The sequence below is a fragment of the Myodes glareolus genome, chromosome 15, assembly GCF_982192425.1.
Source record: "Myodes glareolus chromosome 15, mMyoGla1.1, whole genome shotgun sequence".
Classification (NCBI taxonomy): Eukaryota; Metazoa; Chordata; class Mammalia; order Rodentia; family Cricetidae; genus Myodes; species Myodes glareolus.
The window spans coordinates 40,121,276-40,265,454 of NC_142040.1; the positions used below are offsets into that span (position 1 = coordinate 40,121,276).

The 144,179-nt window shown below is 44.5% G+C and overlaps 1 protein-coding gene and 3 long non-coding RNA genes across 6 annotated transcripts; 2 read left to right on the plus strand and 2 right to left on the minus strand.

Annotated features, from left to right (window-relative positions):
- Positions 1–45,338: 45,338 nt before the first annotated feature.
- LOC146891588 (uncharacterized) lies at positions 45,339–45,996 on the minus strand. The gene is made up of 2 exons (XR_014997050.2): positions 45,694–45,996; positions 45,339–45,605 (listed from the first exon to the last, which is right to left on the minus strand). It is a non-coding gene; the product is annotated as an uncharacterized LOC146891588 (long non-coding RNA).
- Positions 45,997–46,129: 133 nt separating this feature from the next.
- Positions 46,130–107,776, plus strand: LOC125406086 (chondroitin sulfate proteoglycan 4-like). The gene is made up of 10 exons (XM_085676706.2): positions 46,130–46,257; positions 58,379–58,542; positions 59,255–62,818; positions 64,565–65,035; positions 69,396–69,572; positions 80,074–80,272; positions 83,809–83,940; positions 89,996–90,165; positions 103,383–103,566; positions 104,978–107,776. Exons 1-10 carry the CDS (start codon positions 46,179–46,181, stop codon positions 107,017–107,019), a joined length of 7,182 nt encoding a protein of 2,393 aa, XP_085532832.2. The 5' UTR covers positions 46,130–46,178; the 3' UTR covers positions 107,020–107,776.
- A 10,148-nt stretch (positions 107,777–117,924) lies between these two features.
- LOC125406186 (uncharacterized) lies at positions 117,925–124,130 on the minus strand. 3 transcript variants are annotated; one of them, XR_014997048.2, is made up of 4 exons: positions 123,767–124,130; positions 120,142–120,301; positions 119,839–119,913; positions 117,925–118,202 (listed from the first exon to the last, which is right to left on the minus strand). It is a non-coding gene; the product is annotated as an uncharacterized LOC125406186 (long non-coding RNA). The 3 variants fall into 3 exon arrangements; XR_007233838.3 differs by lacking the exon at positions 123,767–124,130 and adding an exon at positions 119,355–119,524 and having other exon boundaries at positions 120,142–120,578; XR_014997047.2 differs by lacking the exon at positions 123,767–124,130 and having other exon boundaries at positions 120,142–120,565.
- Positions 120,443–132,740, plus strand: LOC125406187 (uncharacterized). The gene is made up of 3 exons (XR_007233839.3): positions 120,443–120,677; positions 126,280–126,388; positions 132,135–132,740. It is a non-coding gene; the product is annotated as an uncharacterized LOC125406187 (long non-coding RNA).
- Positions 132,741–144,179: the final 11,439 nt, after the last annotated feature.

The following is a 144,179-nucleotide window of genomic DNA, read 5'->3' on the forward strand; positions in this document are numbered from 1 at the left end:
AACAGGTTACTTCGCCAGCCCTAGTCTCATTTTTAAAAAACACGTATTTCCACTGCCAGAAGTCTCCAGTTGACTCACCAGTTCTAAGAGAGTTCTTCCCTTTCTTTCCAGTTTGGTTCTCTCTATGTAGCTTGGCTTGCCTTGAACTCATGATGATCCCGCCGCTCCCCAATAACACCATACTTAGTTAAAATTCAGTATCTTTTGCTTTTGTTTTTGTTTTTCTAGGCAAAGAATTCTACCCTGACTACATCCCCAGTCCCTTTGTGATGTTTTCTTAACTCGGAAGGCTTTTTTCTTCTTCATTTGTTTTCTTGTTTGTTTGTATTTTTGTGTTTTGAGACAGGGGTTCTCTGTGTAGACCTGGCTGTCCTGGAACTTGCTGTGTAGACCAAAACTACAGGCTGGACTCAAACTCAAAAGAGATCCTCTTGCCTCTGCCTCTCAAGTGCTGGGATTATAGGTGTGCGCCGCCACTGCCTGTCAAAGCTCTTTCCTTATATCTTTATCTGTTCTTACCTTACTAAATCTCTAAATGTATGCATACACATCAGTATATGAGTATATGCATTTAGAAGCATATCCATGGGTGTATAAATATACAAACATTAGCTCTCTCAGATTTCTGTGGTATAAACAGCTCACTATGAACAATTTCAAATATAATTTTAAATCTAATTTAAAATCTAATTTTGTTGAACTTAGATTTGGGAAGAGACATGCCTTTGGCTCTCATGAGCCAATGGAAGCTTCCTCCACCTTGCTCTATCAAGCATATTCTTAAACATGTACACACATCTATGTCTTATATATTTGTCAAGCATGTCTAACATTTTTGCTGAAAGAATTTGGCAATGCATACCTAATTCTTCTCCAACGTTTGAAGCCCATTAAAAAACATCTTGGATCTCTGAGCGAAAACAATCAAAGAGCATTGTCTGAGTAAGACTCTGGCCTCTATTCCCTTCCAACCTTCAAAGTAGGCAAGACATTATTATGTAGGTTCTATGTTAAAATATATTAGCATTAAGTGTTTTTTTTATCATTAGGAATCATTTTATTGGTGTTTAAAAAGTTTTTTTAAGACCAGTCATTGTTGTAAGGATGAACAAGTGGGCCCTCTCCTTACAACAAGTCATGTTTGTTTTTATCCTAGTTAAGAGTCTTCTTAAAATATAGAGAAAAACCAGAGGCTAGAGAGATGGCTCAGGTGTGAAGAGCAAGTGCTGCTCTTGCAGAGGACCTGAATTTGGTTCCTGGGACCACTTCAGGTGGCTCACAATTGCCTGTAACTTCAGCTCCAGGGGATCCCACACTTTTTTCTCCAAAAATACCTACATTCGCATCCTTGTACACAGATACACACACACACACACACACACACACACACACAATCTTAAAAGATAAAGTGAAATGACTGAATATTCACAGGAATTCTGGGAAATCTCTGGCAGTCTTGCTGGGCCCAGAGCATCTGGACACCTAAAAGGTTAGAGAAAAACACACCTTGGGGGCTTCCTCCAGGCTGAGCAACAACCTTTATCATTTTCAGGGTTGAATATATGTTTAGAATTTCCCAAGGAGTTCAGAAAAACTGAAAGCACCTGTTACGAGCCAAGACTGGAACTTAAGCAGCGGATTGCGGTTCAGACAAATGATTGTTACATTTCCTTTTGTAACTCTCTTGTTCTGGAGGAGAGGCAGTTTGATTGGTCATTTGGGATGGACATGCTTTGGTTTCATAAGTATCACAATTTCCACCAAGAAACCAGATATAAATAAATGGTACAGCAGAGATAGCTTGACTGGTCATTCGGGCATGGGCGAGCTTTGATGTCATAAGTATCACAATTCCCACCAGGAAACTGGATGTAAATAAATGATACTTTTATGTATTCAAATATATTGTTAAGCCAGCCACCCTTATTCAACCAATTAGCTTTGTAAATAGAAGACTAAACCAAAGCCCAATATTTGAGGAGATCTTTCCCCTATAGACACCCACCACGCTCTGGATGTCAGCTGACATGTACTTATGGTTTGGATTGTTGACAGGAGACTAGGCAGTCTGGTGATGACGGCCTGCTCTCAAAGCCTCTCCTGTCCCCATTGCTTAGAGCAGAGACCCTACCCCTGCCCCCAGGTGCCGTGGCACCAATTACGTCACAGTAAGTTACAGGCATTCGGAAGTGATGACCCTTGACCTTCACAGCAACTCTAGCTGGCTACTGTCAAAGGCAGCCTCATCCATTCCCACGCTGTGCTGTACGAACACATTTATTCACTGTGTGTGCCGTAGCAGGGGATAAGGGAGACTTTCTACAAGGTCACCAAGTCTAATTAACATCATATTGCTGTTGTCATCTACAAAGTCTACACTCAAGGACCAAGCATGCCCCTCTCTGAATCTCATAATGATATAAGTAAGTTTATGGTTTGTGTTAGCTACTTGGAGCCGGTGGACCACAGGCCATGCAGACCTGCACTGGCCTTTAAAGCCAGACTGATCTCTCAATGCTCTTTAACATTCCCAGGGCTATGCTACGTGGGAGTGCCCCTCCCCCTCATACATACCTCCTACACTTTTTGACTTTGGATCCATCATCCAGTGAATGTCTTTGCCCCATTTCCGTTCCCAGCATCTTAGGACTCTTGGGGGGGAAAAAAAGTGGGAGCTGCTCCTCCCTGAAACTGCAGAACTGAAGCACTGTCCTTCCTGCGCTCTCACGGGTGTCTGCTTGTCACCTCTCAGCCATTTGTCACATTCTGCCTCCAACGTTATTAGTGAGGGAAGACAGTGCTGGCTGGATCTTACATACGCAGTAAGTGCCTGCTCATTGGATTGCCTATGCAAATGCAAGGAGGATGAAATTAACACACTTATTACTATACATCTACCATGCGCTAGGGGTTCTGGGGGCCTGTACGTGGGATAAGGTATGTAGTCTTCACGGGGTTCTCTGTGAGAGAAGTGGGCTGTAGATGAAGAAAGTGGACAACAAAGCTGGTGGCCTCCAGTCTAGGGTGTTTGGTAAAGGAAGACTGAAACTGTAGAGTCATGGCCTGTGGAGTCGCTCTGTGAACGCGGCTGGACCCAGCCATCACCCCAGCCCCAAATCTAAGACTGAAAGGGAGCCTGGCAGTTTGCTGGAAGCCAATTTTACTGCATGAACAGGTGGTAAAATCTTGGCAGGAGATTTGATCCACAGATGCAAAAATCCTTCTCGATGGAGAAAACCTCTCCTCACGATTAGACCTAAGGTGTCCTAGGTACTAAACGGGTAGAAGGAAGCTATCTTTTCTTTGCCTGGCAAAGAATTTTCTAGTGAAGCTTAGGACCCCATGTCCTTAAATTAAAGCTACACTTTGACTAAGCACTTCCCCTCCATTCTTGTCACAACGCCACTGTTTATTCTGTAATGTTTACATTTTGCAACGATGCCTCGAACCAAGTTTTGAAAACAATACTTAGATTAAAAGAATTCAGTCATTAGGTTCCATTATTATTCTTAATATGAGACATATACGTGCACTATGTTCAGTGGTTGTATGAGGCCGAGCATTGGGATGTCTGGGACAACTGTGGAGATGCCCACCGCGCTGAAGGTGATGGGGACAGGGAGGAAGGTAAGACAGTGCTTGAGACTGTGTAAGGAAAAGATGTCACGCTGAAAGCAGTCGGAACACAAACAGACTTTTAAGTTCTTAAAAAACAATTGTGTTTAATTTCTGTCCTTGTGTGTTTGTGTGTGTGTGTGTGTGTGTGTGTGTGTGTGTGTGTGTGTGCCACAGTGTCCATGCTCTCCCGTTTTCCCCTTTTGCCATGAGCTCTGGGGATCCAACGCAACTTTAATCAGGTGTGTGTAGCCCGTGCCTTTAACTTGCCAGCTTACTGGTCCAATAAACAGAACTTTTGAACAATTGACTCTCTTATACCGATATGCTATGATGGCTAACCCAACTCACAGCTTTGATATTTTGAAGAAAAGGAGGCGAATGAACGATCATTGGGAACATGGTCAACCTGTCCCAGGGGGCACAGTTCCTGCAGGACTCTCTTGACTTAGAGTGAAAACTGAGGGGAAAGGAGAAGAGGCGCGATAGGGTTTAAGGGGTCTAAGAGAGAATGAAAGGCTGGCAAACGTGAACACGAAGATGCCACTTTTACTACTAACTAACCACCCTGAGTTCGGTGCAGGCTAAAGCTGCATTCCAGAGCGTCACACTAGGTGCATCCCAGAGCATCACAGCGGTGCATCCCAGAGAATCGCACCAGGTGCATCCCAGAGCATCTCACCAGGTGCATCCCAGAGCTTCACACCAGGTGAGGCTTTGTGCAGCGATGGGATGGGACAGTTCATATTTGGAACTGTCCCTGAGGAGGCTGCTGACAATTGAAATGTGGCTAGTTGGGAGGGAGAGAGAAAGAGAGAGAAAAGGAGAGGAAGAGAGAGGGAGAGAGAGAGAGAGGCAGAGGGAGAGAGAGGGAGAGGGAGAGAGAGGGGAGGGGGAGAGAGAGGAGGGGGAGACAGAGGGGAGGGGGAGGGAAGGAGAGAAAAAGAAGGGAGGAAGGGAGGGAAGAAAGGAAAAGGGAACTTTACTGTCATTTAATTTTAATCAATTTAAATTTAAATAGTCATCGTTAGCTGATGGCTGCCATTTTGGCAGCAGAATTCTGGATGATCATGGGTTCCCATGAAACAGCGTATTGATAAACAGAGGGGTTTATAAAAAGCTGTGAAGATTTCCCGAATGTTTTTGAGGATAAGGATTCTCACTGCTTGGTTAAAAACAAACCTTGAACACCGTGATGGATGTGTATTAGACTAAGAACACGAAAAGACTCAGTAGTTTGGGAACATTTCCTGAGTGTCCGAGTTTGGGAAATTCAGTTTTCTACTTCAGGTCTGTGAGCGACCTAACCAATTATTTGCCCGGTGAAAATTTAGACTTTGGAGTTCATAATAATCAATGGCATCTCACCAACAAGTCTCTTGTTTTCGTCCCGTTTTTATCTCGGAACAGTCTCTTTCAGGCCGGTGACGTTTCTTTTACAGAAAGACGCACGTGCACTGAGATAGAGATCTGAAGCGCGTGGGAAAACCGAGGGAACAAACGAGTGATAACCAATTGTCCGTCCACACAATCCCACCGCGTCTGGCCTTGTCAGAGGGCTCAGCCCTTCACAGAAACACATCTGTGAGGTCCCCAGAAGAGATCTCATGACCGGGATCATTGTCACGTGCCTGTTTGTTTTTCCCTTGAGAAACTGAAGGAGTGAAAAAAAAGATCACAACCAAACAAAAGCATCAATAACAGGAAACTGTTGGTGAGAAATACCCTGATGTTCCTGTAAATTCACGTCACTCGGTTCCCCAGGGACAAAGGTGCATGAACTACATGGGTAAATAATTATGATTTAATACAGAGGCCTTGCAGTGTTGTTTACGGTAAAACAACAAAAACGAATTGTTTCTGGAGGCGCAAATAAGCAAATAATAGAAGCATATATCAATATAATCAGGAAGCGGTGATGTTATGTCTAGGTCAGCTGCTGAAAACAATCTGTAATCTATCAACGTGTGTCCTCTGCAATCACGAGCTTCCACTGTGGGACCTGAGGGGGAGGAGGAGACGCTCTCACCCATGGGTGGTTTGAAAACACCGACAGGCAGCAACTCCTCCTCGACATCAGGTGGGATGGCACTGGCCTCCGGATTTTAGGCCTCTCACAAATTTCCCTTTGTTCTTTACAAGGATTTCAGTTGGAGGGCAATGCCATGCCTGTGGGTATCTGCATGTTGCAGCAAAGGGAAGAGACGAGCGTCCGTTCTTCAACAGAGTTAACCTTTTCTTTTCATTATAACTGACATTTGATCTGTTGCAAGCGAGAAAACCCATAGCTTCCTGCCCTCTCCCATTCTTCTTACAGCAAAAAGCCGGAAAGCCCTCGCTGGTCGGCTTACAGGGAAACCAAATGTTCCTGTGGCTTAGGAACAGTGAGTGCATCCCACAAAGAGTCAACCTGGAATCCTGTGAAGGCTCTGCTCTTCCCTGGCTGGCGAGACAACACTCTCAAGCATCTTTCTCTGTATCTCTAGAAAGTTGGGTGTTTTTATTTGCTTGTTTGTTTGTTTTGCTTTGCTTTTTTAATATTTACCTATTGTCATTCTTCCATTCTTTCTTTTTGAACATATATTTTTAAATTTATTATTTTTTATTGACCTCTATATTTTTTTCTCTGTGCCCCTCCCTACCTCTTCCCTTCCTTTCAACCCTCTCCCAAGGTACCCATGCTCCCAATATACTCAGGAGATCTTGTCTTTTTCTACTTCCCAAGTAGATTAGATCCATGTATGTCTCTCTTAGTGTCCTCACTGTTGTCTACATTCTCTGGGATTGTGATTTGTAGGCTGGTTTTCTTTGATTTATGTTTAAAAACCACCTATGAGTGAGTTCATGTGATAATTGTCTTTCTGGGTCAGAGAACTCTCAACAGAGGAATGTAAAATGACTGAAAGACATGTAAGGAAATGTTCAACATCCTTAGTCATCAGGGAAATGTAAATCAAAACAACTCTGAGATTTTATCTTACACCTGTAAGAATGGTCATGATCAAAAACACTGATGACAACTTATGCTGGAGAGGTTGTGGGGTAAAGTGAACACTCCTGCATTGCTGGTGGGAATGCAAGCTGGTCCAGCCGCTTTGGATGTCAGTGTGGCGATTTCTCAGAAAATTAGGAAACAACCTTCCTCAAGACCCAGTAATACCACTTTTGGGTATGTATCCAAAAGATGCTCAATCGTGCTACAAAGACATATACTAACTATGTCATAGCAACATTGTTTGTCATAGCCAGAAACTGGAAACAACCTAAATGCCCTTTGACAGAAGAATGGATAAAGAAAACGTGGTACATTTGCACAATGGAGTACTACACAGCAGAAAAAATAACAACATCTTGAATTTTGCAGACAAATGGATGGAGCCAGAAAACATCATTTTGAGTAAGGTAACCCAGAAAGACATTATCACATTCCTCCATTCTTATATGATCCCACGGAAGGTGGAATGATGCACCCTTCCCCAAATGTTCATATCCTAATTTCTAGAACCTCTGACTACATAACCTCAGGATATAAGAGACTTTGCACAGTGATTAAATTAAGGACCTAGAGTTGTTTGTTTTCAATTTTGTAGGATCTTTGGATGAGTGCACTGTAATTACAAAGGTCCTCTTGGGGGCCTCAGTAATATGACAGTAGAAATAAAAACGAAGATTTGAAGATGCTGCGGCAGTGACTTTGAAGATGTTGACAGGGACCGTGAACCACGGGATTCAGGGACCGTGAACCACGGGATTCAGGTGGCCTCCAGAAGCTGGTGAACTTTCTCCCCTGGAGCCTCCACCGGCTTTGGTTTCAGTCTCAGAACTTGGTTTGGACTTCTGACACATATAGAACTAAATAAACAATAATAAACGTGTATCATCTTGACACTAAGTTTATGATGATTTGTTACAGCAATAAGAAACCGATACAAAGTCATTTTTTCCCCTGTTAGCTGTTTGTACTAGTTCTGTGAAAACTGTGTCTTCTTTTTGAGTCATAATACAAGAAGAGTAGGTGCATACAAGAATGGTATCAGGGCGCTTGAAAAACAGTAAAGTCAAGGCTCCCTCCTCAATGACTTAGATTCAGAGACTTTGGGCTGAAGGCAGTGGGCTGCTATCTCAGAAGCACACAATTTGGCTTCTTGCATCCACTCTGGAGAAAGGCTCTTTTCTGCAAACTGTCAGCATAGGCTGAGTTAGGGGGGCTTGGTAACTCTGTCGCAGCCTGAGCTGCAAAGCTGGGGTGTTAAGTTTGTACACAGGCCATTCAGCCAGAGCCAAGGACCCTAGTACATTGCAATCGCCTGACACAGCAACTTTGGAGAGGCTGAGATGAAATCATAGGATCTGTAGCAGTTAGCAAAGATACTGTGGACTTTTTCACAATTACCAAATACTATAATATACCATAAAGGTTTTGTGTTTTGTTTCTTTTTAGGCATTGGATTGGACATATATTTTGGGGGGAACTGCACATTTGGATTCCATCAAAATGTTTCCTTTTGGTGTTAAAAGCAGTCATAGGAGTATAACTAAGCAAAGCCTAGCTCAAGTCTCTTGAAAAGTCCCAACTCCCTTTGACAGGAAGTTGTTAGCATTTTCAAAGATCCCCCTAAAGATTTTGTTCTGAATTGATGTCAGATTATTCCCAACAATTTTACAGTAAGTGTTGAGGATTCTTAGCGCGTTGTTGCTTTGCAACACTTGTTTAACATAGATAAAATGGACATGTTCTTCGTGGGAGACAATTAAAAAACAGCAGATAGTTCCTGGTAGATCCCGATTGCAAACAAGCTGTGTGGAAATCATGCCCCCTCCTCCCTGGTGTCTCTGCTACTGTCCCATCTTCCATCTCTATTAGAAGTGTCCATAATGGTTCTGATCCATGAAATGCGACTAAACTGCTCCCTGCAGATCCTAATTTTCTTTCTGCATCTTTCTTGATGGGCATGTCTCTGAGACTCTTGAATATTGAGTCACAAAATGGAAAAGACCTGAATCACTGAAGGACTCCTGGAAGGCCATCTGCTAACCAGGACCTTCTAGCATGCCAAGCCTCAGGTATTTGGGTTCATTTGACACAACAGGGAGCATTCCATGCCTTACATGATACCATCCTGCATGGATGAGATGCCCTCACGGAGGGATGATTTATATGCCCATGACAGGACTGAAAAGACATCATTAGAGGGTCTGTATGTTTTCTGGCAATGATTGAGGACAATACTGATTCCTCCTCCCTGGTCAGGGAAAACCAAAGCAACAAAACCTTTAGGGAAAAGGCGTGTGTGGCAGTCAGATACACAAAAGTTGCTTTCTTAGAGCTTATACTATGGTTTCTGAGCCCCTCCTCACCCCAGCTTGATCTTTCTGGCTCTGGTACTCTCTTGCCTGCACCTCATGTGCCCTCTGAAAGGTAAGTCTGAAGATGGAGCACACTGTCGTCTGTTATCCTGATAGGCATCGTTGACCTGTGCTCTGACCTTATAGCATCACTATGGAGCCTGTACTGACCATTACGGAAGAGAACATTCAGGTTTCCAGTTCAACTTCTGTTAACTCCATCACCAGCTCCTGGGTGAGGTGCCGGGACCCGCGATGAGGAGACATACATTCCAACCTGGGTGGGGTCAAGGCTTTGTCCTGGGAGTACCTAGGTATCCAGAAAGCTCAGGAGAGAGAAGAGGGTCAACTGAGGGTCAGTTTGTCTTGTGTTCATGAAAATACCTGGTTCTGGGACTGACTTGACAGTGCACCTGGCAACATGCTCCTGGATTCTGAACTTGACTTTTTGGGGGCAGTTCTCTTTTGCCTCTGTCCATAAGTCACCTAATATTTTAAGAAGATGGATATGATCCTAGTTCCTAAGTCTCTAAGCCAACTCTTGCTTGGGCCTAAATTATGAATTTCTTAATATAAAATTAAGCTCTAATACCCAGTAACTCATAATGTGGCTTTCTGTAAACTTTAAAGAGATGGTTAATCTAAAATAAATCCTTGGAGTGGGCCCTAATATGTTCTGTCTGGGATCTTCATAAAAAGTAAAGTTTGGGATCATGACAAGAGAACAGGGATATGCATACAGAAAAAAAGACTGTGTGAGGACCCAATGAAAAAGTGGACATCTCAATATCAAGGAGAATTGCTCTTGGTAGACACTGGACCTGCCTCTATCTTGAACTTGAACCTCTAGCATCCAGAGCTATGAGAAAGCATTGATTGTAGTTTAAGCCATGCTATTTGTGGTCCATTTTCACAGCAGCCCAACACCGATGCCGGCCTTTTGTATCATCCCAGCCTCTTGGGGCACGGGACATAAAAGCAACAACAAAGGCTAAACTTCTCTGCCGTTATTTTGCCTAGAGTGGGTGAGAAGTCCTAGGTCACTCACAAGCCATAAAGCATCCGGTCAAGGAAACAGAAACTTTCTTGAGCCTATTGTTTGCAGTATTCTTTAAGTAGGTTATAATTCAGTTTGCCAGGCTGACTTCTAAAAAGTGAGACATCTCCAAAAAGTAACTTGTACTCAGTGTGCCAACAACCTCTCTGGAAGGGCTGCAGACCACACAGAAAAGTCTGGGCATTGTTCAGTCACACAAAACACATCTGTGTGAAGGCTCTGACCCTGGAAAACCGAACATAACAGCAAACCTGAGAGGCAAGCGCTGTTTCTTTGCCTAGCATCTGATCCTGCCAGTTAGGCACAGCCTTGATCGAGTTTAACAGACAAATCAAAGCCCTGGTTGTTTGAGCATTCACTTCCTGAGAACATTGTTCGCAGTTTTATAGCTCACTGCCTTCTCCCATTAAAACAATTTAGACTTTTCATTATCTCCATATGTAGAAATAACTTGATGTTAAAATATGATCATTTCCCTACTAGATTTCTAAGAACATGGAGCAAAGGATGGAGTGGGTTTCTCATACTTACTGGTATTTTGCAGACATTTAATTTTTTCTTAGTGCCACCTGTCAATGTCAGTGTCATTACGTGCTTGTCATAGGTAAGGAAAACGAGAAGAAGGCTAATAAATGGAATTCAGCCTTTTTTTCGTAAAAGACAATATTGGGATTTGTATGTTTTCCAGTTTTGCTCCGAAGTACGTTGTAGTTTCTAAGTGCCACCTCAGACAGCTGGTGTAAGGAATTATGCCCACAGATTCTCACTCTTGTAACTACCTATTCTGGTCACTTATTCTCAGATGTGTTGGACGGTCTGTCACACATCATCTGGTTGGTTCAGATCTTCAAATAACGGACAAGACTTAACTCTGGGACTTCCCTATATATGCTGGTCATAGAACCCACAAGAACTTAAAAAGTACAGAGTTAAGTGTTTAAGTATAGGGTTTTTTGTATTCTACTCTCCTCTGAGTTCTAGATTGGCCACTACCTAACGTCAGTTTCTATCTGGTCTCGTAGGTGTTTGTGTGCATGTCCCATCTACCTGGGAGGAAGGAACCGAAGCAGTTGTCCTGTGGTTCATGCTCTCTCTCCAGCATGAGGATGCTCACAAGGGAAAGAAAAGAAGACAGTTGACCTGACTGAATTCATTGTCATCACAGTAACTGGACCGCTAGGAAATAAATAATGACATTCTCCAGGCAGAGGGTCTTTCTGGGGATTGTTTATTTAATAATATTTCTTTAGTTTGCTTTAGAAGCATAGCAGACCTGTGGTCTTTTCAAACATGGTCACTTGGAGAGTATCTGGTAAGATACAACTTTTTTTTCAGTGTGAATCAGAGACATGGCATAACTTCTGCACCACTGGATGCATACTGAGATAACATACATGTCTATGGTCGGAGGAGGACCTGGGGGATCTTATGGCTGTTTTAGACTTCCCCTAGCTTTGCCTGTTCTTCCTGAATGCTCATATTTTTGTATCATTAATAAAACTCAACATTGGGTGGATTTGATTTGAAAATATAATCCTTTTCATTGATCCTGATAGACTCTAAGATCCTGGAGGGCCAGAGCTTTCTGTGAATCAACTCTCTGTCTTCCCTGGGTCTGGCATTGTGTCTTCTATACAGCACAAGTGCTTAACAAAGAAATCTAACAGAGTTGATTGATAAATTATAAAAAAAATCCAGAAGCTGATGGAAAAATAGGAAAAGAAAAGGATGCAGAGAGAAATGATGTACATTTAAATACCTTGACCATTTCTTCTTCATTGAGTATAATGTATTGAGTATGAATGTGGTTTATCTGCTCATGAAATTCAATGTTTCTTTATATGAGAACAACAAAAAAACCTTTAAGATGTGCTCACTTTTTAAATTTTTTTCCATTAAAATTCAGTTATAAAGCTCATGAACACTTTTTTTAATAAGCCTTAACTAATTTGATTTACGGTAGATCATCAATCAACGACTGTGGCTAGTACAACCAACTTTGGCTCAGCTCAACCTTTGTTAATCCATCATCTCTAGTTCAAATTGAGCCCCACTGAGGAGAAAGGTAGTCATTATCTTTCCCTAATGAATAAAACAACCCATCTAGATGTGGAACTCTTGTTTAGATTTGTTCCATTTTGTTTGGAAATGTTATGTTCTCATCTTTATAGAATGTAAAAACCTCCTGGGTGCAGATTTAAATGGTGTGTCTTAGGTTTACTTATACGTGCTGTGTATCTCAAAGTATCTCCTTGATTGGTCTAGAATTAGATCAATCACCAATGGCACTTGAACGTTTTTATATTGAAAGATATAGACCCTGACATAAACACAAGGGCATCTGTCAGTATTCGAGGGTAATCTAAAAAGAAAACCTGTGACCACAGCTACTCATTGGTGGGTCCAACGGGCAATGTCTTTTCTGAGCCACTCAAAAGCCATTTCTAGGACACGGAGAGGGATTTCTGGGAGGGAAGGAAGGAGAGGAAGACGTCAAACGGTCATGCCAACAAAAGTTGTGTCAAAGGGAGAATGACAGCTCTTGGCACTTGGGCTGTCCTCCCACTAAAGAGTCACCAAGTGTTGTGGCCATTCACTGGAGAAGACCGCTCAGACGTGAGTTTAAGCCAACAGAAAGTCTGTATTGTCCCAACGGTGACTACCCTGGGTGTTTGGGATCCCACTGTAGCACCAAGCCCTTTTTAGGGGTGAACTTTTAAGCACACACACAAAAAAACCAAAACAAACACGCTTTAGGTTGACATACTTTAGTTAACACGAACAGTTAGCCAGTAGCAAAACTACAGAAGTCAAAAAGCAAGGTTAGCCCATGTAGAGACTTTCCCATAACTATGGACTTTGATGAGCAGGCCTTTGTTTTAGTTGAGGCGGGTGGTACTGTCTGAGTTTTACAGCCTGAATGATACAGCCATGATGGAGTCAGTTGTGCTAAGACCTGGGGTCCTGACCCACAAGGAGAGGCGAGGCTTGGTTACAAAAACCTCTTTGAAGCTGGGTACTTATCCCCTGGCAGACATTCCTCATTAAATGGTGAAGGGTTTCTCCTATGAGTCGCTTTATCTGTAGATTCCCACAGAACACAGAGTTTCAATGTCATAGGAGAGGCTCACAGGCAGAGGACAGGAAGATAAGGCAATTGACATAGACATGATGCAGGACTGTTCCCTGCAGTTCAGGTGAACTTGGGGTGGGGAGAAAGAGCATGGCTCGGGGCATCAGCAGTATCGGCATCCAGTGCTCATCCCTTGAACTAGAGCCAGGAAGTCCAAGAACACGAAAGAGCTCAGCCACAATTTGATTTGGGAAGAGCAGATGGGGCGGTGAAGAGGACGTGAACAAAGGCCGGGATCACGTTCTTTGGATGATCTGAGGCAAAGGCTCGGTGTTGGAAGCTGAGGACCCCGGGAGACAGAAGGAAAGTGTGGCGGGCATGTTCCAAGGTGTGATCTCCAGCCTGCCCCGACCTGCTTGGTCTTGCTGAACTTTAAGAAGCCCAATTAAGATACTGGGACTGCACATAGCCTGAAATGAGGCTGCCCTGGTGCTCTTTTTATGACAAAGGTCTCTCTTGTATCAGTCCCATGGTTTGTCAGTCATCGTTAGCTCGCTTGGTACCTTGTTATTGTGGCGCATCTGTGTGGGTGGAGAACGAGTTTCCACACAAGTGCCTGGGCCCAGCTACAGCAGCAAAGCTAGCCAGTACTTCTTCATGCTCTCCTCATTTTTCCTCACCCTGTTTTTATTTTAAACTTCCAGGACAACCTGGGGCCCTTTGGATGCATCTAGAGTATTTTTTTTTTTTCAGTCAATGCATCTATATTTCATTGAAAGCCTGTTTTAAAATTCTACCCCAAGGACTGGAGTGATGATTCCGTGGTTAAGAACACTGACAGCAGTTTCAGAGGCCCCACCCATATGGTCCCACCCACCCACCACAGAGATCCTAGCACCCACAAGGTGATTCAAGTCTGTAACTCCAGGCCCAGGAGAGCTGATGCCCTCTTCTGGCCGCAATGGGCATTGCAGGTACATGGTGTACAGTTAAACACGCTGGAAAAACAAACACGAAAAAATAAAAATGAAACGAAAACTGTTAAATTAAACCCTAACCCAATACAGACTTTCTTTGTCTCTTATATAAAAGATAGCTCTAGTCCCCAAATCCCCTGACCTTCATCTGTTACCACAGCCTTTTCTGCCTTGATTCCTTCTTCATCAGGTTAGCCTTTCCTGGGAAGTGTTTACAGCCCCATTCTCTAACTCAAAAGGGCTTTCCCCCACATACCCCTAGTTCAGCCTTATAAAATGCTCCCCACATTCTCCCACTTTTAAGTCACCCAGACTATGGCCTGTGCAGTTCCCACGGCAGATTCCGTTCAGTTAGTAGACTCTTATTTTTCTGCTATTAGCTGCTCACTTAGAAACCCTGAAAATTTTCACATAGAGAATTCACATTTTTCAGCTTCTTCTGAAACTCTGAGAGGTTTAGCAACATTAGATCAAGTGCCATCACAATCAGGTTGACAGGTGTGATGGCTGCCGCTTTCAGACTATCCTGAGAACCTCGGGGTGTCAGTTAGGCGGACATGGCTAATTGGACACTGGATGGTGTCTGATTTAGCAAAATATCTCCCCAGTCATTTGCTGGCCCTAAAATTAGTTGAGTAGAGACTTCAATGGCAAAGGAAATAGACTTAACAGAACCATCTCAGGCAAATCACTGGATAAACAGAAGCGATAATAATAATACCGGAGGCAGAGAGAATCTGATTTCCAAACATCTGTTGGATCACAGAATGCCACCCAAAATTCCCAAGTGTCAACAAAAAGCAACCTACTGAAAGTTGTCCCCAAGGAAGCCTGGACTTTTGCTTCATTATTCAAATACTTTAAATAAGTGGTTAAAGATATTTCCTAATAACTAAAGCAGCTGTAAATGTGTGAGAAGAACCTCTCACTAGGTAGAGAATATCAATAACGAAACAGAAATGGGACGAGAGCGAAATGCAAATTCTCAAGTCCAGAAGTCCACTGACAAAAATGAGAGGTATTGAAGGACTCAGTAGATCAGTGCTACAGAGTCAGGTAGCTGGAAGAAGTTAGGCGCGTGTGTGCAAGCGTGTGTGCATGCGTGTGTGCGTGTGCGCGTGCGTGTTACTTGTGAAGTACTAGAAATCTAAAGAGGAGCCTCAGAGTTATAAGTCACCAGTTTATATGGGAGTAGGTCAGTTGGTTCTGAGATGGAGAGAAAATTCTGCACTCTGTGGTCATTGACAATCATTGGAACATGAATGCATTCTGTCAGGAAGGAACGGGACAGTTCCAACTCTCACATAAACGCTTGGCTCCTGGGAAGAGAGATTTGAACATCATGTGAGTTGAAGCAGATGGCTTCAAGTCCTATATTTTTTAACTTCCAGGATTATTAGTCTAGATTTGCATTGTCACTGCTGTGCACAAAAATATGAAAATATTTCCCAGTGTCCCAGTGCCTGACTAACTTCTACTAGAGTTCCGACCTTGCCAATATGCCAGAGTGCCTCAGAATGTACGAATAATTGAACAGCTTTGAATATTGCTTTGCCCAGGGAGATTTCAGTCTGCATCTGGTATAGCTCAGTTGGGGTGTCTTATTATCTGTAGCGTTTTCATTCACTCTCAAAAGTATCGCACGCAGATGCTTGGCCAGGCCATCGCCAGCAGTATCCTAGTGGCTCCTGTTTACAGTGTATAAGGCCAAAGGAATGAAGGCAGGAAGACCCTGGGGCCTGGTTCATGACTAAATGAGTTGTCAGAGTGAGCCATATTTTCGCAGAGCCTGCAGAGTCGTTTGCACAATCGACATTTCAAGCATCACGAGATAATTGTGCCGTTTTGTAGCCAATATATCCCCTGGTAGAGAAAAACCTAAACCTCAGGAAATTAGAGGAGGGGGGAGATAAGCTGCGGACCAAGAGAATAAATGGCAAGGAAAATAGTATGAAATTGCAAAGAAATGAATCATCATTGAATCACAGGCAAAAAAAAAATATATATTGCCAGTGGTCGATTTCAAGGATATGAACCAGAGGGGAAAAAAATGAAAGAAACGGTTCTTGAAGTTTGGCGGCTGGGAAAGCCCACAAGACAGTGCTGGTGTTTTTCCCCAGGAAACACTTTGATGTTTGTGGTGGTGTGAGAGTCTTTGTATTGTGTGAGCTCAGCTCTGCTGCCCAGATTAGAAGCAGGGACAGAACTCGGTGTGGGATGCTGAGACACAGGGGAAGCGAGCCCAGGAGCTTTCTCACCCGTGGGTTTCCTTCCAGAACCCAGGAGAGGCTGATTGGCGGTGACAGTGTCCCCGAGTGGCTTTCATTAATTTCTTTTGCCTCTTCGCACCTCATGGAGTTAACTTAGGTTTCTGCTGTATGTTTATAGGATTTAGTTGCATATATAATGTCAAAGTCATCCCCTTTTTCAATCTTTTTTCGAACTTGCTATGTAGTTGAGGCTTGCCTTACATTCCTGATGTTCCTACCTTAATTTTCCAAGTGCTGGGGTTGGTTACAGGCATAACCCCACAACCATAATATCTTAACGTATAGAAAATGACTCATACGGCTTATCAATTACTTTTGTTTCTAAAGAATCAGGATTATCTATCTGTGATTTTAATTTTATATCTATTCTGCTGCTTGCCAGCATTAGGCTAGACACTTGTTCGCAATTAGAGCATTATGTGTTCAACTGGGGAGCAGGAAGAACATTGGAGATGAGATAGAAAGAAATAAAACATCCTTCTGTAACTCCATCATCCTTGATGAGAGGCCGGATATATTTAGATAGTTTTTTTCCTAGCAGTGCAAGATAATAGAGAACTCTGAATTCCAGTTTTTAATGGTCTACCTGTACCTCCTTTGTGTTTTATTCAATCACAGCAGGAAACTCTCCACCCTCTTCTATGGTGAAGAGATGGGAAATGTGGGTCATGGAGCTGTTTGGAGGTAAGCTGCTCACAGTGGGGAGAGTGTGATGGGTACATCGGCTCAACCATGACAAAGATGAGAAAGAACAAGATCCAACAGCCCCCTCCAGGGACCCGTCCCCAGTGACCTACCCCTGAGAGGTTCACCACCGCCCAGTAACATCATCGCTTAAGAATGAAATCTTTAAAATGTGATTCTTAGGGAAATGTGTACGATCCAAACTGTAGCAAGAACTTGTTTAAAAACTGGAAAAACAAAAAGTTGGAGGGCTTGGCTGTTGCCTTGAGGGGCATGTTGACTTGTAGAGGATGTCTTGGTGCGGCAGTTCTCAACCTGTGGGTCGTGACCCCTTGGGGGATTGAATGTCCTGTTCATAAGGGTTCACATATCAGATATCCTGCATATCAGGTATTTACATTACAATTCCAGTAGCAAAATTACAGTTATGAAGTAGCAATAAAAATAAGTTTACGGCTGTGGGGGCTCACCACAACATGAGGAGCTGTTAAAGGGTCACAGCATTAGGAAGGTTGCGAGACTCTGCCTTAGAACCACAGACGATGTGGACGGTGGGGGGTCACACTGTGTTTGGGATGTAGTAGAATTTCCAAATACGGTAGCCATCACTTCCTTCTCTCCCTGTGTGCACATGGCGCTCCCTCCATCAAGAGAGGTGTTGTCGTTCTTTCCTTCTTGAACTTCAGATGCCCTTATAACATGGTTTGAAAAGCAGAATCAGAAAAAAACAAAAACAAGATAGTAAATTCTAGATCTAGCCTTAAGATTAGATGCTTAACTTCCCTTCTTCCTCTTTACAGTCACACCTCACACTGCAAAGAAGCATAGGCTAGACCATTATAAAGAATGAGTGTGAGAAGAGAACACAGGGAGGATGTTGGGATGGTACATGAGTGACGTGTCTCAGACCTTCTAATCCAGCCTATCCATCGGTTGAAGGAAGCTGAGTCAATGACCTCTGGAAATGCCTTGAGAATTTCCCAGTCAAGACTTATTTTGATAATCAATCCACTGAACCGCGAGAAAGAATCCGTCATTACTGTTTATCCGGTGAGTTTTGATCTGGTATTCTGTGGAGAACACTTTTTTCAACATGAGGTAGCCTCCAAAAAGAAGTCACCCTGGCTACTCTTGAGATTAAACCTCTGAATGAGGGCAAAGGAAATCAAAATAAAACAAAACAAACAAACAAAACCCAAGAACTAGAGATTCGCCCACCCCTACCCCCTGCCTCCCTCATCCCCCTCCCAATTCTGCTTCTGAAACAGTGTTCATTTGGCCCATCTGAGAAACTCTCAAATATGTATCTCATGCAGTTTTTAAAAAGGTACCCATTAAAGTCTGTCTTTGTTTCTGGACCTCTCCTAACAAGTCAAATTGTAGGTTTAAGTGGGGCCATGTGCTGATGTACTTCCTTAGTGAGGAAGGCAGAGAAGAAATAACAGAAGTAGTTAGTATCGTAAAGGAGGAGTACAGGGAGCAAGAACTCGGAATTTATTAGAGCGAGGTAAGTTAGGTTGAGACCCAATGAGGAACAGAATCCATGAGGAGAAAGGGAAGTGTGTGCGTGGCGAGGCAGGGAGGCAGGTATGGACAGTGCAAAGGGGATCCGGAAATCTTCACTGGGACGAAGGGCCCAGGTTCAGCTCTCCAGAGCTAAAGTACTAGGTTGTCGCACAGTCTTCCACAGGGTGGTGGCCCTGAGCAGTCAGTCATTCCTCACTCCCTCATTCTACTCTCCTTCCAGAATCGAGGCCTATTTGGAAATTGGAAATGGATGCACGTTTGCTTCCTCCCTCTCCATTCTCGTTGTTCCCTTCCCAGGTCTCGGCACTTCTCTGACTCTTCGGTCTGCGTCTTCTCACACAAGGTCACGTCTGAGAGTGCTGCTGAGGTCGCAAGCTCCGTCATCCGTCTCTAGAAGCTCTTCGGAGGCCTTCTCGCGGGTAGAAGCACTGACGATCGGAAGTTCATTTCCCACTGCTCCGAGTTTCCAGTTTACTTCCTGACTGCAGAACAGCTCTGCAGCTATTTGCAGGGAAGTCTCGGTGTTTGGCTGTACCGTGAGTCTGACATCTGTTCTTGGAGGGCCACATTCACAACACATCTCTCTTTCAATGAATAAGCTGTCTAGGCTCTCAATGGTGGGCTGATGTGTTGGGAAATAATCTTGTGGGTTTGGACAGAGGACAGTGGACTACGTTTTATGATTCAAGACACATGGCCATCTTGACAAATACAGCCAATTTTCCAGGCAGATAACCAGACCATCTTCAGGGACTGTGACGTGAAACAGGATAGTCACTGCACCTTTAAGCTATGCTAGCTCGTGGTTGGTTATCCAGCTCTAGGGGTGGCTGGAGAAAGTATTGGAAGCATATTGAGCATTTGATGCAGCCAGTATGTAGTTTAGTAGGTTATTAGCATGCCCCCATAAATAAAGCAATGTCCTAGTTACAGCTTACATTTGGAGATAATTGTGGTTCCTGATTTATTTTTAAAAAGGTTATAAGAGAATAGTGTCTGTTGTAGCCCCGACAAATGAAGCCAAGAGATGCTTAGCAGTGCCCGTTACTAGAATGAAAGATAATTCATTAATTATTTTAAAGGACTCTAGGATCTAATCGTGCCCCCTAATAGTGTAGGTTTCTCCTTCCACCTCTTTGGCGCTTGCTGGGACCCCTGGTGAGGCTGTTTGGTAACTTCCCATAGACTGGATGAGCGGTCAGAAGACGAAATGGCTAGCCCCTTAGCTGTGTGAATCTAGGTAAGTTATTCATCCTGCCTGTCTGCACTCAACATTGGTTTGAACATTGGTTCAAGGCTTCCTTCTCCTTCTTTTCTGGTTGTTGTGTAACTTTGTTGTTGTTTTCATTCTTGCCTCTGGCACTGGTCCAATAGGTTATTAGATTATACTGGCTCAGTGATTTAACCTGTTTGGCTGCTCATACACTACAGAGTAGGCACTGTCAATGTTTGCACAGACACATGTACACACACACACACACACACACACACACACACACAGGGTAGGGGATCAAGGAGCTTCTAGAGCAGGAGGTAGTCTATACACATTTTTTAACAAGATACACAGGACTTTGGACGTTGATAAAAGATGAGGAAATAAGAAGAAAAGCCATCCAGGAAAAGATGGATTAGCGAGGAATGAGGCTGGTGTCTCTTTAAAGACAGGGGTTGGACAATGCCTTCAGGAGCTGCTATACTGAGAAAAAAATCCTCAACAGAAGGGAGTGAATCATGAGGCTCAGGACAGAGCAGAAGACAGTGATGGGCGTAGATTGGTGAGCTGGCTAGGTCTGCACACGGGCGGAGGTGGATGTTGCTAAAGCAGAAAAGAGAGCAGTGGACAAGGCAAGCGGGGCACAGAGATGGAATTGGTACCCGCTGGGGTGAAAGTGAGGGGATGGGGGCCTGGTAGGTCTTCCTGGGAAATTTGGTGGTCAAAATCAGTAAAGGGGTGTCTGCAACAATCAGAAGAAAAAGTGCTAGTGGCTTAGGCCTGGGTAGCAATGTCAGTGAGGGCAGTGTAGTGAGACTGAGGGTTATCAAGGCCCAGGCAGAAGGATGACAGCATCTTCCCACGCTCCATCTTCTGTGGTCCTCCCATGAGCACCAGTACCTTCCTGTGCCCTGTGATCCTCCCATGAGCACCAGTACCTTCCTGTGCCCTGTGGTCCTTCCATGAGCACCAGTCCGTTCCTGTCCCCTGTGGTCCTCCCATAAGTGCCAGTCCCTAGCTATATGCCCTGTGGTCCTCCCATAAACACGAGTCCCCTCCTGTTCCCTGTGGTCCTCCCATAAGCCCCAGTCCCTTCCTGTCCCCTGTAGTCCTCCCAAGAGCACCAGTCCCTTCCTGTCCCCTGTGATCCTCCCATGAGCACCAGTCCGTTCCTGTCCCCTGTGGTCCTCCCATAAGTACCAGTCCCTAGCTATATGCCCTGTGGTCCTCCCATAAGCACAAGTCCCCTCCTGTGCCCTGTGGTCCTCCCATGAGCACCAGTCCCTTCCTGTGCCCTGTGGTCCTCCCATGAGCACCAGTCCCTTCCTGTGCCCTGTGGTCCTCCCATAAGTACCAGTCCCTTCCTGTGCCCTGTGGTCCTCCCATGAGCACCAGTCCCTTCCTGTGCCCTGTGGTCCTCCCATAAGTACCAGTCCCTTCCTGTGCCCTGTGGTCCTCCCATAAGTACCAGTCCCTTCCTGTGCCCTGTGGTCCTCCCACGAGCACCAGTCCCTTCCTGTGCCCTGTGGTCCTCCCATAAGTACCAATCCTCCAGTCACTATTGCTTCTGGTCAACTTTGCTCAGATGTCTTCACAAGGCTCCACATTTATGCTGCCCCAAAGCATTTTCCCCTAATCCCACCCCACTCCAACAACCTCTGCTGTTGTTTTTATTATTATTTATTTAGCACCTTAAAAGGCTGTGAAAATTTTCCCCACATACCATGCAGAATACGTGAGAACTATTGGTTATATCCACATTGCTAGCTGAATCCTTATCTGCCCTCAATCTCACTCTCCCCTTCTCTCTTCCGAACCTTCGATTCCACAAATATTAGTATTTTTCATGGTTAGGGAACTCCTACAAACCTAAGAAGGGGTCAGATGTAACGCTAGCCAGAAAGACAGTTCACTGATTATGAAATGAGACCCTAAGGAGCCAGTGGCAGACTTGGACCCCAGTCCCTGGTCACACCAGGGAAGAAGCACGCGCTCATACCACCTCACATGCTGAGTTTCCAGGGTGGTGGCGGTGTATGACATACTGATTTGTCCCCCAGCAGCATAAGAGGCCCGTAGCCATGATCCCAGAGATGCCAGAATTTTTCTTTCTTTCTTTGTTTTCTCGGTTCTCTTTAGGTAAGTCTACATTTGAAAGCGCTTATCATGTTGTGGTATTTTTCTGGGTTGGAGGACAGGAAATAACAAAACTAGAACATTTGTCTTTGGCAGGGGCCTTTGAGTTGAACAGGAGATATTAGGTTTGTAGGTGTTATAATTAGAACAATATAATTATTATTAGATAGGACGTGATCATTTGGGGAAAAAATAAAATGGTCTGAAACACGGAGCACATGCTGGGTACCAAAGACTGGATAGGCTGAAGTAGGTAGAAGCTAAGGAAAGGAAATTCTGTTTGGACCAATGATGCTGGCTTTTGTTCTCTCTAGCATTTAGATGTATTTCCCCATTGACAATCTCATTCTCCAGTGAAGCAGCTTTAACTCCATGAAACACTAGGGATTTGGGAGTCCCGTCTAGCCTCCTTCTGCAGATCCCTCTGAAATATTTGGGCATTTCAAGTCTCCCTGTCTTTCTCTGCTATCTCTGGCTGAAAGTAGGGTCTGTGTTGGACAAACGATGCTTGATCAAGAACTTAAGTTCACATATCAGTTTTTCTTTTCTTTTCTTTCTTTCTTTTTCCCCCCCTGGGAGCCTCAAGCACACACACACAGAAAAAACTTGCCCCACGGAATCCAAACAGGAATCCAAACAGCTTAGGTTTCCAGTTTTCAGTCAGAAGATTCCTGTTGCGCAATTTTTCTCATTATGACTCTCTTTCACACTGGAATGTTGATCTTAAGCAACTGTCTCCTCTATCAAAATATACAGAGCCTCTTTTAACTCAGCGTCCTTTCATTTCGTCTGGCTGGATAAAGCCGGCTTTGTACATGGGAATTGAGAGAGTATCAACTGAGTTTTGCCTAATCCCACTTGAATATAAAGAGACTAAACTACCATTTCTGTTTCTTTTCTTAGAAGTGAGCTCTAAATTCAGTTTTATTTTCATAGCACTCGCGGGACATGGGACTGGGTCAAAGATAACACTTGAAAGCAGAGGATTTTCATGAAACCTAACGGTGCCCCCAAGTGGCATAGCTTGTTTCAAGATACAGCATCCCATGACAGTCCCTTGAGAAACCATGATTACTTTTAATTATGTGTATCCGTATGTGTCTCTGTGTGGGTATATGCACGTTTGTTTGGGTGCCAGCATAGGTCAGAATCATCGGGTCTTCCGGAAGTTAGCAGAAGTTTGTGATCTGCCTGACAGGAAAGCTAGGAACCCTGCTCAGTTCCCCTACAAGAACAGTTCCTGCTCTAAAGTGCTGAGTCATATCTCCAACCCCAGCAGTCTTGTTTTTTAGAAACTAGAGAAATGATTTTAGAATAATCAACATTATTCTAATAATGATAATTAATGCTATTAATTATCAGTTAGCTCTATCACTACCACCACCATCACCATCACCACCACCATTACCCAACACTGTAGCCACCGTCATCATCATCATCATCATTATCATTTTTTGGTGCTGGAGACTAAACCCATAGCCTTGGAAATGCTAAGCTTGGACTTCACCATCAAGCTACACCTCCAGTCCCCGAGGCACGTTATTTTTAAGACGGTTCTGCGAATTCTTCAATATTAGCTTGCAATTTCTGGAGTACTTGAGATGTTTCTCACGACTCGCTGCCCTGAGAAAGAAACTTCGATGCAAGCACTGTTGTTAGCAGGGGTGTCCAACCTTCTGATGTCATAATGTAATGTAGCCATTGTCAGATGTGCTGAACCATGTTCATAGCTATCCTGGTATGCATGCAGCCCAGAGGCTGCAGCTTGGACAAACCTGTGTAAGAGCATGCTTAGTGGACGGTTTCCTGAACATTCTCATGGGAAGGGCAGGTTAATTTAGAATAATTGTTTCCAGATTAACGAGAGGAAACTTGAGAAAACTGGTAAGAGATCTGAACTAGAATTAGCGTGTCCATGCTCTGATCTTCTCTCTGCAACACATGTAGGTTTGCTTGCTTGTTTGTTTCTGTTTTGTTTGTTTGTTTTTCGAGACAGGGTTTTTCTGTAGCTTTGGAGCCTGCCCTGGAACTCGCTCTTGTAGACCAGGCTGGCCTCGAACTCACAGTGATCTGCCTGCCTCTGCCTCCCGCATGCTGAGATTAGGCGTGCACCACCGTTGCCCAGCTAAGACACATGGCTTTAGGGAGGGGCAATAACCTCTGTTCATCAAGGTAGTAAATGGTACTGAGTACCTTGACATTCTCTGAAGTGTCACTGATGGAGTTACTCCTGGGACGAAAGTGCCATATTGGCCGTGATTTCTCAAGGCTGACTTTGAACATAAACTCTTTGCTGCATCTCAGTTTGATGGAGAACCATCCACCAGACCTCCCCACACTCTGAAGTGAGCAACAAGAGAGGCTAGGCAGCTGTCTTTGTTAGGGTTTCTACTGCTGTGAAGAGACACCATGACCATGGCATCTCTTATAGAGGAAAATATTTCACTGAGGCAGCTTACAGTTTAGAGGTGCGGTCCATTATCATTATGGTAGGGAGCATGGTGGTGTGCAGGTGGACAGGGGGCTGGCTACATCTTGATCAGACAGCAGCAGGAAATGAAAGAGGACCCTGGGTGGTATCTTGAGCATACAGAACCTCAAAGCCAGCTCCCACAGTGACACACATCCTCAAACAAGGCCACACCTACACCAACAAAGCCACACCTCCTATCCTTGCCACTTCCTATGAATTTATGAAAACCATTTTTACTCAAACTACCACAGCGGCTCAGGGGTGTGGCTGCATAGTCAGGGTCTTTCGCACGGTTGTTTTTTTTCCTTTGGTTCCTTGGTCCAAAGAATTAGCTCCCCAGGAAGCACTGTACCACGACTCTCCCAAACTGGCTGAGTGGACCTAATTAAATCTGGCACATGTAGACCTAGTCTGGGGGCTGGGAAGACAAGTCATCTCCCACAATGAAGGGAGCCTCATGTTGGCACATTCTAATTTTTCCTTTTCCATGTTATACAGACCACACAAAAGGGCCCATTATATTGTTTAAGAACTTTAAAACTCTTTAAAATAAGAAAAGGAAATTGCCTGCAAACACCTCTTTCATTACATCCCTAAGGAAGGATTCGCCTCGCTAGGATGCCATAGAGAGTTAGGCACAAGAAAGGAAGTGTGCTGACCTAGTGAATCCCGGGAAGATTTGTTGCTGCTGTTAATCTCATTACCCTAAGGAGGAGCGCAGCTGTTCAGGTAGCCACACTGATATGGCAGACAGCAAGGAACTGAAGGGTAGAAGCTCCATCATGAAGAGTGAGGAGCTAGGCTTCATTTTGTAAATGAGACCGGGGAAGGTGTGTGCGGATAGGACATACACTTAACTCTTGCAGGGCAAATGAGTGAGGATTAAGACAACTAGACTAGCATTTATCCATTCAGTTGCATTATTCACACTGGCCACTAGAGGTCGGGCCTGCCCAGTATTCCCTGCCCAGAATCCCAGCCGCAGCTTTGTCAGAAATCCTGCTTCTGAAGGATTAGCCTTCTGGTATCTCAGACCATATCATCTTTGTGACGAAGGTTCTGTCTTGCATGTTGTAGAGTATTTAGCAATGTACCTGGCCACTAGAAACCAGAAATCACCAACCCTTAACCAAGACAATAAATATTTCCAATTGCTAATATCCTCTGGGGAGGAGAAGCAACTCTTGACCACTTGAGTATCAGTTCGTTGTTATAAGGTTCAAATACTCTTTCCTCAATACTCTTGTTTAGCCCGGAGTCAATGAACAACATCTTTAAAAAGACACAAGTCTCCAGTTGTTTCCCAGTTAAGTCCCAGATACAGTAGGGGACTTTGAACAGGATTGTCAGATATGATATGGACTCACACCCTGTTGGCTCTCGCTACCTGCTCTCTGTGTCTTTCAGAATCTCCCTCCAAGAGCTCAGGTTACAGGAAATGAGGCATTTTGTAAACTGGCTTACCCTGAGAGTTTGGTCATTTGGACTTCTGTATCAGTCGGTCCCTGTGTCGAGGAATGTGCACCTTTAAAGTGAGGAAACGCCCTGAGAGTATGCTGTGTGCATCCAACCAGTGAGTCTAGTGTAAGACCCACAGGCCCCCAGAGCCTTAAAGACGAGCTGAATAGAAATCTAAATCCCAATAGCCAATTCCTCAAAACTTAGTTTTTAAATCCTTACTAAGAACCCATCAATTTATTCAAAGCAACTCAGTTTCAAAAATTTAAGTTACAGTAGTCAGGAAAACAAAACAAAACAAAACAAAACCAAAATAGAAACATGTAGCCGGTACTGCCTGCCTTTGTGCTTAACACTGAGGTGGCTTTATATAAAACACAGTTGCCCCAAAAGTATTAACTTCAAAGTCTCTAAGGACTTAAAGCACTGTTTACTCACACAGTACAGAGAGTGTTAAAACAGAACCCAAACTTCTACAGAGCAGAGCCCCCACCCTGGCTTATCTGCATCAAAACACCACCCACACAGCTAAATAAGTCTTAATAGTTATTTGGAGGATCTTTGTGCTGTTTTTAAACCCAAGAACTCTAATTTTGAATGCACAGTAGATGACTGATAAAGATGTCAATATATAGACTTCCTTTTTAAAAGGATTTATTTTGAAGCTGGCATAGCATGCAGTGAGCGTTCTTAGGGCTAAAGCAGACATTCCATTATTGAAATGAGGACACGTTAGTCCTTTGAAGATGCCAGGACATGCCCTGATCTGTCACATGCTCATTTCTGTCAGGTATCAACCTTGTGAGCGTCTCTGGAAATACCTTCATACGTGTCATTTTAAAGCAGCAGGCCAAGATCTCAAATTTAAAAAGCAACGGCCATACTATCGTGAGCAATTTCTATGCGTCCCAGTAGAGAGGCAGAACTTCAGTTCATTTGCAGATACTAACTTAAAAACAAGCAAACAGACAAAAAGCCAAAAACCTAGATATACAAAGCAAAAGGAAAACAAAAATTAATGGCCCAAATTTTAAAAAAGCAATTGCCTTGAACCTGAGCCTCCGGGACAAAAGGGAGGGGGACCTGTCTACTTATGTTTATTTAGTAGCCAGGAGGAAGCACTCACCCTTGCCTCAAATGTTTTTCTCCTAATAGAAATAAATCCCGACTTCAATATTGATTTTCAAGCAGTCCTCCAACTGCTACTACATTCCAATCAAAGGCTACATCTGAAGAAAAATATAAGGTTCCACTCAGAAATATAAGAAATACTTCCCAGCCCTGGTGTCTAAATCTCCCAGGAAAACAATGCAGAACTTAGACTTGAATGCCTGTTGTTAGCAGCAGGCGATCCCTCGGCCTCTGAGAAAGGCGAATGCTGCCTCAGCCTAACACAGTCTCCTGTGGTGTCAGCCCAGGAAGCCTTGCTGTAAGCACACCTGTCTCCTAACTCTGGTCGGTCCTCATCCCTGTATCTCACCTACGACTCCATGTCTCCCACTTCATTTGTTTAAAAACCCAGACAGCTGAGGTGTAGACTAGGCTTGCTGTGTGTCCGCAACTTTGCCAGCTTTCTTTTGGAGAGGGGAGGAAAGGAGCAATGGAGGGTGATGGTCGAGGAACAGCAGGGGGAGAACGCACCTGAAACCCAGCGACCTGCTGGCACAGCATCACCCTCAGAAAGGGCTGGCCTGGGACTCTGGACTTACAGAAAATCAGGCTCCCTAAAAGCCTGGAACCGCATTGCTGAACAGAGCCCTGAGTCCATGACCTACGCTGCTGCCCAAGAGAACCCTCACACTCTACTTCTACTTTCCGAATTGTGACAGGAAAACCCTCATATACCCAAATTGCCTTCAAGCTAATGGCATCTGGATCGCCTCTTAAGAGTCAACCTGCTTTATCATTCAAGAAACTGCAGACAGCTGCCCCTTTCTGAGTGATTATGGGGGAGGGATGGGTTAAGGGAGGGGAGAGGGGGAGGAAAGGATAGCAAATGGTGTCCAGTGACTTGGGACTGACTTGACTGCCCCACCTCCCAGTCCACATACCTGTGCACGCTCACGAGAGCACGCACACAAATTTGCAGAGACACGCCCATGCTCACAGTTCCTTTCCCTTTAATGGCTGCTTTGAGACTACTCCTCAGCATGTATTGAATCAAAAACTAAGAGAGCGTCCTGATTAACGGAAGGATATCTGTGATTGCGGTGCCAGGGAGCTTGACTGGCAAATCTGTACTGTCTTTTAATGAACATGAAGTGAAAGACCATAGGCGAATGAGCGCTAGGAATCTAGCGAGCCTGCGCCGTTAACAACTGATTCCTAGGTCTAAAATCTCCTGGTCGCTGTTTTCATTGGCTCCATGGATGATTTCGTTATCTGACTTGACTGCAAAGCTGATCATTCCTAGCAACATGTCTGTCTTTCACGTTGGGGGCCACGGTATTTCCAATGCAGAGTGGGACTTCTTTTGGGAGCCGGAGCCTAGTGTTTGCTGAATGACCAGATGAATGCAGAGCAGGTTGCAGCAGTGTAAGAACCCTGCTGGTGGTGATGAGATTTGTTTAGGTCTCCTGGGAACACAGGCTTCCTGAGGATGGACACTGGGCTCCTCCTGTGTTACAGTTTGAGTCTGACATGTCCCACAGAGGCCCATTTTTGAATGCTTGTCCTCTAGATGGAGACACCATTTCGGGGGCTTTGGAGCCTTCCGAAGGTGCAAAGTACATCTAGAAATCAGATCACTGGAGGTGAGCCTTTGCAGGCTAGACATAGCCCACTTCCCATCGCGCCTCTTTGCTTTGGGATCTACTGCCTTGTGAACATGCTCTCTACACAGATGTCATGATGTCCCCTGCTCCACCATTCTTTCTACCACACAAAGGACAGCACAGCCACAGGAAGTCTTACCTTACTAAAGTTGTTTCTGGCAGATAGTGCCAAATTTTGTAGTCACAGCATAGAAAAGTAACTAGTACCCCTGAATGTCCTTGCAAGAGAATCGTGTTTGGTTTAATCTTAAGAAAAGACGCTCCACCAATGCAAAAAACTCAAAAAAAAAAAAACCAGATTAGACTGAATTAAAATGCCCATGTTTAATAAATGCGGCACTCTTGGGTGGACCGAGACAACATGGTGGGGAGAGGAGTCATGCAAACCCGAAACCATGTGTTCCTTTTCCCAGCATGAGCCTAAATACCCTGTGGGAGTGGTCTTGATCTTCCCCGGGAGGGGTCAGCACTTGGTAGGCTGGGAGTTGGAGTCCAAGTACTTGGCAGGCTGGGAATTAGAGTACAACTCAATATTACATTCTAGACTCTTTGGATATAGTCTAGAATGTAATATCTTTGGATATAGGGGTGTTAGAGGGCTGGGAATATTCTGATCAAACTCCCAGAGTCCTTGGATACAGGGGCATTGGCTCAAGTCTGGCTACTTCCTGCGGGAATGGGGTGATGTGGGAGAGGGGAGAGCTGGGAGTTGGTGTGCTCACACTCAGCGAGAGGTGTGGCTGAAGCCGCATCCAGTTTGCTGTCATCCTGGAATATGAGAAGGCAGGTGGCTAGGAGAAAAAAGTATTGTAATTATTGACCCTGTGATATGGGGCTAGTCATGGGATGGGACACAATAGTAGATATCCCTGGCTTTTTAAAACCATATTTTAGTTGATACGTGTCCTTAATCCAGGAGAACTGGTACCAATGGTGAAGTCCCAGGTGCTGGTGCAGGTCTTTTGGCGTTGTCTGGGGGGTGCTTTGAAGGTTGGTCTTGGCCCAGGCAGCAGTGACCTGTAAAATATGCTTGAAACTGGCTGGGGTTAGCAAAAAGGCTCTGGAGACTGTTAGGTTTTATTTTCCTCCCAGACCTGATTTTGATACGGCAGTAGTTTTTCAGGAATCTGTAAGAGAACTGGAACAGATTTACATCTTGGTGTCATAGCAAAAGGCTATTGCTTTAAGTTAAAAGGTAAAGGAGATTGGGAACTCTGAACCTCTGAAGACATACCTGAAACCTATTAGTCCTGGACTATGAAGCCTGTGAAAGAGGCACATCTGTCTGTATTTTATCAGGAAACTTTATTAAATGCCACGGATGAAGTAATAAGTAATAAGTACCTTAAGTTGTCAAATGCCATTAGATAGATCTGGGAGGGATAAATGAGCAAAAATGAGACAGCTTTTTTTAGCTACACAGGCAATCCCAAATCCTCTCCTTAGTCCTTGGAGAAAACCAGTCTTAGAAGTAGTGCTTGCCGTTAGCTGCTGAATACAAGAGGCCCGAAGATTTTTCCTGTGGGGGAAGATTTGGTCTGCTTGTCTTGGCAGGATGAAAAGATTGATCCCCCTGCTGAAGAAGCATCCAGGAAGCTGAAGAGGTGAAAGACCGCTTTTAGCTGTGTGGGTGGCTTTGCCAAGGCCAAGGGCAAACCTGGAGGCAGAAAGTATCTTCTTGGAAGACCTATAGGGTACTGCAGGGAGCTGCATGTCTGTGTTAGAAGCTTTTGTTAAAATGTCATTATCTCAGATCTGTAAAGGCACTTGCGAACTAGGTACCATTATCTGTTATTTAAACTGGGCATATATTTTATCCAATTAGTTATAGTTTATCAATGCTAGTAGACGTAAGAAGATTAAAAGGAATATTTTAATAAATCAAAGAATACTAACACATGTGGTTACCCTTACCAAAGATGGCAGACTAGCACATGCGGTTACCCTTACCAAAGATGGCAGACTAGCACACGTGGCTACCCTTACCAAAGATGGCAGACTAGCACACGTGGTTACCCTTACCAAAGATGGCAGTGAGGTTAAAATGGCAGTTACCCATGTGTTTGTATTTTTTCAGTGCTGTTGTAATCCGGAGATATAAGTTTTACCGATCTTAACCTAAACACACATGCATACAAAAGCTTAAATTGAGCACTTTAAGAAAACACATTTACACATTCACATAGACATACTGTGCTCACATTATTTAAGAAAACACATTTACACATTCACATAGGCATACTGTGGTCACATTATTCTAACAGACAAACAAATAGGACACTTTTGGAAACTGTGATAGAGAGCCGGGTGGGGACGGGGGAGTGGGAGAGCAGGGCGGGAGTGTACATCTAGGAACCGGGAACTTTTGGAGCCTTGTTTAAGATAGGTGCTAGTTTCAATTTAAAAGAACTTTTTGTAAAAGGCTACCCAAGCGGCAAACAGCAGGGAGAGGGCAGGAGCAGAGCAGGGCGGGAGTCGGTCAGCGAAGTATAGCAAACAGCTGACCGGCGAGCACCACTCCGAATCCGGACGTGGCATTGGAGCCCTGCGGGCTACAGAGAAATGGAGGTGGGGGGGACCACAAACTGTTGGTCGCAAATAAGGAGATACAGAGAGAGAAAGAGAGGGGGGGTTGGTGAGGGGTCAGGATGAGAGCGCCGGCCACGAATAAGCAGAGGGGGGGGAAGTGTGGGAGGGGAACAAGAGTACTGACCACGAATAAGCAGAGAGAGAGAGATATGGAAGTGGGTGTGGGACATGGGCTTTTGGAGCTTTGTTAATTTAGATTAGATAGCCCTGATTTCAACGGATTTTTGTAAAAGGCCATCTAAAAGCATTTTGGAATTGGCTTGGAATCTCAAGAAGCCCAACAGAAGCTCCTGCCTGTGTGACTCAAGTCTGTTGCAATGCGTCCTCCGAACAGAGCCTTTGAGTAAAAAATGGGGGTGCATGAGAAATGAGTGGGGGACGTCTCTCCACACCCAAGTCCCATCTCAGCTAAAGCCTGGCTTTTGCCGCGTGGATTAGGCTTCTAACGTGGGCCCGTGGCTTCAATGAAAGCCCGAAAAGCGAATGGGTCACCCCTGGGGACCCTACCAGGCATGCACTTTAAAAGGGGAACTTGCCTGACACCATCCTTGCTTGGTGGAAAGGGTGCGTGGGAAGGACGTTTTCCAGTATGGCCCTGGGCCTACAGGTAAAAGTAAGGACACTTTCAGTGGAAAACCTCCATCTGTTTGGTTTTAATCTTGAGAAAAGCAGCTCTGCCAACACAAAGAACTCCAATCAAACCAGATTAGACCAAATTAAAATGTCCATGTTTAATAAATGCAGCACTCTTGGGTGGATCGAGACAGCACGGTGGGAGAGAAGCCCGTGTAAACCTGATCCCCGTGTTCTTTTTTCCAGTGCAAGCCTAAATATTCTGTGACAGTGCTCCTGACCCTCCCTGGTGAGGGGTCAGTGCTTGGCAGGCTGGGAGTTGGAGTCCAAGCACTTGGCAGGCTGGGAATTGGAGTCTAACTCAATATTACAATACATACTGTGGCCTATCATCAGAAGATCTCCTGTATCCTAAGAACAACCAGACAAGGAGCCACAACTATTGCTTCCATGGATTTGGGGAGCCTGTGGGCATGTCACCATGTTCTCTTGGCTATTGCTTCCACCAGGGGACGTTTTCTAAACAGCTGAATGTGATACATACCGTGTGCTTTCTGTAGGTATGGGTAGCAAAGGGCTTTGAATTGGTTTGTCTTCCCTGCTCTTTTTATGCAGGAAAGGGAAAAATGAACAGAATGGAGAGTTGCTCCTCATCCCACAGGTCCTTGAGTCGGAACCCATCCTCTCTGGTTTGTAAGGGACAGAAAGTCCCACCTGATTCCTATGAGAGAGAGATATCGACTTCACAAGGCTATACAACACGAAGCTCAGGGACGCCCTATGTTGTCAGGCATATTGTTACCTCATGCATTGTTAACTGGAGACAACAAGGGGGACTTCTTCTAAACTGTGCTTATGGACTAATCTCAGCCACTCCCACATCGAGACCTCCTCAAGTGATTCTAAAGCATGTCACACTGACCCCTGAAGCCAACCAGCCCAGATGTGACTTCAATTTCAATCAAGAAGGAGAAGAAAGATGCTGGCAGGTCTGAGCTCCAAGGTGACACGCAGAGATGGCTTAGTGGTCATGGACTCAATAGAAGGGACTAAGCAATTGCAGATGGTGGGTGTGGGAGGCTGACCATGACCACCTAAGATAGAAAAAGGCTTCCAGAAGGGAACAGTCAGTGTGAGTACATCGGAGGGAGTAGATAGGAACAGACACGTGCCATTGGAGTGGCAAAGGTGATCATGACACAAACAGAGGCAGGGGAGGAGGGAACCAGACTGGAGTTGGTGCAAAAGGGTCTTGAAGGTAGAGGCAGTGATGGAGATGACCCTTTCCAATGTCTTCTTTTTTTTTTAAGGGTGGGAGATCAATTGGGATCAATAAATGTGATGGGTTTTCGAACCAGAAGACTTTAAATCCAGGCTTGGAGACATATCTCCACTGAGTGCTTGCCTAGTATTCATGAAGCCCTGAGCTCAACCCCAGCACCATATCAACTGGGCATGTATACCTGTCATCCCAGATGGGAGGTGGAGACAGGGACCAGAGGTTTAAATTTATGCTCAGTTACATAGGGAGTTCAAACTCAGCCCAGAATGTATTTCCTCCCAGGAGGGAGGAAAACAGACAGATTCAAGTCCTAGTATCAGTCTCAAGCAACTGATATTCTGCTTCTCACTTTTAATTCCTTCATCTTCAGAAGATGCTTGCCAGTGTTGCTTAATCAATAGGATTTATTTGTTTCTGTCTTTATTATTTCTTTTATGTCCTTTAGTTCAGAGAACTGACGGTTTATCTTCCAGATGGATTCTCCAAAACAAAAGAGTCAAAGTACAATTGTTCTCTTAAACTGTCTCTACAATTTAATCACGAAGATTTACCAATTCCATAAAGTCAGATATTATATTAGTAGTCTTAATATTCGTTCATTTACTCACTCACACATTCAAAAAATAATAGTTGAGGATTGACTGTGGGCTAAACCCCATTACAGGCAATGGAGACACCACAGTTACCTTACCCAGTTTTGCTGTAAGGAATTCACTTTGGAGCTGAGCGAGGCACACAGGAAATAAGGGCATACGTAAACCAGTAGTGATGGTACAAATGGAGGGAAGAAGGCAGGTTGAGGAGTGGGCAGGGGAAGCATCAACAAACATCCACTAGATCGCATCTCTGCAAAGAACTAACGGGGTAAGGGGTGAGCTTCTAGAACCTTCTGAGCATCTTGCAGAGAGCTCCCACAAGTGTTAGAATCCTGAGGAGGTGTGGACTGTCGGGACAGCACAGGGCTGACTTGCCCTCATCACTCCACTGCAGATACACTCAGCACCATGTTGTTTCTTGGGCCTCCTCCTTTACACGTGGCTATTTATGGAAAAGAATTCCTTCTTTTCTGCAGTTCCTTCATCCACAGATGCTTGTCAATGTTGCCCGGTCAATAAGGATGTATTCATTTTGGTCTTTAATTTTTAATAGCTCTTTTGTGCCTTTTAGTTCAGGAAACTGAGTATAGTTTTTCTGCCTGTATATTTTGCCTAGAAAAAGCATATCATCACCACTTCTTCTGTGGGTCCCTCTAAGTTTTCTAATTTTGAACTGCAGTGCCTCCCTTCCTCGGGCAATCCCTAGACTCCTCCCTAATTATGCCACCCTTATTGTTCTCTGTGTTCCCGAATTTCTGCACCACACTCATGAGATAGAGGACTGGGGAGGGGGGATTGAATCAGTATGCCAAAAAAAAAAAAAAAAGAGCCTGTAATTCTCATGTGTTAAGGATCCAGGGTCTGGTGGTCAGCAGCCTCTACGCATTGCCCTCTTCCCACACTGTAGTTGTGGCTGTATGCCTCCAGCTGTGTTTTCTTTTCTGGCAATAAGAGGGAACTGAGAGAGCTCAGAGGTAGACACAAGTCACCCACTGTGTGGATATTTGCTTTTCCTCTGAGAGGTGTCTAAAATCACAAGGTCTTCTGGCTTCCTTACCTGTGAGGAAAAGAACCAGCATACATGCTCTGGGTTTTCAGTTACCTCAGCATTCACATTCTGACTTTTTAGCCTTCTACTTCATCTGCTTAAAAAACAAATCCCACCTCTGGTGCTGGTGAGACTTCTTGGTCTCACTTTGAAGGCACTTTCTGCCAAGCTCGATGATCTAGACTTGGCCTCCTGGACCCACATGGTAGAAGGAGAGCACTAAACCCTTCTTAGTTGTCTGCAACTTTACAACTTTACAACTTTTTGTCTGATTAAAAAGTAAAGTTTTTAACCTAATTATAATAAAACTATATATAACAAAAACAGTTATTAAGTACAAATTATAGTAACAGTATCTAATCCATTTGTGTTTGGCAAAATTAGAGAAAATACTTAATTATATTCTCTTAGTAAGTCTAAAATTTTGTATCTAACTTACTTTTTATTATAATGAAGTAACACTATAATTATAACTATTTAGTCTTCAACTCCATCAAAGACCCTAGAAGGGTGAAATGTTACCTAATGACAGGGACAACTGACTGCCTGGACAGTCACCTAATGTTCCTCTGTAATGTTAGAGCATCCAACTCTGGCTTACAGGTCTGGCATCTGTATCTGACAGACTTTTGGGGAAGCAGGGAATTTTGAAGGACTGTCATAACTTGTCCTGGAAAAGTTTGGAAGTCACCTTTCTTATGTCCTCCTGGTCCAGTTTGGACAGTAACTGTCAGCAATTGAGGCAAGGGCAATTTCTTGGCTCACATGGCTACCTTTTGCTTTAAAGAAAACAAACTCCATACAAAATTTCTTGTATGCCTATCATCTTCTTTGAAGTAATTGGTGCTGCCAGAAACAGACGTGTCTCACTGCCGAGAAAAGTCTAAGTTCTTAAAAAAATTTAAATGCCATATTCTGTAGGTCTTTGAAGTGTTTGAAGATTATCTATCTATAAAATACATCTCTGTGTGACCTTGAAAACCTAACATTACTATAAGTTTGCTATTATAGATGACTATTAATCTATATTTCTTTACTATATATTACTTTTTTGAATGAGCAGTATAAACATAATACCCTAAACAAGAGAAATATGCATACAATATAACAAAAGTAACTTTAAATTTGTGTCAATAAAGTAAAATCCATACCAACATAAATTATCCTGGGGTTAATAGCTGTCTGTTGATTAAAGTAGATTTAATTATCTATCATCTTATTCTATCATTTCTATATCTTATCCCCCTTTTCTCCTTTAGAAAGAGATCTTTGATTTAACTCTTCTGTATATATTTTTTTTCTTTTTTGCCTATGATCAACAACAATTTGTAGCCAAACTCCCTAAACAAAGACAAGCATCCATAATCCATTTTGGGGGAACATGGATGTCATTTTCTAGGGTACTTCTTGTTGATTGGGGGCACCAGTAATCTTTGGGGGACCCTGAGAAAATTTAGGATTATGGTCAAGTCCTGAGTGGAGTATTCTGTGTGGCTGGATCATCTAATCCAGTCGCTTTGAAGCTGTTTTGGATGCAGAGGAAACTGCAACAGAGGTGCCCTGAGATGTTGGATCATCTGGGTCATCTGCTCCCACTGGAAAACTTTCAGGGGGCTTTACTCTACTGAACCTAATTTTCCTTAGCCCAGAATAGCAGCCTCTCATTTCCTATGGAAACAAAAGCATAACCTCTCCCACAAAGTAACCTATCTTTTGACTTAAATTTTGGAGTCAAGATATTTTTAAAATGTGAAGGTTGGTTTAGTTTAGCAGCTTTCATAATCAAATGTCTTCCATCAGTTATCACTTGTTCATTAGCAGTGAAAAAATTTAAAGACAACACAATAACATACGGTATCCAGACTCTGTGTATTTTCCATATTTATGTGGTTTATTTCCTTAACATTACTTACTCCCCTTTCTATGGACTTTATTTTATTATTTTAAATCTAAGACTATATATACTTTCTTTATTCTCTCCCAAGCCTATTATATTCTAAGCACACTGTAAAGGCTTTCCCCCCGCCCCCGCCCCCCCCCCCCCCGTCTGAATCTGTCTTTACTGCGTGTCTCTATCTGTTCCTGACCACACGAGGCCTAAACTGTAGCAAAGGATTGTTCCACAGCATTCCTCTGTTCTATCTCTCATGAAACCTTTTTGCATTGCTAAGCATTTCTAGTAGACACTGGCCTTCTTGGGGAACCCGACTCCCCTTGTTCTCCCCAGCCTCTCTTGGATGTCCCCCGGGAAAGGGACACGGCATGGATGTTCCTACTTCCTGCAGGTGGCACCAGAGACACATGGAAAAGCCTGCAGGACTGTGTCAGATGGCAAGTTCTGGGAGCTGGGGCTGGAGTTGGGCTAGCAGGGGTGGGGTGGGCATGGCTGAGAAGCCTTCTCTGTGGTACTCATCTTGTCACATTCAGTTGCAGGGAGAAAGTGGGGCTTAGTCATATGGGTGCTTTGTAGAAGGGGAAAGCCAAACAGGGAAAAATGGCTCTTTGGAAAGCAGAGCTCAACAATTTCAAATCTATTTTGTATTTCTAAGAGAGTCCAAAATAGTCTCGTGTGGCTTCTTACACTTCTTTAACCAGAAGGCAGCTTTGTGTTAAGATGCACGCTCAGCAGAAATGCTTCTTTCTGTAATGAGGCCTGGTATTGTGTCTGAACCCCATGCGATTAAGCTGGGGAGGGTGGAGGAGACAATGTCTGGTTTTCCTTACTGCGAAGTTCTCATTTTTAATGACCATAAGCTACACTGGAGCTTTGGGACTCAGCGCAGGACTTCTGTGTGGGATCTCTGCACAAATCTCCCCAGTGGGTTTGTGGGGGAACAACTATTCAGAGTGGCTATCTGGGTCTCGTCACACAGTGTGTGGTTTCACATTCCAGCCGGTGGCCTGAGAGAGACTCAAGCCTGAGACAATACAGGCAGGAGGAAGGGTGGTCTGAGGCTGAGCATTTACCAAGAAAGGGACGATCATGAGAATTCCCATCTTGGCTCTGACAAGTGTCATCTTTATGCGCCCTGTGCTACTGCAGGAGCGCTGTAAAAGTTCAAGTACAGTGGCCCAGTGATTCGAGGTATCATGGAATGTCGGGACTGGCAGGGACCCTGGGGACCATCTCCTTTTGTGGAGTCAAACCTTGGGGATGCCAGTGGTGGTTTGACCTCTGCAGTGCCATAAAGCCAGACGAGAGCACCAGTTTTCACATTCCTTCAGTGGGAAGCTATTCATCGCTGACAGCAGAACAAGTGATAATCAGGTGAAGGCTTCCGAAGTCAAATTCCTCAAGTGTACAACATACCATCAGACTCCAGTGTTCATTCTCTCTCTCTCTCTCTCTCTCTCTCTCTCTCTCTCTCTCTCTCTCCCTCCCCATCCCCATTGCCAGCTCATTTCTGCCCCCCTTCTCTTCCTTTGTCTCTACATGCTAGTTTTCTGGGAAGATTTCAAGCCTTGACCCTGTCTCCAGGATAAGCTGTGCTTCTATATGATAAATCAATGATATGAACTCTGGATTTTAAAAGTAATGGAAAAAGAGACTAGTTATTCTTAACTGAAGGATTGTCCTGTAGGTGGTTAAGAACAGTCAAGAACACTTGCTGCCCTTGTGGAGGACCCAAGCTTGGTCCCAACACTTAGGTTAGGATCATAACCCTTTCTACCTGTGGCTCCGGGGCATCTGACACCCTCTTCTGATCTTTGAGGGTACTTACACACATATAACACACACACACACACACACACACACACACAAACACACACATACATGCATACATATAAATAAAAATAAGATAAATCTTTTAAAAATAAAAAGATTGTCCTAGAGCCAGAGGGGGCTGAAATAATAATTTGAATTTTTTGAAATTTTTCTCTTTATGAGCTACCTTTCAGTAGCCGTTCAGACAGGTAGTTGTCTTTGTATCTATGAATCTCATTCCCATCAAAGTTTATACGTCTTAGGTTACAAGAGCTACAGGGGTTCCATCTATGTTCTTCCCTTTGTGAGTCAATGAATAAACCTGGAACAGAAAGCTGGGGGGTCAAAACAGATTGCTCTTCAGATCAGAAGAGATTAAGGTAAAGTGGAGAAAAGATGTCTAGGAATGACAGGAAAGAGTATATCATCATCATCATCATCATCACCATCAAAGGTGGTGGAGAGCGTCAGAAAGGCTGACCCCGAGGAAGGTGACAAGGGCCAGCCAAGAATGGAAAACCTGCCTTAGGGCTGAGCCTCAGTCTGCCAATGCCTCAGTTTCCTTCAGAGAGAATCTGCTCCCGCTGCTGTGCCAGGGAGGCACACTGTTTCTTCTGCTGGTGTCTAGAGGGGACTCAGCTCCTCCTGGGGAATCATCTATATGAGGTGATGAAGCAAAGTCAAGAGTTTATGAGTGTCCTAGAGACTGGGAGAAACAGTTTCCACATGGATACTAAAAATTGGGGGCCGGCACCTGGCTAGAACTTTACTGTGAATGTAGCTCTGCTCCACACACTCAAACTCGTTGTCTGAATAATAATAGTTTTAATAATAATAATAATAATTTACTTCCCAGACTTGGGTATTCCCTTTTCCTCTTGGTATTTGAATGTCTTTAAACAGTATAACCTCTACTTTTTATTCATGCATATATGTGTGTACATGTGCTCGTGTGTATGGATGCAAACATGTAGGTGGGTATGTACGTACACATGTGTAAATATGTATGTAGAAGCCAGGGGACAGCCTTGAGTGCCATCTTTAGGAAAGCCATTCACATCTTTGAGATGGGTCTCTCATTGGCCTGGACCCCACCAATTCAGTAAGATGGGTTGACCAGCAAGGGCTCTTCCTGTCTCTGCATTCTCATGTGTGGACATAACCTAGGGCCATCTGAAAGGAAAACCTCCATGGAGGACTTCCTAGATCCTGTGGGCATGTCTGTGGAGTGATTGCCTTATTAACTGATGTAGAAGGTCCTAGACCATTGTGGGCAGTGCTGTGCCCTGGGCGGGTGGTCCTGCACTGTATATAAGAAGGCGAGCGAAGCATGAGCCTGAGACTGAGTCAGCAAGCCGTGTCTTCCATGTTTTTGTGGTACTTCTTTGACTGTGGTTGAGGTAACATTGCACGGAATAGCAAGCAGGCTTGACTTCAGGTTTCTGCCTGACTTCTTAAGCGATAGACTGTAACCTATAAGATGAAATAAACCCTTTGCTCCCTTCAGTTGCTTTTGGTCAGAGTATTTCATGGCAGCAACAGACAGGAAGCTCAAACATGGACTGAGCTCTCTAGCCTCTGAAAAATATTCTTACAAAAGAGTGGCCCTTACTTTGCTTAAAGAAACTAGGAAGAACAAATAGTCTTAGTTAGGGTTTCTATTGCTGTGAAGAGACACCATGACCATGGCAACTCTAATAAAGGAAAGCATTTATTTGGGGCTGACTGACAGTTATCGTTATCAAAGATTATTATGTCATTGCGGGAAGCCAGGCAGCATGCAAGCATGCATAGTGCTAGAGAGGTAGCTGAGAGTTTTATTGAAGGCATAAGTCACAAACAATCCCACACCAGTTTGGAATTATGATAAATAGAATGGTTATTTATTTAAAGGGAAAAAAACTTACAGATCACCGTCCCAGACTACAGCCCTCTGCATGATCAAGAAAGGAGTCTAGTACCCGGAAGTAGAGCCAGAAGCAAGAGAGCGAGCACACGGTTACTGCTGCTTTTTAAAGTAAACAAGACCACGCCCAAGTGGGCTGGTATCTTTAAGTCTATTGGCTAAAGGAGTGGAAAGAGCTCCCACAGCATTATATGTCTTGATCCAAAGGCAACAGGAAGTAGATTGTATCATACTAGACATAGCTTAGGCAGAAATGAGATCTCAAAGCCCAATCCCACAGTGACAACTTCCTCCAACAAGGCCACACCTACCCCAACAAGGTCACACCTCCTAATAGTGCTAAGCTCTAGGGGGCCATTTTCTTTCAAATCACCATAACAATTAACTGTCAAAATACTGTTTGTTAGTGTGGGTACTGCTTAGTTTTATGTCAGTTTGACACAAGGTAGACTCATCAGAGAGAAGAGAGCCTCGATTGAGAAAATGCTTCTGTATGATTCAGCTGTAAGGCATTTTCTTAATAAGTGATCAATGGGAAAGGGCCCAGTCCATTGTGGGTGGTACCATCCCTGTGATGGTGGTCCTGGGTTCTATAAGAAACCAGGCTGAGCAAGCCATGGGGAGCAAGTCAGTAAACAGTACCCCTTCATGGGCTCTGCATCAGTTCCTGCCTCCTGGCTCTTGTTCTGCATGAGTTCTTGTCCTCACAGCCTCTGATGATGGACTGTTAGAGGAAACTGTGAGAAAAAAAGCCCTTTCCTCCCCAAGTTGCTTTGGTCATGGTATTTCATCATAGCAATAATACCCTAACTAAGACATCATGTGTCCAGGATTCCATTTGGATGATCTCCTTTAACCTTATGATGTCACCATGTTTCAGATGGAAAAACTGATTCTTGAAGGTTGAGCAAGTTGCTTTGATGAATCATGGAGCTTGGGTTTAAATCTCTCTTCACCTGTAACATCAGAGTGCAAAGAGCATACACACACACACACACACACACACACACACACATCCCACTTTCCTAAATAATGATACTATTGTCTTGTTCTATGATGTTGAATTCCCCTCTGTATACCATTGGTTAATAAAGAAGCTGCTTTTGACCAGCAACTTAATAGAATATAGCCAGGCTGGAAGAGATATATAGAGAGAGGGTAGGTGGAGTCAGAGAGAAGCCATGTAGCTGCCCTAGGAGACAGATGCCTCCGTTGGAGCCTGCCAAAACCTTGCTGGTAAGCAACAGACACGTGGCGATACACAGGTTAATAGACATGGGTTAATTTAAGGTTTAAGAGTTAGCCAGAAATACACTTAAGCTATTGGCCAAACAGTATTGCTATTGATACAGATTTCCATGTGATTATTTTGGGAGTTTGGGTGGCCGAGAAACAAACAAGCAGCTTCCCCTGACAGTTCCATAGCTGCTTTCTCCAGGGATGTGTGTTTGTGGAGGGGGGTATTTCAAGAAACTCACAAGACTCACAATGCCCCTCCTCGAGGTCCGATAAAAATGTAAAAACCCACTGTGAGAGGGGAAGCATTCAGTGGGACCCCAGTGATGTAGCTTTCATGAGTCACCGCCCTTGCAGGGTAAAGGCTTTGGTTGGTGCAGTTGCTGCGTCATTCATTCTTTTTGAGTAATCTTGACCAACTCAATGGCTCACTAAACTGATCTTGTATGCAGTCTCTCATTGGCTACTGTGGCTGGGTGAATAAAAATAGGCTCTCCAGGATACGGATCACAATGCAGTCAGAGTTTTCCAGCAGTGGCAGTCCTTCTGGAAGCTATCACTTAGAGAAAGCTTCCAAGACCCTTTGGGCTTAGAGGAGAAGGGAGATGCATGAACTTAGGCTGTTGCACAAGAGCATGACCTCTTTGGTCATTTCCCAACCTCTGTTCTCTCCCATTAAATATGCCTCATTATTATTAGTTGTGGGTCTCTGTTAGAATAGAATCTCCTACAAAGTATTTACCTTCCCACAGGTCCTGGAAAACAGGAAGCATTGGCATATTCCTATTGGAAAAAGATTTATTTTTTTCTACTCAAAGCAGTTGTCTTGAGATGCTCTCTGTAGAGCGGGTCAGGGTGCTCATGTAGCTTGTAGCTGCCATGGGTTAGAATGACTCCATAAAGGAATGTGACTTTTACGTGGGTTGACTTCTTGAGTAGACATTGTAAAGAAACAGACTTAAAGCCACCATAAGCAATGGATTTCTCATAAAAACTGTGAACATTTCAATTTTTCTCATTTCAGAGCTATCCAAATTGGCTGGAGACCACATTTCATCTGGGAATGATACACACGATGAATTAAAAGCCATTTTTAAAAAGAGGAACAAGGGACATTCTACAGGGAGATAATCCTATCTTCTCTCTCTGACACTTTAGACATTTTCTCTAAATTAAAAGCTCTGGCTTTATTAGCAGTCACTTTCTTGGCTTGTGTAAAGAAATCCAAGTATTTCATGTTTCCCAATGTGCTCATTAGCAGGGCTTCCTTTACAGGGTGCAGTGGTCCCAATGCCAGGGATACCTAATTAGTATCATAACATGTTGAGCCTGAAGGGAATTTATCTAATCAATTCCTTTCATCTTTTAGGGGAGAAACTAAGCTGGTGTGGTGACTTGTCACCCTTCTGGGACCAGAGCTATGGCTCCCCCACTCCACTTGGTTCACAGATATTCAGCATCAAGAAAATCAGTACTTGTGGGTGGTTGGTATATGCTGCAAACCACTAGCAAGGTAACAGGATTAGACTTCAGTTGGGTATAAGCTAAGCCTATAGAAGCAAAATAAAATAGCTCCCTGTCCTAAAGTTAAGACCAAGGATGCTTTGGAGGTTGACAGAGGAGCCCTCTGGCCCTGGTTGTACTCCCAGGGATAGGAGTGTCTGGTGAAATCTCACTATGAACCACACATGACATTCAACACTTAATCATGAGTCTGCAGAGCCATATTTTAAACCTTATATCATCTTTGGTTTACACGAAGAGACAAATAGGACTTGTAAGTGACTTTTCCCAGGTCCTACACCAATCCCAGTTAGCTAGCATTTGTAGTAGGCCTTTCCAGATAGCAAACTTTGTTCTTAGAGATGACCAATGAACAGAAGCCCTTCTGGAAGACATGGTGACTGTTGAGGCCTTTTTGGTTGGCTGTTTGTGCTTTTAGGCTGACTTAGATATCTATCATAAGTTTGCCCAGATATTCTGTATACCTGCGGAGAGATCCTGAGCTGAACTGATCCTGCAGCTGGGCTAGACCTGTTCATAAATTCTACCTCCAGTGCTTTGGCCAGAAAGAATCTGGGCTAATATCGACTCAATTTCTGAAGGCGACATCTAAAATGTGTCTTAGTTAGGGTTCTATTGCTTTGAGGAGACGCCATGACCATGGCAACTCTTATAAAAGAAAACATTTCATCGTGGACAGTTCAGAGATTTAGCTCATTACCCTCATGGCAAGAAGCATGGCGGGGTGCAGGCAGGAATGGTGCTGGAGAGGGTTGGGAGTTCTACACCTAGATCCTCAGGCAACGGTAAAGAAGAGTGAGCCACCGGACCTTGGCTGGGCTTCCCCAGTGACACACCTCCTCCAACAAGGTCACACCTCCTAATAGTGTCCCTCCCTATGGGGGGCATTTTCATTCAGAGAGCTAGAACAGTGAGGATTAGAGATTTGGTGTGATCTTAAGAAGAAAGAAACAAAGGTCTTTGTGTTTGTATTTGTGTGGCACTCTTCTATAATGGTGGGAAGCCAGAGTGGTAAAGATAGCAGGTTTGCACAAGACTGAGAAATTCTAATTCTTTTTGGCTGGATCCTGGTTTAGTTGCTTATTGTGTTGGTTACCATTTCATAACACTGACAAAGTGCACATTTGTTTGCGAGAGAAGACACAAAGGACCTGGATGTGGATGAATACAGAGAGGCACCCTGCCCAGGAAGCCAGTTAGATGTCTGGTGTTAGTCTCAGGGCTTACAAATGTCTTGCTAACATGGTTTGTATATCAAGCATTTCCCACTGCATCCTACTCCAGCTCCCCGAAGACTCATGTGTTGAAGGCTTAGAACACAGCCGGCTGTGCTATTTACATTGGATCTTAAGAGATTACTCCACTGATCCATTCATAGATGAATGGGTTCTTAGAAAGTGGGCCTAGTTGAAGGAAGTAGGTTAGTGGGAGTGTCTTTGAAGGTGTACTTTATCCTCAGACAGTTCTCTTGTGCTTTCTGTTTCCTGCCTGCTGTGAACAGAACAGCTTTCTTTGGCCTTGCCCTTCTGCCATTGTTTCCGCTGTACCTCAGGCCTAAAATCAGTAGAACCAACTGACAACGGGCTGGAACCTCTGAAGTCAAGAGCCAAATCAGTCTTCCCTTCTTTAAGTTATCAATGTCTGTTGTGTTTGGGCTCTAGTTGACAGGGTGCTTTAGATTATAAGCTTGGAGCCTAACACCAGTCAGATTCAGCTAAAAGGGGACTTGAACGGTTTATGCAAAATCAACCCAGAAAGGATTATGGTGCAGCTGGTTGCAGGGATGAATGGAGATGGTAGATCCCAATGCCAGGCAAAGAGCAACAAACCTTTTCTATGTCTTGTCTCCTTTTTGCGCATTAGCTTATTTGAAAAGTCCGAGATCAAAGCTATGCATAGCGTCTCTACCTCCCCTCCGGTGAGTTGCAGGCCCTCTTCATCCATGCTTCCAGTAGAACTCTTCAGATGAGCAATGACTGCCCTATTCAGGCCATGAGCACCCACCCCAAGCAATCACGTGACAGAGGCGTGGTCTTAGATGTGGGTGCCAACTCTTATTTCCCACACATGGTGGGTGGGGCAGGCAGTAGAATACTGCTGTCTTAAAGGAAGGCGGGGCTCCCAGGATCACTGAAGACTGCTGGGTAGACAAAGCAGATTTTCTTAGAAGTGGAACAGTGGCCTCACAGACTTTCTGCTGCAGAAAAGGTCAAACTGTGATTAGATGCTTAAAAAGCACTTTATGATAGGATTAAAAACAGGAACGAAAGGGAAATGAAGTCATCGTTGGTTTTATTAGGAACAAAGCAGGACTAACATTGACTGTCCTGGCAGTCGGAGAACTGGCGTTTTGACAACCCCCAGCGTGGCAAACTGTAGCCCAGAGAAGCTGGTTCTGCAGAGCCCTGAAATCTTCTGGTCAAAGGGGCGCTACTTGTATAGAGCTTCTTTCCACTGTGGCTTTTAAGCATGGCTCCCAAGGTAGGAAATGACGGGGGCCACATATCAAATCTTACACCTTAATTATTCTGACAGGTAGTTGCTGCAAAAATTCAAAAATTAAACTTAGGGACCAAGCTTGAAAAGAAACAAAACTAAGGCTCACATTTGCAAAGAAATGTCTAGGCTACCTTCTCTCCTGCCATTCCCGTTCATCCAACACATAGTCACAAACGTCTACACAGATGGTTGGCTTTATTAAGGCCGAGAAAAACGAGCCACTTGTCCTTCTGAGATATTCTGTGGTCAGAGAAACCGGTTGTTTCAAGGCCAACTTAGGTCCTGCCCTGCCATTTCTCCCCCAGCCTGTTGCTCAGAGCTCTCTCTCTCCTCCAGTCAGGACACCGAACTCCAGATCTGCAACCAGGGAAGGGGCCACCGCCTCCCTGTCCCCTCTGTCGCCTGCATGGCCTTGGAGCCCACACTCTAGCCCCCTCTGATTTCACCCGGGCCGCCCACCCGCGCTGACCCCGGGCAGCAGCTGCAGGTAGCAGAAGTGCCCCGCCCCGTCGGGCTCCGCGGCTGGGGACACCGCCCCTCGCCAGGCTCCGGGGCGCGCGGCGGGCAGTGGCCTGCGCAGGTAGAGCTCGGCGCGGCCCCGGGACGGCTCGGCGGGATGGGGCGGCCCGGGGTCTGCCGCCTCGTGCTGCTCGCCGCTTGCCTGGAGCTCTGCGGGCCGCGCGGGGCGCTTGGAGGTACGCGCCCCAACTTCCCTTCCCCACCCGGGGCGGGCCAGACCAAGCTGCGCTGTGCGGAGCGGGTGGGCGGCGGGGTTGGGGCGCGGGCCGGGGAGGCGGCTGGGCGAGCGGGGCGAGCGGGGCGAGCGGCCCTCCGGACCCCAGGCGCACTCAGGCCCCGTGTCTCTGAGCTGGCTGTAGGGGGAAGACGCAGAGTGGCCCTGCGCACAAGCTTCGCCGCGGTCGACCACTTGCAACTCCCAGCCCGGGCCTGCTCCCCACCTCCTCGCCACGAACTCCGGGAGTTTTAAGGTCGGCCATCTGACCAGCGGAATGGCCGACTCCGGGGGGCGGCCCTGGCTAGTCCTTTTTTAGTTCGGCCCAGGAGCTATTTGGTCTCACGTGACCTGCGAGGCGTTGGGGACTCTTCAGTTCATTTAGGATATTTGACCCCCTGGCTCCTTGTCCCTTTAGTCCCACCTTAGAGGGCCTTAGCTTTTCTGAGCCCAAATACTTAGTGTTTTCTTTTTCCGTGGCGTTTTGCCTACCTTCCAGATTACTAACCACGTGGTTCTTTAAACTTGCATGATTACTCCCTATTTCCTGAGCCTTCTCCCCTTCAATACAACAAAAGTCTTCCAGAAATTCTAAATCACAAGCATTGCATGTCTGTAGTATTTTCTATAAGATTCTGAAGTCTTAAATTCATTTTCAGGGCGGCCAAACAGCATTGCTGCAGGCGATTGTTGCGTGATAATATCATTTTAGAGTGACGCTCCAGGGGCCATCTAGGTTCTGGAAGGCGCCTCACCCTCCTCTTTGTTCAGGTAGTGAGAAGGCTGCTTAGAAAAGCTGCACACCTTCATGGCCTTCCTTCTTATTTCTGCAGGCTTTCCTGCCCCTTCTGGTTCCTTTCTGTTCCCTTCTGGTGGGTGTGGCAAAGGACCGGAGGTCTGAAACTGCAGTAACTGTGACTGAAGGGACAGGTGTAAGTCAAAGAGGAGGGAGTCTCCAAAGGGCAGCGAATGGCCTTTGACAGACCCAGATGGTATCAGACAGGGTACCAGTCACAGTGTGGGAGCAACGAGAAGCTCCTGGCTTGGCAGTCTGCTGGGTGTGGGCTGCAAACCCAAGGGCTTTCTTCCATTCTCAGTTACTCTGCACGGTTGCTTCTCTGAGTCTTGCCTTTGCCTCACTGTAATAATAATGTCCTCAGAGAGGCTCAACCAAACAATGGCTTAGCAGACTAAAAATGCTCAATAAACACTCATTTTCAGCCTTCCATATTCATTATTCCCCCTTCCTCCTCTTCCATGCAATTAACGTGGCTAGGAGACAATAGGTTGATAGTCCTTTAGGTTAGGTGTGCAACTTCTTCGTTGACTAAAGAATTCCACAGCAGGGACTTTAACATGTGTGTTCTTCATCCATGGCCCCCACAGCATGACAAGTATTATAGGCCTAAACCTTGCCCAAATCTACTTTGTGATGGTTGGAAGAGTGTTTTATTATTATTCTTTTATTTTTTGATATATGGGTTGTAGGGAGAAGAGGAGGCCCTGAACTCCACCATGTCCAGGACCCTAGAGCCTCAGATTCACACAAGACAGGCAAAGCCTTCCACTGGTCCATGTATGGATGTTGATAGTATGTGTAGAAAATGTTCACTCACTGCAGCTCCACCACATCCCCCAGTTTTGGCCTACAGAGACTGCTCCTGAGATTAGTTGATCTTGTCTCCTTGATCCAGATGGGTACCACAAACCCGGCTTCCTTGTTTATCTGTATGTAGTAATAATAACTCTCTCTCTCTCTGTTCAACCCTATATAATAAATACATTGAGCTTCTAGGTCAGACGATCTGACCCCAGCGTTCTTTCTGTGTGTCGTTCTGTTTGTATTTCTTCCTTCCCTTCCCTCCCCAGTCAGATCCAAGTTCTTACAGACATGCATGGATGTAGCTATGGGTATTTTACCTTCATATATGTCTGTTTCCCTACACATGTGCCTGGTGTTGGAAGAAACCAGAAGAGGGGATTGGATACCCTGGAACTGGAGTTCTAGATGGTTCTGTGGCACTGTGTGGATTCTGGGAATTGAACCCTGGTCTTCTGGAAGATCAGTTCTTGCTTGTAAACTGCCGAGCCATTCCTCCAGTCCTGAGAATATTTTCCTGAGTTGCCACATGTGTAATTTGAATTCATTTCCCACCTTGTCTCCTTGAATAAGTCAGGGTGCTTCCTTGAACAACTGAATTACCCAAAGAGGGCTATGTTCTTAGTCTTGAAGGGTACAGGGTGATGGATAGGTCAGCTTGGCAAGTCAGCACAGCAGAAGCCACCTTTGTCTGTCAGTGAAAATTGTCCAGTAAAAGTACTTTTAGTGCCGATGCCTTATGCATTCTATTTGTGAATCATACTATTGCCCATTGACCACACTGGAAGATAAGAAGAGATTGTACATTGCAACTAAGTGCATATTATCAGTGGCTTGTTTTTGTTTTATTTTCAGTATTTCGAATTTTGACTACTTTCTTATCAGATGTTGCTTCTGAATCCCAACAAGGCTGAGTGGGCACTTGTTCCAGAAAGTGCCAGACTGACCTGTTGCTCCTCATTGCTGCTCTTTTCATTGTTTTTAATGTATCTTTACCCATGAGTTGTTTGGGAGAATTTTTAAAACATCTTGTATTAGTTATTCTGTTATGCAAAATCACCCAAGGCTGGATTTGTTGTAAAGAAAAGAGGTTTCTTTAGCTCCTGACTTCAGTGCTGGCTCTGGTGAAGGAACCTTGGCAGATGATTTTGTGGCGGGAGCCCGAATAAGGGCGAGGGGAAGCCAGAGAATGTCCAGGGTGGGGCTTGTCTGGCATTTTAGAACACTTCTTTCCAGAGAGCTGGCAAAGGTTCCCTGAAAACTGCCCCAATCTCTCCTGTGAATGATGCCTTATGTGACCTGATGATCTTCCACTAGTTACCACCTTTTAAAGAGGTTCCGTTACCTCTTTTGGCATAGTAGAGACAAGGCTCCCAACTCTTACAGTTGAGATGCAGACCACATCCAAACCGAGGCACATTTGGCCTTTTTTGTTTGTTTTGAGGATGTATTTGCTTGCAGTGAGATAATGTAATTGTTGAACCTAGCTAATCAGGCAAGCCTGCATGTGGTGTAAGTGAATTCCAGGAGAGGAGAGGAGCACCAGTCCACTTCCCATACTGTAGAGTTCCCTTTTTGCCCTTGGAAGGCTTGTGCACCAAGAGGAAGATGGCCATTTCACATGCCAATGGAGACAGAATTTCAACCACGTTGAAATGAACAAAGTTCTTTTTTGTTGTCATTATTGTTTTGGTTTTTAAACGGCAACTACCTCACACTCCTCATATATTCTTTCGACTCTGCAGTAAATATCCTGGCAGTCCTTTTCCGACTGGTGTCTCAAAACTGGTGCACAGATTCAGATTCTTTTAGCAGCTGGTGTGAAAGCAGGTGGTGCATGGCACAAGGTGCTGGCTCCTCACAGTGGAAACACCTACCGCCTGACCATGGGTGCACAAGAAACAGATAAAGGTCATAGAATTCCTGCAAGGGCATTAGAAGGCAGGTGCCTTGGGAGAGGAGGGAGGGGCTGGACGAGTTGCCAACCACAGCTCTTAGGCACTGTCACTATAGGGAGGATGCCTGGGTCCAGCAGGGACAATGCATGTCTGAGGTGGAAGCCGGGCAGCAGATAACCATATGCAGAGTGTGGATGGCTGAATACAGGCTCTGTGGTACTGCAGAGGGAAGGAAGCTGGTGACTCACCTAGGGCAGGCAGCATCAGGACTACTTCACTCACTTATTCTTATTCAGCAGAGACTGTTTGCATCAGAGACTGCAGGAACCGCAGCTCCCAGAGTAGTGCCAGACACGGGAATCCTTCATTGAGAGGAGGCAAAGGTGGAGGAACTGCTGGTTTTGACTTGGTAGCCCGAGGACCTAGCCAAAAGCAGTTGCATGAAGGCTAGTATTTGGGTGGATTGGAGAGTTGAGAGCCTAGTGGGTTATGGTTTGCAAAGGGCCAGAGGGCTGGAAATGGCTTGACCTAGATCACCCTGGAAACCGAAGATGTTTTAGTGTGCCTGGAACCTACTGCCTGCTGCTTTCTGTCTTCGTCCAACATCAGCTGCACATTTATCACAAGGGCCTGGTGCCAGACCTGCCCTTCACAGCTCACTGGACAAATAGTAAACCTCCTGCCGGGCAGCACAGAGCAGATTTTAGTTCATTGATTTCCTACTCGGATTTAAATTGAATGGAACAGAGTTTGTGTTAGTCTGCCCAGAGGTTGCCTAGGGAGCTTAGCATGTTTCTGCTAAGTTATTTCTTGCTTGTAAGTTGTCTTTTTTTTTTTTTCTTCATGAGTGTGACATTTTTTTTTCCAGTGCAGGGCTCTTCTTAGAACTTTGCCTTAGGATTTTGTACGATGCTAGGGAACGTGGTTTTTTTGGTTTTTCTCCCTCCCAGTCTCAATTGGAGATTGAAATTTTGGGCAGAAACTTTAAAGACAAATTTCTGTACCCATGATGCTTATGGAACTCATTTCTAAGCACAGCAGTATGCTAAAAGACAGGATATAACATTAAAAGATACTAAAATTATAGAAAATTAATTATAATTTCCATGATATCTAATAGAACTGGAGTATTTTTCTAAATACTTTTTAAATTAATTTATCTCCTAGAGCCACCAGATCCTTTTCTCCAAAAGGTAGAACTCATGTCTCTGTAACTGAAAGCTACCTAATGCTCTCCATTGTTCCCAGAACCTTCTTACCAGGCCCACCAGTGAGCAACCTTCTGCTTGCCAAGCTGGGAAGTCATCCATTTGCTCTCCACGCTTGCATGCGCATCAACAGCTCAAAGCACAGAGTCTTCTCATCCCAGATTGCCACCCCAGGAAGTTACAAGCAAACTCCAAATCTGGAGTTGATTAGGATTGCCTTCTGGCATCTCCCTTCTCCCTCCTGCAATGATACCACTCCTTCACCATCTCTGGGGCTCGCTCACTTCTCATCCCTTTCTTGGCACCCCCTTCGAGCCCTGTTTCAGTACTGTCACCTTCTGAGTTACAGTCTGATTGTGTATTTCCCTATCGATTCCTTTCTGATGCCCTTTTGACAGAGTCCTGATTTCCAGGCAGTCATTTATTAAGTAGTCTAACGTGCGCTGGACATAGTTCTGTGCATTGAGAGTTAGGCGCTGATCTGAATGAGTAGGTTTTGATGTCCAGACCTTAACATTCCATTTGGGGTGACATGTTCTTGGGGCCAGATAACAACCACTAACACAGATTTTTTTTTTTTTAAAGTAGAGATTTGTAAAGGCCATTAAAGGAGCAGCCAGTCACTCTTGTTGTAAAAGTACTTTACATGGTGAGAGAAGGCCCTCCATATGGAGAAGGCAGCTGCAAGTCTCAACTGTACCTGTCCTGTTCATTTGCCATTACTGAGGGAATCCTGGTTAGTTTCCTGTCCTGTTCATCATGTACTGAGCCAGACAGGACCTTCAATGCTTTGCGCTGTCAATTTTCTTTGTTTTCTCCCTCTGTTCCTCCTCCTGTTCTATCTTGCCTGGAACCGGAACCCCCCCCCCCCCCCCGATGTCCTTTAGCCAGACTGAGTGAGTCAACTGTGGTCTAATTAATAAAAACTGTGATTGCTTGATTAGCTGTAGTGGTTTGAATGTGAGATGCCCCACCTCTCCTCACAGGCTCATATGTTCAAACACTTGATCCCCCACTGGTGATGCTGTTTGGGAAAGTCATGGACACTATAGGAGGGGGAGCCTCACTGGGTGGAGTGTGTCACGTGGGACAGGCCTTGAGGCTTTCTGGCCTCATTTTCACTCTCTGCGTTCTGAGTGGGGATGTAGTGTGACCAGCTAGCTTCCTGCTCCTGCCGCCATGGTGTCCTTGCTCACTGCCATGTCTTTCTTGCCAGTATGGAATGTATCTATCTAGAACTGTAAGAAAAATTATCTCCCCTTCTCCTTTAGGTTGCTTTTCTCAGGGTATTTTCATCACAGCTACAGGAAAGCAAGGCAGTGACAGTCTCTCGTGTTTACCTTTGAGTCTTCAGTACCACAGAAAATCCTTGGACCCGGGAAAGACACACTTTGCTCTGATTGCTCCATCCCTCCCTCCCTTATCCCCTAGCTCACCCAAAGCAGCTCCCATCCTACCAACTCCACCACTTCAGGGCCCTCTTCTTTCTGGGAATCTTTTTACTCTGATAGGCAGCCAGCTGTTAGATGAAGCCTTTACCATCTGCTCTTGATGATACTTGGCACATGCTAAGCACTCAGTAAATAGTAAGTCAAACCCAAACCCAAAACAAAACAAACACGAAAACCAAAATCCAACAAAAAACTAGGAAGACTTTGGAAAAACAAGTTAGAATCAATTGTGAGGTAAATATGAAGACTAAAAATTGTCCCACGGGAGAAATCACAGACAAATATAAATATTTGCCTCCAGGAGTACTGTGGTTTAGTTACCTTCTTACCAAACACAGTTGGCATTGTGCATTTTACCCCATATCTCAACGCACAGGACAGCACACGGTGTCTTCGACTTTCTGGTCAACCTAATTAGATACTACAATCACGTCCTCACCTTCTCCAGAGCTCAGATTCCCTTTCCCTCCAGGAACTTGCACTTGCTTTCCTGTTTATTCTTATTGTTATTCTGAGCCGTGTATTGGAGCTGAGAGGATGGGGTCAACCTGGAGGTAACTGAGGGCATCAGTGGCTTCAGACTGTCCAGCCAGAAGTTTTAAACCCACTTCCTTGTTTTTTCTCTGGAGGCGATGGAATTTTTCTGGCTGCCAGCCGGAACTGGAATTGACTAGTGCCAGAGAGGTGAACCGTGGGAAAATATAAGGATATTGTTTACGAATGCTATTTACTCATCTCAGCAGTGGATCTTATGATTTCGAAAACATTTCCTGGCTTTGAACACTTAACAATACAGTCTCCAGGCCTGTCAGAAATTGGGAAGTGGTGGGGGCACTCAGGAGAATAAACTCAGCTGGCTGGGAGGTTAGTGATTGCTTGCTTTACCTTAATGACTTTAGCTCCAGTATTGAGTTTACTTATTAATATATTGATCGACATCGATTGACTTTCTTAATGTATTTTTATCAGTTATGTTTAAGTAAAGTGTATACTGATCAATTCCAGCCCCTTTTATCCTCCTTCTCAGCTCCTAGTTATCTCTTTCTTACATTAAGGATGAAAAAAAAAAGAAAGGAAAGAAAAAGAAAAAGAAAATTTCTACATATAAGAGAGAACATGTTTGCATATTTCACTAACCTAATGTTCCCTGCTTCTACCCATTTTGCTGTAGTTAATTTTATGGCTGACTAATACTGCATTATATATCTAAATATTATCTCTGTCTGTCCAACATTAATGTACCATGGTATCACTCATCCACAGTTTATCTAATTTTATTTATCCATTTGCCTGCTGCTGATTTTTCCTAGCTGCTGTGACTAGCTCTGCAGGAAACATGGATGTGTATGTAATTCATCCCTTGCTCTCCTCCCATCCCTCGGATATTTTCTCAGAATGGGAAGGCTGGGTTCTATGGTAGATCTATTAACTATTTTGAGGAATTGCTATATTGATTATCCTAATTTCCATTTCTTAACAGCGCACAGACATTCCTTTACTTCTGCATATACTTAGCAGCATTTGTTACTGTTTCAATAGTAGTCATTCTAATTGGGGTAAGATGATGTCCTCACTTTGAACTGAATTTTCTGAGTCACTAATTACATCAAACATTTTTCACGCGTCTCTTGGCCATTTGTCTTTCTTCTTTTGAGAAGTGTTTGTTCATATCATTAGTAAGAATTTGCTCTTGAGAGTCTGAGCTCCTGTGTGTTTGGATACCAGTCCCTTGTCAGGTGAGTAGTTGGCAACATCTTCTCTCATCCTTCAAGTTGTCCCTTCTGTGTCAGTTGTTCCGTTTGCTGTGCAGGAGGTTTTTATTCTGAGGAAACACAACCTTTGCTGTTTGTTATGCGATTTTAGAGTCCTTGCTATCTTCATAATGAGATATTTTAGGTATTTTCTACTTTATTTTCTTCTAGTAATTTGACACTTTTCAGGTCTTATGTTTAGGACTTGGGTAATTCTGAGCTGATTTTTGTACAAAGGCGAGAGATGGGGTCAAGTTCCGTCATCCAGTTTTTCCAGTGCTGTCTCAGTGTATGTTTTTGATGCCTTTATTGAGAATCGACTTGTTTCTGGAACGCCTGCTATTCCCACTGGTCTTTATGTCTGCTTGTATTCCTGTGCCATGATGTTTGGTTACCATGGCACTGCAGTATGCTTTGAAATCAGGTATTGTGATGCTTCAGACTTTTTTTTTTTAAACTATTTGGGGTCTTTGGTGCTTAATATAAAATTTAGGATACTCTGTGAAGAATATTATTGGTATTTTGGTAGAGATTGCCTTGAATCTGTAAATAACATAGGATAGAATATAATGGCTTAATTATATGATTTATTCCAATCATGAACATGAGATGCCTTCCTTTTCTGTGTGTGTCTTCGATTTCTTTCTAATTTTCCTTTTATTTCCTTAGATAAATTAATTTCTAGGTGTTTTATTTTATTGGTTTTGTTTATCTTAAAAAACTCTTTTGCTTAACTGATCTTTAATCCATTTCTAGACTCTGTCTTGTTAATTTCTTCTTGGATATTTGATACTTCGTTCCTTTGGCTTACCTGGGGTTTGATTTGCTCCTAGGTTCTTCAGATGTATCATTAGGTTGCATATTTAAAATCTTTCATTTATTTTGAAACACACTTCCTCTGCCTTTTCTGTGCCCCATGTGTCCCATAAGTTTTGGTAGATTGTTTTTATTTATACTTTTTTGAATTTCTCTTTGATTTCTGTAATGACCCATGATGTTCAGTGGCATCTTGTTAAGTTTCAATGAATTTGCTTAACTTCTGAAGTTAATAAACTCAAACCTACAATGTGTCAGTGTCACATTTAGGAAAGAAATCAGAACGCTTTCCCTTGGAAATTTAACCAAGAGTGAGCCCAGATTTGAATTCTGTACGTCAGTCTCCCTGTGTCTTCTGTCCTGTCTGTCTGCTGCCTGAGTCTGAAACCATGCATTCCTGAAAGCTGTCTTGTAGATTGGTCCCTGCACCCTCCTTCCCCGGTGTATATCTGTCTGTTCCTGTGTGTCCGTCTCTGTGTGTGTCTGTGTATGTGTGTGGTGTCTGTCTAACTGTGTGATTGAGTGTCCCTAACAAAGAAAGGACTTTGCTCTGTTTGTTGACTAGTACAGAAAGCATCACATAGGGAAGAAATAAGGGATAATTCATAGAAATCTTCAACAGAATTCTACAAAGGATTAAATCGTTGACTCCAATTGACCCTAACTAACCCAGATAACAAACAGTAGTATTTATCAAGTAATATCCATATGTTGCATTCAACATTTATGGTGGATGTCCATTTTATAAGGCTGCTCAGCACATCTGTATGGTCATCTTGTACACTGAGACTGTCTTCTTGACACTTTGGAAGTGGATCAACTTTTCTCTGAAAAGTGTGATTGTAAACTTTAGGTGATAGTGTCCCTTTAGACATATGGGAGGGCCTGAGAGGGGCAGGGCTCAGAGCATGAGAGATTTTGAGTTTCCAGATGTCTTTTCTCTCCCTCTCCCCACTTTTGTGACCATTCTAACAGATATAGGGAGTGCTTATGGTATCTGAAGAACTCTGCCAAGGCCATATTCACTTTTGTATAAACTTAGTGTTTTGGTAATAGAGACAAACAAATAAGAACAGAAGAGCACCTAGACTTTTTGCCCTAGCTCTAACCAACCAATGCCTTTTCCAAAATTCCTAAGCAAGATCCAATTTTGCACAACTATAGAATGAAGGGTCCACTACACCAGTGTAATCTGGTTAAATAAATACGTGCTTATTCTACATATATTTCAAGTTAGATTCCTTAGCCAAAGAGCCTGAGCTAGGAGGAATCTGAGTAATTTCTCCCATGGGAGAAGGAAAAAGTGAGGGAAGCAATAGAGGGATGGAGTCACCAAGCAGAGACGTGTATCGGTGGATATAGTCTCAGCTTGATCCTGCAGCAGACTCTAGAGCATGAATGGTAACTAACACTGACTTCTGTCCTAATCAGTCATTGGCTAGCCTTCTGGGTTAGCTGGTGTGGTTTCCTAGAGTTTTTGTACAAGGTAATTCAACAGAAGGATGGGTCTGTGAAGCCTATCACAAGGGGAACCAACAGAAGTTACTATATCCACTGTGTACTAGGAACCATGTCAGGGACCAGAGAGACAAAGATATAAATGATACAGTCTCTGCCTTGGGAAACTCATGGAATATTGCAGAGGATAAATGCAAGAATTCCAAATTCACTGGGTCACAGTTAAAGATAGGGTAAAGAAACTCAGAGTGCCTTAGGACCAAAGAGGGGAGGAGGGAAGAGATCTCAGGAGGGGAGGTCCCAGGTTAGGTTCCCCCCACAGTGGAACCTGGTTGGAGATAAACATGCTCGAACTTGATTACAAAGTGTTTTTGCATTAACCTCTGGGTAAAGAACAGGAAAGAGAAGGAGGCTATTTGGAAAGAAAGTGTTTAGTCTGTGATGTCACCTCAGTCTCAACTAGACTCGAAAGTTCTGAAGATGCTGAGGTTGTTTTCCAATATCAACCAGAGTCCAAAGTCCTTTATCAAAGCGCCTGTTTCAGAGTCTGCCATGGGCTACCCCACACATTACTTGGATTAACTCTGTCATGTAGAGTCAGGGAACCATACCCAAGTGCTAATTTTCCTTTCTCTGCTGATTCACTGTAGGTTCTTACCCCTACTAACACCTCTTCTTGCTTCAGTGGCCACCTGCTGTTACAACTTACACCTTTGAGCCTTTGCCTCATGCCTTCCTGACCACCGCCATTTATTGATTGCCAAGAGGCATCCTAGGCAATCACATGGACACCTTCTTTGCGTCTGTTTTATCTGTCCCATAGCCAGCCAGCCACGATCCCTGAAATGTTGGATTGTGACTTGCCCTTTGCTTTTGGATCTAGTTGCTCGCAGGAGCAATGGTGTCTGTCTTCAGAAGTCCCGTGGTATCCTGCAGAGAGAGGTTTCTACAGACTCTGAGGTGCTGGCTTTGAAAAGAGAAAAACCCACATCTGCTGATGCAGAGGACTCAAAAGGGTCTGGGACTCAAGATGCTTGGTGGCATCAATGCAGATTTCCGGTTTCACACGGCAGCGTTCTGCTTTTATCTCACCAGAGTGTTCGCCTTGTCAGAGTGAGCTTGTTTAGTTGAGATGTTTTGAGCTTGGTTACTCTGATGACTGGTGTGTTGGTATGAGTCCTGTGTCCTCCTACTGTGGGACATGAGGACAAAGGTCATGATTAACGCTCCCCTCTCTCAGGCTGTCTCTCTGTAAAACTCCAAGTGTGTGAATCGGTACCCAGTTTCATTTTCCTCATCTATTTGCCCTCTACTTTTTACTGCTTAGCATTTCACAGCTGGACTAGCATGAACTCTGCCACTGCTGTGCCATCCCAGGTCATAACCAATGAAACATTAACATCATCGCCAGGGTTTCCTGGGCCCTACATATCATCCTGATTGTCCTTTCAGACGAGAGTGGTTCGGCATGGAGTCCCTTCCAGAGTTTACTTTTTAAGACTACTTTAGTGCCAGTTAGGTTCAATGGGAAGCTAAATCTGAGATGGAACTTGACATGCAAGAATTTTATTAGGGGGAGCTTGGAATCAACCTTGGCAGAAGGCAAGGGAGCAGACTTAGATGAAGAATTCAAGTTGCTCTTCGGCGCTAGCAAAAGCCTTGGCTGCTCCTTTGGTTGGTTCTAATGAAGAGGGACCCTTTAAGTCTGCCCTGAGTGAGGGAAGAGAATGCGAATGCTGTGTCTTGATACGTCATTCTGGGTCTGTGGGTCACCCTAGACAGCAGGGGTGGCCTTTGGCAAGGCCGCGTTCTTCAGCAGGGTCAGCCCATGACGAGGAAGAGACTATGAAGCATAGCTGTTGTACAGGAAGTTTACTGACCTGGGTTCTCCTTCCCTGAAGCATCCTTTTATGGCGAAAGCTACGTGGGGCTCAGCATCACGGACGTCTCCTCTGGGCTGTCGCTTCAGTTGAGATTTCAAACCAGCAAGCCACAAGGCTTACTTTTTCTTGCAGCTGGGAAAATCGACTATTGCCTAATAGAGCTTCGGTCGGGACTATTACAGGTATTTATTTTAATCTTTAAAATAAGTAAGAATCCAGTTACTGGAGAACACAAAGCCGCAGAAGAATAGAACAAACCATTTCTCATTAGAATAAAGTGATATACCATTTAGCGAGGGTGGGATTGTCTCAGATTTTTCCAGTGTATCTTAAATATTCTGGCTCTGAACTTTTCCACTTCAGTATGTAATCCATAACTACAGGAGGTTTTCATGCCAATCCATTCTCACTCTCTTCCCCTTCCTCCCCTCTCTCCCTCTCTTCTTCCCTCCCTCCCTTTCCCTCTCTTTCTCCTTTCTTTCTCTTGCAAAAATAAAATACCAGAGGCGGGGTAGTTTAGGTAATTCATAAGGGAAATAGACAGTAGATCCGTTTTGGGGTGTGTAGGAGGATGATGGGAGAGTCTGCTTGGTTTCTGGTGAAGGCGTCATGGTGGAAGGGAAGAAGCAAGAGGCAAACCTGCTTTGTAACACCTCTACCCCTTCTTGGGCCACCAGTCCATTTCCCTGAGAGACCCCACAGTGCATTAACCCCTCTTTACAACCTAATCACTTCTTTGAGGCCTCAGCAGCTCTCAGCACTGCTGAGTTCAGGATTTAGGTCTCACTGTGAGTTTTAGTGGGGTCCATCCATAGCAACCCCATGCCCCCAATAAAACACTGTGAGATGAACAGCTTGGTGAGGTTCATTAATTATGGCTCTTGTCTCTCTTAGGTGAAAATAAACTTGGGTACCGGTGAACAGCTTCTCCTTTCTGAGCAAAGAGTTCGTGTGGACAATTTGGTGTGGCATTCGGTGGAATTGTACTATGGCAAGGATAAGGTTCTCTTGGTTATTGACAAGCAGTATGAGACAACTGGCCAGAGGGATGGAGGGATGCAGAACTTCACATTTCACCATGGAGTCTATGTAGGAGGTCGAGGGGAACTCGGAGTCCCTTACCTGGACAGAAAGACCCCCAACTTCCGAGGATGCATAGAGGGTGTGGTGTTTAACCAGAGGGAGGTCCTTACTTCCCTTAGGTCTTACCCTGGCTTCAAGAAGGTTCATGAGGTGTCGCTGGGATGTAACGATGAGTTTTTTGCTGGGAAGAATGAAGCTATTAGCTTTTTCAGTTCTAGGTCCTATGTCGCCTTTCCAGAATGGAGGGTACAGGGGGAAGGGACACTGAGATTTGCTGTGCAAACTGGAACCCAACAAGCCTTGCTTTTCTTTCAGTCAGGTAGAGGAAGAGATTTTGTTGCCTTGGAAATGCACGAGGGCCTCCTGAAGGCTCGCGTGGGAAAGGGAGAAACAAAAACTCAGCTTTCATCGCCCCGCTTGGTTAGTGACAACAAGTGGCATGTTGTTCAACTCAGAGTCACGAGGAGGCATCTGGACCTCAGGGTAGACGAACGAGGGGTAAGGGCCGCGCTGCCTCTGCAAAACCAAGCGTTTGTATCTGAAGGCCCCCTGTTCGTAGGAGGCCTGAGTCACCGGATGTGGGAAACACTGCGGGGGTTAGAACTTGTGTCTGTGCCTGGGAAATCTGCTCGAGGCATCTCTCTGAAAGGATGCCTGAGAGCCTTGGAAGCAAACTTGGACAAGAGAGCTTTAAGGGATGCGGTTGTTTCCAAAGACATTTCTGTTGGGTGCACAGGTGAGCGCGTCCACGATCCAGATCCTCCCGCGAGAGCAGCGCAAGACCTGCCTCAGCCAGAGCCAGCCCCTTCCACCGTGCTTCCCAGTGCCAGCTCTCTTCGGGAAAACGGAAGTGGCGGTTTTTTGTTTTTGACTCAGTTGGAAGTTCAAGAAGGTGGACGGGCCTTACTGGGACAAAAGCATATAAAAGTGAATGTGGACTTTCCGGATCTGGGTATCGACCATTCTCAGATACTATTTAAAATACAGGACATGCCAGCTCATGGTTTCCTTCAAATAGATGTTCGGCATGCGCCAGAAATGGAGAGGACTTTTACTACATTAGATCTGACGCATGGGAAAGTGTGGTATGTCCACGATGGCTCGGAAGAGCCTGCAGATTCCTTTACATTTTCGGTTTTTTCTAACAGCGAGAAGGCAATGCCGTCCCAGCTGCAGGATCCCATTCCGCATGTTCTTAATATTGTAGTCATTCCAGTGAACGATCCCCCATTACTTGAGCTCCCAGAAGGACAATTGCTTCTCTTGGAGAACTCTAAGAAACAGCTGACCCCCAATGTGGTACAGGTATCAGACCCTGACACTGACTCGGAACATCTCAGGCTTTCGGTTCTTAGCGACCTCAACGTGGATGCTGGGTTTTTAGAAAGTGCTGACGACCCTGGGAAAGCCATCCATAGTTTTACACAGATGGATTTACAAGCTGGCAACATTTTCTACGTGCACAAGGGTCATCGAAACTCTCGGATTGTTCTGAGAGCGACTGACGGTGAGCTGGTTAGCAACACTGTGGTGTTACGGGTCATGGCTGTCCCTTGGGACTTTGAGGTGGTAGTTAGGACTGGTGTGGTGGTGCCACAGGGTGGTACGGTTCTGATCTCGCATAGTGACTTGTCGGTGAAGGTGAACGGCGAACCACATGAGATGGACACCCGCTATGATGTCACTCGTCCGCCTCAGTTTGGCCAAATTCAGCGCCGGGGAGCCAACGGAGAATGGAAACAAGTTAGTACCTTTTCTCAGCATTCCATTGACCAGAGTCGGATCCGATACTATAGTTCATTCAAAGAACTGCAGCGAGAAAACATGACAGATCACTTTAAATTTAAAGCTAATGTAGAAGGAAGAGTAAGCAAGGAACTCCTGTTTCCTGTGACTGTTCAGTGGCTGAAATTGACACTTCTGAAAAATGTTCCTCTAGAGATGAGCAATGCAAGCAAGAAAGTATTGGGCTCTGGCCATCTGCAGGCTGGAACAGAGAGCATGGAAGTAGCTGAGGGGGAACTATATTTCAAGTTACTGATCCCACCCAAGAAAGGAAGCTTGCTCCTTGGCAATGAAGTTCTTCGAAGAAGTTCAATTTTCAGTCAGAAAAATATTACAGACTCTAAGGTAAGCTATGAACCTCAGGGGAGGTCCAGGGAAGACTCACAAGACACTTTTACTTTTTCAGTTATTGTAAAACACATAGAAACAAAAGATTATACTTTCAGGATAAACCTTAAAGCAGATAAGACACCTATTATTTTGATAAACACCGGATTATTTGTAAAAGAAGGAGAATGGACATTAATCTCAAAATCAGAACTGTTTGTTCAAACATTGGTCAATCATGTCTTCCATTATGAAGTCACCAAGAGTCCTCAGCATGGGGAACTGAAATTGGTCAGCTCTTCCGCTTCTCTGGGAAGTGACAGTGGCGTCAGTGGGTTCACAGAGGAAGACATAGTGAGTGGAAGGCTGATGTATGTTCATGATGACTCTGAGACCCAGTGTGATGAATTCGTTGTGCTGGCCTCTGCCATAGATCTGGGCCAACAGGGAGGAGTCAGAAATCTTGACTCGGAACACGTGTCCACAGAAATCAAAGTCAGTGTTTCTGTTGAGCTGAAGAATGATGAGAAGCCCGTGCGTATGGTGGATAAGGTCTTTCACGTTGTGCGGGGTAGCCAGCGCCTACTGACATTAGCAGACCTCTGCTTCCATGACCCTGACATAGATTTTGATGATGGGCAGCTGCTCTACACTCGGCGTGGCATACCAAATGGAGATCTGGTGAAAGCCGATGAGACGTCTCAAAGGCTGTACCAGTTCCGGCAAGAGGACCTCCAGGAACGGCGTGTGCTCTTCAGGCACCACGGTCCAGACTCTGCCCGATTCCTGCTGTTCGTGACAGATGGTGTCCACTACACGTCATCCCTTTTCGAGGTCAGTGTGTCAGAGGCCTATGTCCACATAGTCAACAACACAGGGCTGCTTGTGTCCAGAGGGAGAGACAGCTGCATCACAACAGCCAACCTGAGCGTCACCACGAACCAAGATGTCAGAACAGACCATGAGTTTGAATTCCACATCTCGCAACCGCCCAAACATGGCAGAATCCTGGTCAACAATTCTGAGTTGCACTCATTTTCCCAATATGACCTGAAGCAGGGACACGTGATTTATAGGCATAATGGTGATGAGAACCTTGATACATTTAACTTGACAGCAAAAGTTAAAGGTGCCTATTTAGATGTGAGCGTTTGTGTCCAAGTGTCCTTGGAGGGCCACCCACATTACACTCAGTTTCTGCACGGCGGCAGCCTTGCAGTGGAAGAAGGAAAAGCAGTGAAACTGAGCAGTGGAAAGCTCCAGGTAGGTGCCACCCAAAACACTGGGTGTTTTTATTGGCTTAGACTTGAGGGGACTAATAATCTGTTTGTTTGCTTCTGAAAATACTCCCCTCCCTCTCTCTCTCTCTCTCTCTCTCTGTGTGTGTGTGTGTGTGTGTGTGTGTATGTATGTGTGTGTATGTGTATATGCATGTATGTGTTTCACGGTACTGGGAGTAGCTCTAATGTATGTGTATGCACAACTTTTTTTTTTTTTTGAGATAGGGTTTCTCTGTAGCTTTGGAGCCTGTCCTGGAACTAGCTCTTGTAGACCAGGCTGGCCTCGAACTCACAGAGATCTGCCTGCTCCTGCCTCCTGAGTGCTGGGATTAAAGGCGTGCGCCACCACCACTGGGTGGGTGTATGTACCTTTAATTTGCATACTATGTGCCACTGAGATGAAAAGTTAGGAGGTATGGAATTTGATTCTACCAATTTCCCCTCACTTGGAAGTAAAATCTGCACAATGTTCAATCTTATTTTAAAGCTGTGTTTATATACACGTTCATGTGTGTGCCCATGCTTAGTGTAGTGTGAACCTAGGACTAAGGGAGGGAAGTATGTATTGTGACAAATGAGGAGCTTTTCATTTTTGTTTGTTGTTAACAGCTGTACTAACAACGTTTCATTTGATATGGGTTAATCTATGATGGGAGGAAGAAGTAATTTAACAGACATAAAAGGGATTCCCCAAACAGCTTAGGGCACCATTGCATAGTCTCTTTCTTTATTTCTGGATGTGGTCCTGTTTAGTTTCCCTAAACTAATGGATAAAACTGATCTGGACCAGTGGAGCTGTACCAGGGTGAGAGCAGAGCCACGAAGTTTCCTCATCCTCTTACTTGGAAACTTCTAGTAGGCACAGCCCTATGGATCAGTTTGGCCTGACTGTTGTTTTTAGGGTCATCTCCTATAGGGTGGGAAAGCTGTGTTCTTAACAGTTGACCAAACATGCAAGCCATTCCAACTCTGCCTTCGGGATGCAGGCCAGCTTCCCAAGAGTAACCCGTAATATCAGAGATGAGCGGGAGCTAGAATCAGGTTGGGAAATAATGAAACTTGACCAAGGGAAGAGAAGGCACTAACTAGTGTTTCACATTTTTTTTTCAAACTTAGAGAGTTAATACATCTCACCACGAGGGGGCATGCTCCTTCTTGTGACTTAATCTGTTGCAAAGACAGTTTCTAAATGGACTTTGCTGAATCCATAAAATGAAAATGCACAGGAAATGCTGAGCTAGAGAATGTAGGACTAAACAGGGAAAAGGCCTTTTTCCTCTACAGCTGTGCAGTTTTAGTGATGTAACTCTTCTTCCTGAGACCATCCTTGCTTCCTTCTCTTCATACTTACCCCACCACGGTGCTGGGGAGCCAATCCATGGCTTTGCACGTGCTGGATGCTAGGCAAGTCTCCAGCCCTCCCCTTGTAACATTTAATTCTTTTGCTTTAACTTTTAGAATATGCAGGGTGTTTTTCTGCTGTGTGCAAATGCTTCATAGTTACACAAGTGCTGTTGACCATCCATTCATTCGTTTGTTTGTGACCAGGACTGAGATTCCAAATGCTGCACGATCATCATGGCCCCAGGTCAGACCTGGTCTTCAGCTGTGTAATAACGCTGATTGTAACTTAGGCCACTTGTCAACGTGAAACCGTTTGGTTCATTGACAGCCTTGGCTCTTCTGGTTCTTCATGTGCTTTTCTTCTTGTGCTGTGTTTGTGAACAAGGCTGGGACTGAAGACGAGATCCCTCCGGAGACAATATTCGTAGTCAGGACTCCACCGATGCATGGACACCTCCAAAAATCTACCGCAGAAGATGGCAGCATGGGTACAAACGGGAAGTCCGCTCTGAGCTTCACTTGGCAGGATATTGATGATGGCAATGTCCTTTATGTACAGACAGCTCCCGGCCAACAAAAGGATCAGTTTACCCTAGATGAGAGCCGGGACTCCCACTTCGTAAGGAGGGTAGAAATGTGTTTGGATATCATCCCTAAGTGGATCCCCCTGGAGGTACAGAATCTCACGGTTCAGGAAGGGGGTTCCAAAGCACTTCTATCAGACCACCTCAGAATTCCAAGCAAGTATTTTGAGAATCTTGACTGTGAATTCGTTCTCCTCGAGCCACCAAAGCACGGTTATATTCAAAGTTCCAGTTTCCCAAGAGTAAAGCTAATGAAATTTTCCAGGAAACAGGTAATGAATCACAGTTAATATATTTGGGTATGTTGTTCTGGCATGGGGGTAGGGGTTGGAATTGACTCTGTCATTTAGACTCACAGACTTCAGGGTGATGGGATCTTGGGGTCCAGCTTTCCACAGGATGCTAGAAGCCTGTCTGTAGCGTCCCCATAGGGACGGGGTTAGCACTGCCTAAACATCTTCAGTGATGGCGTATTTACTACTTCCTGAGATAGGTCTTGTAATTTAAAAACATCCAACATTTCTTTTCACTGCCACGAATTTGTAAGCTTCTCTTAGATCTTGGTTCTGTTGAAAATGTGATATGAAAGGCCTTGTTCCCACAAGGAAATATCATTGTGCCCCTCACACACTCTAAACATCATTGTGCCCCTCATACACTCTAAACATTTGAGAGAAAGATGGTCAGAGGTTCTCGATTTTTTTTTTTTTTACTTTCTCCCAATCTCCTGACTTTTGACTGTACACCATGAACTGACTCTGCCGTCCTTACTAATGCCCACTTCTACAAGAGTACCCTGTCCCTCTCATTGATACCGGGAACACTCAGCTACTTCATCTTTGGTGAACATTTTTCATTCATGTATCCCTTCATCCAATCACCAGATGTTTTACAGAGAACTTACTATATGCTAAACATGGGGCCACAGGTGTCAAGGGTGGCTCAGTCCTGGCAGTCAGCAAGCTGGATACAACGGCTTGTCTGGCATCCAGATTTTAAAGGCAGATGAAATAACCAAAGTAAACTCGAGGTTGCTATCCGGTTTCTTTACTTTGATTGTTGTTGTTGTTGTTGTTGTTATTATTATTATTATTAGACTGTGTTTTCTTACAGGAGTAAATTAATGACTTCTACCAAAATTTATTATTATTTTTTTTAATTTTAAAAATTACCCTCCAGATCTCCCCTAGAAACCTCTTAGCAATACAAACTCTTTAGATTGGAAACTACAACCCCCCACCCCTCACCACATTTGCCTGGCTTTGCCTCTCTAGCTAAAAACACATGTATGTTGCTTCATTTTGCCCTTAAGAATTCCAAGTTGGAGACTGAAGAGTTGGCTCAACAGTTAAAAGCAGTGATTGCTCTGGCAGAGGACCCAGGTTGAGTTCCCAGCAGCCACATGGTGACTCACAACTTCTGTAAACCTAGTTGTAAGGGATCTGACGTGGCTAACAGGCATGCAAGTTGTGCCCAGACATACACACAGGCAAAACACCCAAACATAAAAGTAAATAAAAATGTGAAAATCCAAGTTATGAGATTCCTAATGGATTTAAATCCACTTACTAAAGACGTGCTCTGTTTAGCTGCTATGTGTTGCTGTGGTAGCTGAAACGTAGTCCTTGCCTCAGGAAGTGCCATGGAGGAGCCAGATGCTTCATCTCTAATTGGGATGCTCTCTTATCTCTCATATTCTATTCCCATGGTTGTGCTGTAGGAGTACAGAGCTGGCACACCCAACTCTAACTGAAGAGCAGAGAGAAGACTGTAACTCTTTGCAAAGGGAGCACATTCAATCTGGACTTTGAGGAGCTAGATAGAGCACAGAAGGAAGAGATTAGGAACCTGAACAAGGCAGTATGTGTTAAAGGAGCAGCATAGCCAAGAGTGTGGGGGCCTGAGAGATGAGGGGCTGTCTGGGGAGGGGTACCCACAGGCTGAGGAGGGGCAGAGGATACTTGGAGCTACATTTGGAGGGTTACTGCCTCTGCCTACCCACTGTCAAGGAGGCTAGACTTACCTAGGTATCATTAGGAAGCCATGAAGAAACAGGATGCAGAGGCTCGCAGAGCACTTTCTCCTTCTGACCCAGGGAAGAGGACTATTCTCATCTCTCAATCATGGCGTCCAGGAAACTTATCAATAGTGATCGTCTGCTTTGCTGTAAGCTAAATCAAATACCTTTTATCTCATGTATTATGAGTCAAGTGAGTAACTGATCATGTTCATAAGAGGATTGCTTGTTGAAATCTGTGTGGAGACATACTTGTTTCCCGGGGCATCCGTGTTTTTATGCAGCCTGTTCATAGTCATGACAAAGTCACATGTCCCTATTTGTCAGGTGATTCCTTACACTGTCTCTTTATATGTAACCCCTGTGGTCTCTAGGTTTTGAGATATTGTCATTTTCACTTAAAGCAACTCTGATTCTATGTGTCTGTAGTCTTCAGTGTCTTAGTGGAGAGACTCTGGCTTTGTCTGCTCAGTAAGAAGTTTGTGAGTGTCTTGGGTCAGGGCTTCCGGAGCTAGGTGAGGAGGACAACGCGATGAATTAACCAGGCAGTAACCTTGTCCGTGTGGAGTTTCTCCCCGGGTGGGGGAACAGGGAGACGGAGAGGCAGGAAAATTGTGAAAGGCAGCATGTTGAATGAAGATTATTAATAATATAAAAAAAATAAATAAACCAGAAAAGAGAGTTAGAAAAGGTTGGGGCCTTCATCTGATTGTCAGATATATATATATATATATATATATATATATATATATATATTTGGCTTTCAAAGGATAGGAAGAGACAGCTTTCAGCCAAATATTATTAAATGGTATGCAATTTGGGGACCTTTCTCAGCTCCCAGCTAAATATTATTAAGTGCTATGCAATTTTGGGACAAATTGCTCATTAAAGGGTGTGTGATTTGGGGGAAGTGATATGTTTCTACAGGGAAAGTGTCCTGGCAGTGAACACTATCAGTAGAGTGTTTTCATTTCTGAGTTCTCTGATCTTGTGATCAGCCCCTCTCACTGGTTGTGCTTGAGTAGCCTAACAGCGTATTCTAGGAATCCGAGGTTAGGCCCTGTTATCTGGAATCTTCTACCAATGGAACTCCAGAATTTCTCATAGAACCTGTGGTCATGATTTTCCCTTGAGGGAACTGAACTTTCCACCTCTGTCAGAAACACCCCTGTAAGATCAAAAGGCTTTTCTCAAAGGAAGTGCGCTACAGGAACGGGCTAAATTGAACCGCTCAAATTTTTGGCTAAATTTTGTCAAAACAAACACAGCCCCAGAGACTTGTTCAGCATTCCAACAACTCCTTTGGGTCGTTGGAAGTTCTTCCCGTGGTGTTTTGGTAGCAGACTCAGTGAAGCTAAATTCCCCCCTCGCTTGAACGCAATCTGGTGCTGAATTGCCATCTTCTGTGTTTCCAGCAGTCAAGTCTGAGAGAGGGGAAAGGACTCTGATAAGGTTTTTGGTTTCTACAAATCAAAGAGGAATAACTTAACCATCCAGTAACAACTTTAGAACTGAAATTAAAAAAATGGAATCTAACAGGGATAAAAGTAAATATTATATTTGCTTTATTACCATGAAAGAGATCTTCTGTGGTAGAATAATTTGATCATAATGTATTCTGCCATAGTCTGTCTATAGGAGATGTAGATTAACTTAAGAGATAAGAGATACGTGATTTATTATGAAAGCGAGGGCTCAAGATTAGAAGGTAGCAGGTTGTCCTAGTTACATTTCTGTTGCTATGATAAAATACCTCCCAAAAATACCCCCAAAGATGATTTAGGGAGAAGAGACTGATTTCTGCCTACAGTTCCAGGGGAGTCACAGTGGCAGGAACTTGCATCTCATCTGTAATCAAGAGCAGAGAGAAACAAATACAAGCATGCTGCTTGACTCTTAAATAGGTCAGGACCCCTTGCTTAGGGAATGGCGCCACCCACAGTAGGCTGGGTCTTCCTACATCAATGGTCTTAATTGAGACACCCACCCCCATGGAGACAGTCCTTAATTGAGCTGTTCTTTTAGGTGAGTCCGGATTGTTCTCAAGTTGACAATTAAAACTCACCATCACACATAACCTCAGACACAGAAAACGATTAAGGAAACAGCGCCTCCTTAGCTCAGAAAATATGTGTGGGGAACTTAATAGTTTCTCTGTTCCATGTGTTTCTAAGGAAGAGAAATGAAACCCCAGGGGAGCCTAACTCTGACGGTTTGGATTGTCAGATAAAACAACCAAAACCTTCCAAATGTAGGCACCGTAAATAAGCAAGTCGAACTTTAACTTCACCGTGGTATCCCATTGGTAGAAGAAGCTGGGTTATAAACAACCAACAGCACACGTTACTGTTAGAAGTGGCATTTAAACTTGTCTTCCGCTACTAATCCAGCATTCTCGTTCCTGCACCACCTTGCATTTCTCTTCCTTTCATTTAACCTCTCCTTAGGGCGAAGTGACATTTTGCTTATGTTTAGGATGAAGTGCGATGCCGTCCGTCATGGTTCCCACTCTGTCATGGGATGAAGACATGCTTCTGTGCCTTAGAGAGCTTGGGCTTGTTTTTGAACACTTCCGTCATGGTTTGGGACTGAGTGCTTCTGTTGGTTTGTTTCAGGTGGAGCAGGGGTTGATTCACTATGTTCATAACGGCAGTGAGGAGCTAATGGACAGTGTCACCATCTTGGCCAGCAGCCTGGAGCTTGGGAAACAGAGTCTGCCTCAGACCCTTTTTGTGACTGTTGAGTCTGTAAATGACAAGGCTCCGGTAATAACAGCCAATAAAATCCTCCAGGTAAGGACTGTGTACTTTTGGTTTACATAAGAACCTCAGGGCAACCAAATTGGCTCAGATTTATAATCATTGCTATTGTAAAATAACAAGACATATATATGACCATCCTTGTATGCTAACATGTCTCTGCTGTCTCAAAGAATTATTAGCTATTACTTGTAAATATCTTGTTGGATACTGTTGGAAGGTAATAATTTATGTTTCCTTTTCATTTTTTTTACATTTATTTGCTTTGTGTGTGTGTGTGTGTATGTGTGTGTGTATGTATGTGTTTACATGCATACACACAGAGTATGGCACACTTGTGGAGGTCAGAGAACAACTTGTAAGAGTTGATTCTCTCCTATCGTATAGGTTTCAGGGATCTAGCTCAAGTCATCAGGCGTGGTGACAAGTGCCATTGCCTGCTGAGCCATCTTGCTGGCCCCGATTTCTGCATTTCTTAAGCTGGCGACACTCACAGTATGTTTGCTGAGATATGGTCTTTTTGTGGTGGGTTAGGGAGGTGTCAACACATGCACAGTTCCCCTAGACTGGTAGCTGGATGATTAGGAGATGAAGGCATGTCTGGTAAGAGTCATGACTCTCCTGTTGGCTGTGTAAGGGTGGGAATGTTAATATTGTCCTGGTGAGAAACTCTTAAGATCAGGAAGTTGCAAATCACGGTCTATGGATCTGATCAGGCTTGGTGTCTTCTTATTTGTACAATGTACATTTAAGAATGGCCCTTGAGATAAAGAGCAGCTAAAAGAGGCCACCATAGTAAATGTGCAGGCTATAAAAGACTGGAGTGCTCATCCCAAAATCATACATTCATGTCACATCCTGTCCTAGTTAGGGTTTCTGTTGCTGAGAAGAGACACCATGATCACAACAACGCTTATTAAGGAAAGCATTTAATTGGGACTGGCTTATTGGTTCAGAGGTTTAGTCTATTATCATCATGGTGGGGGCAGGGCAGTGTGCAGTCAGACATGATGCTGGAGAACAAACTAAGAGTTCTGCATCTGGTTTGGCAGACAGCAGGAAGAGAGAATAAGACACTGGGCCTGTTTTGAACTTCTGAAACCTTATAGCCTACCCTCAGTGAGACACTTTCTCCAACAAGCCCACCCCTACTTCAACAAGGCCATACCTCCAAATTGTGCCACTCCCTATGAGCCCATGGGGGTCACTTTCATTCAAACCACCATACACCCCTTCCCTCAAAACTCAGGGATCTTTTTGGAAGAGGGGATGGAAAGATTGATAACATTAAGAAAGAGTGTTTCCCAGACATGAACGGACAGATGCACCTATGAACTCATAGTAATTGTGACAGCTTGTGCAAGACCTTCGAAAGCTCTGGCCAAGCAAAATTCCAACATACTTGAGGGAAGATAGACTTGTAATCCCATGATTAGTGAAAGAACTATTGACATTTGATAGCTACTGGGAGAAGGAGAGTCAGTTTCTTTTAATGATATGCTCCCCGATAGGTGGACCACACCCTCAGGCAGGCCCCAACCCCTATACTAGCTGGTCAGCACAAACTGGACTCAGTGGAGAAAGGAAAAGAATGAGGAGGAGGAGAAGGAAGAAAAGGAAAAGCAGGAGAAGGAGGAGGAGGAAGATGAGGAGGAAGAAGAAGAGGAGGAAGAAGACTTTTCAAAGTTGGAGAAGGGATGGAAAGATGTCAAGGGAAAGAACTGGGAGGTGGTAAATATCCTCAAAATACATTGAATGAAATTCTCAAAGAATTAATAATACAGTACAAAAAGAAAAAAGGGGGTTTCCTTAGAGATGAACATCTAATTGGTCTAAGCAGGAAACACTAGCTCTGAATACCATGGAGGCCAAATTCTATCCGTGCAGAAACAATCCCACTCTTCTTGTTCACAGGCCTGAGGGTGGGCTGCTCCTGCTGCTATCATGAAATAATTGGGGTGATTTGGAAGAAAATAGGTTAATGTAGCTCACAGTTTTGGATCCTGGGGATCCTAACAGCCTGGTGCCAGTTCCAGTGAAGGCCTCATGTCAGAGGCCTCAAGATGGCGGGTTCTGAAAGAAGATGCCCCATAACAAAGCAGGAGACCTGAGAACAGGGAAGGGTTTGTTTGTTTTATAACCATATACTCTCTTGAGAACTGACTTGGGGTCCTCTGAGAGCCATGTAAACCTCTTCCAAGACATGATGCTTAACAAGCTATAGTTAGTTTCCACTTTTTAAATACCTTTTCTTCCTATTCCTTCACATTGCCTTTCGTTCCTTCCAGTGTGAACCTAGGAGTACTTCACCGGTCCTCCCTCCGTTTCTGAAGCTTATTCTATTCACAGCTAACGAACAGGAAAATCCAAGAAACAGTTTCTGATTGCCCATGTGATTGAATCTAACTATGGGTCTTGAAGGCTCCATTAGTTCATCATGAGTTTTGACAATGTTACTTAGTAAACAACTAACATAGATCAACCGATCTGTATAATAAACACTCAGGAAAGAACTGGAAGGGAGGTGTTTGATGGTTGCCGACAAAATGATAAGTATGATAAATGTTTAGGGAGATGGAAATATCAGTTATTCTGACTTGATCATTAAACACATTGTATCTTACAAATTTATATAATTTAAATGCATCTTCAATTTGTAACTGTTAAATACAAACAATGTATATTTATGGATTATATATTTAGCAGTATGCATACTACTTATGTATGTGTGTACACATGCTTCTATATATATTACTATGTACATCTTAATACATTTTTGTTATTTAAAATAGTATCAAATTATCTCCCTTTTTCAGTTAGGTAACTAGAACTTGGGAAATGAGGTTCTGATTGGGGTAGGCTGTGAGCTCTGCTGACTTCTACTCTTGCTTTCTTCAGTGTGCTTTTTTGAGGAAGGATTTTAAACATCAACTATTTTTAATTTATAAGGTGTTGTTGTTGGGTATCTAAATGGTGCTGGGGTTCCCAGGGCTCTGCTCATGCCAGCCAAGTCCAGCCCACCATGCCACAGGATGGCACAGCATGTCACCATGTATGAATAACCGTTGTTGCAAGCAGCAAAGGACCTTTGTTGACAGTGGTGGCCAGAAAGGTGACAGAGGAACAAGAAATCAGAAGCAGAAAACCTTGTCCTCAATTTATGAAGCATTTCAGGACCTTTTAATCCACTGTGTAGGCAACACAGGGGCTAGTCTAGGTAGTGGGCCTTGCATTGTTAGAAAAGGGCTCGAGTTTCAGTATTTATTATTGTTTGCTCCAGGCAATGGGACCCAGGAATACTCCTTTTAGTGCTTCAGATGTCTTACAGCGTGGCAAATTCTCAGCCTCTGCCTTTCACGAGGAAAGCACTCGCGCCATCGGAATGTGTTAGTGTAGGTTTTCTTTCCGGTCTCACCCCGTTCTCGAATGCTATGTGCTGGCCAAGCGTCTAAACCTCCTATTTTCAGTTACTTCTGCCCCTCTCCCCCGCACAGGCTCTTCTGTAGCAGAGTCATCTGAGAAGTGACCCGTTAGCTACCGAGAGAAACTGTAGCTGTCAGTGGAGGTTAAACACTCCATAAATGTTTACATTTATTGAATGCTTGCTTAGTCCTGGTCCCTTCTATAACGGGTGTTGTTTTCATAGTCAGCCCAAGGAACTGCTGGGAACATTAAAGCGTAGTGTGATCATAAAGGAAGGAGCGGCCTTGAAGCTGAGTCTCTCAGGTCGGATGCATGTGCCACCATTCAGGACGATTCTGCTCAGAGAACACTGACTTTGTAGAGAGGGAAGATCTCTCCAAGGACAGGACCTTTTTAAGGAGGCCTGTGTGTTAGGGGAACCGAGGCCTGCCTAGGTGGGATTGGTAGAGATGTTCAGAACTTGGCGTGCTGTGGCTAAGATTTTTTTTTTCCAGGAAAACAAATAAAGCAAAATCAGCAAAGGGAAGCGGCACCCGGGGTGGAGTCCAGAGGAAACTAGGTCAGCTCGCGAGTGCTTTCCCAGTGAAGTCACGCGAGACACAGTCGATTGGCCCAGTGATTGTGAAGGCACTTGCGAAGTGGCTTCCACCACGAAGTTCATTAGTTGCCGAGTCGCCAAGATGTTTTCTGAGACCTGTCAGGTAGACAGGCACCTTCTGCCTGGGACAAACACAAATCTCAGACCCCCAGGAGAAAAGGAGGGCTCCACCACAGATCACATTGCACAAACAATTTGACAAAGGGAGCCCCTGATATCATTTGTGGGGTGTTTTAAGCCAGTGTACAAAACTAGCTAACAGCCTCAGGTACTAGCCTAGAGTCAGGCCACAAGTGGACCTCTCTGAGAAGAAGAATTTGCCATTCCCTTCTATGAACTCTTCTGGACAGGGTTATTAGATGATTCATGTGTACACATATTAGCGAGAGGAGCCTTATTAGTCAAGGAGTATTCCAGAACAGAGGTGATCAGTCTGAAGTAAGCTAGACGTGGAAAACTTAGGGGAGTGTGGGAATAACTGGGGGGGGGGGGATGTAAAAAGAGAATGATAAATACCAGCTCCACGTTGAGAGTTGATTTCTGAGCATAAGAACTCCTCAGTATGATACAATTTTGTTCTTTTGATTTCCAGAGATAATACTGGGAAGTAGCCAGCATTTGCAAGCCCTGCTTATGAAACAGGCTCAACTATAAATGTATAAATGTTTCACTTAACTGATTAGATAATTCCTCATTTAATTCTTTCAGTGATTCTTGCAATCAAAGGAGGGTTACAATAAATATTTGAGGCAATGAAAGGGTAAGTCACTTGACAAATCCATCCAGTTAGTAAAAGTGGGATTTGAGCCTAGGTGGTCTGAACTCAGAGTCTGCCATTTATAGTGGGAATTATCTGGAGGTTACAGGTCCTATAGTTCCAAATCAATATTTTAAAAATATGTTAAAAAGTATAATATACAGAACCAAAATACCTGGTGTCTAATATACCACACACACACACACACACACACACACACACACACACATTCGCACACAGTTGGTGTGTAAAATGTACTAATTGTTTTGGGTAATTGAAAGGCATTAAGCTATAAAACTAGCAAAGCCAGATATTTTTATATAGATGAGCAATGCCCCTCCGTCTCTCTTTCTGTTTCTAGGAAAACATGATCTTTGTGCATGTATGTATGTATATGTGTGTTTGGTGGATGTGCACATGTCTATGGAGAATAATGTCAAGTCAACACTGGGTATCTTCTTCAACCGTGGTTCCACCTTATTTATTTATTTATCAATCTGTTTATTTATTTATTTATTTATTTGAGATAGCGTCTTTCACTGGACTAGCTTGGCTGGCTGATCTATAAGCACTAGGGATTCTCCCATCTTCATCCTCAGTGTTGGGATTATAGACACATGCCACACAGACCCGACTTTCTACATGGGTGTTGGGGATTGTACGATTCTTCATGCTTGTGTGGCATGCCCTTTACTGACTGAGTCATTGTCTAGTCTTGAAACTTGATCTTTTTGGGTTGAGTCAAGTTCTAAGGGCTCATTTATTGCAACTGCTAAATTCTCAGCTCCTAGAAACTGATACCATCGAGTTATGACAAAGTTGTTGCCACCTATAGCAACCCACACCCTGCTCTTCAAATACTGTTAGGAGTCTTTACTATGTTAAGAGTCCTCTGTCTTCCGAACAGGGAAGCCTGTTTGCTGTCCTCAGCTTTGAAGTCTCCTTCATCATTCCAGCTCTGTCATCCAAGTTAACCCCACCTGTTCACTGCCCCTGCACATGGCCTTGCCCTTCCCAGCTAGAAAGTAGGCTGGGGTAATGGTCTTCTTTCAAACTAGCTCACTTTATGAACTGCTATGGTCATCCAAAGTCAGGGTCACAAAGGAAGAAAATTAACAAGGGACAAGGATTTAAATATACCAAGGAGAGGAATAGAGTTTCAGGTACACACACACACACACACACACACACAGTGAATAAAGTTGCCTAAAGGTTTCAGAACAATGTAGTTTTGTGCATTGGGGTTTTAAAGCACATAATAATATCTACTATCAATCTCAATCTAATTTCAACTAGAAAAGGAGTAAAAAAAGCATCCAGGATTGGCTTTATTAACTTAAAAACTTTTCAAAATATTTCTGTCTTTCCCACTAGACTGTCTAGTAACGATGGCAGATTAACAGGGAAAGGCTAAGCGTCTTGGTCATATTGCAGGGAGTTCCCTGAATCAATTGCCAATAATATTTAAGAATTGTCGGGTCTATCAACACTTTGGGAAGTGAATATGGAAAGCACATGCACTAAATTAAAATAACAACGACGAGAGCACGTTTTCCTGGAGCAGATATGTAACTAGTTCTTCCCAAGTTTAGGGGCTCATTTCTGACAGTGTCATTTCTTCTCTGTATCTCAGAGCAATTCATTGGCGAAGATAATGACCACTTCCCAGTCACAGTGGTAGCTAAAAAAGATGAAGAATCTATAGCACAGGGCAAGACTCTTGGCTAAGAATTAGAGAGAGAGAGAGAGAAGGAGAGAGACAGAGACAGAGAGAGAGAGAGAGAGAGAGAGAGAGAGAGAGAGAACAAGTAGCAGACTTCGGTTAAGAGCCTGAGATCACGATGGCCAAGCACTATTGCTTCTTCCTTCACAGTTACAGTGAAGGAGCCAAGGACCTGGAGAAAAAGGACACAACTTCCCAGGATTATGGAATTAACTGTAAGAGAGGAAGTGATGGGCTGGGGAGTAGGTTAGGATAAGGCTACTCCTATAATGCGTGCATAGGCCTGGGTTGCAGGAGTAGGGTGGGGTGGGGGAGGTTGATAGATAGAACTTGACCAAGTAATAAAATTTAGGCAGAGACAGAATCTGGGACAGAGGCAAAATGTGATTCCCACAAGTCTTCAGATTTATGTTTTGTTTTGTTTTAAATAACATTTATTTGTTTGTTTGTTTGTTTGGGGCATGGGAGGGGGCATGCATGTTTACCAAACACAAGTATGGAGGTCAGAGGATAACTTCAGGGAGCTGGTATTTTCCTTTCACTGTTTAGGTCCCAGGAATCACACTCAGGACCTCAGGTTTGACATCAGGTGCCTTTACCTGCTGAGCCATCTTCCTGGCTCAGACTTTATGTCATCATCTCTGACCTCCAACCCGTATTTTATTAAAATCTTCAGGTGATCTTATGTGGTCTTTCTCTTCTTACTCTTGTCAGGGCCTGTGGATGAAAAGAATGTCCACCCAGAGTCTGCTTTGGAGAAGGTCATGGGGGTGGCGGGAAGAGTCCGATGGCATCCTGGACTCTGGATGGGAGTTCAGAGCCAAAGTCCAACCATTACCTTCTCTAGCTTAGCGTTTGGACGCATGCATTTCTCCTGCAGAAACAAGACACATCCTTAAATCACCCGCCGTTCAGGTGTGTCACATGGCCGTTGGTGGCATGGGTGGGATCATTTGTATTTCGACAAACCAGGCTCAGAGTTAGGTCATCCCGGGTGACTCCTTTGTATTCTGATCTGAAATCCATTCTTAAGAGTGCTTTTGTAGCATAACCAGTGGATTTAAAAAAAAAAAAAATACAAGTCACATAAAATTCTGGCCACAAGGGGGCTTCATTTCCCCATTTTCCAAGTTTCTGTAATACAATACTATAATGCTTTGCCTTGTTTTTACCCTAAAAATTGAACCATTTAGTTATTTTCCTGTTTGTTTGGCTTGGAGTGGCTTTAGACGGTGCTAGGAATTGAATGAAGGACCCGTATGTACTAGCCAAGAATTCTCCCTCTGAGCGACACCTTGGCAAGTACTTATCACTAAAAGGAGCTGTACAGCCAGCTGTAGCGGAAGAGTGAAGCTGTCATGTCAGTTGTGGTCCTGGAGCGCCACACAGAAGGGCAGCGGATTCAGAGCGCTTTGCACAATTCTCCTGAGATCTGTAACAAAGGGTGGGGTCGTCAAATGTTAGGGTCACAGCTCAGATGGCACGGGGTCATGGTAAGTGCAGGTCAGCTGCACTTTCGTTTATGAGCAAAGGTGAGTTTGGATGGATTGCCCAGGGGTCCAGTGTTGTTGTCTTCAGGTACTTATTCTTTGAGCCTTGGATCGTTTTCTAATCTGAATTCAAGTGTGAGGTCATTGCTGTCCTCTTGCCATCTATGTGGAGTTATTATGACCCAAAGTTGGGCTCTGAACCACGCTGCCCTTGAAGCAATGGGGTTGCTAATTGAACTAAACTGGATGTGAAGAGAAAGGAAGACCGGAGGGTGTTTTCTGTTGAGTAACAGGTTTTCCAGTTGTTTTGGAAGATGGCGTATTCCCGTGGTGAAAGGGGGAAGCCCTGTTCAGCCGTAGAGGGACTGCAGTGGAAAACGGGCTTGGGCAGCTCTTCTGCGCTCCTGATTGGAAAAAACGGGTGTTTACAGGTTATAGGAAAAGAAATGGTATCACATTCCCAAATCAATTTTCATTTCTGAAGAAATAAAAATGAGCCACATGGAATGATTTAAAAATGTAAAACCTGACACTGAAATGACTGGGCATGGTATTTTGTTAAACACACCGACTTATATATTTTATGGAAACTGTGACCTTTCTGCAAATTCAATGAAGCCCAACATCTTGTGATTTGAACATTCCATTAAGTTGGTGTTTCCGGTAGACATTAAAAAGTTGATGTCCTGAGGATTTGAGGTCTTTCTTGGAACCAGGCGTTGCCTTCGGGTAAACTGAGACTCGGGCCTACTTTCCAGTTGATCTCTATAGAACTAGTCTTGGCAGGTGTGTGCCAAGCTGCCTCACACTGGCAAGGCCCCAAATGTGCCATCAGCCCCTCACCTTTCTTTTTCCTGTTAACTCTCATGGACACCTGCAGTAGACTCAGAACCTAACCACTTCCCACCCTGCAGTGCCTTCAGGCCTCCCTTCTGTCATTCTTTCTGGGGTCCTTGTGCCACCCCCTGGCAGGTGCCCCTGCCTCTGTAGACCATCATGGCTTTAGCTGGATATTTTATATGCCAGGCCAAGGCTGTACTTGAATTCTCTTCTCACCCTCAAGGAAAAGCTGACATTTTGACAGAGCGTTTGACCGTCTCTTATGTTTTGGAACATCTCCTTTTCTTCTTTATCTTGCTTATTTTCTTCCTGTCCTAATGGCCTCTTCACTCCTCCTACCCCTGAGCTAACTCCAGTGTTTCCCGTGCCATTTTCTTTTCCCACTTCTGAATATGCACGCGTGTGCATGGCTTCTCTTTCTCCCCATTTGGTCATCCTCCAACAAACTTCCTGTTTTATCTTCCACAGCTCAGAATCCCCTTACTTTGCTTTGTCTTTTTCATGGTGCAGTGACTTTATAACTCACTACATTGCCCATTTCTTACTGTGCCTGTTACTTCTTTTCTGTGTTGTTCTGTGCCCTTTGCTGATGTATGGATTCCACAAGGACACGACTCCTTTGTTTCATCCCCTGATACAGTGCTAGTGTCTAAACTATTTACTGGCTCATGGTTGATGAGCAATCAATTTGGTTAACGGTTGAGTTAAGTTGTTTAAGTACTGTCAGTAAAGTATTTGCCATGCCAGTATGAGGACCTAAATCCGCATTAAAACACCAGACAGCTATGCTCATGCATTTATAACCCCAGTGCTGGGGAAGTGAAGATAGACAGATCCCTGGAGCTCTCTGGACAGTTAGCCTAAGGCTAATTCCTGAGCCCCAGGTCCCAGTGAGAGACTGCTAAAAAGTAAACAAAGTACCTGGTCCTGAAGAAAGGTACCTAGGTTTTCCTCTGGCCTCCCCAGGCATGTGCACACACACTGTACCTGCATGTATATGAATATGCATATGCATCTGCACACATGTGTGCACACACACGCACCTGAACACACACACACACACCGAGCGTGGAAAAGATGGGCATGAAGAGAGAGCAAGAGACAGAGAGAGATGTGTAGGCAATGTATATGGTTTTAACATAAGAGGAAGCCGCCATGTTTCTCTGCTGCGGTTACAGCTGTGAACTATTAGTATAGCAAACAGCAAAAGAACAAAGAAACCAGACCCTTGTTTTCATGTCTGATAGAATAAAGGGCATAGCAAATGTGCAATGTGCATTTTTCCTCCTCAACTGTTAAAAGCTGGTGACACCATTATCTACTGAAAGCAATGTATAGGTACCCTCAAAGCAACCTAATGGAGTCAACACTGTGTGGTCTAAGATTCTGTATGGTGGATTTAGTACACGGGTGCTTTGTAACCATTGGCTCTATAGTTAGATATACATCAGTTCATATGCATTGTTGGGTAATTAATGTAGAGTAAATACTGAATATTTTACTTTAGATTCTTGGCCCCAGACATGTATATGGCAGTAGACATACATGCAGGTAAAACACCTATATGCATAAAATTAAAAATTTTAAAAGCAAATCTACTCTTTAAACGCCAGTAGACTGGTTTAGTTGTTTTTTGTCTTTTTACATGGGGCCCAGGGTTGAGACTATGTGGGGAGACTGGAATTGGTTCTCTTCTCTTTCAGGTGTGGGTGAATTCTGTCACTGAGATGACCAGAGATGACCTATGTGCCGAAGATGGGGACTCTCCCCCACAGGACTTGGTCTACTGGGTCACGCCTCCCAGCAACGGGCACCTGGCTCTCAAGTCCATTCCTGGCAGAAGCATCCAGAACTTCACTCAGGCGCAAATTGATGAGGGTCACCTCGTGTTTGTGCATTCTGGTAAGTCACAGGGCAGAGCAGGGTCAAGTACACATGCTCTGAGCAGCAAGTGATGCGGCCATCATACCTAAGAGCTACTGACTGAAAACCACAGGATACAAAAACTTCCCAAGCTCTGTGATTTCTAAAGAACATAGTTAGGAAAGCTAATAAAATCACTGGAGCCTGCACATGCCTACCCCGAGGCTTACTCGGGAGGGCAGGTAAGGTCAGTTCCCTTCCGTGAGAGCCCGTTCCTCCCACTCACTGGCAGAGCATCTCTCTGTGACTCCGCTCTTGCCCTGACTGTGAGACTAGCGTAGGTTGAGTTAGACCTCTGCTTTTTACCTCCCTTCCACAAGACGGTATAAGAATTCTAAGAAAGGCCAGAGTCTCTTCTATCCTCAGCCCCTCCAGCAGTGACTAGAACATAGGAAATGCTTCATAAATAACACTGTTTTGAACAAATGAAATAATTTTGAACACCAGCTGTGTACCAGGTAATAATGTTCTAGATGCTGAGGGTCATTAGTGAACAAAACAGCTTTCGTATGAGGATTGTATTCATGAATGAATGCGTGTCACTGTATTTATGAGGTCCTGATGTTGGTTGGGGGCCCTTTCTGCTCCCTGCTAGTCATCAATGAATGGATCCCAACAACATTTGCTGGAAAGGTGGTCCAGGAACTCGACAGGCTGGCCTGGTTTTGTCATAAGTCTATCCTTGTCAGTGGACCAGGATGGGCAGCAGCTGGAAGGAGGCAAGGGCAAGGAGCGTAGGAACACATAGCCTGAGAGCTTAAATCATATCCTTTCCCCGGTTCGTTTAAACTGTCTTTTTGAGAATGTAGTAAAGACAAGAAAGATAAAGACACCTAAACTCGGCGGCAATGATGTCCCGATGATCTGTGCACCTAACACACGGCTGCTGGAAGAATCTGAACACAGTTGAGCATACGGATGCTCTTGTGTAGTGGTCGCAGACTGGAGCCTGGGGCCCAGGGCTTAGATTTATTTCAGCACTCTTAAACCTCTTCCATTTGTCAGGCAGCACTGGAGGTGTGGTCACACTGAGCATGTCATTCCCCAAGTACACCTCAATCCTCTGAGCCATACAGAGTCATGACCCCATTTGAGATGAAAAAGCCTACAGCTGGGAAAGGCTCGGGTTGGTCTGCCCTCGAAGCTGCTCCTTCTCCTCTGAAGGGCATGGCGGGTTAGGAGACAGGGTTCCCATTTGCAATGAAGAATAGAAATGACAGTAAGCTCTCTTGGTTGATTGACTTGTCAGCTACAAGGTCAATATTTGCTTTTAGTAGCTAGAGAAAATAGCTTCTTTTAAAAAGAAGGAGGAGAAGGAGGAGGAGGAGGAAGAGGTGGAGGAGGAGAAGGAGGAGAAGAAGGAGAAGAAGAAAGAAAGGGAGGTAAAGGCTAGGATAATGTGAGGGCTAATTCATTATATTTTCTAAATGGACATTGAGACAGGCTAACTCTCGAAGTGACTGGTGCCCAGCTGCAGATGCCTCTGTTGCTGGAACCAGCTGTCCATCTGTCCATCACCAGCCCCAAACAAAGGGGATAGTTTAATTAATCTTGCTTAGCATCTTACATTTGCAAAGTGCCCTGCTCTAATCTAATTCACCAGTCTGTACAGCAGCGTAAGTGGTTTGATGCAGCAAAGATGTCTGCAGCCAGGGACTCTTCATCCCTGGCCCTCCTGAGAGCACCTTTGGGAAAACTCAGAGCTCTGCTGCGGAGAATCCACAGATTGCCCTATGTGTCTGCTTCCTTCCTGCTCCTATTTAGTGTTAGGTCCCACTCTGTCTGACAGTCTGTATTTGTTCTAATATCTTCTGGTTCCGCCCCTGTTTTGCTTCTGGATTCATACGGCACTTAAAGAATTCCTACTGGTAGACGGCATTCTCTCTTTAATTTTGTGTTTCATTAAATACAACTTTGAAAAGTTATTTCTGAGAAAGCAAGCAAATGCACAACAATTAGTTGTCAGCCCTGTTAGGAGTTAGGCACACCCTGTGCCTTGTTCTTTCCCGGACTCTGTCTCTTCATAGTGACCTATGAATATGCTCTCTTAAAAAAAAAAGCCAAAACATCACCAGTAAACATTGTAGTGAGGATTCGGGGCCTCCTAGTAAGTTTTGCTTAGCTAAGACTTAAAAGATGTCAAGTAGCAACCTACCTCATGTCAGTCTGTGTTAATAAGGGAGTATTTGTACATTACTGCAGTCTGACCATATATCCTTCCTTGCCTTATTTCCCCCTGGGCAACAAAGATACATTCTACCTAGTATATTCTGTACGGCTATGTAGGCTTTTAATTTACCACTAGGTGGATGTTTTCAAAAAGTGATGTGGATGTGGCCACCAGTCTCCCTGAATAGAGACTAGTAAAGCACCCTGGGGAATTAGATCGATGCTGGTCCATCTCCACTTCGGTGATGTACATAAGTTAATTTTCCACTTTACTGGCATTACTAGTCTCTGACAGAGTGTGAGAATGTGATCTCCTTGCAGGTTCTTAACAAAAGTGAGGCCAGATCTTTCCCTTCCCTTCTCTTTGCACTTAGAATATGGTTAGCTTGACTTGGATACTTTTTTTGTTAATTTATATTATCTTTTAAGATTATAATATAATTGTATAATATCTCCCTCTCTGTTTCTCCCTTCCAAACCTCCCTTATACTCTTCCTAGCTCCCTTTCAAGTTCATGGTCCCCTTTTTCACTGTTACGTGCATGTGTGTATGTTTGTGTTTATGTTTTCAGGGTTGGCTGTTTGGTTTTGGATAGCCAATGAGTGTGTTCTTCCCTGGGAAAGACTGTTTCTGCTGCTTTCAGCATCTGTGTTGCCTACAGTTCTTTGTGCAGGGTCGAGCTGCAATCTTCCCACCCTCTCTTTTGAACATTCCATTAAAAGTGTAACGGTTTGTAGCAGTTGCAGGATCCTAAATATCCCCTTCCCTTAACTTTTCATTTTCAGTATAAAGCTTTCTCAAGATTTCAAAAATTATTTGTGTGGTTATAGATATACATTACTTTATTGATATGGATTGATTTCAAAATAATAAAATACAGGTGATGAGCATTTTTTTAATTTCCAAAAATTTATCAGTGGTAACATCTGTGCTTTGCTTTAATGTGTCAGAGGTCAAGGGAATCTGCCTTTTAACCTTTATAGATGTGTCTTAACTTTGTTTCATGTCAATAATGCAATCAAGTAACACTCAAAGTCAAGGACACAGTCTGAGAAATGATTTCATCAGTGTGCAGACATCGTGGAGCATCCTTACACAAACTAGGCAGGCTGTGACATCTCTGGGGGTGATGCAGTCTATGGGACCACAGTCCTACAGGCTGTCTGCTGTGAATCCAAATGTATGTGGCATGCAGCATCATTTGATTTAGTGAGCTCAATGGCTCATTCACACACTACAAAATTGCTATGGCTTACTTGCAGGGGGCCATGGAGGGAGATGGGGTGAAGGTAGGTGACTTTTTCAGGATGATCAAACTGACCAGAGTATATGTTCTTCTTTTGAAGGAGCGATGTCAGGAGGCTTTAATTTCCAGGTTACTGATGGTTTGAATTTTGCACCTCGGCAAATCTTTAGCGTCACGGCCCGAGCTCTGATCATTAGCTTGGAAGTCAACAGAGGATTGAGCATATTCCCAGGTAAGAGGCTTAGGGAGTGTTGGGGATGGTGGTGGAGTGTTTTCCTTTCTATTCATTCAGAAAATCCACTTGTATGGCATAAAGTGATGTCCCTTGCTGTGGAATGATTCTAGGAATTAAGTCCCCCACCCCCACAGAATTCTCAGCAGAAATTTGACAGCAGCAAGGCAAGGCTGGCACTCTGCAACCTTTCTGTCTCTGTCCTTGCCTCAGGGAACAGAACCCTGGGAAGGATTCGTGGGAGGGGCTGTCTTTGCTATCTATGTACTCCCCCCTCTTATAGAATCCTTAAAGACCCCAAATCTCTATTATTTATGCGTTTGGAGCTACATCTCCCATCGCCCAGGCTGGTCTTGAACATGTGACCTTGCATGTCTCCTCTTCCCGAGAGCTGGAATTACAGGCTCGCCTTACCATGCCTAGTTTACACATTCCCGGAAATGGAACCAGGACCTTGTGCATGCTAAGCAAGCGCACACCAGCTGAACCCCATCCCTGTCTCCTTTAACTTTCCTCAGACTGTTTGCATTGTGAGTAGGAAGATTGTCTGCAGCACCTGGGGCCTGCCCATGTTTTCTGTTAGTGCTGGCTTTGAGCGGCTGTTTGCCAATAACCTAAGCCAGACCGATACAGAAGAAGTTGTGACCCACTCTGGCGAACACTCTTAGGAAAGGGGAAAGATTTGCATAATGGCAAGGGAGAGAGAGAGAAAAAAAAAGCTGGGTTTCTTTATTTCCAATAAAACATTGAGGTGGAAACAATAACATCTCAAGGTGGCCTGAATGTTGGGAAAAAGGCTAGGACAGTCCTGCACTTTATAACCTATTTAAAGGACAGACATTAGCAATCAAATACAGATGGAAAAGGAACAGACATCAGCAATCTAATATAAATGGAAAAGGACCCTGGTGATCTTATTAATTATGGTCCAGCTAGCCAGCAATCCTAAATATAGCAGCAGTGCCTGCCTCTCACTTTAAACAAATTGCATGCAAATCTCTGGACTGGGATTGGATCGCCTAAAAAAAAAATTTATCTTTATATATTTTGTTTTATGTGTATGGGTGTTTTGCCTGTATGTTTGTTTGTCTGTGCACCATGTGCGTGCCTGTGCTGAGGTCAGAACAAGGCATCAGATGCTCTGGAATGGAATTGGGGTTGCAGAGAGTTGTGAGTCACCATGTGGGTGCTGGGAACTACTGAGCCATTTTGTTTTCTTTTTTAAAATCTTCGTTGGTCTTAAAGTGGAACTAGCTTGGGATCCACAGGGCTAGAGGCTGTACCAGTATTTCGGTGCTTCTAAACCAGGTAATATATTCTTGGGAAATTGGCAGGCTCTGTCACTTAAAGAGGAAAGCATACACATTGCCAGCGAGGGGTGGAGCGAGCCCTCCTGCTTCCAAAGCTGACTTCAAGGAACATGACACTTGTCCACTATTATTTTTACAGTAACTGCTGGATGTCTTGTTAGTTGTTATTGTGATGGTGGTAATGCCAAGGGCTAAACTAGGCAGCCCTCTGCCACCGAGCGGCATCCCCAGCCCCTAAATGTTCATTTTTAAGTTCTAAGCTTCCTCAGCTTTTAAGTTAGTGGAAAGAATGTTTCAAAATGCAGCAAGGGATATGTCACCTAGAATTCTTCTATTGGAAAACAACACCTTTTTCCATGCTCTGCGAATTTTCTCTCCAAGTAAGTCTGAAATGCTACCATCCTCTTCCCCCCCCACCCCCCCGGGCAATTAGGAAGTCACTTAGTGTTTTAAAAAACTAATAATCGGCTACATTTCAGTAATCGGAAAAACATGGTAATCTATTTTTAAAATTCCAAAACTAGGGTAATTGTGGCTGCTGCAAAGGATTAAGTATCTTTCATCTAGCTCAGCACCGTCTGGTTTAATAATTAATGACAGCCGTATTAGTGGGAAGACAGAGTCACTGTAGCTTCAACACTTCTGAGTCTCTGGTCAATGTTTTACTGAATCACTGTAGCCGGGAAAAAATATATTAAAGCGGCCAAATTCCTTTTTGACCTTCGGAAGATCATATAAAACTGACAGGTTTTACGGCCTTCTGTGCATTGTTGGCCACAGTCCTGGTAACTGTTTCTTTTTCCAGCAAGGCTTACATCAACCACAGCCCAGCTTGTGTGTGTCTCAAGAGCTCCCTGCTGGAACTCAGATGTTGGCCTCCCTTTCCCAAGCCCTCCCTGCCCTGTTAGCTCAGTTGATATTCTTAGTCGCCTGCGTCTCCACCCTGCCTTCTTTCCTGCTCCAGCTCTTGGCCAGGAGGAAGGAGGAGGATTTTTTGTATCCATTCCTCTTGAGTGGCAGGGATGTGTGATGGAATCTCCTAGCTGTGGTACTCGTAGTCCTGGAGTTCAGGTGGACCTTATGGCTCCCCTGTTTCATACCGTTCTTCCTGCGCTAGCTTTCCCGAGTAGCAGGGGCCACCAGTTGTATATTAGAGTTACCTAGCATGACCATGATTCCTGTGGTTTTGTCACTTTGTCCCCTCTCTAGGGATCCACCTAACCTTGCTCCACAGGACTTCTTCAGCAGTGCCCTGAGAGCCCTTTGTCCCCGCTGCTGTGTGTGAAGCTATAAGGTGATGATGGTAGATGCCGCGTTCTGTGTCTTCCTTGAGAGCTCCCATCCTCATCTTGCTATGCCATGTCCCATGAAGGGCAAAGAGGCATGCTGCATCTTGCCCCTGGGTATGCAGTAAGATATCCTATGCCAGCTATTACAGAACTATGAGTTCAAAACTTCCATATTCCCAAATCCCAGGGGCAAATCTGTCGTTTTGTAGAAGCGTGGTTTATTTTAGGGCTGTTGCAGGAATAGAAATCTGTTCTTATTATAGTCTGGATGTTCAGCTACTGATACTTAGATTTTTCATTACCACATTGGGTTATTATAAAAATTTTAAGTGAAGTGGTATATCTGAAACAGCGTTTGAACATCCCCATTGGCAGGTGAAAGACACGAGGCTCAGGAGGTTTCAGTGTCACGTAGCTGACAGAAGTCTCAAGCCCTTCAGGCAGTGCAGCAATTCTGATCCCAAATCTAGAGCTTGTATTCAGCAGCTCCTCTCCTATATGTGTAGGGCAGCATCCCAGGGTGTCTCCTGTAGAAATGTCAGTTCCCTGAGAAAGGGACATCAGGGTAGGTGTTCATTTTGTTTCCCAAGCATACTGATATATTGACACATGCACAACCAAAACAGAGAGAGAGAGAGAGAGAGAGAGAGAGAGAGAGAGAGAGAGAGAGAGAGATGCACAACAAGTTAATAGCCACAACAACATAGCAATGTTACATGTTTTAATCTCTTTGGTTGGTGAAGTATTGCAACCTGGCCTAAGTTAGTAACAACTCCCCCCAAAAGGAAATTAAATCAAACCTTTAAGAAATTTAATCCACATCTGGTCCACTCCATACCATTTTAATTTCCTTTGCAGTTCATCAGACTTGGAAATTTCAGTGCTGGCTCCTGTGTGCACTCAGCCCTGGCTTGATACTTATACAGAACAAGTATTAGAGTACATAGAATGTGAATGGGTTCAGACTCACTATGGCGTCTGTGCTTTGCCAAATTTGCATGTCAGTTTTCATTGTTTGCGTTTTGCTTCGGTTTTAATTTTTTGAGACAGGATCTCTCTATGTTGCTTTGGCTGTTGGGAACTCACTCTGTAGACCAGACTGGCCTCGAACTCACAGAGATCTACCTGCTTCTGCCTCCTGAGTGCTGGGATTAAAGGCGTGGCCACCACCACCCAGCAAAATCAGTTTTTAACAGTTACTCTAAATGAAATATTTTTTGTGAACTTAGTAAAATAGGTATGTGTGTATAACATGAATATATATATACATATATATGTATACATATACATATATATATGTATATATACATATGTATATATGGGAGGTATTCATGTATATTTAATTGATATGTGTTCTGTTGCTTTCTCTGTGATTTATTCTCCAAGAAAAGGTTTTGTAAGAGTTTTTCACATTGAATTCTACCACAGATTTTGTTTGTTTAACGTTAGTGGTGGCATGTTGGAATATACTGTGGCCTTAGGCTGTAGATTTTTTTTTCGTTTACTTGGCTCCTTTTCAAGGAATGTTGGTCTCGAGTGTTGGAGGGATTAACCCGGAAAGTTTTGCGGTCATGCTGTAGAGGCATGCTTCTGTAGATTCAGAGTCAAGCCGTTCACCAACAAAGGACCATTCTCCTGAATCCTGTGCCTCAGCCTCTTGTCATGAAAGAGAGGAAATGACATCAGTAGCCCATCTGCCCCTTGTAGGAGGAACCAAAAGAAAGAAGAAGGGATTCGTAGTATATGCTGAAGGGTTTACCATTCTACTGTGTAGATATCACATTTTCTTTCTATAAACATCTTAAATTACATGTGTGTGTGTGCGCGCGCCACACACAATAGAGTGCGTGTGGTGGGGTATCAAAGGTCACTCTCTCCTTACACTATGTGGGTTCTAGAGATTAAATTTTGGTCCTCTTGCTTGGCAGCAAGCACTCTTCCCCCGAGACATCTCCCTGCCCCCATGTTTTCTGTACCTAGTATCTGATATACGCACTCAGGTTGACATCCTCATTTGACTACAATAAGTAGCCACCTGCTATAGAAGGAGGCTCGACAAAGTGATTTCATATCCTGCGGCTAGAAAAAAAAACTGGCATATTTTAGAGTCCCTTTTTACTTCCTGTCCCCTAAAGATCACCTGGGAAGTAAAGGAAGAACTGGGTTCTCAAAACAGGATCACTTATAAGAAGACTAATTAAGGTGGGAGGAGGGGTTGTTCCAAATCTGGGAACAGGGAAAGTTGGATATTGACGTGGTCAGGGGCTATAAGAGGAAACTTGACAGGTATCGGAGGAGAGCCTCTGTTAATGATTTTGATCACGGGCACAGAAACAATGCACTCAGTATGCCGGTGTGACCGCTAACCCTGATTGACAGCTCTGGAAGCCAGAAAGCGGCTGAGCAGGCATGAGAAGGATGTATGAGAACTTCTGAGCACCACACGGGCACTTCGTGCAGCAGCTGGACTTGTGTGAGAGGTCCTGAGCTTGAGGCAGAACCCTGTTTTCTGAGACTGGGTTCCACGGGCTCACCCCCTTCACCCCAAGAGCCTAGTGTTCATTTCAGAGGCTCAGGTGTTTTGAATGAGGACTCAGAATGGTCCTTGAGATTGTGGAAGTTATCCAGACCCAGAGCTGCCTTCTCCATGGAACTATCAAATGTCTAATGTGGTTAAATATCAAATATGGTGGCCCTTCCTGTTCAAGACTACAAAGGCCAAGGAAGGAAAACAGAATAGATGCTGTGTAGGAGGCTTAGTTATTATTGGATAAATATTTTATTTTATATGGTTATGTATTATAATAAACAGTTACTATTTACTAATATTATTGATCAACTCAAAAGCAGTTTACAAAGGACCTACTCCGAGGGCTGCTCAGCAGAGGATGCATGCTAAAGCCCTTTCAGAGAGGTTAGGAGGGATGAGGGAGGATTCTGTCCCAGAAGATAGCTTTGAAACCTTCAGCCCTTCCATCCCATGAGGATGGTCCTTCCACATCCAGAACCCTGCCATTCACACGACCTTTGGTACAGGCCTGGGAGGTTCCTCGTGCTTGCTCAGGAGGTAGCCCCCACCCTTCTAGGAACCACAGTCTCTTGGGTTCCCAGCAGCACACAATCAGATTTTTCTTTACATACCCAGGGCTGAGCCACAGAGGTCTTGGCAGAAACTCTTTGCTCGAGGGAATCAAATAGATTCCAGACAATGGTAGGAGGAGAAGCTCTGAGGAGCTGGTTTTTTCCTGGGGTTCAGAGGCAAATCATGTCCCTGAGAAGATGTCCCAGGGATCACTAGCCCCCCCCCCCCCCACGCATTGGCCAGTTTTGGATAATTGCTAGCACTCCCATTCACAATGGTGCGCTCTCCACGCAATTCTCAGAAGTCTAGAGAGATCTCGTGAGGAGCTGACCACCTTTGTGGGCTTTGTACTTACGTGAAGGTTTGAATCCTAGGTTCTGCGAAGCCACTTTCGTCTCAGGTCCTGAGAGCTGTGACCAACGATGACAAGGCGAGAGACAGAGCCATAACATTTACGGTTGTCAGCTCCCCTAGGTTTGGGAGGCTGCTGAAGATGAACTCTGACAACCGCACAGAGGGCGTTTCCACCTTTACCCAACGTCTGGTGAGTACTGACAGCCAGGTCGTGACCCTGAGATGGGCCACGGGGTGGAACAGGGAGCACCGATCTCTTGTTCTCATCCTGCTAAACCAACTAGACGTGGCCATGGTCCGGGTGACCCTTCGTTTCATTTAAAACAGGATTCTTTGTAGGAAGTGTAGCATGAGACACAGTGGTCAGAAAACACTGTGCTAATTTACACTCTGAAAGTAACAATGAAAAGAATCTATTTGGGGCTGGGGAGATGGCTCAGCAGCTAAAAGCAAGTACTACTCTTGAGGAAGACCCATGTTCAAGTCTCACTGTCAGGTGGCTCACAACAACATTCTGTAACTCCAGCTCCAAGAGATCCAACTTCCTCTCTTTTGGGCTCTGCATGTGCGTGTACTCAGATGCACTGTACACACACACACACACACACACACACACACACACACACACACAATTAGAAATAAACAGTCAAATAACTAGGCGGTGGTGGTGCACACTTTTAATCCCAGTGCTCTGGAGGCAGAGTCAGGTGGACCTCTGTGAGTTTGAGGTCAGCTTGGTCTACAAAGTGAGTTCCAGAATACCTATGGCTACACAATGAAACCCTATCTCAAAAATAAACTAACTAACTAACTAAATCTTTTTTTGAGGGGGGTCCTTTAAGATGAAATCCAAAGTACACGTGTATTTATATTTAATATGACACTATATTTTACTTACTATTTTATAGTCTTGTGTGTATATAATTTGTATCCAGGGTGTTTCCAGCATCACTGATACTCTGTTACCAGACTCGTGGCTTACATATCTTCTTATTGAAATGAATAAGCACTAAAAAAAAAAAATTTCTTGCCTCCCAGTCAGGAATTGAATGGATGAGACCTGTTTGTTTGTGCGTTATTTCATTTTCTAAAGGTGACATACCCAAATGTAATTCTTTAGGCATTCCTTCGGTTTGTCATCTGTCATCCGCTTTCAGCCCTGAAATACTGGCTCTGACAATTTATTTGGCTGCAGATTTGTACTACGAATGAATTTTTTTTTAATCTCAAATCAAGTTTAGAGGAAATAGCAAGAGCCCATAACCTTTGAGCGCTTTCTGGATGGTGTGACGAGATCGGACTTGGCGTAGGCTTTTCAGTTGTCTTTGTCTGCTTGTGTTTGGGGGAGTGGATCATGGGGCTAGCATGAGCTTCCAGTGTGGCTGAAGACAAGTCTAGTGTCTGTGCTTTGCAGATTTCCCCGGGGCACAGAACAAAAACTTAGAATGAAAATCCCATTGTGTAGGGGAATTAAGATGAGCCCAGAAGCATCAAAACATGCCCAGGGCCAGTTGGCCTTTTGAATACGAACAAGAATGATATTATTCCTATAAAAGTATATTGGCTCCAGCCCCAGTTCTTTTAGAAAATGACTGTGGTCATTTTAAGTATTATTTCCAACAGCTTTTGATTGCAAATATGTGGAATTTTAGATTAAGACCGATAGGATCTAGGTGTCAGTGGATTAGTAGCTGAATTAAGTAGCTTGTGCTGCAATGACAAGAAACCCGCAAGTCCCAGTGGTTTTATGATAGCAAAACCATTCTTCTCACTCGCATCGATGGCGGCTGTGGGTCGGCTGCGGTCTGCTTTCCTTGTCTTCTTTGTTTCAGGATCTAGCTAATGGAACAGCCTCACTTGCTCGAGTCATGACCTTGATGGCAGCAAAGGGCAACGTGGTGTTGGAACCTGGAATAACTTTGCAGCTTGTGCTCTAGAATGTGATTTGTATTCACCTTTCATTGGTCAAAGAAGGCCGCGTGAGGTAGCCCGCTCTCCGTGTGCTGGATAAATATAGAGAGGAGGCATTGAATATTTGGAACAACGTTCTAATTGTCATGGTGCACCAACATGCAAACTAAAAACTGTGTCTAATACTGGAAGCCAGACAAACCACTTTTTAAAATAGAATACATCAATCTACATATAAGTTTCTGGGCAAGCAAAGTCTTGATTGAATAAAATCCACTTTCATATTTTAGTGTTTTCCCTGCCCTTTCTAATTCCTTCAGCCTTTGTGAACAGATAGGTGTCTAGAAAACCATGTTGTCCATGGCAACAAGTGTGAGCCAGAGAAAGAGGGTTTCATATGAGAGCACAGTGCTGCACAGGCTGTCTGAGACTGTTGCTCCCTGTGGAAACAGGGGCAGGTACAGTCTGGAAACAACCTGATCATTGCACAGGTCACGGGACAAAGAGAGGACCTGAGTTGTCAAAGCACATGCCAGATGTAATAATTTCTTTCTCTCTAAAACATCATTTCAGATATGTCAATTGTCTGTAGAATTTCCACGCAACAGATATCTGGCATCTTTGTTGTGCGTTATGTAGAGAGTTTATAGTTTAGGTATCAGAGGCCTACTGGTGACTGCTTGTGACTGTACAGAAGTTCTTTGGCACAAAATCAGGAGACCTAGGTTACCCATGTGACTCAGAGCAAATCACAAAGCTGTTAAGTCTATGTTTTGATATGTTTGATAATGGGAAGAGTCATAGCAATGACCATTGAAGCCATATTCATGTACATCATGCACAAAGCACTATTCTAGCCTTCTCTTGTATTATTCCCCTCCACCTGAAGACTCAGACCTACAGCACTTGTGTTCACATTCAGCTTATTGATAGCAGAGCCAGGGCTCTGGATTCTAGGTCAGGCTCCTGCCAAACTAGTCATGGCTTTCCCCAAGGTGGTTAAATGTGACTAAGACAGCAATAGTTGTAGAGTGCATAACATGTTCCCCACACTCAATTTAGGTTCACTGACATGAAAAGCATCCTTCAATGGTCAGGAGAGACACACGCTAGAAAGAGTATATTACTTATACATCCTAGGGATACCTGGCACACTCAAAGGCCATATATATATACAAAGTCAGAAGCACACAGAGAAAGAGAACTCAAGGGCCAATGCCTCTGTTGGATCCAGTGTTGTCCAAGTACCTTTTCCAAGGGACGGTTGAGTGTGTGACTTTAAATCAGACAGGTAGTTATTCCAGGAGACCACACTGAACTTAGAGATGGTCATGTGACCTACCTGCATGGCCAAGGTGGGGTGAGAGGATCAGTGGGGTCAGTCACACAGGCTACATTAACCATCCCGTAGGGAGGTGATCACCCCAGAGCAGTTACTTAAGGTGACTACCTGGATGGAGCACACTGAAGAGTTTGAATGAGGAGAGCTGCAAACTGGCGTCACGATGGCTGAGAAAGTTCAGCTGGTATTCAAGTGGATGGGGAGGTGACCGGACATCCTAAGGGTTGCTAAAGCTAATTAGAAGGTGGCTAGGGCAGATGCTTAGCTTTCTGTTCTTGGATATGTGAAAAGTCCCTTTCTGCTCCTCATATTTAAAAGGCAAGCTTCCCAGGGGGAGGCGATTTTCTGCTACACTGGAACTGGCTGGTGTTTGCTCTAATGTGCTGGAGTCATTTAATGAATGGAAATGAGGTCATCAGAGGAGGGTGACATTTGCTTCACCTCTGACCCACTTATTGTTTCCTTTAAGTTCCTGGTGTTCTCGAATACATTTCCCTCGGGGATGATGAGAGCGGAGAGCTAAGAACATAGAAGAGGTCTCATGCAGGGACCGAGTTTTCCACCCTCGACCAGAGCACAGGCTGAAGGAACAAAGAGGCATGAGGATGGGGACCTCCAAGGCCTCTCCCGTGACGGTTAGAGCGAGAGGATGTGGTGGTGGTGGCGGGGAGAGGGCAGTGGAGAACTGTTGCAGACAAGTTTAGGGGCTCACAGGGCTTCTGTGCTTGTCACTTCAAAGCCCTGGCCCCTCTTTCCTCCTCAGCCATCATAAGGAGAGTCAATAATGTAGCTTCTAAAGGAGAAGAGAATACAGAGAAAACGGTGGAAGGATAAAAACCAAAATATGAACTCTGGTTCTTTCAGGGTCCTAGGTTATTTTGATGTTTCAGCGTGCATCTTGTTTTCTGAAACACACACACGCACGCACACACGCACGCACACACGCACGCACGCACACACACACGGGCTTTCTGATGCTATGACACATTGAAAAGACTCACCTTCAAGGAGAACTGGTTTTCTTTGGCTCGTGGTTGCTGGGGCTTCTGTCCATTGTCAGTTGCCACTTGCCTCGAGGCTTCTATGTGTGGCCAAACACCCTGGTACGGAGCGGAAGGCAGAGAAATGCTCACTTCCTGGGGGTCAGGAAGCAAAGAGAGAGAGGAAAGGACATGGGGGCAGAGGATGCAATATCCCCTTTAAGGGCACATCCGATCACCTGACTTTCCCTTAATGGTCTCTCTATCTCTTCAAGGTTCTACCCCCACTCCCAAGAGCACCAAAGTCAGGGAACAAAAACTTGCATGCACAGGTCTTTGGGGGATGTTTTTATATCCAAACTATAGTGTACGCTTTTATGAAAGCAAGATCAAAAAACAATAAAATGTTAAATATATATCAAGACAGAAAGGAGCATCACCCATTAATCCAGCAAATGGCCACTAACCTGAAAGCATTCCAGGGTTGGGGAGATGACTCAGGGGTAAGAGCACGTGCTGTGTCAGCGTGAGGACCAGAGTTCAAATCCCTAGCACCCACATGAAAAAGCTGTGTGTATAACTGAATGTTCTTGTAACCCCAGCATTGAGAGGGTAGAGCCAGTGACTTCTGGGAGGTCATTGTCAGCAAGCCTAGGCAAATGACAAGCTTTGGTTCAGCGAGAGACCTGTCTGAAGGCAAAAGAGTGGAGACTGAGAGAGGAAGCCATGGGACATCCTTCTATGACCTCTGCACGCACAAACATGGGTTAAAGCGTGTGCACACTCATGTGTCTGTGACACACACACACATTAAACACAACGGAAAGCATTCCAATTCTGGTTAGAATGAACATTGTTTTGTGACTTGAGAAATGAAAGAAATTCACCTTCCTGCTTTGTGCCTCCCACGCACGGCTTCCTTTTCCACATGCACTGGATAGGTTTTTGGCCCAGTCTGAAGTTACAGCCTCTATCAAATGGTGCGCTGGTCAGTTCCCAGACATTGTACACTACCTCACTCGGATTTACCACCTCGTAGCTTTAGAACAAATGGTGACAACAGGCTGTAGGGGTGGAAGAGAGGACAGAGAGCATTTCTCTTGGCCTGGGGTCTGCTCAGTGGGTACAGCAATCCTTGCCTCAGGCTCTGTGTTCTGTGTGAGAAGCTGTCCTCCAAAATCCTCCATGAGGACCCTGATTGCACATAAGTGCTTTCGTCAGGCCTCTTCAAGGTGGTGGGATAAAAAAGATAGGACTCAGTGATTTCAGTTATATAAAAAGTTAGAGCTGTTTGGCCCTGTGTAACTTACCAAGTGGCTAATTACTACTAGATTTCCTCGACCAGCTTTTCTACCCAAGTTCTAGCCAAGCGACCTGCCAAGTATTCAGTAGGGACATTGTAGGCAGTTGATGGCTGAGTGCTCCTTCACCCCTTTCCCTGAAAATTAATTTGTCCTTGGCTCTCTACCTGCCAGGGGTGTGGTGGAGGTTAAAGGGGCTGCATCATTCGCATCTAAGACACGGAGTTTCTTTGCTTGCAATGGATACCCAGAAATAACCATTTTTAATCAGCGCTCACGGGAAAAAATAGCTTATGAAAAATCTTGACTGCATTAGGCTTAATATAGTTTGGCAAAATAACTGCACCGAAATATTTGTGATGTCATTACCCAACATTATTTCCTTAGCCCGGAATAAGCTCATGACTTTTTGAATCCATGTCAGGTCAGCCTACCGAGATAAGGTAAAGTGGCCGCCTTATTTTTCAGCGTAAGATCCTACGTGAGTAAAGCTGACCCACACAAGCTTTTAGTGAAAATCACGTGTCCTAAAGAACTAAACATAGGCATCCACAGAGAAGACAACCATCAGACTCAAATTGCATGAAAGCTCTCTTACAAATTTCGAGAGGATCCTGTCCCTTTCCAAGAACGCATGAACAAAGTAAGCCTCAAATTCCACAAAGCACGCTGATGGCGTCCAAGTTGAGCTCTCGGCTAATTGAGTGATTTTCATTCCACTGCTTGTTGGGATAATTTAGAGTCATTAAAACAGCAAAGTGTTCTGGCTTTGAGGTTTATGACAGCCGGCCTCTTTTCTTTTCCACAAAGCCAGTAATTGCATCTCAGCTATTGTGCCGTGGTGGGCAGGGTGCCATCCATCTTGGGCTGTGCCGCTTCGGCAGCGCAGATAACACTTTTCCAGGATGACATTTAGAAGATTACAAAGCCATTCTGGGTTGTTAATTTTGTCCAATTGCTCTTTCTTCCGAAATCTGGACGTCTTGCTGTCATAATATATACTTTAGAGAATTATAGACACATTTCCTAAAAGCTGGAAATTAATTTATTATAATTTATTGGAGAGTAGAATGAGCTTAAAGTCTCATTAGGCTTTTGTCTTAGTAGGGAGCGATCAGCACTCTACGATCCATGCTCCTTCCCCACCCTGTGTCTCCTTGGGCTCACTGCTTCAGTGGCATCCAGCCTCACTTGTCGGTGTCATTTCCCGTCAGCGATTTTGTTTTGCATTATCCTTCGCTGAATTATGTGGAGAGTGTTTGTTCATATGTGGTGTTTATTGTATTGTCACCTGGTCGCCAATCCATTGTTCAGACAAAATTGACTGACAGATCTTGGCCCAATGGCTTTGAGTCATCGAAAATGCTCTGTTAGAGTGACCGCCTCTTTCTGCGAAAAGGCAGACGGCACTCACTCCCATGTTAGTGAGGGCGGCTCATTCTGGCTGCTTGTACTCAGTTCCCTTGCCCACACAGGGTGGCTTTGCTGGTCAGTTTTTGTCAACTTGATATGAAAACCTAACCCCTGAAAAGAGGGAAGCTCTGTTGAGAAAATGCCTCCATAACATCGGGCTGTAGACAGGCTATAGGCATTTTCTTGATTGGTAATTCATACGGAATGGATGACTAAGACACTGTGGGTGGTATCACCCTTGGGCATGTGGTCTAGGGTTGTATGCAAGCTGAGAAACCTTGGGAAGCAAGCCAATCAGTTCCTGGCTTGAGCTCCTACCTTGGAGGTCAAGACTGTGACAAGGTGTCAGCCTGTAAAACCATGATAATAGACTGTGAAGTGTAAGCCGAATAAACTATTTGGTCCCCAGGTTACTTTCAGTCAGTGTTTTATCACAACAACAGAAACCAAACTAGAACAGTGACCAAAAGCATTAGAATCATCTTCCTTCAGAATTACAGACCAATCTCACTCATGTACATTGATGCAAAAATACTAAATAAAATGCTGGCAAATCAAATCCAAGAACACATCAGAACCATCATCCACCATGATCAAGTCAGCTTTATCCCTGAGATGCAGGGATGGCTCAACATATGAAAATCTGTCAATGTAATCTACCATATAAACAAATTGAAAAATAAAAATCATGTGATCATCTCATTAGATGCTGAAAAAGCAACATCCCTTCACCATAATTGTCTTGGAGAGAGGAGGGATACAAGGAACATACCTTAACGTAATAAAGGCAGTAAACAGCAATCATACCCCAAGGATATATGCTCAACTATGTTTATAGCAGCACTGTTAGTCATAGCCAGAACCTGGAAACAACCTTAATGCCCCTTGACCGAAGAATGGATAAGGAACACGGTGCATTTACACAATGGAGGACTACACAGCAGAGAAAAATAATAATTATAAAAAATAACCTTGGAATTTGTAGGCAAATGGATGGGGCTAGAAAACATGATATTGAGTAAGGTAATCCAGACCCAGAAAGACAAGTATCACATGTACTCACTCATAAGTGGTTTTTAAACATAGAGCAAAGATAACCAGTCTATAAATCACAATCTCAGAGAACCTAGAAAACAATGAAGACCCCAAGAGAGACATACATAGATCTAACCTACATGGGAAGTAGAAAAAGACAAGATCTCCTGAGTAAGTTAGGAGCATGGGGACCATGGGAGAGGGTTGAAGGGGAGGGGGGAGGCAAGGAGGGGAGAAGAGAAAAATGTAGAGCTCAATAAAACAAAAACATCATCTTCTTTCACAGCTATGGTGCCCAGAGTATGAATTCCATCCCACTGGACCTAAATCCTCAATCCTCTTGGAATGTACTCCCCTTCCACCAGAGAGACCACCATTGTGGCTGTAGAGAACTGCTGGGCACAAACATAGCAAGATTCCCACAGCTGATCAGAAATTCACACAGTGTAGGGCATCCGTGATTACAGAATTACTGGGGACAGGCTGTTAGAAAGTGAGCCTGACTCTTCTTAGCAGGAATGGACAGAAATGGCCATTGAAATGATAAATGATAACACTTTAAAAATCTCTGCTGGAGTTTTGTAACAGACTATTGCACCCAAATCATTCTCAATGAGTTGTGGTTCATGCCCCTGAAAAATGACTGGGTTGGTCTCTGTAGCACCCTACTAGAAGGTAAATCTCAGCAAGGGCTTCCGAAGTCTATCTGTAACTATTGCTTTCTCTCATAGAAAGGATTAAATCCTTATTTATATAGAAGAGTCTCTAGGGCCTCATGCCACTGTAAGTATGTAGATCTTCACTAAAATGATCCATTGAGGTCACACAGAAGTTTATGAGCTTGAAAGAGCAGAAGATAGCCTTGGCCGTCTTCATGTCATTATATACAAGTAAAGGAACCTCTGAAAATAGTGGGATCCTAGTCTCTGGAACTTGTGGATGAATGTTTCTTCATGGCAGACTTTGCAGGCATAGTTAATAGCTATAGGATTGGAATTGTGGCCTGGATCATCTACGTAGGCCTTAAGTGTAATCACATGTGTCTTTTCAAGATGGAGGGAGAAGCAGATTTTACATGGGCAGATGAGGAACAGGCAACTGACCACAGAGGAAGAGGTTGGAGTATTGTGGTCACCTGCCAAGAAATGCTTGTAGCCAAGCAATCTGAAGGAGGCAAGGAAGACATTACATCCTTAGTGGAGAAAATCAGTCTCCACACAGTGGTTGACTCCAGTATGCCTGGCACATTGAGGATCTTTCTTCATCCCTAGATTCATCCACAGGCACTAATGGTGACCCTGAGCTCTGTGTCTGCATGTTTATGAAAGCATGTGTTAGTTGGTCCCATGGGCCTCCAGTCAGGAATCGATAGAAAGAGAAAAAAAACAAAACTCCTACCTTCTATTTCCTAGTGTCTTAGAAGTTCCCAAATGATAAAATGTGGCACCAGTTTAGGATTGGAATACTGTCTTTCTGCTGTTGTGTGTGGTATATGAGTGTGTGCATGTATGTTGACTGTATATGCACATGCCCTTGCATACGTGTGTGGAGGCCAGAGGTGGAAAGTAGCTGTCTTCCTCTGCAGCTCACCATCTTATCCTTTGAGGCAGGGTTTCTCACTGAACCTGGGCTCACCAGTTGTCTAAACTAACTGGCCAGCATCTGGGATCTGCATGCCTCTGCCCCACAACACTGGGGTTACAAACACTCATCACCATTCCCAATTTTGTGTGTGGATGCTGGGGGTCTGAGCTCAGATCCACATGCTGAACAAGCACTTTTTAGCCACTGAACCATCACCCCAGCCCCAGTACTTCCTTTCTTTAATTTATAATTCATGATACACACAAGCTATAGGATAAGCTATTTCTCAGAATCACTGCCCATTAAGACAAGTTCTGGTCAATACTGTTCACCTTGACCAGGTCAGACAATGAGGTGGCATTTGTTTGTTCTGGTCACATTTTTCAGCTGGCTCTCCCCATCACTGGGCTCCTGGAGTTTCAGCACATACCTTATGAATTTATTTATAGCCGACACTCTCAGTGTTCCACACTGAATGCAACCCTTAGATCGTGGAAACAGCATAGACTCTGGAGTTGCCCAGAAGTAGGTACAAAGCGAGGCTTCCCCACTCACTATTGTTTACACTTTCAGAGCCCAGATGGGGCTTTCTGACTGTTTGGTATTTTACTGTCATCCAGTATGAGAAATGAGTGTAGTCTTTCACCCAAAACAGATTCCAATAAAGAATTTGATTAGTGAGAACTAGACTGTTCTCTGGAAGGACCTAGATAGAAATGCCCAGGATCTGGCATTTCAACCACTGAAATAGTAACTCACTGATAAGATGAAATACATTCTACAGCTAAGGTATTCTACAAAGGATATTCTACATTTCAATGTACAAATACAGAGAACTAAAAACGGGTACTGCATACATTGAATTTAGGTCTGACCAATCCAAGTTTCTAAATCCATTAAGTGTCATCCATTTTTATATTGTTATTTTTTCCCATGACAGAAAAAGAGCTGAAATTCAGGCAGTTGGGGGCAAAGAAACCCCAGAAAAGGCCTGAGAGAGCTCACATATACAAGTCAGGCAGTCCGGGCTCTGGTTCCCCTCTCTGCTCTCAACTAGCCTTGTGTAGTCGTTACTTGTCATGTTGCTATGGTGACAAAATGCCTGATCAAAAAGAAACCTAAGAAAAAGGGGGTTTATGTGGATTTATGGTTCCTGGGGAGCAGTCCATCATGACGAGAAAGTCACGGTGTACCGTCAGGAAGCAGAGAGAAATGAACGCTGCTGTCAGACACTTCTTCCTTTTTCTGTACCCCAGCTCAGGAAATGGTACCACCAACATTACGGTGGGCCTCCCACCTCAGTTACCCCAATCTAGAAAATCCCTGTCAGACACTCCAGAGATTTATCTCTGTGGTGATTCTAAAGGCTATCAAATTGCAATTGAGATTAACTATCACACCGTAAGTTGTGGAAAGAGGGGAAGGGCAGAATCTTCCAGATATTCATCTTTCTAACATTTTCATCTGTAAACTCTAGCCCATCACAGAAAGCCCAGTGAGGTCTCTGGCCTTCTGAGAGACAAATCTCCCTCCCTAGCATTTGAGTATTCTTTGAGGTTATATAGAAATCAAGGATATAAGATAGAAATTCGATCATGGAAATCAAAGTATGCTTTACTATCTTCCTTCAAATAAAAGCTACCTGTGAAGAGTTTTAAGATTTGGAACCAATGTTGGAGGGAGGAGTCATTTTCTTCAGTGGTGTAGCCAGTGGTAAGTTGCCCATGCTGCCGTAAGCAACCCCCAACCTATGCTCATGCAAACAGCCTTAAATCAGTGGGTCTCTCTCTCTCTCTCTCTCTCTCTCTCTCTCTCTCTCTCTCACACACACACACACACACACACACACACACTCATACCATCTCTCAAAGTAGGAGGGAGATTTGTTGAGAAATGAACAAGTTCCCTGGGAGTGGAAGAGAGATGACAATAGGGTGAATATGATCAAAATACATTGTGTGTGTGTGTGTCTCTCTCTCTCTCTCTCTCTGTGTGTGTGTGTGTGTGTGTGTGTGTGTGTGTGTAAAACTGTTAGAAAATGAGTAGAAATATTTTTGAAAGATTTGGAAGTATATACACCCTTTCACAGGTGACACCGGATTACAGCCTCATTAAAAGTCTCAGAAAGAACTAAGCTAGGGATCATCGAGATGGAGATGATAATTGGGGGGGGGTGGGGACAGACCAGCACATCAGCACAGGAGATGGCAACCACTTCCTGTCTTCGGTGTACAATACCTTTGTGGGTTAGTTCCTTCATCCTTGGTCATCGTGAAGGGGAACGTTGCTTCCTTCCTAAGCAGACAAAAGTTATGAAATGATTGCAAAAAGCATAAAGAGTTCACATGTTCTATTCCTCCATATTCCCAAAAGTTTAGCATTTAACAGGACTTATTCTCTTTTCACATGTTTTCTGCACACACATTTCTAAAATTAAGGCGTTTCTTATATAATCACAACATAATCTTCAAATTTATAATATGAACATTTGTTACAATGTTAATATACAATTTACATGTAATTTTAAGCTTTCCCAAATTGTTCCAATAAATGTCCTAAACAGGGAAGGGAAAATTATCCACAGTAATTCAGTTGTCATGTGTTCTTAGTATCTTTTAATTTGGAGCCATCTCTTAGTTATCAATATAGTGTCTTTTATGACCTTGTCATCAAAATAATTTATGACTTTTATTTATTGTGTGTGTGTGACAAGCTGTGTGTGTGAATGTCAGAGGATAATTTGTAGGACTTGGTTCTCTCCTTCCACCTTGTGAGTACTGGAGATGGAACTCAGGTCATAGGTTTGGTGGCATTGTGCCCTAATCATACGGGCCATTTTGCTAGCCCAACTTTGCTATCTTTTAAGAGTACAGGACAGCTCTCTGTAGAACATCCCTCAGTTTGATTATAGTCTGATGCTTTACCTGATTTTTCCTTTTGATCACCTTTAGAGTGTACATCCTGGGTAAGGATTCAGTTGTGCATCTTGGACAAAGATTCAGTTGTGGATTTTGGGCAGAAATGCCAAGGGAGGGGATGGTTCATCTCAGAGCTTCCTGCCTGATTGATGCTCACTTTGTCCTGAGGTTGGGGGTGCTGTTTATATTCATCCTGCCAGGCATCATCTCTCCCTGGGTTTCCAGTGTCTCCACGGTCAGGGAATGATCCTCTCTTGTGACTCCAAGTGTCCCATAAGGACAAGCTTTGTATCCATGTATGTATCCTGTTTGTCATTGCTCTTTGGTCAGCAGTCTTAGCAACCATTTTAGGATTCTTACCTGAGTTGTCATGGCTGTTAGTTACCAAGTGATAGTTTTCTCACTTCTGTTTTCCTGCTTCGTTTATTGACTGAGATTCCACATCACTGGCTTTTTTTTTAAATTTTATATACAACAGTGTTTTGCCTGCATGTATGTCTATGTGAGGGAGTATTTATAGATGAGCTTGTACAGTGTCTAGGATTTGATCACAAATAGTTGTTAGACAGCAAGTGAGCAAAGCCATCCACAAAATTAGACTTGTTATATGAGCCAATAATGGCTGGCACCGTCTGTCAAGTAAGGGGGGGCTCAGTATACTGTTTCCGTAAGAAAGGCGTTCAGGGTGTGGCCATCTCAAGTCACAGTGCTTCTCTTTGATGACTAGATCAAGGCTGAAGTAGGATCTCCTAGCTGGGGAAAAGACATGACCATGCTTTTCTTCATTTTCCTTTACACAAATACATGGAATAATTTGAGCACAAATGCGGTATGCCCTAAAAAGAGCATGACTCCCCAGTTAGAATGTGAGCTGACCCTTGTATCCCTGAAACTGGGAGCTAACTGTCCTTCCTTCTCCCCAGGTCAGTGAAGGGCTGATCCTGTACCAGCACGTGGACCTGGAGAACACAGGGTGGGCTTCAGAAGACGCCTTCACGTTCACGGCCTCCTCCCCTCCCGCAGCACTGGGTCCGCAGGAGTTCCGAATCGCCATTTCATATGAAACAAATGAGCCAGGCAGACAGAGCCGGCTACTTGCAAATACAGGTACTACCGCTGTTAATCCAGCTGTCGAGAAGAAGACCATAATTATCGCATTTCTCATCAGGTCCAATCAGGGACAAGCATACGTCCTGACGTATTTCCTACTCACATCCCACCCACATGTGCTCAAGCATGTCCAGTGCACAGGAGTCAAACACACTTGGTGAGGGAGTGAAAACACGTGGCTTGTTACCTCCCATAAACAACAGCCTCCAGCATTCCGGGAACTCTCTATCCTTGGGCAAGGGGCTTGTGGATCAGAGGCATATTTGCTTCATGGATCTCTAAGGCACGGTAATTAAAACTTAAAATGTAACTTTGGCTCTCACACCACCAAGCTATGGCCAGCCAGTGCTTTGTGTGTTGTAGAAGAGAGACAATAATCTTTGGATCGTACTGCGATACCATCCTCTTCAGTAAGACAGACCCAGACAGCCAATGGCAGTTACTCTGCGGGCCCTCGTGTGTTTCCTGTCACGAGTCTAAAGGCAAGGAGTGAGTTTGACTGTAAAGAATGGGAGTTTTGTCATTGCCTGTGACTGAAGGTTGTTGATAAAAATGAAAATGACGAATGGAAAAGGATTATTTAAAAGCTGTGCCTGTCTCCATAGCAAGAGAAATTCAGCCGTAGGTTACGTTAGGAAATTAACATCTGATAAGCGAGTGTGTAGGTTTGAACGCTTGCTTGCCTGACAGGTTGACTTAATGGCTGTTCGCATTCATTTCCCGTCATTCTCCTTCCCGCTTCCTAGCTGGGCCCTTCCTCTGCCCCAGCCATTTCCCTTCTTTCCTCAGTTTCGTTCCCACCTCTGCCTTCCTGCCACGTGTATGCTATCCTCTCCACTTTCTATCTCCCTTCAGGTGATCCCTTTTGTACTGTCATGACCTCCAAATGCACATGAACACACGCACACATCCATGTACACACGCATCAATCTTGATTCTTCAAGTAAGAGAAAACATGCTACGCTTGTCTTTCTGAGTTTCACTTATTTAACCTAATGAAATCATCTCCAATTACATTCATTTTTTTCCCCAAAATGTCATGATTCCTTTCTTCCTTAAGACAGTGTAGGATTCCACTTTATCATGTACCTGTTAATGGGTGTCTAGGCTGATCTACTCTGAATAATTCAGCAGTAAACATAGATGTGCAGGCATCTCTGTGCAATGCTAACTAAGAGTGCTAGGATTATACACCCAAGAGTGCATAGCTGGGGTAGATCATAGTTTCTTTGAGGGTCCTCTGTTTGACTTCCATAGAGATGTGTTTAAGTTTAAATTTTATTTTTCATATGCCACTTCTACCTGTGTGTTTCGAATAATCCATTGAAAGGTGTCTTTGAGAAAGCTGTGTAACCTTCATCTGCGGTGTCGGATTAAACGTCTTTTTGTTCTTTAACTGTTTCAATAGGAGCCTCTGTCAAGGAGGGAGGTGAAGTCCTCATTGACCAATCTAAGTTAGATGCTTCCAACCTCTTACTCCGACTGCCCCAACCTCAGCGTTCATCCCATGAGATCTGGTTCCAGGTTACAGCTCTTCCTTGCCATGGGGCCATTACGGTTGGAGAAAGAAACATTACCACGGGAAACCCTTACTTCTCCCAGCGTACAGTCAATGCCCTGGGAGTCACATATCTTCACGATGACTCTGAATCCTTGGCTGATAGTTTTACCTTCGCAGTTTGGCCAAACCCAAAGAGCAGGGCCACCAGCAAGCCGGAGGCTGACTTTCTGGAAGAGATGTTCAACATTACCATCACCCCCGTGAATGATCAGCCTCCAGAACTGAAGACCAAAGGGCTTCGGTTGACAGTTCTCCAGGGCAGCAGGTTGGTTGTGGGACCTGAAATCCTAAAAGTAGATGATCTAGACAGTCCTCCAAGTGAAATCCAATATATGATCATCCGTCATCCCAACAATGGCTTTTTAGCAATGGCTCACGATCTAGACACCACTGCTCACCATTTTACACAAGCAGACATCAATAACGCTCAGGTGTGGTTTGTACAAGATGGAAGCCCATCCTCTGGAGCATTTTATTTTAGTGTGACTGATGGTGAGCACCACCCTCTCTATAAGCTCTTCCACCTGGATGTCACCCCCATCTCCATCACTCTTGTGAACCTCACAGACCTGCTTCTCCCACAAGGCCAGACCACTGTCTCCATCACCAAGGCTCACCTCTCTGCAGTGACCAATGGAAGGAGCCTCCAGATCATCTACAGGATGACACAACCCCTCCAAAATGGCCACTTGCTGATCGACGACCAGGTGGTCACCAGCTTTGGCCAGGAGGATTTGGATTCAGGAAGGCTGTCCTACCACATGACCAATCTCACAGCCTCAGGAGATCGGCTGCAGTTCTCAGTCTTTACAACGGAGAGCAACTTGACAGAGCAGACACTGGGCATCAGGGTGCGGCCTTTATTGCGGGTGGCGCAGAACCTGAGAGTGGCCAACAGAACGCCCCATCGGCTGCAGAGAGAAGATCTAGATGCAAGCGAGCTAGCTAACAGGACCAATAGTGACCCCACGTTTGAAGTGATACAACCTCCTACTCATGGACGACTTGTCCGAAGAGCAGCTGACAGCCCTGTGATGGAGGAGATCGCTCGGTTCACCCAGAGAGACGTCAACCGAGGTCAGCTGCTGCTCCAGCCACGTGCTAATCTGACAGGCACTGGTCCGCTGAACGACTCCTTCACCTTCTTGCTCAGTGCAGATGGTGTGCAGCCAGCGACAGGCTATCTGGCCTTTACCATAGTGCCACCAGACCCCTTACCGTTACAGACATTTACACCGGATGTGCCTTTATTCAAAACTGCAGAGAGCTTCGTGGCCTCAGTTTTCTCTCAGAAAAAACTCATGACTTCCATTTTAACACAGACAGAAAACCCAGGGAATCTGACGCAGAGCAAATGGCAGGGGACAGATGCCTGGGGACAGCCCAGTGCCAAAGAACCAGATGTGGATGGCAAGGTCTCCCCCACCAAGGTCATCTGGCCACATGCTGCCACCAAAGTTTTTTCTGAAGGAGTCATAGGGCCCCGAGATGGCAGTTATCCCCTGGTGGTCATCATACCCTTGGCTGCTGTGTTCCTCCTCCTGATGGTGACTGTGGTAGCCCTGTGTGCCTGGCTGCTGAGCCAAAAGGAGGAAAAGGCTAACCCTCTTATCCAGCCCAAGACCAACCTCGAGTCCCCATCCCCCAGCTGCAGAGCAGAGGGGAGTAGGGCTGTTCCCACCGTCAAGGTCACTCCCCTGATAAGAAGTTCCAGCAGCCAAGCTGCCAGTCTGTTCCTGCCCCCAGAGTATGCTCAGAAGGCCTCCCTGGGGACTGAGGCTATAGAGAAATGTACTCCCTGGGAGGCATGGGTGAACCTGGATCCTGACATGGCCAAGCTCTGTCGACAAACCAACCCAGCGCTAAAACACAACCAGTATTGGGTATAAATGGGAACCCCACCCCTCGCCCACCGCTCTCTCCCACTCCCTCCCTCTCATCCTTTTTCTCCCTCTCCCCCATCTCTCTTTCTGTCTCCCACACCTCTGTCTTGCCTTGCTGTTACCGACTGCTTACTGTGTACAGGTACTAAGAGCCGGCCTTGACTATAATGGTAAACGAATGCTTACTGAATCAAGGAAGGCTGTCGTAACTAAACAAGGCTCAGTCGCTTCTGGGGTTTCCACAGTGGCCCATTTTCTGGACCTGGCATTCTCAAGACAAACGTTTCTACTAAGGATTAAGCTCTTCACTAAGGTGCTCTTGAGCATTTGGACCCAATTGGAAGCAGAAGCATTAACTTGAGGCTTGGAGTTAAGAGGGAAGGTTGGCTGCTTTTCGTGGAAGCGTCACTCTCTTGGTGAGTCAGCAGAAAGGGCCAGTTCTGTCTCCACAGAAGATGTCATTTGTTACATCAGTGAGTTTGTTTGTGTGATGTTTATGTGTCACGTGTTTCCTCTGTGGGGTCTTCTAGGGTTGGCTTCCTCATGCAAGAAATGCCTTGCTCAGATCGCAGGGCAGTCTGACCTCCTTTGAGGACAGCCCTTGAATACATTGTGTTTCAGCAAGAAGCTTTGTCATTCTGATCTGGAAGGTCAAGGAATGTTATTTGAAGCCCTGAGGGGTAGAGAGGCATGTTAAAAGCTTTAAAAAAAATGATGCCTTACTGTGGCATCCTCTTACAATAAATTGAAATAATTACAAATACGCATTTGAGTTGTCTACTTGACCCGTGGCCAACATTAATTTCTGTAACTATAAAATGAAGTTTTTAGTACTTGTATTAGAATGCCATGAGCTGCAGAATACAATACACCCACCAGTGATTTAGGTTGAAGCAGGCAAATGTTTTCTGCAAAGAGTAATGTGGTAAAGATTTTAGGTTTGGGGACCACACATGATCTCTGCCATTTTTTTTTTTGTTGTTGTTGTTATTCGTCTTTCTTAAAACAAAGTTTGTTTTAAGAAAATTTAAAGGAAAAAAAATTCTTTGCTCTTGAATTTGGCCCCATAGACTACGTCATTTGCCAGTCTTTGGTTTAGGCAATAGAGGTGTATTGAATTATGACGGTTAGTGAGCCTTCTGGAGGTTAGCATTCCAAAGCGGGCTCTGGAGCTCCTCCCATTGTTCAAGGCCAGGAGCTCTTCTGTCCTCTACACTCTGTCATCCTCAGGCTCCTTGTGGTTGTGAGATGTCAATCAAAGTGCCCAGAGAGTGAACATATTCAAGGCACAATCACACAACATACGGCTTCTTGTTAGACTCATTTTATTTGTATTATTTATCTTACCAGAAGTAGCTTTCTCCCCATTTTACTCGCTTTTATGTCTCAATGTCTAAACTAAGCAGCATCCTGCCTAGCCTCCCGCCAACCACCAGCAGAGGGAATGGGAATCTCATGACTAATGACCTCTCCTGAGGTCACTGATCTGCCCACTGTGGATTTAGAGAAAGATGAAGAAATCACTATTAGGGAGACAACAATAGGACCTATTAAAATATTCTTCAGGTATTGCATTCCTTAAGAAACCAAGGTACTGGTTTTTTAAATGGGCACCTGCCACGTTTTTATGTTTAATGGTTTTCTTAAAGCTGGAACCCATGTTTCAGAGATAAGACTATCACCAGTTTTAGGATGGAAGTCCCAGGTCTGGGCATCCCAACAGACAGAGCTGAGCCACTTGTTCCTGTACATCAACTAAAGAGGTAAACAAAGCTGGGTGGGGTGGCACATGCCTGCAGTCCAAGCACTTGGGAGATCGAGGCAGGAGGATCACTGCAATTTTGAGGCCAATTTAGGCTACGGGCAAATTCCAGGCCAGGCTGTGTTATAATAACAACCAAACCACAACAAAACAAGCAAACAGAAACAAAACCAGACAGCACACAGATGAGGCAGAAAAAGATCTAATCAGCATGGTCGCACTGGAAGAGCGGGTTGTTGTGTAAGAGTTTGATGGCATTCTGACAATAAAGCTTGCTTTGCATCAGAAGGTAGAGTTAGCCACCAGCTGACCAAAATTAACCATAGAGGTTTTGGAGGACTGAGGACAGATAGAAAAACAGGAAGTAGTAAGGCAGGGCTTAGAGAGGATCTCAGTCCTTTTGGATGGAGTAACAGAAGAGACAGGAGGTCACTGGTCACTTCTCCACGGCTTCTCTGATCTTTCGTGTTCTTACTCTGATATCTGACTCCTGATTTTTTATTGATAAAGAATAATTAGATAAATGCATCAACTGACAAAGCGGATGGGTGATACCCATCTCCAAGTCTATCTTCATGGTTTAAACAGAAGAATTGAGGCAGGTGACAAGAAGTCTGTAATGTTGCTTGAAGTGTGGTCTGGTTGGTTTCACTTCTGCTTCTACAAGCTGATTCTAGGACGGCCTTAATGTTTAAGGGACTATCTGGTTCCCAAGCGATGTTTGCTGCTGCTGCTGCTGCCCTGGAATGTTGTGTCAGCAGAGGCCTGCTGTTCCCGGAATGCAAGGGGATTGCAGATTTGAGGTAGACACTGGAGGAGACTTTAAGGCATCTTCTGAAGAGTCTGGAAATGGACATTGTAAAAAGCTGGTCATATGGTCCCCCAGGCTTTCATCTCTCAGTTCAGTTGCCAGCCAGGATTACATACTGAGACCCTGACTCAAAAATAGATCCTAGACTCTCTTTTTGTGTCTTCAGCCTTGAAGGCAAGAGAGATAAGGAAAGCATTTGGCGTTTGGACAGTGTTTGAGTGGTCAGCATGCCCATGGGCAGAGTTAAGCAGGATTCTGACCCACTATGGTCTTAAGATAAAGGACAGGCGCAAAGTGAAAGAAGTGGGGACGTGGTGGCGTCTTTACTCTTTACTACCTGTGAGCCCGCGTGAGGGGCCAGCAGTTTTTAGAAAAATGATTTCTGAGACCCTGTTACAGAAAGATGGGGCTGTGTGATGGGAGAGGTGCTTCCCAGGACAATGGTTGCTGAGGAGGGTGCTTTTTGTGTTCAGTCAGTAGAGGCCAAGGATGCTGCCACTGCCAAACATCCACCCAATGCCCACCCTAGGCAGAAAATTCTCTGGGTCCAGTCCCAGGTGTCAGGTTTGCTGAGGCTGAGGAATGCCAGGGGAGCCATCATGAAGAAGCATCTTGTACACCCAAAGGAGGATTCGTGGATTCACTACTAAGTCTAAGGAAAAAGTATGTTCTGAAAACAGAATGGAGGGGTGAAAACGCCATGGCGTGTTTACAACCCTGACTAATGGCATGCACGGACAGTCTTTTTTAAAGAATACATCAAAAACAAAACCCTACAGCCAAAGTATTTCTATTCTTTATTTGTTTAAGGAAAACGTCATACCTTTTACTAAGAGATAGAACACATCCAGAGGACAAAAACCACACGGTAATGGTGAGGTCAAAGTGTGCCTAGAGCCTGTTAGTCTCCGTTAGACTTCGTATGGAAAATGCTTTGGTCTCATCTTCCCTCTGTTCCGGGCACTTCCCTCCCAGCCCGATTTTCAGTGCTCTTTTGGAAGCAATTTCCCAGTCTACGGACCAAGCCACAGCATGGCACATTTGGGCACAGAGACAACCACTTATGTCTTAGTTCCATCCTTGCCTTTTATCACTGGCCATGAAAACTAATGTTTCTCTAGCTGTTGTTAGGCTCAGAGCCTGGGCCCTGGCAGTCCTAACAAGTGAGACTGAGCCCCCTGCTCTCAATAGGCCAATTAAAGACGCAAAGTAATAAGGCAAAAAAAAAAAGCAGAAAAAGTTGTATTCAGTGTGGCCATGTTGGGAAGGGAAACAAGGAGGTCCAGTGATACAACCAGTCCATCTTCTAGGTCCTGACATGAAATATAGGCCTACACAGAAGCCATGAGCTACCATCCAGCATCTACACCACTACTTCCCTTCCTCATTGTTTATGGTACCACTCTCTCCTGCAATTGGTCTGATAGGTTGTGAGAACTAAGAAATCTCTGGGAGGGATGCACCCCTGTAGGAGGATGCTCTCCTCTAGGAGGATGCTTCCCTTTGAGAGGAATGCTTCCTTCTGAGAGGAATCTTCCCCTCCAGGAGGGATGCTCCCCTCTAGGATGATGCTCTCCTCTAGGAGGATGCTCCCCTTTGAGAAGAATGCTTCCCTCTGGTAGGAATGCACCCTCTGGTAGGAATGCTTCCCTCTGGTAGGAATGCACCCTCTTTTAGGAATGCTCCCCTCTGGGAGGAATGCTCCCCTCTAGGAGGATGCTCTCCTCTGGGAGCATGCTCCCCTTTGAGAGGGATGCTCCCCTCTGTGAGGGATGCTTCTCTCTGGGAGAATGCTCTCCTTTAGCTTATGCCAGGATCTGGCCTTTTCCTTTTCCTAGCGAGAGTTTCATGGACAAATGTCCAATTGCTGGGGATACATTGTTTAAAGGGCGGGTGGGCACAAATGTCTCCTTACAATAGCTATTTCTGCCAGGGCTGTTACATTAATGCTAGAGAACACTTCTCCACTCTCCTTCTGAAAGTTTTCCTCCCATGTTCCCGTATTCCTCACTCATAAACTTCCCCTCTCTAGCATTTTTGTTTTAGGAAGAAGGAAGACAAAGAACCTTTATCCAGGGTTGATTTAGACCTAACTCAGAATTGTTCTTAGCCCCCATCTAACCCAACACTCTGAGCCACGACGCCACATGCAGCACACACAAGGAACATCTGCACGCATTAGATAGGATTCTCTCCCCCTTGACCGCTCAATGCTTTCTCTTTGTTGGACGAGCCAGATGTCCTCGGCTCACCCAGCCTGTTGGCTGCTGCTTCGCTTGGGCCATAAGCTCTTTGCAGCTAGGATTGCCAGCCTGGCCAAAAGCAGAATCTGCTCCTCAACCCGTTTGCCTGCTAATCCTGCAATTCCAACCACAGTTTTGTGCCCCTGTTGGAAAGAGACACAGAGATGCTTAGTGCAGTAGCTCACATTCTTGTTCGCAGGCATGCCTGCTAGAGCAAGGCCGGTGTGAGATGCAGATGTCAAAGTTCATTGATTAATCAAGTAATTAATACAGGCTTTGGAAAGTTTGTTCCTTCCCTTCCAGAGGCTCTGGAGCCGTCTGGTTTGCAGATGGAGTCAATTAAAAAGAAACAATGTCTACCATTTGGTGCTGGCTCAAAGAAAGCATAAAATAAAGCGTTTTTGGCAAGGCCTTGTTCAGCATTAAAAATTGAAGTTCTGGGAATGGAAAAATCGGTTGAAATGGCTCCCCCCATAGGAAGGTTATAACTGATTAATTTCAGCTCTGTCGTAACGAGTCTAATACTTCTTTAAAAACCTGTGGGAAGTTAGTAAATACGTACTGGAGGCAAAGAGCAGAAGAATGGCTGATTTCTGCTTGACAGGATATTCTGGGATGGGAGAGGAATGGAAGGCTTTTCCTATTTTTTTTTCCTATCTTTTCTTTCCTTTTTTTTCTTGTGTCTCCCTCCATACCCCACCCCACCCCAGCTCAACCTCCCACAAGTATCTTTTCCTAACAAAAGGCCATAATAGAATCTAATCATTAGGCATCCCCTTCAAACACCCAGATGCCTGTCCTTACAGTATGGCATCAGGTGGGGTTGGAAGGTGCCCTTGGCCTGGGTTCTTCAGGTTTCTGGAGCTGAAATACGCACATTTGGAGGTGGTGGAAGGTGATGTTGTGTATCAGGTTGTAACCCCAAGTTTGGGAATGGGAAAGGGTGACTCCTCTCTGGTCCTTTGGAATTGCTGTGATTAAAGTGGGCTTCGGTTCTGCACAAGAGTTGCGGGGATCGAAGTGGGCATAGAGGTCACTGAGGCATGCTGGAGGATGTGTGCCTTGGTAAAGATGCTCTCTGAGACCAGTGTGGGCTAACACATACACACCTGGAAGAGGTTTCTTTCCACAGAGATCCACCAACATGCATGAGTCACCTTGTATACATGAGACGCTGCTAGGTACCCCTGAACTGAATGCTAGATGCTGCCCTGCATGCATCTGTTTGGTGATTTTTGAGAATTACAGGGGTAGGGACATGCCAGGGTACAAGAGGAGATGGAGAAACTGAACAGGAGCTTAAGGAAGAGTGTGGGGACTGCATTTGAAGTGCTGAAAGGTAGGCACTGCCCAAGGACTTGTTACCCTACATTTAGCAGGGAGATGGGGCCATCATTTTCTGTGTTGTGTCTTTAACTGACTTAGGTAGCAGTGTAATGCCAGCTTTACAGCATTTGGGAAGGTTCTAGTTCATGGACTCTTTTGGGAAGCTTTGGTTTTGGTGAGTTTCTAAAGATTTTCTAGAAACCTGCAGTGAATCCATTTGGGCCAAGTACTTTTTATTGCTGTCAACTTGTTCCTTACAATGGATCTGCTTGGGTAGTGCATTTGTTCTTAATTTAATTTTGGTAGGTCACATAGATTAAGAAATTTCTCCATGTCTTTTTTTATTTTTCTGATTTGGTAGAATAAAGGCTTTGGAAGTGTGTCCTGACCATCTTCGGGGTTGCATTGATCTCTGTTGCGTGCCTCAGTTTCCATCTCTTCTTTTATTTAATTTTTTTTAATTTATTTTTATTTTATGTTTATTGGTGTTTTGCCTGTGTGTATGTCTGTATGAGGCTGTAGGGTCCCCTGGAACTGGAGTTATAGACAGTTGTAGGTGCTGGGAATTGAACCGGGGTCCTCTGGAAGAGCAGTCAGTGCTCTTAACCACTGAGCCATCTCTCCAGCCCCATCTCTTCTTTTGCTAATTCCAGTCTTCTGCCTCTTTCTTTTGGGTAGTTTGGCTAAGGATCTGTCAGCACCAATCAGGAAGCAACTTTTCTGTTCCCCCATCTACCAGTTCTAGCTCCCAGGCCTGGAGGAGCTGGAGCCATGTTGAGCTGGGAAGGGCTGTAACATGGAGAGACTCGCCTGTCTTGACTTCAGGCCCAAACTGCATGCTGATTGTGGGGGTGCTGTTGCAGGTGGAGGTCCTTCAGCTTGAAAGAACATGTAAAATTAAGCCTGGACATTTTAAGGCTAACCTCACATTGTTAACGAAGTAACCCTAAAAGTGTATTTCACATGTGACCAGAAAACTGAAAAGAGTTCTTTCTGACTCTGGCAGAAACAGCTTGCAGAGCTGAAGGAAGGCAACCAAAAATGAAGTCTGTTTGCACTCCCTGGCCTGTCTTTCCCAACATCATGTTTACATGCAGCAATGCTTTCTGTTTGTCAGACCCTGCCTCTTCCACAGGGCTGAGGACCAGATGCCATTGTTGCGTCTTTAAATTCTAATTTATCTTCCCAAAACCAATCTCTCTTCAATCTCTTTCCTGTGAGATGTCCAGTCTGACTGTTCCAGCTAGAGACTGGTTCATTCTCCACTACGGACATTTACCCACCTTTCTGACCCAGCATTGGGAGCCCCTCCTTTCCCAGACACAGCTACCATTCGGAGATAAACTCGGGTGCCAGATTCCAGCCTCCTTCCAGCTGACACACAAGATGGCCCTGAATGCAGAACCCTAGGACAGGTACAGACAGGAGGTGTCTGCAGTCCATATTGGTGACAAGTAGCAGTGCTGGAGTATCAGAAGCTACACAGAGTTTCCAGAGGCGGAAATAGCGTAGACTGGTGCTTGGGTATGGAAAGGGATGCCTGTAATGACTGCAGCCATCTTGGATGGACCCATTCTGTAGGGTGGATTGAGTAAGCAATAGCACCCAAGACTGGCTCTCTAACACATCTAGAGATTCAATCAGCTCCACAGAAGTCCTTTAAAAAAAATTCCAAAATTGCCATAACTGCAAAGACACCATTACGACTTGTTCTAGATAACCTGTATGTGATTATGATACTATTATTAAAAACAAAACACCCATCCCTATCATTGGTATGCCATTACTATCTAACTGTGCCTATTATTTGGAGTTCACCAATTTCCCAGAACATCAGTGACCCTTTTTCATTTGAAACTTTAGTTCAAGCTACCGTTTTTGTTATGGTTGCTATTTTTCTAGTTATCCCTTCTCTATCTTTTAAATAAAAAGTGCTGGTCGGTTATTTTGTACAATGTCCCTTGGTCTGGACTCTTCTGGTCTTGACCTAAACTTTCCATTGCTGGACTGGAGATAATGGATTTGAGGAGGAAATACCACCCACATCTAGTGTCCTCTTTACATGATACCCATGGTACCCATGTGGCCTATGGTAATGTTAACCTTAACTAGTTGCTTTAAGGATTATTTTCCAGGTCTATTGAAGTTACTATTCTCTCCCCACCCAACCCTTGTATCTGTTCTGGTTGCTACAGTGTTTTGCTGAGTCCAGTCCATTTTAAGGGGAATGGAGTTAGCTTCTGTCTTTCTGGAGAGGGACATGGATTATTTGTGAATATTCCTGAAAAGAACTCCTGTCCCCTCTCTTTATAATGCAGTCCTCAATATAGCGTAAGAAAAGGACATTTGTTGGCCAAGAAAAAAAAAATTACAGGTGAGTTTCTTAAAACATGGACTAGCAGGAAACTTAACCAGCATGGCAGAGTCCAAAGAGATGCTAGAAACTGAGGCATGAACCTTTGTGTGAGAAACACGGGTGACTGTGGCGGGCTGGACTCCCTTGCCAGAGGACTGGTTTCCACCCCAAGGTTCTTCATTTTGGTTTCCACACAGCCTGAATGGCCGTTGCCTCTGGTGGCTGCCTGTCATCTTGTGCTATAGATGCCTCTGGATAAGTCAGGGCAAATACAACTGAAGGTCACCAGGCCTTCATTCTGAAGAGGCGGACACTCATTTTCTTAGCCCAGACTTTCGCTTCATTCTTCCTGAACTGTGTTCCCGTGTGTCTACCAGTGTAGCCAGGAGTGGGGTAGTTACTCCTTCCCTCCTTATCGGGACTCTAAGGAGGAGTCAACTCTGGAAGAGGGAGGACCGCAGGATGACACCACAGCGTGTTCCTCCCGTGCCTTCTCTTCCTTCTCCCCAAGATAACATTTTGTGCCTAAAATAGCAGCAGAGACTGTGTTTGTGTCAAAGACCACACATGGATTCCTCTGCTCAACAGTCCCAAGGTCCCTTTTCATTTTAGGATCTTGACGTTGCTTTCTTTTCTTTCTCCTTCCTTCCTTCCTTCCTTCCTTCCTTCCTTCCTTCCTTCCTTCCTTCCTTCCTTCCTTCCTTCCTTCCTTCCTTCCTTCCTCCCTTCCTTTCTGTTTGTTTGCTTTGTTTTTTTGATGTTGCTTTCTAAAATGTGTAAAACAGGGAAGGTAGAGCTTCTCCACCCACAATCTCCTTGTGGACTTTTGCCATCCTTTCCCTGCCTCCCTGTTGCCCCAGAGGCTGCCAGGATCTCCCTCAGAATATGGCTGTAGGAATGCGGATCAGGTAAATGGTTTACTTCTCTAAGCTTCCGCTTCCACGTTGAAGAGCGAAGTCATTGCTTTGGTACCTATGTTAGCTTCCTCTCCAAGATTACATTGAGGGTCTCTGGGAAATTCAGAGCCCCTGACTCAGACCTTCATAAAGATGAATATGGCGGCAGGGAACAAGATGCGCCCAAATCCGGTAGTGGAGGCACACTGAATAAACAGATTTGGTAGAGATGTGAGCAGAGCTGGGGAGGTATGGCCTGGTGTCTTGTGGACAAGCTGTTGTACCCCCTCTGTCAGAGAGAACAAAAGAAGGCTAGCTCCCCCAACCACGCTAGAGGATCACCTGTTGGGAGCTGTGGCCTGCAGAGACAGAGGCAGCCAACTTCAGAGAACTGGAGGGAGGGGCCTTAGGGAACTGATCCTCTCAATTTGCCCTCCCTTCTGGTCTCCCCAACCCTCCCTGCCTAGGGCTCTCACTAATTGACTCAATCCAGAAGTCACAGGGCTGCTTGCTTCTGATCCTGGCCACTTAGCAGCCACCTGGGGAAAGTGCCAAGTGGTGAGTAGGCAGTACAGCTGGGCATCAGGAGGTGTCTAGCACAGGACCAACAGCAACTTTGTAGCGGAGGGGCCTAACCCTCCTTCCTGCCTTTTGCTGCCTCTCCCTGCGGCCTTCTCTTATTCTCTCACCCGGAGCAGCTCCAGTGTCCTTTAGTGCTACACAGCAGAAGGAACAGTTTATAACTTTGTAAACCAAGAGGGACCCATTTCGGCATGGCATTTCACACTGCTTGGGAGAAAGATTTGAGCCCTTTCTCTGCCTTCCTTGGGTTTTCCTCCAGTCTAGAAACCCAGAGTTCATCTCACAGTCTCTCCATCGGATCCCTAGGGCCCTGTTTTTCCACAGTGGGCATTGGGGGGCAGCTCCTGATGGGCACAGAAGGCCCCCCACAGTTTTGTGTGTGCATGCAATGGGGGAAAAGGTCCCACTTCGCTTTCTGGGCTAGGTTCATTTTTTCACGAAAGTGATTTCTTCTCTGAGTCTGCTATTGCCACGGCCAATTGCAAAAGAGGAAGCTGCTCTCAGAAATGTCTTCTCGTCTTTGAAATGGAGTTGGAAACCACAGCTCAGCTTCAAGCAAAACATGCATGGATCTGAAACAGTACTTCAGCTAATCAGGGAGGGATGAGCGAGGACTGGTTTGGGCAAGCGGAGGGAAGACAAGAGTTGGGTTGGGATGAGAGCAGCAAGTTTGTAGGTTAGAAAAAAGGGATCCTCCGAGATTTCCATGTAAAATACATCTCCACCTGACCTGCTCCAATGGTCAAATAAGCAGAGGTCTAGAAAAGCCGGGTGACTTGAGTGATCGACCACAGTGTGAGATCCAGGTAGTGACAGGCTAGTTTGGAGCAGCACTGAGCCCCAATCTCCAAGATCAAGATGGCTGGAGACGGTCACTGTCATCTTTGTTTTGAGGTGTTGTTCGGTGCAATGAGGAAGACATGGGCGACAAACCCTGGGCTTTCAGGTAGAGTGTTTTATTAACCATTTAGTCATCAGAGCAGCTCCAGCTATGGAGATTAGAATATTCAGTCTCTCCTGGGGCTGGAGGAATAGTTCGTTGATTAAGTACTCGTTGTGTGAGCCTGAGGACCTGAGTTCAATCCCCTGATCCAACACAAAAACTGTGTGGTGACTCACTTGTAATTCCAGCTCTCCAGAGACAGGTAGATGTCTGGGGCTTTCTGGCTGGCCAGCGTAGCTTAATTGATGAGTTGTAGGCCAATGAGAGACACTGTCACAAAAACCAGGATGGACAACACTCAAGACTGGCCTCTGGCATCTAACATATGTATGTATTCCCCCATAATGCATGTATACCTGCACACATGCAAATACACACACACACACACACACACACACACACACACACACACTGTCGTCTCAATGCAACCTTTACCTTATTTCCTTTACCTTATTATTCTTATGAATCCCATATTCTCTACCCTAAGTTTCATTCATGAACTATAATTTTGTTCCTAGTGAACAACCCATTCTTGGGGCTTCTCTGCTAGTGAGGCCACACGTGGCCCTTGTCCTACTCTAAGCAGTGTGACTTCTCCCAGGAGATGTAGAGATATGTTCCCCAGAGTCCTGGAGAACACAAATTTAAGAACAAATTTCAGAAGACAAGGCATTTAAATAGCGTTCCTTATATGAGATCAACTATTTTCCCCATTATATCAGTGTGATATAATTACATTAAAAAAGGACCTCTTGAATTCTGAAGGCAAATGGATGGAGCTAGAAAACATCATTTTGAGTGAGGTAACCCAGACCCAGAAAGACAATTATCATATGTACTCACTTATAAGTGCTTTTAAAACACAAAGCAAAGAAAACCAGCCCACAAATCATAATCCCAGAGAACCTAGACAACAATGAGGACCCTAAGAGAGACATACATAGATCTAATCTACATGGGAAGTAGAAAAAGACAAGATCTCCTGAGTAAATTGGGAGCATGGGGACCTTGGGAGAGGGTTGAAAGGGAGGGGAGAGAAAGGAGGGGCACAGAGAACAATGTAGAGCTCTATAAATATCAATTTAAAAAAAGGACCTCTTAGGCAAATTTTTAGCAGAAAGTGCCTCATAGAGTCTTTTCTGGTGGTGATATTTAGAAGAAATATGTGGCAATGGAGAGCCCTTTGGGTTAGGCATTTTGGCTGGAAATCTGGGCCTCTTGGGAAGCAAGCCATAGGCCAGGCCTCCTTTCTGGTGGACTGTAAAGTCTCCACAGTACAATTCCATCTAATTCCCAAATGGTAACACTGCCGCTCATATGAAACTCATGGGAGCAACATAAAAGCTACCAGTGTGAGCGGTACCAGGCTCTACGTAAGCACTCACTAAATGGCTTACACATTGTTTTAAGTTATTTTCTCACCATTGTGGCAGGACACTCAATGTAAACAGTGCATTGTCAGGGAGTCTTCAGATTATGGTTTCTGAAAATGTCACCTATCATGGTGGGAAGGCATAGTGAAGCTGCTTCGTCTAGGGTGGTAGGCACTTGGAACCTGGTTTGTTCATGTTCTGCAGTGCAGCAGACGCAGCCTGGGTTGAAACCAGAAATGGGTGTTACCTTCAGAGGCCATCTCCCAGTGTCCCACTTCTGCTAAGGTTGGGGTCCCAAAGATTCCGGAACCCCCTCAAACAGTTCCTAGGACCATCCTAGGACCATCCTAGGGTCTGGGTTCAAACAGGAATCCGCAGGGCCTTTCCACTTTGAAGCCACAGCACATGTGCTCATTTAGTGGTCACGAACACTCAGTACAGACCTTGCTATATGATACTCTTGCCTACTACTTTGTAAAGTTTAGATAAGAATGTTAAGTAACTTTCTGAGGTCCTATAAATAGTAAACTTACAGAAATATTTTAATGAGCTGCATGGATCCCCTTTCTAAAAGGAAGCACACATGGCTCCAGCTGCATCATTGGTGCCTAGAAGACAAACCACAATTACAAACCCTCTCTGAAACTGATCCCGGCTGAAGAGGGCTGGGCTTATTTCCTGGGACATCACATACTCCTCCATTGATCCACACAGACAAAGGCTCAGCTTTCTTGTTCCATCAACATAAAGTCCAAAAGGTCCAGTTCCGCTTCCCCGTCCTTGCATGATTGACTTCCCTGAGACCAACAACAGCCTAGCTTCTCATGCTGCCTTACCCCATGGTCTTCCTTGAATTTCCATAGTAGCTGATCCCAGGAACACCGCAGGAACTCCGTGAACATGGGCTCTGCTTCTTGGGAACACACGTCTTGACAGTTCTAGCACTATGTCCTCAGCTCCAGTCATCTGGTTCCTGGAGTTGTTAGCCGCTGTTTCCTGTTGAATATAAAGAGAGGTGTGATTCTCCATGTTGGAAGCCATAATGGCGGCTGTTGGTGGACTGTCCCTTCCACTCCGCTTCCAGGGGCGAAGTCCCCGGAGATTCAGAAAAAGCCTAGGGCAGGCAGCACTCTGGGCTCTGGTTTGGTTCTCCTTTTGCTCCCAAGGATGGGTGGGCCTTGGCCACATGGCTGTCTCAGCCCAAGCACAGCTGCATCCCCACCCACAAATGAGCACACCAGGAACCGATAGGAGGAACCAACCCACGGCTACTTCTCTATGAAACCTTTGCTCAAGACCCCACCTGCAGTGAGCCCCTCAGGCAGGACCTGGCTCTGATCTGAAAACACACACTTTCCCCTGCTGGGTACAGGTATGTGACTCCAGACGAAACTCTGAAATAAAATAGAAAGAAGACAGGGCATCTTTGGATGGACTTTTGTATTTGGTTGGGAGTGGGGTGAAGGGCTATTACTGAGTTTTGACTCTGTCACCTTGAAGTACTATGTGCATTGCTAACCCTCTGTTGAATTCTTGCTGATTGGCTCTGATGTCGCTAGATTTCCTGGCACTAAGCCTGTTTTATCCCTAGCAGTGCAGTCCACAGAGAGAGGCTGTGTGGCTGAGCCTTTCTCCTGCTGCTGCTGGTGTCTGATTGCAGACAGACCTGACACACCACTGACGTCACAGGTATACCTCACAGAGCTTCAGTCTCTCTCTCTCTCTCTCTCTCTCTCTCTCTCTCTCTCTCTCTCTCCAAGACAAGGTTTCTCTGTAGCTTTGGTGCCTGTCCTGGAACTAGCTCTTGTAGACCAGGCTGGCCTCGGCCTCGAACTCACAGAGATCTGCCTGCCTCTGCCTTCCGAGTGCTGCCACCACCGCCCTGTCAGACTAGACGCTCTTTAAGGTTGTCATTAGTGGTCTCATTGCATAGGGACTCTTCAGAAGACAGGATGTGAGGCAGTTAGAAAGTGGTTTTGTGGCTATTGGTGACCTAGCTTGCATGAGAAATTCCTGTAAGTGAATGACCTCTTCTGTTTTCATGAGCAACAACACAGTTGACCCCGGGTTTTTGGCTATGTCACAGTGTGTGGTGAGGTAAAAGTCCATCATCCTACAGACAAAACGAGGATGTTCTGTGGCAGACTTTATTTTCCTTATATTTCACTTTGGAAAAAATACACACACATATATGGATATATTTAGTTACTAAATTACAGCAACAAAATAGAAAAACTACAACTTTAAAAAATATAAACTTTCTGACAGATAACAGTTTGGACACAGAGCCTTTCCGTAGGGTGAAAAGGACCAACGAAAAACACCCTGACCCTGACTTGACCCCGATACCAGGGTTTGAAATCCTACCAACCCCTGAGCTTGCCACAGAGTCAGGCTGCAGAATCCCACTGATCCCAGAGATTCCTGAGCATGAAATCTCAGCAATCCCTGAGCTCGCCCCAGAATCAGGATACAAAACCCCACCAATCCCAAGTCACCTTGGAAAGTTGCACCTCCCCTACCCCTAAGAAACCCTATCTATACTCCACACCCTGTTCTGCTTCTCATCCTAGATTTTTCCTTTCCAATAAATCTCCTCAGTGAGGTTTGGTGTGGGGTGTGAGACTTTCCCAGAGAGGAGCCCAGCTGTAACAACTTTCGCCTGAGCCAGAGTGGAGCAGAATTGTAACACTTTGGCTGGAAACTTTAGCCTTGCGGAGCACAGTTGTTACATTTCAGGGGGCCTGAGCAGAGCTGGAAGAAGTATCCTGAGCAGAGTGGAGCAGAGCTATAGAACTTCCCTGGGGAAACCCTCCCCTGTTAGAGCAGAGTTGTTACACTTGCACTGGGGAAACCTTTCCCAGGAGCAGAATTGTAGATGTTATGCTTACAGTGACTTTTTGGTATTCCTTGGCTCTCGACTGCCAGGATACCTCTCAGGTCACACTGCAATGCTTACACTTCTGAGCTAGCCTGAGGGTCTGTCTTGTCACAGCCGATAGGCACCACTCCTAATATTTTTATAGGTTACAATAAATCTTGCTTTTTGAGAATTTGCTTTGCTTTTTGAAGGATTTTGAGTGGCATTTCTTCAAGTAATAACAGGCACTTATTTGTAGTTTATTTACTAGTTGACTATTTGACTTTCTTCCACTTTTCTTTTGTGTATGCTTTCCAACTGATAAATACTAATATATACATGTACACAAGTATATATGTTAAAAATATTAATCATTTTTATATACACTGGTGATATTCTATAACACTATTTTATTAGCCCCTCCTCATAATGGAAGATTTGATTTTAGATGCCATATGCTTCTGCCAGGCAAATGGGTCAAGGTTAATATTTTCTTTTCCTGTGGTTTGAAAGTAGGCTTGCAAGCCTTCTCTACCTCAATAGAATAACATTACTCTAGATTTTCTAAAACGGAAAACAATAAGCCTAAGAATGTCTTACATCTTCCATAAATAGAAGTTTTCTCCAAGAGTATTTGATTTACTTTTTTACAATTTAATAAGCAATTAGTTGTTTGAATGCTACACCTTAAAAATTCAATATTATTATGTGTGGAAATATTCTAGTATATAAATATTATGTATAAATTATTTATATTATATATATTATGAATATATCTCCTATATTCTACTTCATGGATCTCTTTTCCTATACTTATATAAAATTAGAATGTTTTAGCTATTGCAGACTTGAGAGAGCCAGGCTCCATTCACTACTCATGTTTCTGTTTATTTCTTTTTCTTTTTTTAGATGATAAATTTTGTTATGCATTTTAAATATTTATTTTTTATTGAAAATAAAATTATTTTCATTTTCAAGCAATGTATTCTGATCACAGTTTCCCCTCCCTCATCTCCTCCCAGATTCTCCCTACCTCCCTACCATCCCAACTCCACCCCTTCATTTTTTAGTAATAATAAAACATCTTTAATTGAATAAAATATGTTTAATAAATGAGAAAACTGTTTATTTTCTGGTATTCCTCTGATAGGAATACTAGTATTTCTAGTTTATTCCTAGTATAATTCCCCAATTATAACTTTTATACATGATATTTACACCATTTCCCTAGATATTTTTAAGTGGAATTTTTCACTTTCCAAAGGGCTACTTTTGTCAGGTTTTAGGATGAATATTGTACTGGTTTCTAGATAATTTCCCAAACTCCCCCACCCAGCAAACTGTCCTAGTTACCTTTCTACAGCTGTGACAAAACCCCATGACCAAGAAAACTTATAAAGGAAAGCATTTCATTTGGGGCTCACAGTTCCAAAGGGCTGGAGTCCGTGACCTTCATGGCAGGGAGCACGGCAGCAGACAGGAAATATAACCCTGGAGCAGTCGTGGACAATTTAGATCTGAGCCACAAGCAGGAGGCAGAGAGAGCTAACTGGGAAAGGGGTGAGCTTTTGAAATTTTCAAGCCCACCTGCAGTGACTCACCTCCAAGGAGATCATGGCCCCTCTTCTTTCCCAAACAATCCCAGCCACTCAGGACCAAGCATTCATATGTGTGAACTCATGGGAACCTCTTCCATTCAAACCACCACCCATCTTCTAGAGATAGGGTTTCATGTGTCCTAATCTGGCCTGAAGCTCCCTGTGTAGCCGAGGAGAGCTTTGGACTTCTGATCCTCCTCCCTCCACCTGCTGAATGCTGAGATTTCAGGCTTGCTGGAGATTGAACCTGGGACTTTCTGCACTAGGCAATCACCCCTCTCAACTCCTGGCCCTTACTTTTCTTTTTCAAAAACATTTAAATCTCACCGCTGGCCATATCCCTACCATACAGAGTCCTTCCTATCAGGCCATGGAGCCCCCCTGTATTTGTTACCTATTGCTATGCAACAAATTATCCCAATATTAGTAGCTTAGCAACAAACATTTATTACCTTGGTCTCTGTGAGTCACAGAGGCAAGATGTTGTGAATCCCAAGCTTTTGTGAGATAGCAGTTAAGATGTTGACCAGGGGTGCAGTCCTGCAGAGACTGGGGTGAGCTAGCAGTTTTCCAGACTCACTCACATGCCCGGTAGCTAGGCTAGGCGCCTCACCAAAGAGCTCTCCTGGTTCTGCTGCACTGCACCCATAAGTCAGCTTCTCCCATGGGAAGTGATTCAAGAAAGGGTGAAGCTGAGGTCTGTTATGGTCTGGTCTCAGAGTCCTGCCCATCATCCTAAGGTAGCCTGTCAGGGTATCACCCCTGACACACTCTGTCAGTCAAGGGCAAACTGTTGGCACGTGGAGGTGAATACACAGGCATATGAAAACCAGAAAGAATACCACTGATGGGGCGTCTTAGAGTCTGGCTGCCGTACCACCCATCCTTGTCCTCCACATTTTGGGTTCTGTCCTCTGAAACGCTGGTCTAATACTCAGAAAAAATAAAATATTGTCCTGCTCTTCTAGCTGAATAGTTAAAAGGGCTCATCCCAAGTGTTGCCTCAGCAAAATGGTTTTGTACACACACGCAATCCTGGGAACTGATAACTGTGGATTGTTCTCTGTGGAGATTTCAATGTGAACACTCACTTCTTTGAAATTCTTCTCTGCTACAGTCCTTCTCCAGTTCAACCAGGAACTCCACCAGGGTAGGTGCCAATTCAGGTCAGATATGTGTACTATAGGCACAATTCAGAACAGCGTCCCTGTGGACATCCTCATTGGGAACACAGGTGGAGGAGAGAGCGCAGAGGGACGGGGGCAGTGCTGTGTGTTTCTTTTCTTTTTAAAATTAACAAATAAACATTTTCTATCCCCCTCCCTCCCTCCTTGTCACCCTTCCTCCCTTATTTCTTTCCTTCTCTCTCTCTCCCTCTCTCCTTCTTTCCTTTATTCCTTCCTTTCTCTCTCTCCTTTCTTTCTTTCTTTCTTTCTTTCTTTCTTTCTTTCTTTCTTTCTTTCTTTCTTGTTCATCCCTCCCTACCCCCTCTCTTTCTCTCTCTCTCTCTTTCTTTCTTAGCCCTTCTAGCTATAATTTTTGGAAGTAAGGAGAGCTGATAACATTACACTCGTAGGACAGGCTAGTTACTCGCTGGTGCTTCCAGGCTCAGCGATTCCAGTGAGATATCTACCACCAGACTCTTTCCTCCTCCTCTGGGAAATAGCACAGCCTAGAAATATTAGTGTAATGCTGCAAGTCTTGTGACTCCCTCCCCTTCCCTTTTCCTTAAGCTGATCTGACTTGAAAGCAACATAGGTTGCTTTGATTTGCAACATGATTTGCCTGAATGGACTGAAAAGATTATTTTATAAGCTGTCAACAAAATGTCTTTAATTTTAACAGTGTAGAAACTTTAGTTTCTGATGTGGGATTCCCCTCTGTATGCTGTGCATATCATAGGTTGATAAAGGACTGTCTTGGGCCTGCACAGGGTAGAATAGAGGTATATGGGGTAAACTAAACTGAATGCTGTGAGAAAGAGGGCAGAGTCAGGAGAAGCCATGTAGCCCCACCGGAGACAGACACTGGAACTTTACCTGGTAAGCCACAGCCTCATGGCAATACAAAGATTAATGAAGATGGGTTAATTTAAAATATGAGTTAGCCAGAAATACTCTTAAGCTATTGACCAAACAGTATTGCAAATAATATGGTTTCTGTTTAATTATTTCAGGGCTGAGCATCCAGGAGCAAACAAGCACCCTCTTACAATGTTTCTTTTAACTCTTTGAAGGTTTCCACCTTTCACTCCTCCACCACGCCCTATCCAGTCCAGTTGCTTCCTGTCTCATTCCACCCCATCCTGTCCTATCCCAATATTTTCTAGAGTCCATGTATGCCATGCCCCCCACACCCTCACACCCGCTTTCTGTCTTCATCCCGGAAAATGACTGTTACTCTCTCTGTTGTGAACCATATTGGCTCTCATTTATCTTATCTGGAAGGTTATCCACTGTCTTTGTCTTCTCTTTCTTTTATCTTACCAACTTTGTTCCCACAACCTATCTTTTCAGCCCGTCAACACTGCATCTGAACACTAATCAGAAGTAGAAGCACGGAAAGCATCTGTGATGGGAAACTTCAAAGGGGAGTTGTTGGATGAGAGGACCTGAGACGCAGCAGGTAAATCTTTTGGTTTTATTGACATGTTTCCAGCCAGGTATGACTCCAGCACAGAGACACTGATTCTGTAGCCAGTGCCTTTGTCTCAGAACTAGTTAGTCATATGTATCTTTTATTTTACATTTGTTTACTTGCATGCATGAGCACATGTGTGCATATGCATGCATGGCTCTGCGTGTGTGTGTGTGTGTGTGTGTGTGTGTGTGTGTATGTGTGAAAATGGAGGTCAGAGGACAACTTTAGGGAACTGGTTCTCTTCATCACCATGTGGGCTCTGGAGGTGGAGCTCAGTTCATCACGTTTGGCAAAGTGGTTTTACCCACCGAGCCATTTTGCCTGTCCTATAAGAAACCTTATAAGTGAGACAGTCCTCTTTATGACAATAAATACCTAGTCCAAATTCTCACATATATTAGTATTTTCAGTTCTCTGCCTCTTGTTCACTGCAACCCTGAGGCGGAGTAAGGGAACTCTGTTTCTCGTCTTAATATCAGCTACAATTCACTCCATGGGAAATCTTCTGACTCTTTATGCTCCAGACTTCTGCAAGCCATAACTATGTTCTCCTCTCCTTTCTACCTTTTTAAACTAAATGCTGGTCCCCCTCACTTCAAATTTCTGTTTTGAAGCCCTCAACCCCAGTGTGACGGTGTTTAAAGCTGGGGCTTTTGTGAAGTAATTAGGGCTAAATAGGCCTGAGGATGGGGCCCGTGTTCTGAGATTAGTGCCCAGAGCAGAGAACCCTGAGGTTCTGTCTCCTTCTTTCTGTCAAATGAGGATACAGTAAGAACATGGGTGTCTGCAAGCCCAGGAAATGTGCTCTGCCTAGGGCTCAACCACACTGGCACCCTAATTGCTCAACCTCAGAACTGAGGAGAAGAACTTTTTCTTATTTAAGATCCTCAGGTTGTGGCATTTTGTTATGTCAGCGTGAGAATCCAGATCCTTCAGTCCACACCCCGACCTCTCGTGCATATTTGCAGGGCCCTCTTCTAACCTGTGCTGATGCTGGGAACGTCTGTAATCTCCAAGTGATGGACCAGGTTCCCGTCTGCCTAGAGCACAGGACCAGTGATGGGAAATGGTCAGAAAACTGGGTCCAGACTGTGAGAAGTGGTAGTGATGCGGTGTAGTTGTAGTTGTCTTGCACCCCCAAATCAGTTACTATCTACAGACAGCTTCACGAGTTTCTTCTGCTTCTAGATCCCTGACTTCTAGAGTCAAGATTTGTTTCTGTTCTGAGGCAGGGAACAGAGTGAACCGCAGTGAGGAAGAACCAGAGACAAGGAGGTGTTCTGTTCTTCAGTCCGTGAGTCCCCTAAGATGCAAGTCATAGCCGGGCGGTGGTGGCGCACGCCTTTAATCCCAGCACTCAGGAGGCAGAGGCAGGTGCATCTCAGTGAGTTCAAGACCAACCTGTTCTACAAAGTGAGTTCTAGGATGGCCAGGACTGTTACACAGAAAAACCCTGTCTTGAACTCCTCCCCCCTAAAAGATGTGATACCCCTTAGCATCTTTCTTTGCCTCCTTCAGTGTGTCTAAGCGCTAGGCAGGTCTCTGTTCCTCCACAGGATCGGGGAGCTTGAAAACGCTCAGACTCAGCCCATACTCAGTAGGTAGTGTTTTTTGAGTCTTCACATCTCCTGGGATTTCCCTGGCATCTCCATCCATCCATCTTGAGCATTTACAAACATTTGCCTAGCATGATTAACTTTCCCGTTGTCAACACAGCTCGCTGATGGAATGGGAGTTATCTTCTCATTTTCCAAGGAGGAAACGGAGCACACACCAGATTAAATCAGTTGCTAAGATTAGACCACAGTAACTATTATTAAAGGCAGAACCATAACAGAAAAGCCATGAATCAGTAGCTAAGAGCCCAGGATGACAAATGCATGCTCATATCACTGTTAAGGTTCTGTGGGAACAGTCCTCTCTACTGCAGCGCACACTGCTGGGCTAGAATCATATTATCCCAGTGAACTCGCAGCCACTTGCTATGGAAAACTACACCAAACATGTTTGCGACCTGAGCTTTTCTTCTCAGTTTGTAGATTTCTTTTTGGAAATTAAACATTTTGGATGACCTCTAAGTTGGCAACTTAGAACAAAGTGTTTTCCCCAAGTTTGTTGGAAGCCACCAGGTAAAGAGAGTCTGATACCCAGACTTTACACATCTAAATATATATATTTCTACTTTAAAAAAGAGAGAAACTTCCTAAATCAGTTCAAAGCAAAGATGGAAACAAGAGTCTTATGCCAAAAACTCCAGCCACCGCAAAGTCTGTTCAACTCCCTCCACGTCAGCCCAGCAAGGTAGATGTCTGTCATCCTGGACCAAAACGCCAGGCTCCATCCTTCAATGCAATGGTTTCTCTTTCATAGGCAGAATGCTGGCACTTTCCAGAAAGCTCTGGAAAGCCAGGGTGGGGCGGTAGGGGATTTGCGAGTACTGGGAGAGGGTGTGGGACATCTCTTGAAACTGAGAAGTGGCGCTGACGTCAGGCCTTGCCTGCCTCCTCTCAAGCTGGAGCCTGCCCAGAAAACCCCCCTTTGCAGCTGTGCACGCTGTAGAGGCAGGACAGCAACTTGCCCCCGGCCCCCTAGAGTTTCTCGAGGTCCACAGCTTCACTGCCATATTCAGGGGGAAATATGAGACTATTCCCCCGCTGGCTCTTTTTCAGTCCCACGAAATTGAAAGGTGGCCTGAAGCACAAACAGACTGTTCTTGGCATTTCTGCCCAGGAGTTTCTGTGTTCCTTCTGCCTCGGCCTGGGGGCTGTGAGTTGGCCATGAAAGCCTCTCTTCCTCTCTCCTAGAGGACCAACCCTGGAAAACGGCCTCTTGGGCTGTTTCTTCCACATATGCATCCACTTCTGGCTCCTCAGTGAAGCGTGGCACACTTGAAATCTGATCTGTAGGTTTCCCTGAACGGGGAAGGGAATGGAGACCGTTGATCAGATTTACCCTACTGGTTGTCCCTACTGGTCAGTCAATTGCCAGACTTCTCAAGACACCATCTGCAGGAGATCGCCGCACATACGGTAGGAGAAAGGAAGTCATGCTCCATGCTGGGGATGAGTGGCGGGTCCACACTTTTCATTTGCAGACACCGATGGGAAGAAGATAACAGATGTCTTCTAAGCCTCTATAAACTGCACTCCCAGGGCTTTTCATCAAGAATGGAACAGGGATTTGAGAGACAGCAGGTTCTAGGGTTACTTCTAACCCAAAACACCCTGAAAATCCCAGTGGTTCCTGGGGGCGTATTGTAATTATCTGTGAACATGTCTAGAAATACACGCACCATATGCCAAAGCCAAATCCTCTAATTCCACAGGAGGAAGCTACCAGGATCTTCACTGATGCCATTTTCAGCATCTTGGAGCACTTCTTATGCTGCTGGTTCACGTCTGCTAGTTTTCTCAGCTGAGATATACCTCCGAACCACACTTAATGATGCAAAAAAATCACTGAGAAAATTCCTTTAAGTGTAAGTCTATATCACAAAGGTAATGATATTTATAGGAAAGATATAAAACCAGGAAGAGTTGCAGTGTGTGTAGAAAAATCGAACAAGACTATTGTTCTGCTATTTCCAGGAAGATTAACCTTAGCAATAATGAGTAAAACTGGCCAAGTGCTAGCAGCAGAGAGGACTCTTGCTAAGGAGCGAAAGTCAAGACTCACCATCAACACAGGGCAGGCGGGAGACGGTCCACCCAAAGGGTAAGGCTTCCCGTGAGCAAACAGGAGGCGTGCCCAAGGGAACGACACAAGGCTGTAGCAAATGCAGTACCCGGTTCTCACTTGCTGAGGTTTTCCCTCATTTGGAAGTGTTGTAGCTCTGGAGATCTTCGTTCGCGCTTGACTCCACATGAGCACTTGCTCTGTTCTAGCCCCCTGCCAGAAGCTGGAGGGACAGCCATGGCACAGCCAGAGCTCTCTGACTCAGCTTGCTGTGCTGTCCCTTCCAATGAGGTCTCATTTCCCACCGTCCTTCCTGCTGTAGGAAATGTACATTGGCTCCGCTTCGGTCATCAGTCCAGTTCTGTCTTCTGAAGGCTCCCGTGTGAGCCTGTTTATTCCATTCCGTATGTTCTTTCTATGGCGTTGGTGACACAGCTCTGAGAGTGACATTCTTCCCCTGGAGCCTGGAGCTCTGTGACCATCGCTGTAAAATGGTGGCATGTAGCTTTTGAGGCTGGGACTACAAGAGTCAGCAGCGACAACGACATCCATGCTCTCCTTTTGTGGTAGTGATTTTTACACCCTCGCCTGTGCATCACCAGGACACCCAGTCCACATAAAAAGGTAATGTGCTGATGATCTGAAGCCAGGAGATGCCAGAGTGGGTGAAACCTGACATTATCTCAGACCCAGCCTTGAGCATCTCCTGTCGGTGGTTCCAGGCATTGTGTGACAAAGACACCAGTCATACTTTGTCTTCTCTGCATCACTGACTCAAACCCCTATGAACAACAATAATAGATGATGTATGCTTTTAAAGTCCAAAGTTCTTGATAATTTGATATGCGGTAATAGATAAATAGTAACCCCACAGGGCAGGGAGAGCAAATGCCTTCCTCAGAGGAGAGAGGTGGACAAGGTAACAGATCCTCCAGCCTATTGGAACTGTCCCGGGATAGATTTATTAGAAGAGAGATTCTATGTGTATGCACATGCATGAGATATAAATTTGAATATATTTTCAAATTAATGCATTTGTGTCCATTTGTGTAATTGAAACCAGAATCATTGTTGGAAGTAAATAGAAAAAATCCCGAATTTAGTATTAGTTCCTCTTGCTACATCACACAGTTCATTATTGTTGAGGCAATGTATATCCATTTCTCAGATTTAGTTACATAGGTGCTTAATTGTTTATTTGTTGCTGTTGTTGTTTGTTTGCTTGTTTGTTTGAGACAGGGCCCCACTATGTAGCCCTGGATAGCCTGGCTCTTACTATGCGTGATGGCTGGTTTTGTGTGTCAACTTGACACAATTAGAGTCATCAGAGGAAGGAGACTCTGTTGAGGAAATGCCTTAATAAGATTAGGCTATAAGGCATTTTCTCAATTAGTGACCATTGGAGGAGGGCCCAGTCCATGGTGGGAGGTATCATCCCTGAGATGGTGGTCCTGGGTTCTATAAGAAAGCAGGCTGAACAAGCCAGGGTAGCAAACCAGTAAGCAGCTCCCTTCCATGGCCTCTGCGTCAGCTCCTGCCTCTGGGATCCTGCCCTGTTTGGGTTCCTGTCCTATTTCCTTCAGTGATGAGCAGCAGTGCTGAAATGTAAGCCAAATAAACCCCCTCCCCCAACTTGCCTTTTGGCCATGGTGTTTCATCACAGCATAGAAACCCTAACTAAGACACTATGCAAACCCAGACTCATAGAGGTTTCCCTGTTTCTGCCTTCTGAGTGCTGGTGTTTAAGTTGAGTGCCACCATGCCTGGCTAGACTTATTTTAGGAACAGATTACAATCTAGTAAGAATTAGAAAACCAAATTTTGAAAGTGTTAAGAAGAAAGTCTTCTGTGGGGGCTGAGTTTCAGATCCGTTAATAGGATCTGACCATAGGAGGCTATGGTCTTCAGAACCCTTTTGGATAAGAGGTGATGATCTTCAAGAACAGCTTAGCTGTGGAGGTTGGGTGAAAGGATGCTGCTAAGGCTTGTTTCCTGGTGTAATTCTCCTTGATCCCATTCTAGCTGATACAGGTAGATAATTACTCATTATCCACAGGGCCAGCAAGTTGTCTCAGTGGGCAAAAGTGCTTGCCACTATGGGGATCTGAGTTCAATACATGCATCAAGGCTCATCTGTGGGGAAGTATCTAGAACACAAACGCTGGAATGCTGTACCTGAGAAACACTGGACTCAGAGGAAGAGGAAGAAGTGAAACTCCCTGACCTCTTCCCAGCTCTGGGTGTGTGAAGGCAACAGATCTGGAACACGCCCTGCCTGTATCAATTAGTGAGCTCGCCGGGGAAGGCAAACGCACTGGGTCTTCACCTCTTTTAGTTAAACTGCTCATCGAAGGCCGTCTGGAATCAGGCGATGGCTCACTGCACAGTCCAGCAGGACACAGCCTGCTTTACACTGCAGCGGCACTGAGTACATGGTACTGTTGTGCCCCAACGGTCGCCATTCATCTCCAGAACTCTTGTAAAACACAGGTTTTTGTAGTGGCATTTCATTCGTATCTTAATAAATAACGCTTGCCTGAAGATCAGAGAATAAAACAGCCCCACTGGTCAGCCTTATAGACCAGGCAGTGGTAACACACACCTTTAGTCCTAATAGCCACACTAGTTAACCATGGAAGCAGGGTGGTTCACGCCTTTAATCCCAGCCTTTCTTAAGGCTGACACAGTGTTCTACCAAGTGAATCTGTTCTGACTGAGCGAAAAGTGCTCTTTCTCAGCTACATTGTCATTTCACCATATTTTTGAAACAACTTGCTTGCTTTTGACTAACAGACCTTTTAAGTCTTCCATACAAACTTGAAGACAAAGGCTGTTCTGTCTCTACCCACCTCCTATATGGTGCCTTATTCAACACGCTCTTTGTCTCCAATTGGACTCACTGGGTTTTTTTTTTTTTTTTAAACAAAAGTCATTTTTTTTCAGTTTTTTGAGACAGGGTTTCTCTGTATAGCCCTAGCTGTCTTGAAAATTGTTTTGTAGACCAGGTTGGCCTCAAATTCACAGAGATCGACTGTCTTTGTCTCCTGAGTGCTAGGGTTAAAGGTGTGCACCACTACCAGTGGGTTTATTCAACACAGTCTTGCTGAGTAGTAAATTACGACCTTCTGGAGCTGCAGAGAAGTCCCAGCCACATGGTGGCTCATATTGCTCCAGTTTCAAAAGAGCCAATGCCTCTTCTGGTCTCCTCAGGTACTACACACATTCTCTCTCTCCCTGCCTCCCCCAGGTAAAAAATCAATACAGATAAAAGTTTTGAAATGTAAATGAACCTTATAAAAACAAAAGAATTTCAGATATTGGAAATACATAAATTTTAACTTTAAATTTACCATAAGGAGAGAAACTTTTAAAAGGAATGAAAAACAAAAGATAATATATGCTTTTTAAGTTTATTACAGCTACCTAATAAAACCAGTTATTAAGTCTCAAATATCACTTATTGACGACTTATTATGCATTAGAAACTGTTCTATTTGTTACTATTTAGGTGTAATGGCAGTTGCTGTGTTATCATTTCTGTCAGTATGTATTCATATCTATCAAGGAATAGCTTATGCTTATAATTCAGTTAATTATGCCACAAGTGTATTTACTAGATGACAATTTGATATTTCAGGGTAAATAGAATGGCAATAAATCATGCTGTTGTCAGTTTGAATCCCAGCTAGGTATTGGGACAGTCTTTGATCCCAGCACTTTAGAAGCAGAGGCAGGTGGATCTTATAAGTTCCAGGCCAGCTTGGTTTATATAACAAATTTCATGATAGCCAGAGGCTTGTTGTTTTTTTCTAAAAACAAAAAACAAAAACAAAACAAAACAAACAAACAAAAAAACACTTCCCCTGTCCTAAACTATATCGTAGTGAACTCTTATTCGGTGAGAAGGGCCACTCTTAAGCATGGAACTTCCCTTCAGGGGTTTAAAAATGACATTGTATGCACTTATCCACCAAAACAAACAAACAAAAGCCCCCAAACCTTATCATTACAACTATCATTAGTTAAGATTCTCAGAAGTACCTTCAGGAACAAGTTCTCTTCTGGTAAGCCAGTCCCCCTTTGACTGCTGATCCCTCACTCCTAAGACAGGAGTAATAGTGGTATTTACCCCACTGATTTTTGCGAGGGTAATTCTATGCAAACCCCTTAGAAGGGTGCTCAGTACAGGAGAAGGCCACTGTAAACATCTGACTCTTTTCAACTTAAACTAGAGTTTCTTCAACCAAATCAGCTGCGAACAACCTTTTCTACAAGGGACAACTTACTGAGTCAAAATATTACATCATCTCTTCCCACTTCTTCGCCAAGTATTTCGCTCTTTGGATGCTGATCCTTGAAGAAATGGAAGGACAGATCAGGTCAAATAGTCCCGAGGGCAAAGGCCCAGGGCTGGCTAGTGAGCTGGGGGAAGCTGAGTACCATGTGTCCTTAGATGATCGTTCTCCCCTGTGTTTCCCACATCTGCAAATGCGACTTGAATCTCTCTCCTGATCATCCCCCAAGTGGTGTGCAGCAGGCGTAGGAGACTGGCTGGGAGAAGGCTCTTCTGTGTGGTGTGATTAGTGTTCACGAAGAACCATTGGCCCCTCCCAGTCTATGTGTGTCACCCACAGGCCTCTCTCTTTACTCCTGACTGTAAGTAAAGGATGGGACTCTTTAAAGTGTTCTTGGGTTCAACTATAGGTGGTAAATTCCCAAGGGCTGTGCTCACGTTGCTTAATCTTCACACACAACATATTTCAAAAATGACTGCTGAAGGGTGATTAAACATCTGAGACAGAACTACTGGACACTGACATTTAATGATGCAAAGGCTTTGGAGAATTGTCCACATTATCAACTAAATTGCTTTGCCAATATTCATGGCTAAGTCTTTTTTTTCTTGATATTTTAGCATTTTAATTCAAAAGATATTTTGGAAGAAGGAGCTCCTAGGTACAAAAGTGGAAGGACAAATTCAGAAAAGAGGAGGTAACTGAAGGTAAAATATGGTAACAATTTGTATGAGGGTAATAGCATGAGACTATGATCAATCATGGACAGACTAAGGAGAAATGATGATAGACCTCAGATCCTGATACCTTTAAAGGGTTTATGACTGGATGGAAGATGTCAAGACTTCCTTAGACCTCAGTTTGTATTATTAGGGAGAGGGATTACCAGTCAGTCAAGAAATTACAAAGCAGTGAAAACAAAACAAAAACCGCATAATAATGCAACTGGAAGTCGGCTAGAAGGAAACTATCTGAATAGTGTAAAAGGATCATGGCTAAGTCTTAATATGGCAAATGTGACTGCATTTGGTGAGAGAACCTTTGCAGAATGAGTAGGTTAAAGTAAGGGTGCGAGGTGGGCTTTAATCCAGTATGGGTCCTCACAAGAACAGGAACTTGGGGCAAAGATATGCAGCAGGAACGCAATGTCGGAGTCATGAGGAGGAAATGATGCTGAAGGGGCGTACTTTGGGAACTGAGAAGGTCTTCAGGTCTTACGCTCTGATGAATGGAGCATTAAAGAATTGATGAATCAGCAGATTATTATGAAAGTGGCTTTGTTTAACTCCACTACACCGTGTTATTCTTTGTGCTGCCTTGAGACTCTGCAGAAAACTCTGATTGATAAAGGCTCTTTGACCTTGAGTCATCAGAGTCATCAGTTTGTGGTCCCAGAACCACAAACTAAATAAAAAGTTATTGTCTATAAATTTACCAGTCTGTGGTGTCCAGTTACAGCCACTGAAAAGTATCCTAGACAGAAAATACCTGGAAATGTGGAATGGTTTGGGAACTGGGTAATGGTCATAGGATGGACGAATCTACAGTCTAGAGAAAGCCTATTTGCTGTGAGGTGCGCTTTCAGGCTAGAAGACAGGAAGATGGAGGGATGTCTGAAATTCCATAGACATGTCTTATGTGACTGTTGAAAGGTCTTGAGTCTGGGGCTTAAGGGTATCATTGACAAGAATTGTCCCTTTAGGTAAAAAGTTTATTAGGAGAGTTATTCATGCCATGGGCATACATAAATACAGACAGCAACACGGTGCGGGCTCTTCAGGCCTAATACCCCAGATCAAGACCGTGATAGGGGCTCTGATGAGAGCTCAGGCCAACAGGGCAGACTGCAGGTCTCTTCTCAGTTATCTTAGAGAAAAGGGTGAGAGTTTCATGAGTCAGATTGGTCCCACTCCCGAGCAGCAGGGAGAAGAGAGGGAATTCTCAGGGAGGAATGTGCTACTGGAAGGTTAAGCTGCGCTGGTAGCCTTCTGGTGTCCAAGGTGTCTGGCAACCTGAGAGCTAGAAACTATAGTGGTACATTATTTGTATTTTAATAAATAAATCTTCCCTGAAGACCAGAGGCAAAGCTAAAACCACTAGAGGTCAGGTAGTAGTGATACACACCTTTAATTCCAGGATTTAGGAGACAGAGGCAGATGGATCTCTATGAGTGCACAAGGCCAATGCAGAAAGAAATCCAGGTGGTGGTGGCCTACACCTTTAATCCCAGGACTAGGGGGTCATGCCCCTAATTTCAGCACTAGAGGAAATATCATATGAGATGGGAGAGAGGTTGAGTCTGCTTAGTCTGCAGTTGCCCAGCCTTGGTTGAGGTAAGACTTCTCTAGTGGCTTGGCTACCTGGCTTTTCTGTTTTTTGTTTGTTTGTTTGTTTGTTTTGTTTTTTTGGGTTGAATCCTGATTTCTGTCTCTGGGTTTTTATTATCTGTGCTACAAGGAACTTCTTTAGAAAACTGAGAGTGTTGCTGACTGTTCCTTTGGGATTCGGGTGCCTGAGGTGGGAGATTTCCTAGGCTTTGCTATTTCTTTATGGAAAAGGGAGACTATTCCAGGTGGATTTGTTCTAAAGAAGTCTGGCCAGGATTCTGACAGTTGTCACCAGAATGACAATAGAAACAGGGTCAGTGCAGGTCATTCTGAGAGGGTCTAATGCAGAAATGAGAAGCAAGGGCTTGAAACTCAGGAAAAGGCCACTCCTGTTAGTAATCTGCTGCAGTGAACTTGGCAGCACCGTGTCCATGCTGTCGGACTTCCTGGAATGTAGGACTTACATTGTACAGAAGGAATTTAGAAGCAAAGCATCCAAGCTGTTGCACAGCTACTTTTGATTGCTTCCAGAAAGATGAGGGAGCAAAACAATGACTAAAAAGCGTTGAATTTATGATTAAAAGATGAACAGAGTGGAAACATTTGAAAGAAGTCTCAGTCCGGCCATCTGACAGAGAAAGCACATTTTTTAGGAAAGACAGGCAAGGGCCTGTTTGTTAAGGTTAAACCAACAGACAGGACCTCAATGTCTTCTCTGAGGTTGCCCTTCCCATTACAAGGCTTCAAAGATCAGATTTTGTTGTGAGGACAGGCTTTGGGTACCCTCTAAGGGCTTCCTGATAAAGCTACCAAAGGATTCTATTCCCTCATTTCAGGGTTGTGCATTGTCTGTCCCAGATGTGACTTCAAGGGACTCAAGTGTGACTCAAACCACCATCTAAACTTTGATGATCCCCATGTGGTTTTAATTCTGTAGGCACTTAGATGGAAGAGCCATGGAGAATTCAAAGAATGTCTTGGACAAGTTCCAAGAAGAGACTTGTGCTAGGCCCGAGCCCCCACCAGGGTAATGCCTAGTGGGGCCACAGGAAGACTGATGGCCAACCCCGAGAACTGTAGCTATCAGTGTGCGGGAGAGCTGAGGAAAGAATACTCTGGCAGAATTGAAATACAAATCGAGCCCAGGTAAGCCAATGACTGCTGCTGTCCAGGTACTGGGAACCCAAACACGACACCAGTGTGTTCCGGGTCTGGGATATGGAGTCTGAGATTCTGTGACATCCTGACACTTACTGTGGGCTTTCCTGTTGGGTTTTAGACTGACTTAGGGCCTCTTTCTTTCTTTTCTTTTCTTTTTCTTTTTTTTTTCCATTTCTCTCCTGGAATGGGAATGTCTGTCCTGTATATTTTAGGAGTAGATTCTATAGGCTATGGTAAATTGGAATGTATTTGAGTATATATGAGCGTATTACTCATATCTGATTCCAATGAGACTCTAGACTTCTGAATTGATACTGGAATGAGTTAAAACTTAAGTTTTTTGGGAAAAATGAATGTATTTTGAATACTAAAAAGACATAATTTGGAGGGGGCAGAGGCAGAATGCTATGGTTTCAACGTGCCCTTCAAATTTTGTGTATTGGGAGCTTAATCCCCAGTTTTGTTATGGAACGTGAAAGCAGAGCCTGTGTGTGTGTGTGTGTGTGTGTGTGTGTGTGTGTGTGTGTGTGTGTGTGAGAGAGAGAGAGAGAGAGAGAGAGAGAGAGAGGACAACATGTGGGCTAGGCCCTTATTAATGAGTTAGCCCATCCATGGATTAGTAGATCAGTATATTCACAGGCGAGAGCCAAGTGGTTCCCTTATTGAAGCAGCCTCTCTGGCTTGCTTGTTCTGTCTTTTCTTGTCCAACCCATGTTATGATAGAACAAGAAGCCCCCATATTTGCAATCGCTTAACCCCAATTAAGCGATTAACCCCTCCCAACTTCTAGAGCCATGAGCTAAATGAACTTCGTTTTTCATAAATTATCTGGTCTGTGGTATTCAATTATGCTCAGAGAGATGGGCTAACACAAATGATTTGTGTGGCAGTGGCTGCCCCGCTGAGGATTGCCGGAGCTCCCATTCGCCTCTCCGTCTCCTTGGCCTTTTCTTCTCCAATAGCGTGAGTCTGGAGTGGAAGGCAGATCAAGCCGGTGCCAGAACCTGCTTTGTCTGCACCCAGAGGACTGGAACAAGGACAGTGCCATCGAAAATGGCCCAGGAACAACAATAGTCCTGCCCCTCATCCACTGCCAAGACTGATGTGGGAACCTCAGGCTCCTAGAACTTCCCCAGGAACTAGCCCTGACACCTTTGTTTGACCCCTTATGCCTCTCTTTCCAGCTCTCTCGTGCATGACCCTTAATATAGGGCTTAATACACTGACTATCACTTTTATGTAGATTCATCAGCCTGTGCACTGTTGATATTACAGGCTGTAAAATTCTTTGCTGTGAGGCACTGTGTGACGTTCATCAGACTTTGCCCACTAAATGCCACTGTCATTTCCCCTACCTACCTAGTCATGACCAGCAAACATGTCTCCAGTGGGGAACCACTGCTCTATCACATAGAAACCAGGTTGTCACTTATCTTTAAGTAGTAATGTTGGTAAATATTATTATTAGGTGACGGGATGACCATTTTCATGAGCACGTCATATTCCATCATACTCTACCTTGGATATTTTATGGGTGAAACAGATCAGTATGTTCCTTGTTGTCCATCACACTTCTCAGAATCCCAGGTAGTCTGAGCACATTTGCTTGTATCCCAGTGTCAGCCAAATTAAGTTGCTGTCAAGGTGTGGTGGCTCGTGCCTTTTATCCCAGCACCTGAGATACAGAGGCATGACTCTACATGGTTCTGGGTCAGCCAGGCTGCACTGTGAGACTCAGCCACAGAGAACCAAACCAAACTCGTTGTTAACGTATTTTAGATGAAGGACATTGTTTCTTAATTTTTGCTTATGTCTTTTTTCTTTTAACTGTAGATTAAACCAGTTGTACTGAAAACAATACAGACCTAAGAAATGACCATTGGCTTATAAATATGCAACTCAAAAACTTAAACTGCTTCAACATTACAGATGTAAATCCATAATTTTAGAGCACACCAAAGAAGGAGACAGGGCTACGTGCTAAACATTACAGTGATCCCCGGCTCCCTCCCCCGTCTCACGCTTGCGTCTTCCAGACAGGCATGCTCCTAAGTTTCAGATGCTGTGGAATGCGGGTCCCAGGTCTCTCTACTGAAGAATCTTATCCAGTATGTCTGACAGAGGGACATTCGAGCTTGCTGTGGCTGTGCCTTCAGTAACTCACTTCATCAGGCAAGCTGGCACGCTGCAAGACACCACCAGTTCTCGGAGGAAAGACAGAAAGTGAATCACTGTGGGGGAGAGGAGGAGACAGAGAAAAATGTATAGCACAATAAAAACAATTAGACAGACAGACAGATGGACAGATAGACAGACAGACAGACAGACAGACAGATAGATAGACAGACAGACAGACAGATAGATAGATAAAAGCCACCAAGGTCTGTTCCCTTATTTGGCCGTATGCTCTTCCTGAGGCTGACCACCAAGGTCCAGCTATCAAAGCAGTGAAGTTCAGCAATCAAAAGCCCCCTTTGACCGCCCAGATTAACATGTCCAATCAAAACAAACCAACTCACCCTAACACAGGGTTTCCCTGTTTCCCTTTAGTTTATAATGGGAAGTTTATTCCATTTTCCTAAGGCCCACATCTGTCTTCTCTGTATCCAGAGAAAGTCCTTTGTCCCCTGGGGCAACCAGCCCCTCTCCCACTCCCTTTCCCCCTTTTCTCTCCTCTCCCTTGTCTTTTATTCCTTGCCCTCTGTCCCTCTGGGCAAATAATTCTCCTTGGTGCTAAGAACTTGGTCTTGATCTGTCCTGTGCCTACTCCTGCCCTTTCATTTAGTACCCAAGTCCACCTTCTATGTGGTTGAATTCTTTGCGCCTAAACCTTGCCTTGTACAGAGTGAGTGCTCAGTAAATGTCAACCGAACAAATGACATCAGGCGAAGACATAATCTGTATATTGACCCTTTCCCCAAAGATGTCCACATCCTGGTGTTTGGGAATTTGAAGATGTTCAATTTGACCATGCTGTGTGGCATGGTAAGGGAGAATGGAGGTTGCAGATGGCATTGGGGTTGTCAATTAGCTACCCTTTAAGTTTTCCTTTTTGAGGGTTCTCTACACGTGTCTTTCTGGAAACCTGTAATTGTTAGAAACACAGAAAACACGTCTCCTTCACTCTGCCTTTCTCAGCCACGGCAGCTTAGTATTGGGGCACTGCCACATTATCTGTAGTATTGGTGTGCTGAACCTGCCATATGAGCCCAAGGTTCTACTTAACCAGTTCTGGAATATTTGCTTCCCCAGAGTCTCACCAAATAGAAAGTTAGCAGCGTTTACTCAATTTAGTCTTTTCTACTTCTAGGTACCTCTCTGGGCTCAGCTCAGTGGGGTTGTGGGAATCTCAGTCTAAGCAGAGAAATGAACGCAGAGCCCCATGTCAACCTATATTACCTTCTCAACAACCCCCAGGAAAACCATTGTTTTTCCAGGCTAGTAGACTGAAGTCTAACGAGATGCTCAGTCCATCCTTGCCTGTGATAGAGAAAAGTCCTGAGTGCTAAGAGACAGGGCCCAGGTTACCAGAGAGCTCGCTGCTGGCGAGAGAGGATACACTCTGGGGCCATATGCATTGGAAGGCCTGTGGTCGCCAGTCCCAAGGTTCTGGTCCGGCCCTGAATGTGACAGCTGCTGCTCACTGGGGCTCTGGCCATACTGTTGTGTCCGCAGTCAATGTGCCTTTGCCCTTTGAGTCTTGCCATGAAGAAGCTGGGCCTTTGTCCTCTCTCTGCCTTCTAGACTCTCTCAGGAAATACCTTCTGTCTCCTCCATGTTCTGCTTCTCTACAGGGGTCTCCTCTTCTTGTTCTGGAACATGGTGAGACCCAGACCATGTAGTGTAGGCAGCTTAGGGAAGTCAGCCTGTGTTGGAGTGGGAAATAAAGGCACCTGTGCCACTGCTTTGGCTCCTATTGTGATGGGCGCCCTGTCAAAATGGCCTCTGACTATGACTGGCAAACGTAACTTTGTGTGTGTTAAATCAAATGCACTTTAAAAAATAGAGACTATTATTATTATTATTATTATTATTATTATATTTGCATTTCCTTTTCTTAGTAATCCATTCTTATTGTATTTTTGTAAGAGCATTGACCTATTGTGAACTGGAGAAGGAAAAACCAAATTGACTGCTCAGCACAGACATCTCAAAGACAACGCTTTGAGTTGTGCTAAGTCTTACCTCTGCTTCATGAATCATCCCAATCAGGAGGAGGGGAGAGCCTGCCCTGGGGCTGCTCAGGGCCTTTCTGGGATGCTAGGAGGGTGGTCCCAGATACATGTTTCCCTCAAGGGCAAAGCTTTCCCATCTCCCATTCTGTTTCCCTGCTACACTAAAAGCTGAATCATCCTCGCTGCTTCCCAATAAAAGGTTTTTTTTAAAGAGTTCTTTTCTTCTTTCTGGTCAATATTTTTCATGAGAGTTCCTGCTCCCTGCATATTTCACATGGCCTGCACTTTTATGAATCCAAGAGTGAATGTATTTTTGGCTAATACCGAGACGTATTTCTGGAGTCAGAAGCCCGCGTATTTGTCTCCTGGAAAACATAATTGAAAGCAGCGGGAACTGCACGTGGCACGCTCTCATTCTGCAGACGGCTTGGGCTGTCCTGCTGGAAAACTGCATCCTTTAAGAAATACGTTAATGCTGTAATGGAAACGGATGTGACACCAAGTGTGATGTTCTAGAGGGATAAAGAGCTAGTAGTGTGACTGTTTGAATCGCTTCAGGTGAGTTGCGTGTGCCCTTTGCTTTATTTGGAAGGAGGCTTCTGAAGTAGAATTGTTTAGTGAGCCTTTGGCAGGGATCAAGGTCCAAAGCCACAAAGGACTCGCGGGAGCAGACAAGAACATCCTCCAACGAATTACTCTTATTTTCCCATCAGTTGCAGCTTTATGACAGAGCAAGGCGATGTCCCCGGGAAACCTGCATCACACGAAAGAACCCAAGCAGCCAGTCTACCCAATGGTCTCTTCTATTTATCAATAACTAGATTTGGAAGTGACTTCTGCCCTCGGATAGTTCAGCCTCTTTACGCTGTATCTTTACCCAATCCCAGTGTTCGGGTCTAGTCTTACTTGGGCTCGTTTTGTTTTGTTCTGTTTTGTTTGATACTCATCCCCCTGCATAGCTTAGGTTAATTTTATAATCCTCCTGCCTCAGCCTCCTAAATGCTGGCACAATAGACCTGTGCCACCTTGCCTGATGCTTTGGGTATTCCTGGGTAGGCATAAAAATTACATTCTTGGAACAAGTGAAACATGAGTGAAATTGGTTTAGAGAAAGTCAATCTTTTGTTAAAAATGAGAGTTCAGACTGTAGTGAGATAATTTCAAGAAACTCTGTGTGGAAGCATAAAATAAAATCTTACAATACCTGGACTAGGTTTAATGTTCCCAGCATGCAGGAATTCTGCTCATTTCTACCAAGAGCTCTTAGATCTTAGTAGGCCAAAGCAGTTTCACGTGCTGAGAGGCTGGGTTGTGTGAGCATTTCACAGTCCCTTGCTTTACTCCAGGAAGCAAAAGCTGGTGGAGGAGGCCTGGACACCGCTAAAATGCTCAGAGGCAGAGGCCTGCTTCAGCTCTGCTGCTGGGATTGGAGCTGGGCTAGATTACAATCTTTTGATAAAATAAGAATAAATGAAAGAAAAAGACTGGTTTTAAACATCTTACAACGGCTAAGATTTCAAAAGCGTAGCAGTTCTGAGGGGAGATAAGAGTCGGGGTGTGGGTCAAGTGGAGTAGGCGGGAGGGTTCCTGTATCTGGGCAGGAATGAGCTCCTGTAGCTGACTCAGGGCTTCACTATTGCTTGTGGATTCCCTGTGCTCACCCCACACTTGGGGCACTAATTCATTTATTACATGCTTCTGAAACTTCCCCCATAGCTGGACTGTCTGCTTTCTGCTGTGGTTTAAATGAAAAGAGGTTGCCTTTTCTCCCCCGAATGTTCCATGGGACATTCTCAAACTGGAAAAGACCTCGTTGTCCTCTAAAATGTCCCTTGAGTTGCTGTCACCTACTAAAGCCCAGGAATGCCTTCTTCATCTGCCGCCGTCTCCAGCACCCAGACCATTGCCCTTTCAGCACCAAAGGGTGCTTTTATCACATGGGGAACCCATCCATCAAGCCACCTTCAAGTTCCGGAACTTTCTCTAATACAGTGGGCTTTCTACTTAACCCTTGACCCCATCCACACCCTTAACATTCCTAGAGCTGTCCCACCTCTGAAATCTTAGCCTACTAAGTCCCTTTCCCTTTGTATGTTCACCCTTTTTCTCTCTCCACTCCCCTCACTTGGTCTTCAGCCTCCTT

Excerpts from the sequence above, each read along its gene's own strand:
- LOC125406086 (XM_085676706.2), top strand. The coding sequence starts at position 46,179 with ATGGGGCGGCCCGGGGTCTGCCGCCTCGTGCTGCTCGCCGCTTGCCTG. Across the intron at positions 69,573-80,073 it reads CAGCCAATAAAATCCTCCAG|GTGTGGGTGAATTCTGTCAC; the intron begins GTAAGGACTGTG and ends CTTCTCTTTCAG. Across the intron at positions 103,567-104,977 it reads CCGGCTACTTGCAAATACAG|GAGCCTCTGTCAAGGAGGGA; the intron begins GTACTACCGCTG and ends CTGTTTCAATAG.